This window comes from the organism of the source record quoted next, unplaced genomic scaffold (genome assembly GCF_019419815.1).
Source record: "Pyrus x bretschneideri cultivar Hongxiangsu unplaced genomic scaffold, Pyrus_bretschneideri_v1 Contig66, whole genome shotgun sequence".
In the NCBI taxonomy this organism is placed as follows: domain Eukaryota; kingdom Viridiplantae; phylum Streptophyta; class Magnoliopsida; order Rosales; family Rosaceae; genus Pyrus; species Pyrus x bretschneideri.
This window is the reverse complement of record NW_025999805.1, coordinates 2-144,180: the sequence shown is the minus strand read 5'-3', so window position 1 is coordinate 144,180 and position 144,179 is coordinate 2. Positions and strand designations below refer to the sequence as shown.

General features: G+C 36.3%; 4 protein-coding genes, 2 long non-coding RNA genes and 1 pseudogene across 12 annotated transcripts; 5 read left to right on the top strand and 2 right to left on the bottom strand.

The window, feature by feature from the left end:
- Positions 1-25,612: 25,612 nt before the first annotated feature.
- Positions 25,613-28,635, bottom strand: LOC103965448 (30S ribosomal protein S10, chloroplastic). Of its 2 annotated transcripts, none has more exons than XM_009378515.2 (4): positions 28,315-28,635; positions 28,008-28,067; positions 26,575-26,933; positions 25,613-25,927 (listed from the first exon to the last, which is right to left on the bottom strand). In XM_009378515.2, exons 1-3 carry the CDS (start codon positions 28,540-28,542, stop codon positions 26,622-26,624), a joined length of 600 nt encoding a protein of 199 aa, XP_009376790.2. In that variant the 5' UTR covers positions 28,543-28,635; the 3' UTR covers positions 25,613-25,927; positions 26,575-26,621. The 2 variants fall into 2 exon arrangements, with proteins under 2 accessions (XP_009376790.2, XP_009376791.2); XM_009378516.3 differs by having other exon boundaries at positions 26,601-26,933; positions 28,315-28,634.
- Positions 28,636-57,870: 29,235 nt separating this feature from the next.
- Positions 57,871-71,778, top strand: LOC103965462 (pectinesterase QRT1). The gene is given in 6 exon segments (XM_048573302.1): positions 57,871-58,150; positions 58,153-58,171; positions 58,792-58,987; positions 59,115-59,318; positions 71,304-71,539; positions 71,631-71,778. Coding segments are annotated over 6 exon segments (1,083 nt in total).
- On the top strand, positions 59,696-61,509 carry LOC125472177. Its single transcript, XR_007254105.1, has 3 exons — positions 59,696-59,884; positions 59,970-60,034; positions 61,356-61,509. It is a non-coding gene; the product is annotated as an uncharacterized LOC125472177 (long non-coding RNA).
- Positions 71,779-71,837: 59 nt separating the features above from the next.
- On the top strand, positions 71,838-73,652 carry LOC125472171 (annotated as a pseudogene).
- A 12,087-nt stretch (positions 73,653-85,739) lies between these two features.
- Positions 85,740-91,478, bottom strand: LOC103965447. Of its 4 annotated transcripts, none has more exons than XM_048573298.1 (8): positions 90,878-91,478; positions 90,612-90,735; positions 90,043-90,463; positions 89,670-89,743; positions 89,438-89,560; positions 87,968-88,783; positions 87,053-87,266; positions 85,740-86,923 (listed from the first exon to the last, which is right to left on the bottom strand). In XM_048573298.1, exons 3-8 carry the CDS (start codon positions 90,335-90,337, stop codon positions 86,658-86,660), a joined length of 1,788 nt encoding a protein of 595 aa, XP_048429255.1. In that variant the 5' UTR covers positions 90,338-90,463; positions 90,612-90,735; positions 90,878-91,478; the 3' UTR covers positions 85,740-86,657. The 4 variants fall into 4 exon arrangements, with proteins under 4 accessions (XP_048429255.1, XP_048429256.1, XP_048429254.1 ...); XM_048573299.1 differs by having other exon boundaries at positions 90,646-90,735; XM_048573297.1 differs by having other exon boundaries at positions 90,043-90,735.
- A 599-nt stretch (positions 91,479-92,077) lies between these two features.
- On the top strand, positions 92,078-98,128 carry LOC103965446. 3 transcript variants are annotated; one of them, XR_007254108.1, is made up of 6 exons: positions 92,078-92,467; positions 92,564-92,605; positions 93,286-93,396; positions 93,713-93,796; positions 94,501-94,559; positions 97,434-98,128. It is a non-coding gene; the product is annotated as an uncharacterized LOC103965446 (long non-coding RNA). The 3 variants fall into 3 exon arrangements; XR_670042.3 differs by lacking the exon at positions 97,434-98,128 and adding an exon at positions 96,615-96,871; XR_670040.3 differs by lacking the exon at positions 97,434-98,128 and having other exon boundaries at positions 92,082-92,467; positions 94,501-95,188.
- Positions 98,129-114,783: 16,655 nt separating this feature from the next.
- On the top strand, positions 114,784-116,626 carry LOC103965444 (pentatricopeptide repeat-containing protein At1g08070, chloroplastic-like). The gene has a single exon (XM_018651932.2). It carries the CDS (start codon positions 114,785-114,787, stop codon positions 116,477-116,479), a length of 1,695 nt encoding a protein of 564 aa, XP_018507448.2. The 5' UTR covers position 114,784; the 3' UTR covers positions 116,480-116,626.
- Positions 116,627-144,179: the final 27,553 nt, after the last annotated feature.

Here is a 144,179-nt window from a genome sequence, read left to right as displayed (position 1 = left end):
TCTGGCTGGTTCTCAAACACGAGTTGTACTGAGAAGTATTGATGGTTGTCAACAGGTCTCAACCAAATCAATAATGCATCATGCAAAATAGCATGTACCCATGTAAAACTTGGTAATTTCATTTTCATCAGCAGAACGCGGATAATCAATTTCATCCGCTTAATAAATACTTCTGCTAAACCATTTTTTTTAGTATGGACATAAGGAACTTCTGGTCCTTATTTAATAGTCTGTAGACTGAGACTCTTATGGCTTTTATTGCAATAAGTTGAGGCACTTTGGCGTCTTCAAACTTAAGGTACTCATCAAGGAACTTCATGTCCTAATCTTGAGGATCAAAGGACTTCATGCCCGATCTTTTTGTTTGATGGAACTTCAGGTCCAATCATTTTTATCTGATGAGGATCAAGAAACTGCAGGTTCTGATCTGATCAAGGAACTTTGGGTCTAGTTTGTACTCATCATAACAAAAAGAAGTACAATAAATAAATTAAAGCAATAGGCGGTAATTCCAGCCATAATGAATAAATTCCATTTAAGTAAATAAAGCTTGTGAAAGGGCTTTAATTCAGCACCATTCACATAAATCAAAACTTAAAGCGGTGGGCGGTAAAACCGTCCATGATAAACAAATTGCTTTAAAGTAAATAGAACTCGTGAAAGGGTTTTAAACTAACACCAATTCATATAAATAACAAGAAGTATCATACCTCCTTTTATTTATTATTTTTCTTTCTTTTGTCAGCACTTATTCAAACCTTATTATTGTTACTTTTCTTATTTCTGCAGCATGGTGCCATGCACCAACAGAAACCATTTATATTATATTGACCAAATGGTGTCATGCACCATTCAAATCCTTTTTATATATATTTTTCTTAGGTTGCAGTCAACATCCCTTTTTTTCTTCTGCACATGTGACTTGCCATTCCATCAATCCCCTTTTTTTATTATTTTTCTTCCTTCTCTGTCTCTACCAGTCTCGAAACACAAGGCCAGCTGGGTAGTTATGAAGGCTGCCCAAATTCAATTCAATCCAAAAGGCTACTAGAGACTGGCGTTGTTCTTGCATGACCCAGGGAACATGACATCGTTAAGCAAGAACCTTCCTACAGAGACATAGATGACAGTGGGGTTGACGAAGGCACAAGAGAGGGAGGCATGTGTGGATTCATTCTTGCCATCACCATCTCAAACAACCAAGTATTCATGGGAGTTCTCAAGATCCGTCGAAAACAACGTGATCTGGGTTTCCAAGTCTGATGAAATTCTTCTGGATCTCTGGAAACCAGTTGTTAGGTACGAGTTTTCTCATCTCGTGACGACTTCAGGTCGTAAATTTCAATTCTCACCAGAATTCAGTGGGGCGCTTCTGGCGCAGTGAGAGAGACGAAAAATGGACATACCTTTTATTATGTGAGATTTTAGATGACGGAGGTGAGAGGTGGATATTGCTTCACCGGATTTATGGTGCTGTGCTTTCCACTGACATGAGAGTTTTTCGTGCTGATAACGTGTTGTAAAATCGACGATGTGTGTACAGTGGAATAAATAAAACAAGACACAAAATTTACGAGGTTCCTCTACAGTCAGTGTGACTGGAGTACGTCCTCGGGCAGCAGTAGTGTTTTCATTATAATTTGGAATAATAGGAGTATAAAGATAACTCTATTTATTCCCTCATCTCCTCTTCCTCTCTTTCTTTTCCCTCATCTCTTTCTCTTTGTGCTCTGTATTGAAAGCATACGGAGTGCTCTATTTATAGAGCAACTTCAAGTACACATCTTTGACAATATAATCTTTCTTCATCTCCCAAGTCAAGATTAATTTTATGGGCATTGAAAATCTACCCAATGTCTTCAGTTTCTATGTGGGCATTCATTACCCACTAGACTTTTCAACACATACAAAGTTTTGCAGTGAGATGCTGATTGTGACAGAAGATAAAATGGTGGGTGATGAGAATGTGAATCCCGTATTGAGAAATTAAGAAACTTTACATACTTAATTTTATAGTGAAACTTCTTTCATAGTACTATCAGAGTTACATTCTCCACGTGTAGAGTCTAATGGTGAATGTGCTCATACGCCATCTAAAATATGTTGTCATAGAGAAACTTTGTATGGTAGGGTGCAAAGTTGAACATTTAACATGTTTGTGACTGTAATTCGATCAGGGAAATATTAATTTCTTCACACAGGGTTACAATCACAGGTTTTTTGTGTGCCGACTATGCTATTCGTCTTGGACTATAAATTGATTCACTCATAACGTACGCTGACATGTCGGATTATGCATAGAGTTTGTACCAAATTATTCAAACACAACATTTTTTTAGTACAATGTTATATTTTATACTAAAAGGAGGGAGGAGTTCGACTAAGCCACACAACGAATAACCTAATTTGGTATCGAATTCGCTATCCACGAGATTCGAACGTAAAATTTCTCACTTAAAAGCCTCTCTCAGTTCCATTTCTCTCTCTCTCTCTCTCTCTCTCTCTCTCTCTCTCTCTCTCTAGGGGTGGTTCGGTGTGGGATCGCAAATCCCAAACCGAAATTTCGATATTCCTAATTTTCATGATTCCTAAAATGTTTTCAGTATTTTGATATGGATCGGGGTTGGATTTTGGGTTGAAATTTTAGATTTTTTTTAATGTGGGCTAAAATTTGGGCTTTTGGCCTAAAGTTTTGATCCCTAATTTCATATCAATTGAAATTTAGGTTTTTTTACCCTCATATAAATTTGAAATTTCATACTAATTGAAATACCAATTCATTCATACAAGGTCAAATTGATGTTCCAAAGTTTCAAACTACTTAATTTCATACTTTTATTTTTAATATAGTCTACTATCAAACTATTTAAATTCAACATTCATAATGCATGCAACCAAAATAAATATATATATATATATATATATATATTCTCGATTCAGTACAAGATTCCTGAACAATTAAATATGTAATCTCGATTCCCATACTGAATTGTGATCGAGTTGGTATGGATCCTGAAAATATCAATCTTATCGATTTGAGAATTTTTCGGTATGGTATTGGTATATTTTTTGCTTGGTTTGAGATTTTTAGGAAAAATTTCCAGCCCTACTTCCATCTCTATTTCTTCTCTGGTCGTACCGCACCACACCACACCACACTACACCTCAACACAACATACCTCCATATTCATCTTCTCCAATGACTCAGACTCCCTCTCTTTGTTTCTTCTCGGCTGCGACTCCCTCTCTATGTTTCTTCCCGTCAATTTCCATAATAGCGTGGGAACTTCATGTTCCATTTCGAACTCCCATCGTCGACTTTCACCAAAAGACTTTCGCCGAACAAGCCTAGAAGTACGAAATTTTACCGTAACTCGGATTAATTTCATGTTTTTTTCGGAATGAACCACTTGATGATTTGGAAATCAAATTATGGTTTTTAACTAGAGGATTTTGAAATCGAATTAGGGGTTTTGATTTGGGGTTTCTTAAATCGAATTCGGGTTTACGATTTGGAGATTTTGAAATGGAGGGTTGTCAATCTGGGGATTTTAAAATCAAATTCAGGCTTTTAAATTTCAATTTGGGTTTAATTTGGTTTGTGTTTCTTGTTTGCAGTTTTCGGTAACCAATTTTCAGCTCGATTCCCGAACCAAAGCCAGCCCGAGTTGCATAAGAGATGTAAATGGAGTATTATTAGTTGTGAGTTATAGTTCAAATTAATAAAAATTATTATTAATTGTGAGTTATAATTCAAATTAATAAAAATTATGAAATAAGTTAATAAAATTTCAATTTAAGCAAAGCCGGCATAATCAAGCTAGTGATTTCTCTTATGCATATAACGTCTCTTATCTATATGCTCAACCTAGAAATTTTTTAATATGAATTTTTTTACCACAAACCAAGTTGGTATATATGTAGACAATATCGTCTTTTAGGGCCCTTTAAAATTGGGGGCACCGTGCAAGAGCACGTATTGCACATGTCCAAAACTGCCACTGGTCATAAGGTGCTACTGCAGTGTAGAGTTCAAGTCATTTATCCTTCCAATTTAAAAGTTATCATCTCCTGTTGGAGCGAAATTTTATGTCTCCTCCAGCAATGATATTGTACCCTTGTTGAGAAGCTATAACATCATCTTCAATTGCCATCAATGAGAGAACAAGGAGGGTGTCTAAAAGAAAACACTTTGATGCTTAAGTTAGTGAGTGTTTGATATAATGGCCGGAGAATTTAATATTCATTTCATACGTTATTCCATATCTCTTGTAAGTGAGATAATTGACCTTTTACATAAGCAATGAAGTCTTGTGCACCAAGTCTCACTCTCCTTTAGGCATTAGTGGCTCAATTACATGGGGAGTAATTTTTGGCTCCCGCATCTCCTTAATCTTTTTCACTTTTTCAATTACAAAGTAATATTACTACTCTAAGCTATGCAAATGAATGGAGAGCTTAAACTTAGAATGTAGGGTGTTGAAAGGAAAAACCTATCCATCAAAGCAATCTACTACTTCATATTCTTCTCATTGCTTAATAATGTGAACCTTCTATTTTTATGTCACTTTTAAATTAACTATTATCAAATCGTTCAATCATCTAATTGTTTTTCAATAGATAGACGAACTACATTTTCAGTTAAAACATTAAAATTAAGATAACGTTTATTCCATGGTTGAACGACTTCTTACTGGTTAATGTTTTGAAGAGCTAAGAGAAATTGATACACACTTTTGCCCTCCCAACTTCTTGTTGAAAATTCAAAACAAAATTAGATATATTTCCTTGCTAGGAGATTCAATTAAAAATAAAACAATCCCTTGTTAGTACGAATTAAGAATATAATTACGTATTATTCAAAATTGCACTCAAAAGCAAAAGAAAATGAAATCACAACTTATCATGCGTAATGGATTACGTAACTAATTTTTTTTTCTTTTTGTAAAACTATAAATTTGTTAGATTAGATGTTAAATTAAAGAACTAATATGTTTCGATTTCCCACCATAATGCAAGAGCAACACTCTTTTTCACCACTGTAGTAACCATAACCTGTCAATAAGTATTAAAGTTGAAGGAAGCGTCTGAGTTTGTAAGGGGGACGCCACACCAAATATAAAAAAGGAAAACTAATTAAAATAGCTTTAAAACTTTGAGTTTTAACCAAAAGTCACCTAATAACTTTTATTTAATGATAAGAACAAGAGATAAAAAACAAAAAAACACAAAAACTTATTCAACACAAAGCGCGTGTGCAAGCGAGCAGTGCGAAAGTAAGCATCTATCAAGTCAACAGAAAACCAATAGTGCAAAAGCAGCACCCAAATTACTTTTTAAATATTCCATCCAGAAGGAAAAGGTTCAGAAATAGAGAGAGACTATGAGGGTAGAGAGAAGAGAATGCCAACCAAATCCATTCAAACTGACATCAACAAACCCTAAAATTATTTAGAGAGAGAGAGAGAAATTTGAGATGAAAAAAATATATTGATGACATCTATACATGACTACCACATAGCCCTACACGTGGGGTAGCATCTCATCATCACCCCATGTTCAAATTATGAAATTCTTTATTAATTTTAACCCTAACCAGCTAAAACCTAAAAATACAAAATATTAGACTATGATCCTCTATGAAAGCACATTAGCTTTTCTGATCTCTTAACCATGTAAGAATATAAATATTATTGCCAGTGATTCATATGATAATGAGAAGAGAGCTTCAAATTTTGAACCTTTTAGTGTTCAGTTTATAAAATAGTCAGTGTTTAGTTTAAAAAACAATGATAGTGCTAGTGTTCCATTTTAAGAAATAGTTAGTGTTTAGTTTACGACATGGTGATAATACTAGTTTACAAAATAGTGATACTACTAGTGTTTGGTTTAAGAAATAGTCAGTGCTTAGTTTACGAAATAGTGATAGTACTATTACTTGGTTTAATAAATAGTCTATTTAGTTTACGAAATAGCGATAGTACTAGTGTTAGGTTTAAGAAATAATCAATGTTTAGTTTACAAGGTATTCTATTTAAGAAATAGTCAGTGTTTAGTTTACAAAATAGCAATAGTACTAGCGTTCAGTTTAAGAAATAGTTAGTGTTCAGTTTACAAAATAGTTTGTTCAGTTTAAGTAGTGACAATATTAGTGTTCCGTTTAAGAAATAGTCAATGTTTAGTGTAAGAAATATTGTTCAATTTAAGAAGTAGTCAATGTTCAGTTTAAGAAATAGTGTTCAAATTTAAGAAGTAATCAATGTTCTGTTTAAGAAATAGTGACAATATTAGTATTCATAAAACTGAATAATGAAATTTTTCTTTATTTTTTATCTTGTAATATTATTAGTTAGCTTGTTCTAAAAAAATTGAAAGAATAGTCAAATAAACAAATAATAAAATAAAAATAAAAAATAAATTGTTTGTGGAGTGAGGTGAAATGAGAGAGAAGAGTGGGGAGATGTAAAATCCCACATCGACTAGGGGAGTGATCCTTATATGTTTATTCTCATCCCTACCTAGCACGAGGTCTTTTGGAAGCTCACTGACTTTGGGTTCCGTAGGAACTCCGAAGTTAAGCAAGTAGCGCGCGAGAGCAATCTTATGACGGGTGACCTACTAGGAAGTTCTCATGTAAGTTCCCAGAAACAAAATCGTGAGGGTGTGGTAAGGGCCCAAAGCGGACAATATTATGCTACGGCGGAGGCGGGCCCAGGATGTGCTGGACCCTAGATCGGGATGTGACAATGCAACCGAAATCAGGGTGTGTTGGCCGTCACATGAGGGTGACGTAGCCATGTGCACAGTGCAGAAGAAAAAGATAATAATAAAAGTATGAATAAATAAAAATCAAATTACACACAGACTAGTTAACATAGAGTGCAAGTGTAAGAGTGAAAAACAATATTCAAAGCATAGAAAACCTAATGCAGTCCAGAGGAACAAACACTAACTAAACACACCCAGAAGTGGTCTTACACTGGTGATAATCTGTCAGATATGCCATAGATTCCTCGTAAGCCACCAAAGAGCAACTCAAACTAGAACCCAGAGGGGTGCAAAACAGAAAGTGTGAGTGGGCAAAAACAAAGATTTTCAAAATCATTTCATTAACAAAAGTTCTAACCCTTCGCCGTAAAACCTGTATAGTTTCCCAGAAAATAGAATATACACATATATCGAAAACATGCTCAGAAATATGCCATGTCGAATGCCTCCACATAAAATGTCAGTAAGCCAGGTAATGTCAATCAATGCAAATAAGATATTAGCCGGAGCCACCTAACATGACCTGTACGGCTGAATCTAGAGCTTAAATCCCCAACTCACTAACTATACCTGCACACAAATCGGAACCACCTAAAGTGGTATGTACGACAAGACTGGGTGTAAATAAATACGCTTAAGTGCTATGATCACGTGAAGACTGGGCAAATAATCGCGGGTCACCTACGAGTCGGAACCACCTATAGTGGTCTGTACGACAGGATTGTGCCCTACTCTGGGAGGGAGCACTAACACCGGGGGTGCAGGTTATGAGCTCTCTATGCATCACACACAACTACTAATTACAATCATAAACCATAATTTACCTGGCACTTACCTGTGCGTCCGCAGTACCAAACATACATATATGCAACTACTAATGCATAGATAAATAGGCAAACGTAATGCATGACATTTAAAACATATAAACATTCCATTTCATTTTCTAGGAAAAACCACAAGTATATAGGTATATACAGAAAACCAAAAGCCCACTCACTGGTATGTGGAAGGGTCGTAACCCCCTTGTCTTGAGTGACTGTGCTTGTCCTCGGGATATGTCTCACCTATATGCGAAACAACTATAAAAACGTTAATTTAAAGCACATAACCAAACTACTAGGTAATAACTTTTCATACAATGCTCAAATGAGGTGTGTGAATACACCAACATGATCTACTCAACCTCACGAACATCCCCATATTTTTAAAATAATTTTCTGACGTCACACGCGCCGGCCAAGGCACGGCCAGATGAGCCCTCCACGTGCAGCCATGTGCCAAGCACACTGATGGCGTCAGTTAATGCCATCAGGAATATTCCTTTAAACCCTAATAGATTTCGTTTAAACTGACTAACGGCGTTAGAATATTCTGTCCAAACTGACGGAATATTCCGTCTTCTTCTCCGGCGAAACGCTGGTTGCCAGAAAACTGAGAATTTTTCCAATCTTCGTTTCTCACTCGATTCTTCACCAATTTCTATGAAATTTGCACCAATGGAAAGTTGGAGATGAGTAGAACAACGTTATACTTGTTTGAAACCTCCAAGATCACAGGATCACACCAGAGAAATTTGAGGAAAACCGGCCAACTTTACAACTCACGATCCTAACGTCCAAATCCTTCCAACAAACCACCCCGAGCTTCATAAGGACGTCACTAAGCTTCCTACAAGCTTCAAATTCCCTGACAAACAACATTTCACGTGTGCATGAACAGTGACCAAAATCGTGGTTATCTAGTTCAACGTGAAATTAAAGGATTTCTTACCTGAAATTGGTATGGTTGGACTCGTATGGTCCTCATGAACACAAAGGTATAAATTCCACCTCGATTTGCAACGTTTTCATGGGTTTTGGGTCTTGTTTGTACTAAGAAATAAGAAGAAGAGAGAGAGAGAGCTCGTGGCACAGAGAGAGAGAGACACATGAGAAGATGATGGGGATAAGGTAAATGTGTGGGGCAAAAATGTCATTTCACACCTACGGTACGAATAATTCTGGATGGGTTGTCACAACCTACCCATCTTAATAAAATTTCATCCCAAAATTCAAAACAACTCAACTAGCTACTAGTAACCATAGAACAATCGAGGATACAAATCTCTCATTCGACCTTCCGTCTCCCAAATAGCCTCCTCCGCTGAGTGATTCCTCCACAAAACTTTCACTAAACTCACAGTCTTGTTCCTTTGAACCTTTTCGTTCCAATCCAGAATCATTACTGGTTCTTCATCATACGTCAAATCCGGATTAATTTCCAATGGTTGAGGAGGTATCACATGTGACGGATCCACAATGTAATGATGAAGCATGGACAGATGAAAAACATTATGCACTTTAGCCAGCTCAGAAGGCAACTCAAGCCTGTAAGCAACTTCACCAACTCGCTCGGTCACCCTCATGTGACGGCCAGCACGCCCTGATTTCGGTCGAGATGTGTCAGTTTGGTATCAGAGCCTAACCCTGGCTGTGGTGTGCCGACGAGGATGTCGGACCCCTAAGCGGGGTCCACATCAACCAGGGGAGTGACCCTTATATGTTTATTCTCATCCCTACCTAGCACGAGGCCTTTTGGGAGCTCACTGGTTTCGGGTTCCGCAGGAACTCCAAAGTTAAGCGAGTAGCACGCGAGAGCAATCCCATGATGGGTGACCTACTAGGAAGTTCTCGTGTGAGTTCCCAGAAACAAAACAGTGAGGGTGTGGTAGGGGCCCAAAGCAGACAATATCGTGTTACGGCGGAGGCGGGCTCGGGATGTGGTGGACCCCGGACAATATCGTGTAACGGTTAAATTTTGATCTATGATTTATATGATTATAGTGGCGCATTTCAAAGTTAAGCCCTTTATGAAAGTTGTGAAGTGTGTCATTACGAGCATTTATATATCTTTTCTATATTTTTCATACTTCTACATTAATTACAAATTTATTAAAGACTTTCCTTAAACAATAACCATAGGATAAATGAGAAGAGATTGCTAATGTAGAAAGCCTCACTGAAAATATCATCAATATAACTCTTGAAGACAATATTTCAAGCCAAAGTTCCAATACCATTTCCCATGGTGATTGATGAAAATTGAAGAGTCTGATTGTAAGAAAATGTGCTAGGTTCCAAACCTTGAAATATAACTCCCTTAATTTTGCAAATCTTTTGAACATTTGATATTTTGCAATGTTCTAATGTTTTTTTATTTATTATTATGCTCTTATTTTGGGTATGTAAATATGTAATACTTGAAAGACAAATGCGTTTTTATGTTTTGAATGTGATAATATGGTACGTATATACTTATTTAATATTATGTTTTTCATTTGATTATTTATTGGATAAAAATATATTTCTTAACGGGTAACTGGTCGGGTCATATTACCTGTTAATATTATTAGGTCGAGTCATTTTACCCGTTTATTTTAACAGATGTTACACGACACGACCCATTAAGATATCGGGTATGACACGAACACGAAAAACACGACACGAATGCCAGGTTTAATAATCCCCTTCAATTACTGTTTTTGTCGTTAAAAATTAGGTCACGTATCCTTTTTAGACCAATGATTAGCTTCAAAGAAAATGAGAGCAAAGAATAATCATATTTATGCATTCTAGTGTGAGCTAATATTCAACTATTCTCTTTTTATTAACAATTAATAATTGTTAACTTATTAATGCTTAGCTTTTTGAAAAATATTTTTTGAGTTTCAAAAGAAATTGAAGTTCGAGGCAGGTTCATGAACGGACTAGGATGATTCTAGACCTATCTTAAATTTTTATTTTTACACAGAAAGATTTACATTTTCAAAGCTTTTCCATATGCTCAGGACTGCAATTCGACGTTTTTACTTTATCTTTTTTCATCGGGTTTGATTTGAGATTGGTGGCTTCTATAGAGTTCAGGTAATCTGTTGCTTGGGAGCTTTAAGGAGGACTCTGGTCTTGGATCAGTTGAGGGAGAGAGGAAGAAAGAGAGGCTTGGGGTTTAGGTTTAAGTAGAGGATGATGATGACAACATCATACTAGACTCAAACAATGGGGATTGGTTGCTCACCACACAATAGAATAAATTTGTAAGATCATGATAGCGTTTCAGATTAAGACTTTTGGCTTTTCCTAGGTTAAAATTCTGGCTCCACCACTACTTGAAGTGCTTCATCCAGGAAGCACATAACTTGTTCTTCTTATTGTAGTCATTTCAAGTATTTTTCCTAAATAAATTTACATTTTTACAAAGAATTGGTTATAAAAAAAAAAAAATCTAAATGTGCTTTTAATAATTTAAAAGCACTTCCTAAAAGTTAGCATCACTACTCAAACAATTTTTGTTTATAAAAACAATTGTAGAAATAGCCGATAGAAGCTATTTGTTACTACTTTTCTATTAGCATTATTCTTCTTTGTAAATGACAATTATTAAATTTAAATGTTACTAACAGCGAGGTCAATAACAATTTATTATTGTTGGTCCATTTAGAAGATTAGTCTCAACGAATCGTTTGGAATTACTTTTAAGATAACTGAATGCGATTTTAGAGAAAATATTTTTAAGTTTCAAAAGCATTAAGTGCTTTTTCAGGACTCACTTGCATTTTTACTAAAAATTATAGTTCTAAAAATAATTTTATTAAAAGATTTTTTTTATTAGCACCCTACATAATGTTGAATACACCCCACATTAAAATTCAATATTAAATGACTTATATATCTAATATGCAATGACAATTTTAACCTCATAAAGTTAAATAAAAAATCTAAATACACCCCAAATCACAACTTTAACATGTATATCTTGCAGTTATTTTTCTTCAACTATCAAAACCAATCTCATCCTCTATTGTAGAACAAAACCTAAATCAATGGAACTACAAACACGTTGATCACAACTATAAAGGCTAGAGATATTAATCAATAGCCTCCTGATTTTCATTCACCATACCACTACAGCTTCATCTCCGTATGAAATCAACAAATCTGCCTTGGTTTGACGATTTTCATAAAGAGGACTCAGAACTTGTGGATTCTCATTATGGCGTTTCAAATTACACCCAAACAGGAAGGGAAGGAGAGGAGCGTCCAAGTCAAGCTACTCGCCTCTTTGGCAGCTACTCGCCTCTTTGGTTGTGATACCGAAAGCTCTCGCATATGCACATATGATTGGTTGTTTTGTACATACAATGAAATTCTTCAACCCAATGATTCATGGAGGCGTTCTATCAACCCCACATTCTTCTTCAATCCGGTTTCATTGAGTAAAAAATTTATAAAAGAAAAAACATGAAATATGTATTTGCACTTAAATGTGAACTGGAGTGTAGGTAAAAAAATACGGGATGTATGTTAAGAGTGTGGGGTGTGAGGGTATTAAAGAAAAGAATGTGGGGTGTATTAAGATAACTTTCAATTGAAAAAACAAATGTGGGGTGTATTCAACAATATTTGGGATGCTAATATAATAAGCCTTATTAATAAACACTTTCAACATTTTTAATTACTTCTAAACAAACCCTATAAATATATTCTATTGCATTCAAAATTCAAAACAAACGAAATATGTTAATTTTAGCGCACCCTCTAAATCCTTGTTCTTTATTATTTTGGTCAGGAGCAGATCCTCAATTATTGGAATAGCTCTATTTTTTTTTTTTTTTGGTTACCCTATGATCTTAATGTTTATTAAATTTTTTTGTTAACCGGAATCTTGGCAATATCATATGGAGTGCTTGCAGAATTTGTCACATATTAACAGTTCAAATTTTCATTTTCACTTGTAAGTAAGAGATTATAGGTTCAATTTTCGTTAAAAGTGATTTTGAACCACATTATTGCTAGCTCATTATGAGGCCAAGCTCACCCCCTCCCACTTAGTGTAGATAATATCATTTGTTCAAGCAAGTAGAATGCAAATATGGGTAAAGAATAATCTTTCAAGGTTTACAACACCTACAAGGACTCTGATCACGTATAAATACTCCTCTTCTTGCACATTCAAAAGTGTGTTGCCACTACAACGCTAACTACTTGTTTGAGTCTAATACATTCATCAGGGTGACTGAATTGAGCATCTGATGGTCCAGAGTCAGTGCAACGGTGGTGCCTTTTATCATACTGAGGTCGAGTAGGATTCAAAGAGTAGAACTCTGCGTTTATCAGGATGAGATCGACTTACTCGTATTTAAGTAAAACTTGCCCAATAGGGTAATAAAAGTGGCAAACCCAAAAAAGTAAAATTATATGTGATCAAATGCACACAAACAACTACAAACTCACATCATTAAAAATAGTCTTCCTAGACAAGCTCTCGTGCATGCAAAAGACTTTATTTATTTATTTATTTTTCAATCACGGCACCTTACACGTGACATACATAATCCAATATTAATTTTCACAATTTGTACTTGTCAATGATAACTTTATTACAGAAGCAGATATCTCTTACCATTTTATACATGTGTTCATTGAAAACAATTAATGATTAAGACAATATCCTGAACAATGCTAGGAACATAAATCATGTGATAAATTATCAGCAATGACAAATAAAAAATATCTTATGGTTGAGTGATGTAAGATTTAAATACAATTAAATATGCCACTCATTAGGCGAGAAAGAAGTTGGAACAAAGAAAGATGCCAGTCAAAAGTATAGTTGTTTAAGGTCTTTTTTGTTAAGTTTTGATTTTTTTTTTTTATAGGTATTTTTTGGTCCAATTATTTTTTGTGAAACTTTGAGACACAAAAGTGGGATTCTGGCTTTTTAATATTAGAGATTAAAGATTAAACATGCTCTCCTAACGAAGCCCCCAAAACTTAAATCAAATCAAAGCCTATGGCCTTCCATGGTAGGTTGGAAAAAGTGAGTATGATACTAATATAAGATCATACTCTTATAGTAAGCCGAAAAATTTGAATGCGCTACAAGTAGACCTGGCATTCGTGTCGTGTTGCCCGTGTTCGTGTCGTTTTCGTGTCATACCCGATATCTTAACGGGTCGTGTCGTGTAACACCCGTTAAAATAAACGGGTAAAATGACCCGACCCGAAATCGACCCGATAATATTAACGGGTAATATGACCCGACCCGTTACCTGTTAAGAAAAATATATTTTAAACTAATAAATAATTAAATAAAAAAACATAATACTTTTTTGTGTGAAAAAAAGGTTGCAGTTGCACGCCCAAACTAATAACCCTAAACGGTCGTTGGACCCCATTTCAAAATTGGGCCATATAATTGAACAAAAAAGTACAGTACAGAGCGAGAGAGAGAGAGAGACTAGAGAAAGAAAGGGATTAGATTTATTATTTAGGGCTGCTGGGCATTTGCATTTGGGCAGTGGGCTGGCAGCCTGGGCTCTGGGCTCTCAAAGTCAGTGGGCTGGCTTTGTTAGTGGCTTTTATTTATTTTTATTTTTTTTTGTTTGAAGTCTTTAATAGTTTTTTAATTAATGTAGAAGTATAAAAACTATAGAAAAAATATATAAACGCTCGTAATAACAAGCTTTACAACTTTCGTGAAGAGCTTAACTTTGAAATTCGCCACTATAATCATATAAATCATAGATTAAAATTTAACCGTTGATTGTTGTTTACATTTACGCTTCATTGTTCTCATCAAATTTTGTTTTTTCAGATTTTTTTTTTTTGAAAACATGATCTATTAGAGGATGCCAAAAAATGAACGATTTGGATCGTTGATATTATGTTCAGAGTTTTATGGTTAGTGAAAATATTGCTTGATGTTTATAAAGTTTCTACAAACTATATGACATCGACTCATATTTCAATTAACCGTAAATATCGAAACATGATATTAAAGATCTAAACCGCTCATCTTCTTACATCCACCAGATGATCATGTTTTCAAAAAAGAAAATTAAAAAAATGAAATTCAGTAACAAGAATAAGGCGTAAATGACAATCAACGGTTAAATATAAATTTAAGGTTTATGGATTATAGTGTTGAATTTCGAAGCTGACCTCTTCATGAAAGTTGTAAAGCTTGTCATTATGAGTGATTGTATATTTTTTTTACATTTTTTACACTTCTACAATAATTATTATTAACTTTATTAATTTTTTCCTCAAATAAAAAATATTATTTATGAGGATTTGGGTCACTAGAGAAAGGGATTAGATTTATTATTTAGGGCTGCTGGGCATTTGCATTTGGGCAGTGGGCTGGCAGCCTGGGCCCTGAGCTCTCAAAGTCAGTGGGCTGGCTTTGTCAGTGGCTTTTATTTATTTATTTTGTTTTAAGTTTTTAATAGTTTTTTAATTAATGTAGAAGTATAAAAAATATAGAAAAAATATATAAACGCTCGTAATAACAAGCGTTACAACTTTCGTGAAGAGCTTAACTTTGAAATTCGCCACTATAATCATATAAATCATAGATTAAAATTTAACCGTTGATTGTTGTTTACATTTACGCTTCATTTTTCTCATCAAATTTTGTTTTTTCAGATTTTTTTTTTTTTGAAAACATGATCTATTAGAGGATGCCAAAAGATGAACGGTTTGGATCGTTGATATTATGTTCAGAGTTTTATGGTTAGTGAAAATATTGCTTGATGTTTATAAAGTTTCTACAAACTATATGACATCGACTCATATTTCAATTAACTGTAAATATCGAAACATGATATTAAAGATCTAAACCGCTCATCTTCTTACATCCGCCAGATGATCATGTTTTCAAAAAAGAAAATTAAAAAAATGAAATTCAGTAACAAGAATAAGGCGTAAATGACAATCAACGGTTAAATATAAATTTAAGGTTTATGGATTATAGTGTTGGATTTCGAAGCTGACCCCTTCATGAAAGTTGTAAAGCTTGTCATTATGAGTGATTGTATATTTTTTTTACATTTTTTACACTTCTACAATAATTATTATTAACTTTATTAATTTTTCCCTAAAATAAAAAACATTATTTATGAGGATTTGGGTCACTAGAGAAAGGGATTAGATTTATTATTTAGGGCTGCTGGGCATTTGCATTTGGGCAGTGGGCTGGCAGCCTGGGCCCTGGGCTCTCAAAATCAGTGGGCTGGCTTTGTTAGTGGCTTTTATTTATTTTTATTTTTTTTGTTTGAAGTCATTAATTGTTTTTTAATTAATGTAGAAGTATAAAAAATATAGAAAAAATATATAAACGCTCGTAATAACAAGCTTTACAACTTTCGTGAAGAGCTTAACTTTGAAATTCGCCACTATAATCATATAAATCATAGATTAAAATTTAACCGTTGATTGTTGTTTACATTTACGCTTCATTTTTCTCATCAAATTTTGTTTTTTCAGATTTTTTTTTTTTAAAACATGATCTATTAGAGGATGCCAAAAGATGAACGGTTTGGATCGTTGATATTATGTTCAGAGTTTTATGGTTAGTGAAAATATTGCTTGATGTTTATAAAGTTTTTACAAACTATATGACATCGACTCATATTTCAATTAACCGTAAATATCGAAACATGATATTAAAGATCTAAACCACTCATCTTCTTACATCCGCCAGATGATCATGTTTTCAAAAAAGAAAATTAAAAAAATGAAATTCAGTAACAAGAATAAGGCGTAAATGACAATCAACGGTTAAATATAAATTTAAGGTTTATGGATTATAGTGTTGGATTTCGAAGCTGACCCCTTCATGAAAGTTGTAAAGCTTGTCATTATGAGTGATTGTATATTTTTTTTACATTTTTTACACTTCTACAATAATTATTATGAACTTTATTAATTTTTCCCTCAAATAAAAAACATTATTTATGAGGATTTGGATGATTTTAAAAATCTAAACGATAATGTAAGTGTAACCATTATATACTGGTAGAGGAATAATGATGAATCACAAGTGTTTATATATTCTTTGACATTTTTCATACTTGTATGTATGTCTTCTTAATTTATTTTAATTTTGGACAACAACATATTAAATAAAATTTATTATCCTAAACTTTTCAAGGGTATTGACTATTGAGGTGGGCCTGGCTCACGGACCTTTTGGTAGCATGGTTTAAGGCTTTAAGCCTTTTAGTTTTAGGGAAACATATTTGATTTTATAAGTTGGACTCTCTCTCTCTCTCTCCCTAAAATCAAATGTGCATGGTTTTATAAAATCAAATGAAGCAGCATGACTCCTAAGTCCTAACCCTTTGGCCTTTGCTTGACAACCTATGGGCTATGGGTCAGAATTTCCTCCTTCAAGGAAGGAGAGCTCCCATATGATATCCTAGTATTGATAATAATTAATAAGGAACTCTCATAATAAAAATAAATAATGACAAAATTTTTGTTTTTTTTTAACTTAAATAGAATAATAATACAAAACTATATATTTAATATAGAATATATTGTACATATAATATATTAATAGGGCTATTGTATTTTATAATAAATCTTTTAGTAATTAAACTTTAAAATTATCAAAATCATTTTTTTCTTAACGGGTCGAAACAGGTTACCCACGTGTTACCCGCGTGTATACCCGTTAACAACCCGTTATTAACGGGTTCTTAACGGGTCACCCGATAATGACCCGATAAGTTATCGTGTTGACCCGAAACCCGTTATTTTCGTGTCGTTTTCGTGTCGTGTCATCGTGTCGTGTCAGAAACTGCCGGGTCTAGCTACAAGTATATTAAACTCATGAGTTTAATAACATCAATAACTTAACTTACACTAGTATAGCAATAATATTATAAGTACTAAATTTAAGTTGTCTGATTCTTATATATACAAGTATAAAACCCACTTAAACTAATGTAATATTGTAGTTCGCCATTTTCTTCGGAGTGGCATATTAGACAGATTTGGATTCCATCCAAATAGTACTTGATGAAAACTGACTGCACGATATACGATTAACGATTATGATGTAAAGATTTTTAGATCCTTACCATTTGGATCCAGATGGGATCCTCACGAAGTGGGGCCAAAGAGTACTTGCCTTGTCCTCTCACTCCATAGTCAAACCTCCCATTCTCCGCGTTCCTTCTTATCTTGCCCCCATCTTTAAAGAAAAAAAAAAACGAAAACGAAAACGAAATCAAATATATTTTATTTTTTATTATAAATCACTCTTTTTTAGATAAAAAAATGTTATGATTATAAAGATAAGATCCACATATATTGATGAACCCAAATCTATTAACGAGGTAGTACAAATAATAATATAAATATATGATAAATATAGCATTACTCTTTCACGATTATAACGATTACCAAGTTCTTAAAATGTGGATTCCATTTGCACCTAAAGAGAAAAAGATTTCATCGACTCTCCCCCAATCTCACTCTGACATTCAGTCATTCACTAACAACGGCAACAAAAATATCACGGAGGATATACGAAAGCAGGCCGGAATTGTTCAGTTTAATCGCCAAGGGGATGCGCCCGTGCGCTTTCTGAAAAATCGTGAGCCAAAATTGAAGCAAAATAATAGCTAGACAAGTTCAGTTCTTGATCAAAGACCATGCAAATTTCGGCTCTCATTTTCGGCCATATATAATCTCTCTTCGCATCTCCTTCGTAATGAGTACGAGGAGTCAAATGAGAGCGGAAACCTGCATGGTCAAAAAATTTCAACAGACATCATCTTCATCGTTTGTACCTATATCGTCGAAAATGTTCTCTGTAGAACGGGGTCTGTAAAATTTCAAGTACTTCATAGCAGAATTGTTGAAACAGGATTAAGCTGAGACTGAAATATGGCTTGGACTGGTATATTAACTCCCACTACTATAGAACAAGTAATAGGATTCCAGCGGCATTAACGAAAGTACGACAAGAATTTGGCCCATAAGTTTGGATTCGGATGACCAAACTAGTTCAAAACTGCCAGAATCAGCTGCACAAGCTGTGCTTTCTGGGGGTTTAGATTCTTCACTTCGAAAACGATATTATCCACAAGCCTACACAATTTTTTTCCTTGTCATCTCCAATTGACACATTAACAACAGAATTTCTCAACGGAGCTACCACAAAAGTGAAATGATGCCTAGACATGTAGAATAATCGAAAAGATACACAATGCGGAACTAATATGGTAATGACATTGCATGTTTAGGAAGTTGATACAATTCTAACATGACTACCTCAAAGAGAAAAGTAATATGCAACTACAACGATATAAAATAATGTCAAAAGAGGAACTCTTTATCTCTATTCTTCAACTTGAGATCCAAGGGCAGAAATTGCTTACAATTGCTTACAACATACACAAAAGAAATGAATTTCTGGAAAGGGTCAAAATGCATTCGATAAACGTAATCCTGCAGTCATTCACCCTCTACAAAATGAACGTGAACCTTTGTATTCTCTTTCACATGTTCTTCGAAGAAATTCAACACCTGACGTGGAAAAGTACGTTTAGTACATTTTAAAGGCCAACAAAAAAAGTTCAAACACAGGAAGATAGCAAAATATACAAGAAAGGTACATATTTGACACCCCCCAACATAAACCATGATAAAAACAATAAGTTTGCTTGCAATAAGTTTGCTTGCAATGAAAATTTCATCCCAAAATTCAAAACAACTCAACTAGCTACTAGTAACCATAGAACAACCGAGGATACAAATCTCTCATTCGACCTTCCGTCTCCCAAATAGCCTCCTCCGCTGAGTGATTCCTCCACAAAACTTTCACTAAACTCACAGTCTTGTTCCTCTGAACCTTTTCCTTCCAATCCAGAATCGTTACTGGTTCTTCATCATACGTCAAATCCGAATTAATTTCCAATGGTTGAGGAGGTATCACATGTGACGGATCCACAACGTAATGATAAAGCATGGACACATGAAAAACATTATGCACTTTAGCCAGCTCAGAAGGCAACTCAAGCCTGTAAGCAACTTCACCAACTCGCTCGGTCACCCTCATGTGACGGCCAGCACGCCCTGATTTCGGTCGAGATGTGTCAGTTTGGTATCAGAGCCTAACCCTGGCTGTGGTGTGCTGACAAGGATGTCGGACCCCTAAGCGGGGTCCACATCGACCAGGGGAGTGACCCTTATATGTTTATTCTCATCCCTACCTAGCACGAGGCCTTTTGGGAGCTCACTGGTTTCGGGTTCCGCAGGAACTCCAAAGTTAAGCGAGTAGCACGCGATAGCAATCCCATGACGGGTGACCTACTAGGAAGTTCTCGTGTGAGTTCCTAGAAACAAAACAGTGAGGGTGTGGTAAGGGCCCAAAGCGGACAATATCGTGTAACGGCGGAGGCGGGCTCGGGATGTGGTGGACCCCGGACAATATCGTGTAACGGTTAAATTTTGATCTATGATTTATATGATTATAGTGGCGCATTTCAAAGTTAAGCCCTTTATGAAAGTTGTGAAGTGTGTCATTACGAGCATTTATATATCTTTTCTATATTTTTCATACTTCTACATTAATTACAAATTTATTAAAGACTTTCCTTAAACAATAGCCATAGGATAAATGAGAAGAGATTGCTAATGTAGAAAGCCTCACTGAAAATATCATCAATATAACTCTTGAAGACAATATTTCAAGCCAAAGTTCCAATACCATTTCCCATGGTGATTGATGAAAATTGAAGAGTCTGATTGTAAGAAAATGTGCTAGGTTCCAAACCTTGAAATATAACTCCCTTAATTTTGCAAATCTTTTGAACATTTGATATTTTGCAATGTTCTAATGTTTTTTTATTTATTATTATGCTCTTATTTTGGGTATGTAAATATGTAATACTTGAAAGGCAAATGCGTTTTTATGTTTTGAATGTGATAATATGGTATGTTTTGAATGTGATAATATGGTACGTATATACTTATTTAATATTATGTTTTTCATTTGATTATTTATTGGATAAAAATATATTTCTTAACGGGTAACTGGTCGGGTCATATTACCTGTTAATATTATTAGGTCGAGTCATTTTACCCGTTTATTTTAACAGATGTTACACGACACGACCCATTAAGATATCGGGTATGACACGAACACGAGAAACACGACACGAATGCCAGGTCTAATAATCCCCTTCAATTACTGTTTTTGTCGTTAAAAATTAGGTCACGTATCCTTTTTAGACCAATGATTAGCTTCAAAGAAAATAAGAGCAAAGAATAATCATATTTATGCATTCTAGTGTGAGCTAATATTCAACTATTCTCTTTTTATTAACAATTAATAATTGTTAACTTATTAATGCTTAGCTTTTTGAAAAATATTTTTTGAGTTTCAAAAGAAATTGAAGTTCGAGGCAGGTTCATGAAGGGACTAGGATGATTCTAGACCTATCTTAAATTTTTATTTTTACACAGAAAGATTTACATTTTCAAAGCTTTTCCATATACTCAGGACTGCAATTCGACGTTTTTACTTTATCTCTTTTCATCGGGTTTGATTTGAGATTGGTGGCTTCTATAGAGTTCAGGTAATCTGTTGCTTAGGAGCTTTAAGGAGGACTCTGGTCTTGGATCAGTTGAGGGAGAGAGGAAGAAAGAGAGGCTTGGGGTTTAGGTTTAAGTAGAGGATGATGATGACAACATCATACTAGACTCAAACAATGGGGATTGGTTGCTCACCACACAACAGAATAAATTTGTAAGATCATGATAGCGTTTCAGATTAAGACTTTTGGCTTTTCCTAGGTTAAAATTCTGGCTCCACCACTGCTTGAAGTGCTTCATCCAGGAAGTACATAACTTGTTCTTCTTATTGTAGTCATTTCAAGTACTTTTCCTAAATAAATTTACATTTTTACAAAGAATTGGTTATAAAAAAAAAAATCTAAATGTGCTTTTAATAATTTAAAAGAACTTCCTAAAAGTTAGCATCACTACTCAAACAATTTTTGTTTATAAAAACAATTGTAGAAATAGCCGATAGAAGCTATTTGTAACTACTTTTCTATTAGCATTATTCTTCTTTGTAAATGACAATTATTAAATTTAAATGTTACTAACAGCGAGGTCGATAACAATTTATTATTGTTGGTCCATTTAGAAGATTAGTCTCAACGAATCGTTTGGAATTACTTTTAAGATAACTAAATGCGATTTTAGAGAAAATATTTTTAAGTTTCAAAAGCATTAAGTGCTTTTTCAAGACTCACTTGCATTTTTACTAAAAATTATAGTTCTAAAAATAATTTTATTAAAAGATTTTTTTTATTAGCACCCTACATAATGTTGAATACATCCCACATTAAAATTCAATATTAAATGACTTATATATCTAATATGCAATGACAATTTTAACCTCATAAAGTTAAATAAAAAATCTAAATACACCTCAAATCACAACTTTAACATGTATATCTTGCAGTTATTTTTCTTCAACTATCAAAACCAATCTCATCCTCTATTGTAGAACAAAACCTAAATCAATGGAACTGCAAACACGTTGATCACAACTATAAAGGCTAGAGATATTAATCAATAGCCTCCTGATTTTCATTCACCATACCACTACAGCTTCATCTCCGTATGAAATCAACAAATCTGCCTTGTTTTGACGATTTTCATAGAGAGGACTCAGAACTTGTGGATTCTCGTTATGACGTTTCAAATTACACCCAAACAGGAAGGGAAGGAGAGGAGCGTCCAAGTCAAGCTACTCGCCTCTTTGGCAGCTACTCGCCTCTTTGGTTGTGATATCGAAAGCTCTCGCAGATGCACATATGATTGGTTGTTTTGTACATACAATGAAATTCTTCAACCCAATGATTCATGGAGGCGTTCTATCAACCCCACATTCTTCTTCAATCCGGTTTCATTGAGTAAAAAATTTATAAAAGAAAAAACATGAAATATGTATTTGCACTTAAATGTGAACTGGAGTGTAGGTAAAAAAATACGGGGTGTATGTTGAGAGTGTGGGGTGTGAGGGTATTAAATAAAAGAATGTGGGGTTTATTAAGATAACTTTCAATTGAAAAAACAAATGTGGGGTGTATTCAACAATATTTGGGATGCTAATATAATAAGCCTTATTAATAAACACTTTCAACATTTTTAATTACTTCTAAACAAACCCTATAAATATATTCTATTGCATTCAAAATTCAAAACAAACGAAATATGTTAATTTTAGCGCACCCTCTAAATCCTTGTTCTTTATTATTTTGGTCAGGAGCAGATCCTCAATTATTGGAATAGCTCTATTTTTTTTGTTTTTTTGGTTACCCTATGATCTTAATGTTTATTAAATTTTTTTGTTAACCGGAATCTTGGCAATATCACATGGAGTGCTTGCAGAATTTGTCACATATTAACAGTTCAAATTTTCATTTTCACTTGTAAGTAAGAGGTTATAGGTTCAATTTTCGTCAAAAGTGAATTTGAACCACATTATTGCTAGCTCATTATGAGGCCAAGCTCACCCCCTCCCACTTAGTGTAGATAATATCATTTATTCAAGCAAGTAGAATGCAAATATGGGTAAAGAATAATCTTTCAAGGTTTACAACACCTACAAGGACTCTGATCACGTATAAATACTCCTCTTCTTGCACATTCAAAAGTGCGTTGCCACTACAACGCTAACTACTTGTTTGAGTCTAATACATTCATCAGGGTGACTGAATTGAGCATCTGATGGTCCAGAGTCAGTGCAACGGTGGTGCCTTTTATCATACTGAGGTCGAGTAGGATTCAAAGAGTAGAACTCTGCGTTTATCAGGATGAGATCGACTTACTCGTATTTAAGTAAAACTTGCCCAATAGGGTAATAAAAGTGGCAAACCCAAAAAAGTAAAATTATATGTGATCAAATGCACACAAACAACTACAAACTCACGTCATTAAAAATAGTCTTCCTAGACAAGCTCTCGTGCATGCAAAAGATTTTATTTATTTATTTTTCAATCACGGCACCTTACACGTGACATACATAATCCAATATTAATTTTCACAATTTGTACTTGTCAATGATAACTTTATTACAGAAGCAGATATCTCTTACCATTTTATACATGTGTTCATTGAAAACAATTAATGATTAAGACAATATCCTGAACAATGCTAGGAACATAAATCATGTGATAAATTATCAGTAATGACAAATAAAAAATATCTTATGGTTGAGTGATGTAAGATTTAAATACAATTAAATATGCCACTCATTAGGCGAGAAAGAAGTTGGAACAAAGAAAGATGCCAGTCAAAAGTATAGTTGTTTAAGGTCTTTTTTGGTCCAATAATTTTTTTGTTAAGTTTTGAATTTTTTTTTTATAGGTATTTTTTGGTCCAATTATTTTTTGTGAAACTTTGAGACACAAAAGTGGGATTCTGGCTTTTTAATATTAGAGATCAAAGATTAAACATGCTCTCCTAACGAAGCCCCCAAAACTTAAATCAAATCAAAGCCTATGGCCTTCCATGGTAGGTTGGAAAAAGTGAGTATGATACTAATATAAGATCATACTCTTATAGTAAGCCGAAAAATTTGAATGCGCTACAAGTATATTAAACTCATGAGTTTAATAACATCAATAACTTAACTTACACTAGTATAGCAATAATATTATAAGTACTAAATTTAAGTTGTTTGATTCTTATATATACAAGTATAAAACCCACTTAAACTAATGTAATATTGTAGTTCGCCATTTTCTTCGGAGTAGCATATTAGACGGATTTGGATTTCATCCAAATAGTACTTGATGAAAACTGACTGCACGATATACGATTAACGATTAGGATATAAAGATTTTTAGATCCTTACCATTTGGATCCAGATGGGATCCTCACGAAGTGGGGCCAAAGAGTACTTGCCTTGTCCTCTCACTCCATAGTCAAACCTCCCATTCTCCGCGTTCCTTCTTATCTTGCCCCCATCTTTAAAGAAAAAAAAAAACGAAAACGAAAACGAAATCAAATATATTTTATTTTTTATTATAAATCACTCTTTTTTAGATAAAAAAATGTTATGATTATAAAGATAAGATCCACATATATTGATGAACCCAAATCTATTAGCGAGGTAGTACAAATAATAATATAAATATATGATAAATATAGCATTACTCTTTCACGATTATAACGATTACCAAGTTCTTAAAATGTGGATTCCATTTGCACCTAAAGAGAAAAAGATTTCATCGACTCTCCCCCAATCTCACTCTGACATTCAGTCATTCACTAACAACGGCAACAAAAATATCACGGAGGATATACGAAAGCAGGCCGGAATTGTTCAGTTTAATCGCCAAGGGGATGCGCCCGTGCGCTTTCTGAAAAATCGTGAGCCAAAATTGAAGCAAAATAATAGCTAGACAAGTTCAGTTCTTGATCAAAGACCATGCAAATTTCGGCTCTCATTTTCGGCCATATATAATCTCTCTTCGCATCTCCTTCGTAATGAGTACGAGGAGTCAAATGAGAGCGGAAACCTGCATGGTCAAAAAATTTCAACAGACATCATCTTCATCGTTTGTACCTATATCGTCGAAAATGTTCTCTGTAGAACGGGGTCTGTAAAATTTCAAGTACTTCATAGCAGAATTGTTGAAACAGGATTAAGCTGAGACTGAAATATGGCTTGGACTGGTATATTAACTCCCACTACTATAGAACAAGTAATAGGATTCCAGCGGCATTAACGAAAGTACGACAAGAATTTGGCCCATAAGTTTGGATTCGGATGACCAAACTAGTTCAAAACTGCCAGAATCAGCTGCACAAGCTGTGCTTTCTGGGGGTTTAGATTCTTCACTTCGAAAACGATATTATCCACAAGCCTACACAATTTTTTTCCTTGTCATCTCCAATTGACACATTAACAACAGAATTTCTCAACGGAGCTACCACAAAAGTGAAATGATGCCTAGACATGTAGAATAATCGAAAAGATACACAATGCGGAACTAATATGGTAATGACATTGCATGTTTAGGAAGTTGATACAATTCTAACATGACTACCTCAAAGAGAAAAGTAATATGCAACTACAACGATATAAAATAATGTCAAAAGAGGAACTCTTTATCTCTATTCTTCAACTTGAGATCCAAGGGCAGAAATTGCTTACAATTGCTTACAACATACACAAAAGAAATGAATTTCTGGAAAGGGTCAAAATGCATTCGATAAACGTAATCCTGCAGTCATTCACCCTCTACAAAATGAACGTGAACCTTTGTATTCTCTTTCACATGTTCTTCGAAGAAATTCAACACCTGACGTGGAAAAGTACGTTTAGTACATTTTAAAGGCCAACAAAAAAAGTTCAAACACAGGAAGATAGCAAAATATACAAGAAAGGTACATATTTGACACCCCCCAACATAAACCATGATAAAAACAATAAGTTTGCTTGCAATGAAAACAGCAGGATGACACGCATCAAGGATATGAATCACAACGAATGTGGTAATCGAAAATTGTAAAAGCAAGCATGAAATGAACATAGTCATCAAAAATCAAATTAACGCAGGAAAATATAAATGAAGCAGGAACCGTTAAATTGTAAGCCATACAAGAACACGAACATCTACCTTAACAGAATGAGCAAGTAAAACAGAGCTACAGCACTAAAAATAGTTACATCAGTTTATTACTCCCAAAGCTTGACCAGAAACAGGTCATGTGAAAACTATTAAAACCCTCCACCATAATTGAAAAAAGTGAAAGGAAGTAGATCCATTCCAGTATAGAATTGATAAAGGTGCTAACTTTCTTTGGATGAACATTGGTTAAAAAAAAAACACAAAGAAAAAGATTTTTATCGACTTACATATATGAACCTGCATTCCAACTTTAATCATTTATGTATAATATTTCTATTCAAACGTGAGGGATGATAATGTACTAGAAGGAAGCAAACCTTCAGAAGCTGATAAATAAAAATACCTAAGCTGCTGCCCTGCTTCTTCACAGTTTGACCTCCACATCAACTCCAGCAGGAAGGTCAAGTTGCATTAAGGAATCTATTGTTTGTGCAGTTGGGTATAGAATATCAATGAGGCGTTGGTGGGTACGAATCTCAAAATGGAACCTTGCATCCTTGTGGACATGGGGAGATTTGAGAACACAGTAGATTCGCTTTTTAGTTGGCAAGGGTACAGGACCCATTGTTTTCGCATTCGTGTTCCTAGCAGCATCCATTATCTGCTTGCAGGAATCTTCTATCAATGGCACAAAGTAAGACCTCAGTTTAATCCTGATTTTCTGCTTGGGTGAGGCCTGAAAACAGAAACACCTTTAGATAATCAGAATACATGTGAAGCTGTTAAAACAATTGTGGGAAACAAATTAATAAATTAGACCTTTCTTCTTTAAGTTTGACAATTTAAAGTATGATTTGACAAATCAAGACTAGCACTGACAGCAGTAATCTAGCTGGTCCTCAGCCACTTAGTTACTTTCTGCCATTCCAAATTGTCCCAGATACATGAGTAATAAATCATTTTAGCCAAATAGCCCCAGGCCACGATGAACCCCGTGTTCATCAAATCAATAGGGAATCAAATATGGGGATCCATTTGCCACTAGCCAACGTTCTTACTATGTTGGAGGCTGTTGAAAGGTTACGAATTGGTAAATGTCCCTCCACAATCTTACTGTTTTATACATTAATTAAACAGCAGAATCTGCATACCCTTTTCATAACTAAAAGAGGTTCAATCCCGGGTCAGGATTAAATAAAAATTGTAAGAAATAGGACAAAGCTCTACCATCTGTGATGGCACAGTTAACAGACTTTGGAAAAGATCATTACAAAAATACAGATCTGAAGCATAAAGCACCAAGTACTCAAAAGTTCAATCAGGAACCTAGGTCATACCAGACAACAAGAAAGTCATAGACCACTCAAACAAAAGATCAAGGTAAAATTAAACAATTGGTTGTTTTGCATTTACATTTGACATACCAGCGCCAACGACAAATCTAGTCCGAGGTTTTGCATTTACGCATGGGTAGATACCCCCCAATAACTTAATAAAAAGATTTGACACTAAGCTTCTAAGTGTCTAACTTGACATCAATATACCATATCTTCATTCTGCATCACTTCATCCAATTGGACTAGATTTAATATTACACCAAAACTCCACTAATGGAAGAATATATTCACACCTCAGTGAACTTGCAAACCCTTAATAGATCGAAGTAACGAACTTAAGTTAAATTTCCAAAAATTAATCAAAATAAAAATGTTAAGTCAATCTTCCTCAGTTCAAATTATAAAACTATTAAAATTCCACAATTCAGATTTTCCCCCTTCTATGAAACATTAATACGTCAGTAATAATATACCTTATCTCCATCTCCACCAATACTGAGTGATGAAGTACTCGGGGTCTCAGAACTTCCAACCTTAAACACACGCAGATAACAAACATTTAAGAAATGGGAAAAAAATTGCAGAAATATAACTGCATAAAAATTAAGCAAATTAAAACAAAAACCCACTACTACAATATCAACATTTTAAAACAGAAATAAAAAATTAGGGAAAATTATTCTCCTTTTCCCACATTTTCTCAGCAGTCAAAACACAGCATTGGCAAATTGTAAATTAAAAGAAAAATGAAACAAAAACAAATGGGCAAGAAAAATAAACCTCGAGGGTTTCTGGAGGTGGGATTAGGGTTTCCTGGGACTCCAAGACTTCAGGAGCGGCAAAAACCCTAGTGGATGACTGTGAGGGTCTTGAAGCTCTGAGCTTTAAGGCATTGTTGGCCGAGGGCAAAGCGAAAGAAGAAAGCTTTGGCTTGGAAGTCGGAAATGCAGAAGAATTGGAGAGAGGAAGTGAAGGAATTAGGATTGAAGACATGGAAGAAACTGCCATTGAAATGGAACTCGGTCTCCCTCTCTCTTTTTCCCTCCGTGTAAAGAAGAAGGGCTCTGCTTTGCTCACTCTGCCAGTAGATTGTAGAATTATCCAAAATATTTTTATTTTTTTGTTTTTGTTTTTATCTTGGTTTGTAGTTTGGGCTGTCTAAAAATTGGAAGTCCAAGCCCACTTGTACTGATTGTAGGATTGGGCCGATTACCCATTTATATCATTGGTGTTTTTGTGAAATTGAATACATAAATATAAGGGGTAAATATAGGAATATTATTTTAGATTCGTTTGTAACTGTTTCCTTTCAGTAAAACCGCTTCTATTAGAAGCAAATTGAAATTGTTTAAAATTGCAAAATACTTCCTCAAAAAAAGCACATGGTTTTTTGAAAAAACACTTGAAGTGCTTTGTAAAAAAAGCACACAACTTTTTTCAAGAAGCATTTCAAAGTAATTTTTTCCACCTATAAGCACTTCTACTTTTTTTCTGACAAAACATGGTTAGAAACACTTCAGGTGATTTAAAAGTGCTTGTTTTTTTAAAAGCACTTCCAAACATCCCATTTTACGCACCAACTTTTTTTATTTAAAAGGAAGTTGCTATTAGCAATGATAAAAGGAGATAATTAAGCTATAGAATGGTCCAACATGACATCAATAATATCTTAGTTAACTTCTACATTAAAACATGGGATTTGACTCCGATGCTACATTATACTGAGTGTAATAGATAATAAATGTATTGTAGAAACAATATCTCCACTACGAGAAAGCCACATATGTGTATACCTTTAGATTCTTATACGTTTTTCTTGTAATAATTTTGTATCACATGTTTCACAATTGTCTAAATCAAGATATCAAAACATTTACAATTGTCTCTTGTGTGCTCTCTTTCTGTTACAGACGTGACAAAGTTGCCAATTGAAATCGATTAAAGCAGTAGAGAGATTTTTTGGATCATCAGCCCACGTGCATGCTTGACAAAGTTACGAAATAACTCATCACTTCTAACAAGTAACCACCATCCTACTCCAATTGACTCAAAACTAGCAACACTCGTCAGTCGTCAGTGAGTGAAATTTTTTTTTTTCATTGTACTCGGAACATGGATTGATATACCACGTGTTATGATACAAGTGGAGAGATACTTGAAAAAAAAAAATTGCCATTCACTTGTATTATGACCTGTGGTATACCTACCCATGTTCGAGAAAGACTGAAATCTCTTGAGTGAATGACTGTGTGAATTAGAGGGACAACGACAATTGTAGAAACTCAAGAACATTGAGAGAATTTGTTGTACTGGACACTCCTCTTCATTTCATTACACACTTTAATTACAATGTATCTTTGTGATGTGAGAATTATACGCACACAAATTAAACCCTCTTTTTATCAATTGTAGTGAAGAATGTAAGTAGGGATCGTTCTGGACCGGGGATTAGGAGGGATTGTTAATCACTTGAAAACTGACTCAAATACGTAAAAACAAGTTTAAAACACTATACTAGACTCAAAGAATGCAAAACTAAACTTAAAAACACCAAAACAAACCAAAAGACTCAAAACAGCACCAAAACACTCAAAACTGCCTTAAAAACACAATCTGGGCAGTTTTGAACACTAGACACAACTTTGGACGAAAATTGGTTTTAACTTGACCTAAGACACTTAAAAACACAAACTAAAGTGATTTCTAACTACTATGACTCAACAAAGTAAAGGGGGATTGGTTTTGGACGAATTTAAAAACAAAACAAACTTTTTGAATTAGAACAGATTGTAAAAACGAATTTGATGGAATTGAATGGATGGGAAGCTAGCTAAGGGGTTCATCTCCACACATGTTATACTTGCACACAAAACGATTTCTAATTGCTTTTCAATAAACCATGAATTCTCAACGCCCCAGATTAACCGTGAATTGCACTAATTAACCCTCAGATTTTCCTAACGTTATTGAATTGGATGATTGCATACGACAACCCAAAACATTCCCCACAAGTCCCCTACATGATTGCATAATAGAGATACAAGCAAGAATCATTAAGTTCTATGAAAACCATAAGCATTGACGAAGCACTTGTTACTATGATTGCATGAAACTTATGCCAAGAATTTACTTAACGCGATTGAGATCATCAACCTTTACTACTTGTGAATATAATTCCATAACAATTAGGTGAAATTTCCTTATATCCTAGCATCCAATTTATGCATGATAATTAAGCGTGCACTCTCAACCAACACATACAAATCAATGTAATTCACATAGATAAGTAAATTGAATTCACAACTTATGAAACGCAATTAGAAGTAATCAAATCATATTGCAAGCATAAACATGTGTTTCGAATCCCCCCCCTAGCCAAGGGGGGGGGGTTTAGTTTCTCATACGCACAAAACAAAGAGAATTGAAATTAAACATTGAAATCAAAGGAAAAGAAACACCTAGAAATTCCAGCGACGCGAACTCGAATTGCATGAACTTCTGAGCTTCCTTCTCCTCCTCCTTGGTGCGGCAAAGGTCTAGGGACAGGTTTAGGGCCTTAGGTGTATGGATGCATGGTTATGGAGGGATGTAGTAGTGTTTAGGGGAAGGGGATGGTGCGGCAAGGCTTAAAACTAAGGAGAAAGGTGTTTGGTGGTTGCGGCAAGGGTGTGGAGAGGGTTGGACGAATTTCTGGAATGAATGAATGTGTATGAGAGGTGGTGGTCTGATCTAGGGGTTAATATGAGTATATATAGGCACTTAAAACCCTAGGGTAATCAGATATGGACTTGAATAACCCAAATCCACCAGGAAATAGGCTTAGAAATTAGAAATAAAAAGTGATAATGCTTCCTAGGTGCGGCAGGTAAGGAGATAAGGTGATAAGGCTTCTAGAATGCCTTGCAAGGCAAGGGAAATCAGCTTTCTAGAAGGGATAGGTGCGGCACTAAAGGATAGGGCAGATTAGGGCTTCTAGAAACCCTCTAATGCAAGGAAACTCACTGCAAGGATGGATAAGGTTTCTAGAACAAGGATAAGGTATCCTAAATGGATAAAGTGCCCTAAATGGATAAGGACTCCTCATTGCACTTGGAAACTTTGCCTATTTGGATTAGGAAACCTTGTCTTGGTCATTCCTTCTTCATCTTGGACTCCTTTTCCTTCTTGGACTTGGAAAACTTCTTTGTTGCTTCACTTGAGACCATTTGGATTTTGACTTTCCTTCATCAAGTAGGAAACCTTATTTGAGTAGGAATCTTCATTCTTCTAGGAATCCATCTTCAACTAGGAATCCCTCGTTGATTAGGAATCCTTCTTCAATTAAGAATCCTTTGTGGACTAGGATTTCATCTTTTAATTAGGCGCTTTCCTACTTCGACTAGGAAACCTTGTTCAAGTAGGAAACACCATCTTCAAATCTTCAATTTCGTCCATCCTCTTGGCTCCAAGCATATGATGTCCATTCCAAGCTCTAATTTGCTCCAAAAGGCTCCAAAATGCATCCTTTTGCATACTTTGCCCTTTAAACCTGAAAACACATAGAACTAGCTTAAAAGACTACTTTACTACGGAAAAACACTATAAATGCACAAGAACACGCTAAACTAAGGTGCGTAAATATGCTCCTATCACTTTGGTGCATATAGCTTTGTACCAATCATTACAATTACAAAAATACCCTTAACCGATCCAACTAATTACAAGGTCAATTTAACAAACTAATTTTTACAGTTACACAATGAAAATAACTAATTTTAGTCTCTTTACACCCCTTAAGCTGAACTTGGTAGCATCAAAAGGTCCAAGAGATAGCTTGGATTGTAGATACAAAAACTTGTGTTTAGAGAAGGACTTGGTATGAATGTCAGCTAACTAATCTACACTGTAGACATATTGGACTTTAATGAGATTGGTAAGAACTAATTCTCTGATGTAATGATAATCTATTTCAACATGCTTAGTCTTGCATGGAAAACAGGATTAGAAGCAAGTGATATGGCAGAAATATGGTCACACTAGACTTTTGGAACTGTAGACAGAGAAAGGCCAATATCTTTAAAAACTTTGCATATCCAAGTATGTTCTATGTACAATGTGAGCTAAAGAACGATACTCCGCCTCTGTGGAAGATCTAGCAACAGTTGGTTGCTTCTTAGCACCAACTAATGTGATTAGAACCTAAAAAGTGCAATATCCACTAGTAGATCTTCTGTCAAAAGTACATCCTGCCCAATCTGCATCAGAATATGTAGCGAGATTAATAACACCTTTCTTGAACCTCAAACCATCTGTAATTGACCCTTTAAGAAACCTTAGGATTCTTTTAGCAGCTTGGAGGTGAAGTTCCGTTAGAGCATGCATGAATTGGCAGACTTGATTGACAACAAATGATAAGTCAGGTCTGGTCCAAGTTAGATATTGTAAGGCTCTAACAATTGATATGTAGTCAGTAGCATTAGAAAAGAGTGGACTAGTGTGATCAAGCTTTTGAGTACTCAATGGAGTTGAACATGGTTTTGCACCTTCCATGTTAGTCTTTTTAAGCAAATTAAGAAGATTCTTGCTTTGATGAAGAAAAATACCTTCTGAAGATCTTAGAACCTTAAAACCCAAGAAATATTACAGAAGGCCTAAGTCTTTGACATGGAAGACTTTACTTGATTTTTGAATGAAATGTTGACAGAGAGGAGGATTAGGTCCTGTTACCAATATGTCATCTACATACACCAAAACAATAACTGCAATAGAGGCTTTGAGAACAAATAGTGAGGCATCAGAGGTAGATTGTGGGAATCCAAAAGATTGCAGAGCTTGAAAAAGCTTGCCAAACCAAGCTTTGTGAGCTTGTTTGAACCCATAAGTGACTTTCTGAGCTTGCACACATGATTATGAAGGTTTGAATAACAGAAACCAGGTGGTTAATGCATAAAAACATCCTCTTTGAGATCTCTATGTAGGAAAACATTGCTGATGTCTAACTGGTTAAGAAACCAATTGTATTGGATTGCCAACCAGAGAAGAATTCTGATTGTCATTGGCTTTGCAACTGGACTAAAGGTTTCTTAAAATCCCAGACCTTCTTGTTGATGGAAGCCCTTAGCTACAAGCCTTGCTTTATACTCGTCAAATGAACCATCATGATTTTTCTTGATCTTGAATACCCATTTACATCCAATTATATTTTGAGTATGGCTTCAAGGGACCAGTGTCCAAGTGCATGTAGATTGCAAGGCATTAAACTCAGCTTGCATAACAAATCTCCAATAAGTGCTTTGAAGCTTGAAGATAGGTGTTGGGAACAAAATCCACAAAACATGTAATGGATGTTTGGTAGCTGAGTAAGCTTTGGGCTTATAAATGCCTGGCTTTGACCTTGTAACCATTGGATAAGCATCAGTAGTAGCAGGGAGTAAAGTGGAAGCTTATGTATTGGATTGAAGGTGGAAGCTTCTATATTGGATTGAAGTGGAACCAATGTGGAAGTTGTAATTGTAGGCAATGTACTTGAACTGGATGTAAAAGACAATTGTGATGAGGAATTTAAAACTATGTGGAAAAACAGTAGTTGGAATGGAGAATGCCAAATCAATATTGGGATTCATTGGGGATGTACCATGTTGAGACTTAGCTTCTGGAACAAGAGCTAAAGATAGTATGAAATGGAAATTGATTTTCATAAAAAAAAACCACATGCCTTGATATATAAATCCTTTGTGCAGTAGGATCAAGGCAGTTATAGCCTTTATGGTAAAGGCTATATCCTAGAAAACACAATGTTTTCTTTTACTCTCCAATTTTGATATAGTGTAGGTTTAAGCTAGGTAAAACGACCACAACCAAACACTTTAAGTCTTGAGTAGTCTGGATAGGTATGAAAGAGTAGTTCCAAAGGCGACTTAAGCAATCCTCCAATAGGTAATCTGTTGATCAAATAAATGGTAGTGGAGAAAGCTTCTACCCAATATAGATGTGGTACTTGAGATGCAAGTAAGAGAGTTTGAGATGTCTCAACTAAATGTTTGTGTTTTCTTTGGACGCGGTCATTTTGCTCAAGAGTGTGAGGATAATTAAATTGCTGCATAATGCCATGAGTTTTAAGAAAATACTTCAAAACATTGCTAGTGAATTCACCTCCTGAATTAGATCGTACAACCTTTATTTTATTTCCAAGAGTGTTTTCAACATAATATTTGAACTCCATAAACATTGAATACACTGCAGACTTAGACTATAAAGGAAAAAACCAACTATATTTGTTGTAATCATTAATTATAAGCAAATAACACTTGTAACCACTCACTAAAACAATAGGTGAGGGTCCCAGACACAAAAATGCAACAACTTTAGACATTTGGAAAATGCAGACTTGGTAGGACCAAATGGTATGATTCTTTGCCATAGCACAGACTTAATAGAAGAAGTCTACAATAGTTGTACCCTTAATATAAACTTTATTAGAAGAAAGTACCTTCCGAATGATAGCAGAAGAGGAGAGACCAAGCCTATGATGCCACACCCTTGCAATAGCAGTAACACTTATTAAAGCAGAGTGACAAGATTAACAAGCTTTACATGTTGCAGAAGAACCTTGAAGAGGAAAGAAACCATCTCTAACTTGTCCCGCAAAAGCATATTCCCCGTAGAATGATCCTTGACAGAGGATCCATTAATATTAAGGGTTTATGAACAATCATTATCTTTAATAAATTGAAATGCAGAAAGAAGATTATGTTGCATTTGAGGCATATGAAGTACATTGTGCAAATTAAAAGAATTGGAAGGAGTAGGTAAAAAAAGGAGAAACCAACATGATCTATAGACAGACCTTTACCATCTCCAATATACACTTTTTCTTCACCATGATAAGGAACAAGAGATGAATGTTTGAGATGTCATTGGTAATGTGGGAGGTAGCACCATAATCAATGAGCCAGGACTGAGTAGGCTTAGAGGTGTAGTGAGCATATATAGCTGCAAATTTGGCAAGAGTAATTTTGCCAGAGATCAACCACAAATCTGACATGGAATTTTGTGGCCGGAAGAAGATCAACCACGACAACCTTGATTGTTGCCACGATTAAAACCTGAATTGTAGTTTTGACCACGATAATTGCCACAATTACCTTAATAATTGCCACAATAATGTTTCCTTCCTCGATTGTTCGAATTAAATCGTAAAAAGTTCTTAATGGTTGAGCACCATGATTTTCTTGATTTTAAGTAGCAAATGCGTGTGTTGGTATAGGAAGTAATGGTGGTTGCGATTACACAGAGAATGCATGTAAAGGTTTTGTAGGTTTAGAAGAAGCAACTTTCTTGTGATGAGTAAAGCTCCTTGGTTAGTAATAACCATGTAATTCATCCAAAGAAGTAAAGGAGAGCCAGACCATAATGAAGTCAATGAGTGACTCAAATTCATCAGAGTCCAGCAAGAGTAGCAGCTATAAGATCATGATATGGAATTGTGGCTCCAGCTACAGTGAGAGAGTCAGAAATTTCCTTGGTTTGTTGAAGATAATCAGACATTGACAAAGATCATTTGAATATTCTGAAGACAAAAACGCAATTGATGGATGTGTGCATCAGAAACACCACCAAAACATTGCTCAAGTTAGTCCATAGATCGTGAGATGATGAAACTCCAATGGTGAAAGGAATCACTTCTTCTGAGAGAGTCAAATTGAACCAGATCAAAAGATTATGACATTTTCATACCAGAGCTTAAACGCCGGATTCAAAGAACAATCATGCAAGAATGGCGACAGACATGTCTTAGTGTTGTCAATAAGACCAAGAAGTTTGTAACGCCTGAGAATCGGCGCAAAGATAACATGTTATGGCAAGTAGTTAGAACACTTGAACTTGAATAGACCCATGCTTCCAATGTTCTGAAACGTAATAGATGTGTACGATTGGGATGGATTAGGATTTGAGGAAGAGGAATTAGGGTTTGGAATTGGTACCGACTCAATTGGAGAAGATGAGTTTGAGGGAGAAGCCAATGTAATTCAAGATTATCGAATAGAGAAATCAAGATTAGAGAAGAACAAGAAATCATGTGAAAAATCAAAGATCAGCGAAAGAAAATCTTAGAATCGAAGAAGCCGTATTGGTGATGGATACCATATAGAAACTCAAGAACATTGAGAGAATTTGTTGTACTGAATATTCCTATTCATTTCATTACACTTTAATTACAATATATCTTTGCTATATATAGCTTTGTACCAATCATGACAATTACATAAATACCCTTATCTGATCTAATTAATAAACTCAATGAAACTAACTAACTTTAGTATCTTTAACATTGAAGACTTTCGAGGCCAATTGTCATTTATTTTGCATGCGTACAACTTGAAGGCCTACGGTCACAATGGAACTAAGGCAAGTAAAAGTGATTCGGTATGGGAACAAAGAATTGTTAAAGTACAATAGATTAAGTAGATGAGCACCACTTTCTTGGGAAACTCATTCTAGCACAAATTTTATATCACACCTTAGTGCATATGGTTCAATACTCATGTCTCACACGCCCGAATATAATGTTAACGAGTTACAGTTGTGTCAATGATAAGTGTTGAATCATTCAACAAATATTTTAGTTTTGGTTATTCAGACCAAAAATAAAAAATTAAAAAAAAGATAAATAGAAAAAGATACGGAGGTGTGCAAAATGAACACACTTTTACAAACTGTAGTATGTGCATGACAACTTGAATCAAAATTCCAATAAGAGTCGATCAAGAATCTTTCTAAACCTATTTTAACATCATTTTGTTAGAATTTTGAGCAATATGATATGGCGAAGTTTTCATCTTTCTCAACTTAGATTTGGAAACAATAAAAAAGACACGTATGACTATTACAAGGAAGATAGTAATCATACAAGTAGCCATATACTCGAAAATGATCCCTTAGATGCTATTGAATTGTGACGCACGGAGTTCTACACTTATAAGGGATGAGGCAAAGGTGCTAGTCATTCGTAAGATGAAAAACACATTTTCCTTTAAAACTACTTTAGCAACGTATTTATTGGTGGGTGGTATCAATACAAGAGTTTCTAAATTTGGTATTTATTTGGTACGATAAATGCAACTTACAAGTTCCCATAAATTGTTTAAATATCAACAATCACATAGCTATTTATTATTTCGCACAAATATTACGTATTTGCAAATTAATTGATTGACTAGTTTATTACAATAGAGTTGCGAAAACTGTGAATTGAACTTGCGCGCATGTCATGTTAGTGACTATCATTGCGTGAAAAAGAGATGACAAGCAGGAAAAAGAATGCGACTATCCTTAATTGTTATGCTATAAATAGACAAACATATTTCTCGAGCATTATTATTCCTACTATATCAAAATGAAAATCTGACGTAAGAGATTAAATTTGTCAAGAAGTGAAGAATTGTTGAAGTACAATAGATTAAGCAAATGAGCACCCATTTCTTGGTAAACTCATTTTAGCACAAATATTATATTGCAACCTAGTGCATATGGCACAATACTCATTTCCTATACGCCTGAATATAACGTTAACGATCTGCAGTTGTGTCCATGATAAGTGTTGAATCATTCAAGAAATATTTTAGTTTTGGTTATTCAGACCAAAAAAAAAAAAGGATAAAAAAAATGCGGAGGTGTGCAAAATGAACACACTTTTACAAACTGTAGTATGTGCATAACAACTTGAATCAAAATTCCAATAAGAGTCGATCAAGAGTCTTTCATAAACGTTTCATAATTGTTTTGTAAGAATTTTCAGCAATATGATATGGCGAAGTTTCCATCTTTCTCAACTTAGATCCACAAACAATAAAGAAGGCACGTATGACTGTTACAAGGAAGATCGTGATCCTACTAGTTGCCAAATACTCGACAATGGTTTTGCACGTGCCTAAGTCAAGAAATATAATTATCTAAAAAGATAAGCATGACATAACAATATGTGGTGTAGCTGCAATATCGGAACGTAATGCACATATAAGGGCCAAACAAATATAAAACTGATCTATATTACTTATGATGATTCACGAAGTTTTCTAAATTAGCGTGGTAGTTGTTTTTTTGCTACTGTTCATTCCTTATTGATGAAGAAAATGGTTTACAACACAAAGCAAGAAAGTGAACTTGTAATAAGGCATCAAATCAAATATATCAAAATTTTATTTTATCTCATGAAACATCCCACAAATTCATTAGCCCCAGAGAAGTTCAGTTCTTTGTTTAAGATAAAGAAGATGGAGGTGAGGCAAAATTTACAATTATACAATGATCTCGGTCAACCCTGGCTTGAATGGTCGTTTTGTTCTCGGTGTGTTCATAAGTAAATGTGCTATTCACGAAAACATTATGGCACGGATCCCCAACACCACAAGAGCCTGGCAACTACCGTCACCAATTTTCTTCCCTTTGAAAATATAGTTGTACACGTCGAATGCATACTTTATGTTGAAATGTTTTTTGCACTCAACCACGGCCGGTGAGTCATCCAAATGTGCCAACGTTGGAAGTGCGCAACTCGTCAAAAGCAAAATGGCCAAAATTGGAAACATGTTTAGTCCAGCCATAATGGTGGAAAGAATGCGTAACCTTTGATTATCTCAGAAAAAGATCCCTTAGATGTTGTTGAACTTTGATGCAAGGAGTTGTACACTTATAAGCGTTGAGGGAAAGATGCGAGTCATTTGCAAGATGCAAAATGCATTTTTCTTTAAAACGACTTTAGAAACGTATTTATTTCTCTGACGTATCAAATACGAGAGTTTCTAAATTTGGTATTTATTTGGTATGATAACCATAACATACAAGTTCCCATAAATTGTTTAAATATTAACAATCACATAGCTATTTATTATTTCTCACAAATATTACTTATTTGCAAATTAATTGATTGACTAGTTTATCACAATAGAATTGCGAAAATTGTGAACTGAACTTGTACAATTGTCATGTTAGTGACTATCATTGCCCGAAAAAGGGACGACAAGCAGGAAAAAGAACGTTACTAGCCTTATTTGTTTTGCTGTAAATGGACAAACGCATTTGTCGAGCATTATTATTCCTACTATATCAAAATATAAACGTGACATAAGTGACTAAATTTGTTAAGAAGCGAAGAATCGTTGAAGTACAGTAGATTAAGAAAATGAGCATCCCTTTCTTGGTAAATTGATTTTAGTACAAATACAATATCGCACCCTAGTGCATAAGGCACAATACTCATGTCCCACACGCCTGAATATAATGTTAATGACCTGAAGTCGTGTCTTTGATAAGTGTCAAATCATTCAACAAATATTTTAGTTTTGGTTATTCAGACAAAAATAAAAAAGATAAAAATAAAAGATGCAAATGTGTGCAAAATGAAAATGCTTTTACAAACTGTAGTTTGTGTATAACAACTTGAATCAAAATTCTAATAAGAGTGGATCAAGAGTCTTTCATAATCCTATGTCAACATCATTTTGAAATAATTTTGAGCAATATGATATGGCAATGTTTCCATCTTTTTAAACTTTGATCTGGAAACAATAAAGAAGGCACGTATGATTGTTACAATGAAGATCGCGATCATTCAAGTGGCCATATACTCAACAACAGTTTTGCACATGCCTGAGTTTGGTCGAGTAATATAATTATCTAAAAATATGCGGTGTAGCTGGAATACCGGAAAGTAATGCACATATAGTGGCCGAACAAATATAAAACTGATCTATATTACTTATGATGTTTCACGAAGTTTTCTAAATTAGAGTGGTAGTTATTTTATTGCTATTGTTCATTCCTCATTCATGAAGAAAATGGTTTGCAACTCAAAGCAACAAAGTGAAGTTGTAATAAGGCATCAAATCAAATATATCAAATTGTATTCTAACTCATGAAACGTCCCACAAATTTATTAGCCCTAGAGAAGTTCAATTCTCTGTTGAAGATAGAGAAGGTGGTGGGACGGAATATACAATTATACAATGATTAAATACTCGATCAGCCCTGGCTTGAATGGTAGTTTTGTTCCTGGTGTGTTCATAAGTAAAAGTGTTGTTCACGAAAATATTATGTCATGGTCTACCCAATGCCACAAGAGCCAGGCAACTGCCGTCACCAATTTTCTTCCCTTTGAAAATATAGTTGTACAAGTCGAATGCATACTTTATGCTAAAATATTTTTTGCACTCAACCACGCCCGGCAAGTTATCCAAATGCACCAACGTTGGAAGTGTGCAACTCGCCAAAGCAAAATGACCAAAATTGGAAACATTTTTAGTCCGGCCATAGTGGTGGAAATAATGCGTAACTTTTCATATTCTCAGAAACCGATCCCTTAGATGCTATTGAACTTTGACACAAGGAGTTCTACACTTTTAAGGAATAAGGCAAAGGTGCGAGTCATTCGTAAGATGAAAAACGCATTTTCCTTGAAAACTACTTTAGCAACGTATTTATTGCTGTGAGGTATCAAATACGAGAGTTTCTAAATTTGTTATTTATTTGGTACGAGAAACGTAACTTATAGGTTCCCATAAATTGTTTAAATATCAACAATCACATAGCTATTTATTATTTCTCACAAATATTACTTATTTGCAAATTAATTGATTGACTAGTTTGTTACAAAAGAGTTGCGAAAACCTTTAATTGAACTTTCGCGCTTGTTGTGTTAGTGACTATCATTGTGTGAAAAAGGGATGATAAGCAGGAAAAAGAACGCGACTAGGCTTATTTGTTCTGTTGTAAATGGACTAACTCATTTTCGAGCATTAATATGCCTATTATATCAAAATGAAAATGTGACATAAGAGATTAAATTTGTTAAGAAGCGAAGACTTGTGGAAGTTGAATAGATTAAGAAAATGAGCACCCCTTTCTGGTTAAACTAATTTTGGCACAAATATAATATCGCACCCTCGTGCATATGGCATAATACTCATGTCCCACATGGCTGAATAGAATGTTAACGACATGAAGTTGTGTCCTTGATAAGTGTCGAATCAATCAACAAATATTTTAGTTCTGATTATTCAGACGAAAAAAAAAAAAAAAGATGCGGAGGTGTGCAAAATGAACACACTTTTTCAAACTCTAATATATTCATAACAACTTGAATCAAAATTCTAATGAAAGTGGGTCAAGAGTCTTTCATAAGATGAAAAACGCATTTTCCTTTAAAACTACTTTAGCAACATATTTGTTTTTGCGAGGTATGAAATGCGAGAGTTTCTAAATTTGGTATTTATTTGGTACAATAAACGCAACTTACAAGTTCCCATAAATTGTTTAAATATCAACAATCACATAAATATTTATTATTTCGCACAAATATTACTTATTTGCAACTTAATTGATTGACTAGTTTATCAAAATAGAGTTGCAAAAACTGTGAACTGAACTTGCGCGCTTGTCATGTTAGTGACTTTCATTGCGTGAAAAAGAGAGGACAAGGCGGAAAAAAACACGCCTGGCCTTAATTGTTCAGTCGTAAATACGCAAACGCATATCTCGAGCATTATTTTTCCAACTACATCAAAATGAAAACGTGAAGTAAGAGATTAAATTTGTTAAGAAGCAAAAAATAGTTGAAGTACAATAGAGTAAGAAAATGAGCACCCTTTTCTAGTAAACTGATTTTCGAACAAATATAAGATTGCACACTAGTGCAAATGGCACAATACAGATGTCCCACACGCCTGAATATAATGTTAACGACTTGAAGTCAAGTCCTTGATAGGTGTCGAATCATTCAACAAATATGTCGTGTCCTTGATAGGTGTCGATTCATGCAACAAATGTTTTAGTTTTGATTATTCAGACAAAAAAAAGAAAAATAAATAAAAGATGCGGAGGTGTGCAAAATGAATACACTTTTTCAAACTGTAGTATGTGTATAACAACTTGAATCAAAATTCTAATAAAAGTGGGTCAAGAGTCTTTCATAAACCTATTTCAAGATCGTTTTGTAAAAATTTTGAGCAATACGATATGGCGAAGTTTCCATCTTTCTCAGCGTAGATCCAAGGCACGTATGACTGTTACAAGGAATATCGTGATCCTACGAGTAGCCATATACTCAATAGTTTTGCACATGCCTGAGTTTGGTAGAGCAATATAATTATCCAAAAAAATAAGCATGACATATCAATAAGCGGTGTAGCTGCAATATCGGAATGTAATGCATATATAAGGGCTGAACAATTATAAAACTGATCTATAATACTTATGATGTTTCACGAAGTTTTTTATATTAGCGTGGTAGTTATTTTTTTGCTATTGTTCATTCCTCATTGATGAAGAAAATGGTTTACAACTCAAGGCAACAAAGTGAAGTTGTAATAAGGCATGAAATCAAATATATCAAAAAAAAAAAGACGCAGAGGTGTGCAAAATGAACACACTTTTTCAAACTATAGCATGTACATAAGAACTTGAATCTAAATTCTAATAAAAGTGGAAGAGTCTATCATAAACCTATTTCAACACCGTTTTGTAAAAATTTTGAGCAATAGGATATGGCGAACTTTCCATCTTTTTGAACTTTGATCTAGAAACAATAAAGAAGGCACGTATGACTGTTACAAGGAAGATCATGATCCTACGAGTACCCATATACTCGACAATAGTTTTGCACATGCCTGAGTTTGGTCGAGCAATATAATTATGTAAAATGATAAACATGACATATCAATATGCGGTGCAGCTGCAATATCGGAACATAATGCACATATAAGGCCAAACAAATATAAAACCAATCTATATTACTTACGAAGATTCACGGAGTTTTCTAAATTAGCGTGGTAGTTGTTTTTTTTCTATTCTTCATTCCTTATTGATGGAGAAAATGGTTTACAACACAAAGCAAGAAAGTCAACTTGTAATAAGGTATCAAATCAAATATATCAAAATTTTATTTTATCTCATGAAGCATCCCACAAATTTATTAAATACTCGATTAGGCAGAATTTACAATTATACAATGATTAAATACTCGGTCAGCCCTGGCTTGAATGGCTATTCTATTCCCAGTGTGTTCATAAGTAAATGTGCTATTCACGAAAACATTATGGCACAGTCTCCCCAATGCCACAAGAGCCTGGCAACTACCGTCACCAGTTTTCTTCCCTTTGAAAATATAGTTGTACACGTCGAATGCATACTTTATGTTGAAATGATTTTTGCACTCAACCACGGCCGGCAAGTCATCCAAATGTGCCAATGTTGGAACTGCACAACTCTCCAAAAGCATAATGGCCAAAATTGGAAACATGTTTAGTTCGGCCGTAATGGTGGAAAGAATGCGTAACTTTTGATTATCTCAGAAAACGATCCCTTAGATGTTGTTGAACATTGACGCAAGGAGTTCTACACTTATAAGCGTTAGGGGAAAGGTGCGAGTTATTTGTTAGATGAAAAATGCATTTTCCTTTAAAACTGCTTGAGCAACGTATTTATTTCTGTAAGGAATCAAATACGAGAGTTTCTAAATTTGGTATTTATTTGGTACGATAACCATAACATACAAGTTCCCATAAATTGTTTAAATATCAACAATCACGTAGTTATTTATTATTTCTCACAAATATTACTTATTTGCAAATTAATTGATTGACTAGTTTATCACAATAGAGTTGTAAAAACCGTGAACTGAACTTGTACGCTTGTCGTGTTAGTGACTATCATTGCCCGAAAAAGGGACGATAAGTAGGAAAAAGAACACGACTAGCCTTATTTGTTTTGCCGTAAATGGACAAATGCATTTGTCGAGCATTATTATTCCTACTATATCAAAATATAAACGTGACGTCAGTGATTAAATTTGTTAAGAAGTGAAGAATCGTTGAAGTACAATAGATTAAGAAAATGAGCACCCTTTTCTTGGTAAACTGATTTTAGCACAAATATAATATTGCACCCTAGTGCATAAGGCACAATACTCATGTCCCACACGCCTAAATATAATGTTAACGACCTGAAGTTGTGTCTTTGATAAGTGTCAAATCATTCAACAAATATTTTAGTGTTGGTTATTCAGACAAAAATAGAAAAGATAAGAATAAAAGATGTGGAGGTGTGCAAAATGAAAGCGCTTTTACAAACTGTAGTTTGTGCATAACAACTTGCATCAAAATTCAAATAAGAGTGGATCAAGTGTCTTTCATGTTCCTATTTCAACATGTTTTGTAAGAATTTTGAGCAATACGATACACAAATATTTCCATCTTTTTAAACTTTGATCTGGAAACAATAAAGAAGGCACGTATGACTGTTACAGTGACGATCGCGATCATTCGAGTGGCCATATACTCAACAATTGTTTTGCACATGCTTGAGTTTGGTCGAGCAATATAATTATCTAAAACTATGCGGTGTAGCTGGAATATCGGAAAGTAATGCACATATAGTGGCAGAACAAATATAAAACTGATATGTATTACTTATGATGTTTCATGAAGTTTTCTAAATTAAAGTGGTAGATATTTTATTGCTATTGTTCATTCCTCATTCTTGAAGAAAATGGTTTGCAATTCAAAGCAACAAAGTGAAGTTGTAATAAGGCATCAAATCAAATATATCAAATTATATTCTAACTCATGAAACGTGCCACAAATTTATTAGCCCTAGTGAAGTTCAATTCTCTGCTTAAGATAGAGAAGAAGGAGGTGCGATGGAATATACAATTATACAATGAATAAATACTCGTTCAACCTTGGTTTGAATGGTAGTTTTGTTCCCGGTGTGTTCATAAGTAAAAGTGTTGTTCACGAAAATATTATGGCACGGTCTTCCCAACGCCACAAGAGCTAGGCAACTGCCGTCACCAATTTTCTTCCCTTTGAAAATATAGTTGTGCAAGTCGAATGCATACTTTATGCTAAAATTTTTTTTTGCACTTAACCACGCTTGGCGAGTCGTCCAAATGCGCCAACGTTGGAAGTGCGCAACTCACCAAAGCAAAATGAGCAAAATTGGAAACATGTTTAGTCCGGCCATAATGGTGGAAATAATACGTAACTTTTTATTTTCTCAGAAACCGATCCTTTAGATACTGTTGAACTTTGACGCTAGGAGTTCTACACTTTTAAGGAATGAGGCAAAGGTGCGAGTCATTCGTAAAATGAAAAACACATTTTCCTTTAAAACCACTTTAGCAACGTATTTATTGCCGCGAGGTATCAAATACGAGAGTTTCTAAATTTGGAATTTATTTGCTACCATAAACGTAACTTATAGGTTCCCATAAATTGTTTAAATATCAACAATCACATAGCTGTTTATTATTTCTCACAAATATTACTTATTTGTAAATTAATTGATTGACTAGTTTGTTAGAAAAGAATTGCGAAAACCTTGAAATGAGCTTCCGCGCTTTTCGTGTTAGACCATCTCCAATGGTGACTTATAACCTAAAATTTTCCCTTTTTTCCCCCCAAAATCCACTCCAACCCATGATCCAAAATTAACCTAAAACCTAAAACTCATTTGAGGGTCAAATACCAGCCCAGTTTTAAGCCACAAACCAAAATGGGCCCCACCAACTGAGATTGAAACTGGGGTTGTGAAGCCTAGTTCCCTTTCCCTACTCGCCTACTCGCTGCACGTGCTAGGCACTTTCAGAAAACCAACAGCCCCACGTGGGGGTGTTCCCTTAGCTGTCAGTGCAATAAGCAGCCCAATGGCTACTTTTTATAATCCAACGGTCCAGGTTCAATTTTTTTTTTTTTTTAGTTTTATATTTATGTGTTTATTGAATCCAACGGCTTAGATCGAATATAATTAAATATAATGGTTAAAAAAAAAAGATCTAATGGTCCAAATTTAAATCCAACGGCTAGAATAATTTTAAAAAATTCTTTAACTTAAAATTCAACCAAAAACTCTATAAATACCTATGTATTTGTTCAAACATCCACACAAAACTCACTTTTCTCCTACAATTCTTCCAATTTTTCTTTATACCATTTATTCTCATTTCCAGAATTTTCAAGATGGCAAAAGAGCATGTTAGAGGTCGTAATTGGACCTTTGATGAAGATATTGCTTTATGTTTGGCATGGATTTCGATTAGCGAAGATGGTGCCATCGGCACCAATCAAAATAGAAAGGTTTTATGGGGTAAAATCGTTGATAAGTTCCATGAAAACTCCAACGCCGGTCGAAGGGAAGTTGGTGGTGTTTATGATTGGTGGAAGATTATCAACAAAGCGTGCACTTTGTGGAAAGGAAGCTTGGAGAGAGCCATGGTTGACATGCCTAGTGGAAGGGGGGCCTCAAAAATTGTGAGTTTATTTGTTGATATTTTAGTTGTCATGTACATAATAGTATTTTGCAACTAATTATTTTTATGTATTTGTTGCATAGGGTGAAAGCAATGGCAATTTACAAGACAAGAACTACACCGAAAAATCAAGATTTTAAGTTGCATCATGCTTGGAACATCCTCAAGGATTGTCCGAGGTGGGGAACCGATGCGAACCAACAATGTGGAAGATTATTTCGTAATGAAGCCCCACCCCCAAATGATGTCAATGAAGGTGTGAATTTTGCCGACAATGAAGGTGTCGAACAAATGACCCCAACTTCTTCTTTTGCAAGGCCCCCGGGTAGAGATAAGCAAAAGGAAGCAAAGAGGCACCACTTTCTTGGTAAACTGATTTTAGCACAAATATAATATCGCACCCTAGTGCATAAAGCACAATACTCGTGTCCTGCACGCCTGAATATAATGTTAACGACCTGAAGTTGTGTCTTTGATAAGTGTCGAATCATTCAACAAATATTTTAGTTTTGGTTATTCAGACAAAAATAAAAAAGATGCAGAGGTATGCAAAATGGAAATGCTTTTACAAACTGTAGTTTGTGCATAACAACTGGAATCACAATTTTAATGAGAGTGGGTCAAGAGTCTTTCATAAACCTATTTAACCATCATTTGGTAAGAAACTTTAGCAATACGATATGGCGAAGTTTCCATTTTTATCAACTTAAATCAAGAAATAATAAAGAAGGCACGTATGACTGTTACCCGGAATATCGCGATCATACGAGTAACCATGTCTCGACAATAGTTTCGCACATGTCTGAATTTGGCCGAGCAATATAATTTTCTAAAAAGATAAGCATGACAGATCAATATGCGGTGTAGCTGTAATATCGAAGTTTGACGAACAAATATAAAACCGATCTATATTACTTACGATGTTTGACGAAGTTTTCTAAATTAGCGTGGTAGTTGTTTGATTGCTATTGTTCATTCCTCAATCTTGAAGAAAATGGTTTTTAACTCAAAGCTATTAAGTGAAGTCGTAATAATGCATTAAATCAAATTTATAAAAATTTTATTCTATCTCTTGAAACATGCCACAAATTTATTAGCCCTAGAGAAGTTTAATTCTCTGTTTAAGATAGAGAAGAAGGAGGTGGGACATAATTTACAATTATACAATGATTAAATACTCGGTCAGCCCTGGCTTGAATGGCAGTTTTGTTCCCGGTATGTTCATAAGTAAAAGTATTGTTCAAGAAAACATTATGGCACGGTCTTCCCAACGCCACAAGAGCTCGGCAACTACTGTCAGCAATTTTCTTCCCTTTGAAAATATAGTTGTACACGTCGAACTATTTTTTGCACTCAACCACGACTGGCGAGTCATCCAAATACGCCAACGTTAGAAGTGCGCAACTCGCCAAAAGCAAAATGACCAAAATTGGAAACATGTTTAGTCTGGTCATAATGGTGGAAAGAATGCGTAAGTTTTGATTTTCTCCAAAAGTGATCTCTTAGATGCTGTTGAACTTTGACGCAAGGAGTTTTACACTTATAAGCAATGAGGCAAAAGTGCGAATCATTTGTAAGTTGAAAAAAGCATTTTCCTTTAAAAATACTTTAGCAACGTATTTATTCCTGCGAGGTATCATATACGAGAGTTTCTAAATTTGGTATTTATTTGGTACGATAAACGCAACTTACAAGTTCCCATAAATTGTTTAAATATCAACAATCACATAGATATTTATTATTTCACCCAAATATTACTTATTTGCAAATTAATTTATTGACTAGTTTATAAGAGTAGAGTTGAGAAAACTATGAACTAAACTTGCGCGCTTGTCGTGTTAGTGACTATCATTGCATGAAAAAGAGAGGAAATGTAGGAAAAAATGTGCCTGGCCTTAATTGTTCTGCCGTAAATACGCAAACGCATATCTCGAGCATTTCTTTTCCCACTATATCAAAATGTAAACGTGAGGTCAGAGATTAAATTTGTCATAAAGCACAAAATCTTTGAAGTACAATAGATTAAGAAATTAGCACCCCTTTTTGGTAAACTGATTTTAGAACAAATATAATATCGCACCCCAGTGCATATGGCACAAGACACATGTCCCACACTTCTAAATACAATGTTAACGACCTGAAGTTGTGTCCTTGATAGGTGTCGAATCATTCAACAAATATTTTAGTTTTGATTATTCATACAAAAAAAAAAAAAAAAAAAAAAAGATGCGGAAGTGTGCAAAATGAACACACTTTTCCAAACTGTAGTATCTGCATAACAACTTCAATCCATATTCTAATAAAAGTGAGCCAAAAGTCTTTCATAAACCTATTTCAACATTGTTTTGTAAAAATTTTGAGCAATACGATATGGCGAAGTTTCCATCTTTCTGAACATAGATCCAGAAACAAAAAAGAAGGCACGTATGACTGTTACAAAGAAGATCATGATCCTACGAGTTGCCACATACTCAACAATAGTTTTGCACATGTCTGAGTTTGGTCGAGCAATATAATTATCTAAAAAGATAAAAATGATATATCAATATGTGGTGTAGTTGCGATATAGGAACGTAATGCACATATAAGGGGCGAACAAATATAAAATTGATCTATATTACTTTCGATGTTTCACGAAGTTTTTTAAATGAACCATCCTTTCTTGGTAAACTGGTTTTAGCACAAATATAATATCGCACCCTAGTGCATATGGCACAATACACATGTCCCACACTTCTAAATATAATGTTAACGACCTGAAGTTGTGTCCTTGATAGGTGTGGAATCATTCAACAAATATTTTAGTTTTGATTATTCAAAGTCTGCAAAATGAACACACTTTTTCAAACTGTAGTATGTACATAACAGCTTGAATCAAAATTCTAGTAAAAGTGGGTTAAGAGTCTTTCATAAACTTATTTCAACATCGTTTTGTAAAAATTTTGAGCAACACGATATGGCCAACTTTCCATCTTTCTCAACTTAGATCCAGAAATAATAAAGAAGGCATGTATGACTGTTACAAGGAACATCGTGATCCTACGAGTAGCCACATAATCGACAATAGTTTTGCACGTGCTTGAGTTTGGTCGAGCAATATAATTGTCGAAAATGATAAGCATGACATATCGATGTGCAGCGTAGCTGCAGTATCGAAATGTAAGGCACACATAAGGGCCGAACAAACATAATGATGAACTATATTACTTACAATTTAAGGGAACTATATTACTTACAAGTTCCAATTAATTGTTTAAATATCAACAATCACATAGCTATTTATTATTTCACACAAATATTACTTATTTGCAAATTAATTGATTGACTAGTTTATTGCAACAGAATTGCGAAAACCTTGAACTGAACTTGTGCGCTCGTCGTGCTAGCAACCATCATTGCTTGAAAAAGCGACGACAAGCAGGAAAAAGAACGCAACTAGCCTTATTTGTCCTGCCGTAAATGGACAAACGCATTTGTCGAGCATTATTATTCCTCCTATATCCAAATGTAAACGTGACGAGAGAGATTAAATTTGTTAAGAAGCGAAGAATCGCTGAAGTACAATAGATTATGAAAATGAGCTCCCCTTTCTTGGTAAACTGATTTTAACACAAATATAATATCGCACCCTAGTGCATAAGGCACAATGCTTGAGTCCCACATGCCCGAATATAATGTTAACGACCTAAAGTTGTGTCTTTGATAAGTGTCGAATCATTCAACAAATATTTTAGTTTTGGTTATTCAGACAAAAATAAAAAAGTTGAAAAAAAGAAAGATGCGGAGGTGTGCAAAACGGAAACGCTTTTACAAACAGTAGTTTATGCATAACAACTTGAATCACAATTCTAATAAGAGTGGCTCAATAGTCTTTTAAAAGCCTATTTTAACATTGTTTGGTAAGAATTTTTAGCAATACGATATGGTGAAGTTTCCATTTTTATCAACTTAGATCTGGAAACAATAAAGAAGGCATGTATGACTGTTACAAGGAAGATCATGATCATACGAGTAGCCATGTCTCGACCATTGTTTCGCACATGCCTGAATTTTGCCGAGCAATATAATTTTCAAAAAAGATAAGCATGACATATCAATATGCGGTGTAGCTGCAATATCAGAACGTAATGCACATATCAAGGGCGAAGAAATATAAAACTAATCTATATTACTTACGATGTTTCATGAAGTTTTCTAAATTAGTGTGGTAGTTGGTTGATTGCTATTGTTCATTCCTCAATCTTGAAGAAAATGGTTTACATCTCAAAGCTATTAAGTGAAGTCGTAATAAGGGATCAATAAAAATTTCTGAAAATTTTATTCTATCTCTTGAAACATGCCACAAATTTATAAGCCCTAGAGAACTTTAATTCTCTATTTCTGATAGAGAAGAAGGGGTTGGGACCGAATTTACAATTATACAATGATTAAATACTCGGTCAGCCCTAGCTTGAATGGCAGTTCTGTTCTCGGTATGTTCATAAGTAAAAGTGTTGTTCACGAAAACATTATGGCACGGTCTTCCCAACGCCACAAGAGCCCGGCAACTACCGTCACCAATTTTCTTCTCTTTGATAATATAGTTGTACACGTCGAATGCATACTTTATGCTGAAATGTTTTTTGCACTCAACCACGGCCGGCGAGTCATCCAAATGCGCCAACGTTGGAAGTGCGCAACTCACCAAAAGAAAACTGACCAAAATTGGAAACATGTTTAGTCCGGCCATAATGGTGGAGAGAATGCGTAAGTTTTGATTTTCTCAGAAAATGATCCCTTAGATGCTGTTGAACTTTGATGCAAGGAGTTCTACACTTATAAGAGATGAGGCAAATGTGTGAGTCATTCGTAAGATGAAAAACACAATTTCCTTTAAAACTACTTTAGCAACAAATTTATTGCTGCGAGGTATCAAATACGAGAGTTTCTAAATTTGGTATTTATTTGGTATGATAAACCTAACTTACAAGTTCCCATAAATTGTTGAAATATCAACAATCACATAGCTATTAATTATTTCGCAGAAACATTACTTATTTGCAAATTAATTGATTGACTAGTTTATTGCAATAGAGTTATTAAAACAATGAACTGAACTTGTGCGCTTGTCGTGTTAGCAACCGTCATTTCCTGAAAAAGGGACGACAAGTAGGAAAAAGAACGCGACTAGCCTTATTTGTTCTGCCGTAAATGGACAAGCGCATTTGTCGAGCATTATTATTCCTCCTATATCAAAATGTAAACGTGATGTAAGAGATTAAATTTGTTAAGATGCGAAGAATCGTTGAAGTACAATAGATTACAAAAATGAGCTCCCCTTTCTTGGTAAACTAATTTTTGCACAAATATAATATTGCACCCCAGTGCGTAAGGCACAACACTCGTGTCTCACACGCCTGAATATAATGTTAACGACCTGAAGTTGTGTCTTTGACAAGGGTTGAATCATTCAACAAATATTTTAGTTTTGGTTATTCAGACAAAAATAAAAAAGATGAAAAAAAAGAAAGATGCGGAGGTGTGCAAAATGGAAATGCTTTTACAAACCGTAGTTTGTGCATAACAACTTGAATCACAATTCTATTGAGAGTGGGTCAAGAGTCTTTCATAAGCCTATTTTAACATTGTTCGGCAATAATTTTTAGCAATACGATATGGCGAAGTTTCCATTTTTATCAACTTAGATCTGGAAACAATAAAGAAGGCACGTATAACTGTTACAAGAAAGATCATAATCATACAAGTATCCATGTCTCGACCATTGTCTCGCACAAGCCTGAATTTGGCCGAGCAATATAATTTTCGAAAAAGATAAGCATGACATATAAATATGCGGTGTAGCTGCAATATTGGAACGTAATGCACATATCAAGGGCGAACAAATATAAAATTGATCTATATTACTTACGATGTTTCACAAAGTTTTCTAAATTAGCATGGTAGTTGTTCGATTGCTATTTTTCATTCCTCAATCTTGACGAAAATGGTTTACAATTCAAAGTTATTAAGTGTAGTCATAATAAGGTATCAAATCAAATTTATCAAAATTTTACTCTATCTCTTGAAACATGCCACAAATTCATTATCCCTCGAGAAGTTTAATTCTCTGTTTAAGATAGAGAAGAAGGTGGTGGGACAGAATTTACAATTAAACAATGATTAAATACTCGGTCAGCCCTGGCTTGAATGGCAGTTCTGTTCCCGGTATGTTCATAAGTAAAAGTGCTGTTCACGAAAACATTATGGCACGGTATTCCCAACGCCACAAGAGCCCGGCAACTACCATCACCAATTTTCTTCCCTTTGAAAATATAGTTGTACCCGTCGAATGCATACTTTATGCTGAAATGTTTTTTGCACTCAACCACGGCTGGCGAGTCATCCAAATGCGCCAACGTTGGAAGTGCGCAACTCGCCACAAGCAAAATGACCAAAATTTGAAACATGTTTGGTCCGCCCATAATGGTCAAAAGATTGCGTAAGTTTTGATTTTCTCAGAAAATGATCCCTTAGATGCTGTTGAACTTTGACACAAGGAGTTCTACTCTTATAAGCGATGAGGCAAATGTTCGAGTCATTCGTATGATGAAAAACGCAATTTCCTTTAAAACTACTTTACCAACATATTTATTACTGCGAGGTATCAAATACAAGAGTTTCTAAATTTGGTATTTCTTTGGTACGATAAACGTAACTTACAAGTTCCCATAAATTGTTTAAATATCAACAATCACATACTTATTAATTCTTTCGCACAAATATTACTTATTTGCAAATTAAGTGATTGACTAGTTTATTGCAATTGAGTTGCGAAAACCATGAACTGAACTTGTGCGCTTGTCGTGTTAGCAACCATCATTGCCTTAACAAGGGACGATAAGCAAGAAAAAGAACACAACGAGCCTTATTTGTTCCATCGTAAATAGGCAAACGTAAATCTCCAGCATTGTTTTTCCTACTACATCAAAATGAAAATGTGACGTAAGAGATTAAATTTGTTACGAAACGAAGAATTGTTGAATTACAATAGATTACGAAAATGAGCTCCCCTTTCTTGGTAAGCTGATTTTAGCACAGTTATAATATCGCACCCTGGTGCATAAGGCACAATACTCTTGTCCCACACACCCGAATTTAAGCAGGAAAAAGCGCCGATAAGCAGGAAAAAGAACGCGACTAGCCTTATCTGTTCTGCCGTAAATGGACAAATGCATTTGTCGAGCATTATTATTCCTCCTATATCAAAATGTAAACGTGACGTAAGAGATTAAATTTGTTAAGATGCGAAGAATCGTTGAAGTACAATAGATTACAAAAATGAGCTCCCCTTTCTTGGTAAGCTAATTTTAGCACAAATATAATATTGCACCCTAGTGCATAAGGCACAATACTCGTGTCCCACACGCCTGAATATAATGTTAACGACCTGAAGTTGTGTCTTTGATAAGTGTTGAATCATTCAACAAATATTTTAGTTTTGGTTATTCAGACAAAAATAAAAAAGCTGAAAAAAAGAAAGATGCGGAGGTGTGCTAAATAGAAATGCTTTTACAAACTGTAGTTTGTGCATAACAACTTGAATCACAATTCTATTGAGAGTGGGTTAAGAGTCTTTAAGAAGCCTATTTTAACATCATTTGGTAAGAATTTTTAGCAATACGATATGGCGAAGTTTCCATTTTTATCAACTTAGATTTGGAAACAATAAAGAAGGCACGTATGACTATTACAAGGAAGATCATGATCATACAAGTAGCCATGTCTCGACCATTGTTTCGCACATGCCTGAATTTTGCCGAGCAATATAATTTTCGAAAAAGATAAGCATGACATATCAATATGCGGTGTAGCGGCAATATCGGAATGTAATGCACATATCAAGGGCGAACAAATATAAAACTGATCTATATTACTTACAATGTTTCACGAAGTTTTTTCTAAATTAGCGTGGTAGTTGTTTGATTGCTATTGTTCATTCCTCAATCTTGAAGAAAATGGTGTACAAGTCAAAGCTATTAAGTGAAGTCGTAATAAGGCATCAAATCAAATTTATTAAAATTTTATTCTATCTCTTGAAACATGCCACTAATTTATTAGCGCTAGAGAAGTTAAATTCTCTATTTAAGATAGAGAAGAAGGAGGTGGGACAGAATTTACAATTATACAATGATTAAATACTTGGTCAGCCCTAGCTTGAATGGCAGTTCTGTTCCCGGTATGTTCATAAGTAAAAGTGCTATTCTCGAAAACATTATGGCACGGTCTTCCCAACCACAAGAGTCTGGCAACTACCGTACTATATTTTTTTCTCTTTGAAAATATAGTTGTACATGTCAAATGCATACTTTATACTGAAATATTTTTTGCACTCAACCACAGCTGTCGAGTCATCCAAATGTGCCAACATTGGAAGTACACAACCTGCCAAAAGCGAAATGACCACAATTTGAAAACATGTTTAGTCCGGCCATGATGGTGGAAAGAATGCTTAAGTTTTGATTTTCTCCGAAAATGATGCCTTAGATGGTTTTGAAATTTTGACACAAGGGGTTCTACACTTATATGGGATGAGGCAAAGGTGCGAATCATTCGTAAGATGAAAAACGCATTTTCCATTAAAACTACTTTAGCAGCGTATTTGCTGATGTGAGGTATCATATACTAGTGTTTCTAAAATTTTTATTTATTTGGTACGATAAATGCGATTTACAAGTTCCCATAAATTGTTTAAATCTCAACAATCACATAGCTATTTATTCTTTCGCACAAATATTACTTATTTGCAAATTATTTTATTGACTAGTTTATTACAAAAGAGTTGCGACATTCGTGAATTGATCTTGCTTGCCGTGTTAGAGACTATCATTGCGTGAAAAAGAGATGACAAGTAGAAAAAATACGCGACTTGCCTTAATTGTTCTTTAGTAAATTGACAAACGTATTTCTTGTGCATTATTATTCCTACTATATCAAAATAAAAATGTGATGTAAGAGATTAAATTTGTTAAAAAGCAAAGAATTTTTGTCATTTATTTTGTATGCCTACCACTTGGAAGCCTATAGTCACAATGGAACTAATTAAGGCAAGTAAAAGTTATTCAGTATGGGAACAAAATATGGAACATGCATATGCATTTCTGTCATGCTAGGATAAGTACTTCTCAGAATATCCATAAATTGTGCAAGTAAACTTATTTATCAATTATCGCACTTCCCTATTCAATAGTACAAGAGTTTTCAAGTTCGTTATTTTTTATTGACTTAAGTTTAATGAAAGTAAAATAAGTCACCAAATTATGTGACTGTTGCTATGTAATCAATTTATGTATCTATAGTGCATTAAATTCAATTTTAAATAATCAACTGATATGATACATAATATTCTCGGTAGTAATAAGTTTAGCATAAACCCACATGCACATATAGTCATATAGGCAAATGAAGTTGGTGCATCTCGCATCTCGTGATTATTTTTACTCCGGTGTCTAGCTCAATTACTAATTTACTACTTGAAGCCAAAAGAAAACTAGCTCTAAAAAGGCTCAAATTTTACAAAGATTGAGTTAAGAACATTCACCCTTATGCCCAAGGTATCGAGTTTGAATTCTCCTCCCTTGGTATCACTTGTGCAGTTGTACTTGTTAAAAAATGATTGTAACTCCTTCCTAATAAAGACCTATCATTTGTTAGCTTGAGAATTCAAGTAGTCAATTATCTAAACTCCTTATTAATAAAACATTCTTTGTCAATTAAAAGAGGGTAAAAACAATTTAATCTTCTATCACAAAAAAAATAAAATAATGAGCAGTAATGTAATTTCGCATAAACTATTTTTTTTTCTATTTTTTTTTCAAACCTCATCCACGTGTTATGATAGCATTTCTACTGTAAAATAAAAATAAAAAAAACTCACATTATCTCTCTCTCACACACATTTCCCTCCAACTTTTCTCTTTTCCATATATTTTTTTAGTTTTTATATTTACAGACAACAGTGTGTGATGAGTTTCCCTAATCTCTACTAATTAATAAAACACTCATTTTCAACCAAAATTCTATAAAATTACTAGTTTAACCTTCTAATTAAAACAGAACATGAATAAGAAATATGGGGTAGAAATGTAATTTCACACAACCAAATTTTGCTGTTTTTATTTTAAAGTCTCACCTACATGTTATCCTAACATATCTCTAATTAAAATATATATATATATCACACACTGTGTGTGTGCCCATATGCTAGTTTTACTTATGATTACATGAAAAATGATATTAAAAATTAATTAAATGCAGCAGTTTTGGGAAAAAGAAAATTGGGAGTCTATAATTTGACGTGGGTCTATAACGTGCGTGAACTGCTCTGTGCGTGTGACCAATTTCTGAATCCTCAGCCATTTTACTCAAATCCTCATGCAAGGAGACTACAGCTATATATACACACCTATATATATAATCAAATCCCATTCAAAATATCATTTGGCATTTTTACCTTTTCATTTTTCTTCAGTTTCGAAATCATCACCTAAGAAAGCATAACCGCTCTTTGGCTTCTTCAGTTAAAGATCGTTTTATCTTCTAAGCAAATTATAACTCACCTGATTAGAAGCTCAATCAAAATATTAACTCCCCATTTAAGCATTTTAATTATGTTTTTGTTTTGCTTTTAGCACAAATTTGATGACTGACGCAAGTCTCTTTAAATTCCGCCAACCTTAAATTCTCCACAGATATGTGGGATGTGTTGTATGTGTGTGTGTTTGTGTGATCTTTAAATTCCATAAATAAATCTTGTTTTTTAAGTTTTAATTTTTTATTAATGGTTCTTGTTCTTATGCTGCTCTCTATATTTGACAAGGAACATAAGAAGCAACACCCCACGCTCCCTCATTTATTATCTTCACCTCTTTCCCTTCTTCCCAACTCCAAAAAACCCGAACGAATCTTCGAAACTTGGGCTAACAACACACATCCTGCTGCTGGGGTTTTCTTGCATTTCTAAGTTTTGTTTCACAGATTGTCGAAACAGTTTGAGTCAGAGAATCTTTGAGGGTGTCATGGGATTCAGTGTCTTGGGTGTTTGTGTTGGTGGTTTTGTGTTGTTTTTCTTGGGTGGCATTAAGGTCGGGTTCTCGCAAAGCGAATCATTTGCAAGGAATTATATCAGCTGGGATGATTTGAAGGTGGATGACCGTAAGTTGGGGTTGAACACGAAAGAAGAACGCGTTAATGGAAGCCGGATCATTGTGGTTGACAAGAATGGAGGAGGAGATTCTCTTACAGTTCAAGGAGCAGTTGATATGGTTCCGGAACAAAATACAGAAAGAGTCAAAATTTACATCTTCCTGGAATTTACAGGTCTGTCTGAGCAACATTTCACTCATGGCATGCAAAAAACATTTCACTGATCTCTCGAGGATCCTCGTTGTAATTTCTTTGTACCGTTAACAAAAACATTTCAATTCATCAAAACCCCAAAGAATTTTCAGATCTTACATTTTTTTTTTATATAAGTTTTTAGCGTTTTCGAGGGGTCAGTTTAAACCCAGTTGAGCTACGTGGGTAAGCTACATTTGCTTTTAGTGGGTGTCTTTTCCTAAAAACTGTTTACTAAAAAAAATTAGAGAAAAATTTACTCATATCTAAACTACTTATTAATATAAATTTCTGTTAACCAAAACTCTAGAAAAATATCATTCTATCCCTCTCACTAAAATTGAAAAAAAAATAAATCATGGTCAACTTAGTAATTACATGCATTATAATTTTGTTGTTTTTTGGCGCACCCTCAAAGTCATGAGTCATGCAAACTTAACAGGTCTTATCTCAAAATTAAAAATTAAATAAATTAAATAAAATTATTTTAGCCTCTCTCAAGCACACTTGTAGGTGTTGGTACAGTTTGCTAGTATCGCCATAATTCGCTTCTCAAAATTTAATTTTTACATTATTTTTTGTTCATTTGTAAATTGATGCAGAGAGAAGGTACTTGTACCGATTTCGAAGCCATACATATCATTTATTGGGAACCAGAAAAAAACTTCTGAAACTGTTATTACTTGGAACAACAAGGCATCTGATAAGGATGGCACCGGTTGCGAACTTGGAACATATAGAACTGCTTCTGTAGCCATAGAGGCTGATTACTTTTGCGCAACTGGGATCACCTTCGAGGTAATAACTAATAACGAACGCGGGTTTTTACTTTTACAAGATGATGCGATGCGTATGTTAAAATTGAATGGAGGAAGTTTAAGCATTCAGAAAGTAATTGGTCTGCAATTTTAAGTGGTGATTGCAGAACACAGTGGTTCCTGTACCTGGAGGATATGGAATGCAAGCAGTGGCGCTTAGAGTTGCGGGTGACAAAGCCATGTTCTACAGAGTTCAGGTTTTGGGGACGCAGGATACGCTCTTGGACGAGACCGGATCTCACTACTTCTACCACTGTCACATTAAAGGAAATGTGGACTTCATTTTCGGCAGATCAAGAACATTATACCAGGTACCACTACTACAAAAGGACCTAATAGTGTCACTTCTTGCGTCGCTTTAATATTATATAGTGGCGAAAAAGAGATTTGCGACACTCAGTGAAGATGACGTCGTATTTAGTGTCGCTTATAAGCGTCATAAAATTTCTATGTTGCTTTTAAACCGACGTAAAAATTTAGTGTCGCTTATAACCGACATATATTTTAATATTTTTAAGCAATGGCGTCGCTTTAAATAAAATAGTGTCGCTTTTAAGTGACATAAACTATTAGTGTCGCTTCTAGGCGACACTAATTCTTGTTTTTAATATTTTAAATCCTACGTCGGTTTTGAGCGACATATATTTTGAAAACCAGTGTCGGTTGTAAGCAACACATTGTTGCTCTTTATACCCTCTCCCCCGTGTTTTCTTTTTCTTCTCTTGCACTTTTCTTATTCGTTCTTCCAATTTTTACAAAGTCTCCCGTGTTCCTCTTTCAGCTTTCTCCTTTGGTTTGCAAACTTCATTTGTTCCTCTGTTCTCTCTTTCAGCTTTCTCCTTTGGTTTTCAAAATTCATTTGTTCCTCTTCACAACAGTAAGTTTTTCTTGCTTATAATATTTTTATTTTCACAACAGTAAGTTTTTCTTGTTTAATTTTTAGTTACAATTTATTTTTGTAGGAAAGTTATTGGAGTTGGTTGAGTACATAAAGAATTGTTGACGTCGAAATTCTTCAACAAATCAGGTTTGTATCCCTAACTTCTTTAATTTTTAAATTGTATAATACACAAGTTTATTTATTTAAAAATTATAATTTAAGCACTTAGATAAAATTCTACTATTTTTGTTAAATTAATAAAAATTTAGTCGAATTAATTAATTTTGTCACTCTAATTGTTATTTTAATTTGTTGTTATTTTGATAATTTTTTGTTGTTATTTACTAGAATGAATTAGATGAACATAATTTGAATTGTTATGAGAAAATGGAATGAATAATATTTATAAGCATTTATGTTAAATTAACAATATTAAATATAACATAAACTTATAATATTGAGTAATATAAGAATATATTATGTTAATTTTTTTTTTTGCACTCTAAGTGTTATTTTAATTTGTTGTTATTTTGATAATATTTTGTTGTTATTTACTAGAATGGATTAGATGAACATAATTTGAATTGTTATGAGAAAATGGAATGAATAATATTTATAAGCATTTATGTTAAATTAACAATATTAAATATAACATAAACTTATAATATTGAGTAATATAAGAATACAATATGTTAATTTTTTTTTTTTTTGCACTCTAATTGTTATTTTAATTTGTTGTTATTTTGATAATTTTTTGTTGTTATTTACTAGAATGGATTAGATGAACATAATTTGAATTGTTATGAGAAAATGGAATGAATAATATTTATAAGCATTTATGTTAAATTAACAATATTAAATATAACATAAACTTATAATATTGAGTAATATAAGAATACAATATGTTAATTTTTTTTTTTTTTTTTGCACTCTAATTGTTATTTTAATTTGTTGTTATTTTGATAATTTTTTGTTGTTATTTACTAGAATGGATTAGATGAACATAATTTGAATTGTTATGAGAAGATGGAATGAATAATATTTATAAGCATTTATGTTAAATTAACAATATTAAATATAACATAAACTTATAATATTGAGTAATATAAGAATATATTATGTTAATTTTTTTTTTTTTTTTTGCACTCTAATAAGAATATAAGCTAAACTTATAATATTTAGGAATATAAGAATATAATCTTTCATAAGAATATAACCTAAACTTATAATATAAGAATATCCTTTCATATAAGAATATAACCTTTCATATAAGAATATAACCTAAACTTATAATATTTAGGAATATAAGAATATATTAATTAATTTTTTTTGCACTCTAATTGTTATTTGAATTTGTTGTTATTTTGATAAGTTTGATAACTTTTGGTTGTTATTTATTAGAATGGATTAGATGAGCATAATTTTGACAACTTTTTGTTGTTATTTTAATTTGTTTTTACTATAATAGGTGTTGAAAATTAAAAGATTGCAATCGTGATAGAGTTCGAGGGGTGAAAGATAGAAATTGAAAATTTTGATAGTTATGCCTACATGATAGGGATTGAAAGATTGTAGGCATCTTAGTGTCAACGTAATATTTTACCTTCGTAAAGTGGTAAAATATGGACAAGTGTTGGTTGACAATACCCCGAAATTTTGAAGCGTATACAACTGGAATTAATTTGTTTTTGGATCAAGCAGTTGCAAATGGTGTTGGTCCTGATAAGTTTAGATGTCCTTGCAAAAGATGTTGTAATCGATATTCTTTTGTTAGGAACACCATTGTTGAACATCTCATATTGTATGATATGGATAAAGATTATAAAAACGCTTGTTGGCGACATCATGGCGAGCAAAACATTGGAGAGCAAAATGTGGGAATTGGAGAAGAAGAAACAGGAGATGAGGTGATTGGCATGCATGATTTTCTTAATGATGTATTTGTCCAACCATTAACAGAAGAAGGTGTTGGGCCATCTACTGAACCCCCTATTGGGGAAGGGCGTCCAGAAGAGGTGCAGACTTTTTTTAAGTTGCTTGAAGAGGCAGATCAAGATTTGTGGCCAGGTTGTAAGGAGTTTAAGAAATTGGAAGCAGTTGTAAGATTGTATCAGATCAAGTGTTTAGCGGGAATGCCTGACGAGATCTTCACCACTTTACTGGAGTTAATTAAAAGAATGTTGCCTGAAGGGGATTGTTTGCCTGAATCCTGTTATAAGGCAAAAAAACTTATAAATGACTTGGGGCTGTCGTATGTGAAAATTGATGCATGTCCCAATGATTGCATGATCTATTGGAAAGATACTTCAGATTTGACCGTGTGCTCAGTTTGTGGTAAATCAAGATATAAAATTACCAATGCAGAGGATAGCTCGAGGAAAAAGGTCGCAGCTAAGGTTATGTGGTATTTTCCTTTAAAACCACGATTGCAACGATTTTTTATGTCGAAGCATATGGCTGAACATATGAGATGGCATGCAACTGAATGTCCTAAGGATGAGTTTATGAGACATCCTTCAGATTCTCCCGCATGGAAGCATTTGGATAATTTATATCCGGATTTTGCGTCAGAAATTCGAAATGTCCGATTAGGGTTAGCCAGTGATGGATTTAATCCTTTTGGGAAAATGAGGAATGATCATAGCACATGGCCTGTGGTGCTTTCTGTTTATAATTTGCCACCTTGGATGTGCATGAAGCAACCAAATTTGTTATTGTCTTTGTTAATACCAGGACCGCGCAGTCCTGGTAAAGAAATTGATGTATACATGCGTCCATTGATTGACGAGCTGAATGAGTTGTGGGAGGTGGGCATTCCCACTTATGATGCGTTTTCCAACCAAAGTTTTACGATGAAGGCTGCCGTGTTATGGACCATAAGTGATTTTCCGGCTTATGGAATGTTGTCAGGATGGAGTACACATGGTTATAAAGCTTGTCCACATTGCATGCATGATAAAGAATCTATTTACTTGCCAGCGAGTCGCAAGATTTGTTATATGGGGCATCGACGATTTCTTGAAGATAATCATAGGTTTCGAAGGCAAACCATCACTTTTAATGGTTGTCGAGAGCATCGTACTGCACCAAGGCAGTGGACTGGTTTACAATGCCTCGAAGAACTTTCTACATTGAGATTTACTTTTGGAAAACCAAACAAGGATGCTTCAATTGGGCAACGCAGAAGAAAAGCTTCGAGCAGTACAAGTAGTAACAGTCAGTGGAAGAAGAAATCGATTTTTAATGAACTACCTTATTGGAGGCATCTCTTGATTAGACACAATCTTGATGTTATGCATATCGAGAAGAATATATGTGACAGTGTGGTGGGAACATTGCTAGATATAGAAAAGTCTAAAGATGGATTGGCGGCACGTGCAGATCTTGAATTCTTGAACATAAGACATAGTCAACACCCACGTAGAGAAGGAATAGAACATTTCGACCTCCAGCATTGTTCACATTGAAAAGAGAAGAAAAAACTGCGTTTTGTAAAGTATTGTCTACTATTCGGGTCCCAGATGGATATTCATCAAATCTGTCACGATGTGTGCACGTGAATGAACGAAAAATACATGGGTTGAAAAGTCATGATTGCCATGTTTTAATGCAGCAGTTACTCCCGCTTGCAATACGCCCGGTTTTGCCTAAAGCTGTTACTATGGTTTTATTAGAGTTGAGTGCAATTTTCAGACAGTTATGTAGTAAGAAGGAGTCTGAGGAAGGATTTAAGCAACTGAATTCAAGAATTGCCTTGACATTATGTCAACTTGAGAAAATATTCCCTCCTGCATTTTTTGATATAATGGTGCACCTCCTAGTTCACTTGGCAGATGAAGCAGCACTTGCAGGGCCTGTTCAATATAGATGGATGTATCCAATTGAACGGTAATGAATAAATTTTTATAATTTTTTTACAATTGTAGTCATAACTTTAATTAATAATTATAATAATTTGTATTTCGTTTTATAATTGTAGGTATTTGCAAACACTGAAGCGCTATGTTCGTAATAAGGGTCGTCCTGAAGGTTCTATTGCTGAAGCATATTTGGTGGATGAGTGCTTGTCATTTTGTTCCATGTATCTTAGAGACGTTGAGTCTCGTCGTACCCGTAGAGGCCGAAATGAAGATGGGATTGGACGTGGAGTATCTGGTGGGTTATCAATTTTTGACTCGAAAGGATGTTATATGGGTTCAGGAGAAAATGTGGAGCTCAATCTAAATGTTCTTGATCAGTGCCATAGATACATTCTAAATAATTGTGATGAAGTTAGCCCATTTAGAAGGTAAGAATGTTTAATCATACGTCTTAATGTTTTATTGGTTTTCTTAACTTTGAAAAAATAATTATCTAAATTGGACATAATTGTGTAGGCAACATGAAGAATTCTTGAAAACTAAATATCGTCGAGAAAGGTTAACTATGCGACAAATTAAAGAGCTAAGCAAGAAAGAATTTCCAGAATGGTTCAAGCAACATGTGAGTTGATATAATAATCATATTATTTATTTATTGTTTTGCATTTTAATTATAACATGTTTATAGTTATTCTGTCAATATTTATCTTCATACTTATTACAGATGAATTCAAGATATGATGCTAATGACACATTGATATCTCAAGACTTGCATTGGCTAGCTAATTATCCTAGTAGGGTTGTGAGCAGATACAAAAGTCACATTGTTCATGGATTTAGATTTCGTATAAAATCTGTGGATGATAAGCATAAGAATCAAAACTGTGGTGTCTTTGTACCTGCAAATGTTCCTGGAGCAATTGGGCAAGTAAATTGTTATGGCAGAGTTGTAGATATGTTCGAGGTCAAATATTGTGGTCCTACTGAAGCAGGAGATAGGGGTCGAGCTGTGATGTTATTTAAGTGCGAATGGGTTAATAGTGAAAGTCCACGAGGAATGAAGACTGATCAATATGGATTTACTATGGTGAATTTCAATCAATTGGGATTTAAAGAGGATCCTTTCATACTAGCATCACAAGCATTACATGCATTTTACGTGGAGGACACGATTGAAAAAGATTGGCACGTAGTTGTTCGAACTCAGCCAAGAGATTTATTTGACGTATTAGAGGATAGTGATGCTATTGATGATTATGACACGCCGAACTTGGATGATCGAATTCTTGATAATGAAAATTTTCATACAAGGGTTGGCGTGGAAGAGACTCCCTTTCTTGAATCATTAGCGTTGCCTACCGGGTTCGTTAATCATGCCAATACCGACGAAGAGCTAACAGATGATGACAGGGAATAAATATATTAATTATTTTTTGTTAATTATTTTTTGTATTAATTAGACTTTGTTTTATTTTGTATGCTATGATATCGTATCATAAAATTATATTTCTGTTTTTTTTTTTTTTCCTTGTTTTCTGTCGCTTTTAACCGACGGCATTTTTCAGGTATGTCAGAATTCGCGTCGGTTTTAACCGACGCAACCCCTGCCTATTTCGACGCAATGTTAACCTTAGGACTTGTGTGTCAGACTTGGCGTCGGTTTTAACCGACGCAACCCTAGCCTATTTCGACGCAATGTTAACCTTAGGACTTGTGTGTCAGACTTGGCGTCGGTTTTAACCGACGCAACCCTAGCCTATTTCGACGCAATATGAGACTATTTCGACGCAAGATACTTGTTGTCAATCATATGCATTACCCCAAATAATAATAATTATATATAATTATTTTTATTATTTGCAGTTTTATAGCCTAAATATTAATAATTATATATTAATTTAATTGTTTTACACCCCTAAAAACAATAATAATTATATATTAATTTAACTGTTTTACACCCCTAAAAACAATAATAATTATATATTAATTTAACTGTTTTACACCCCTATACGAATGCAATGAATGCTTTACACCCTAATAATAATAATTATATATAATTATTTTTTATTATTTGTAGTTTTATACCCCTAATAATAATAATTATATATTAATTTAACTGTTTTACACCCCTAAAAACTAAAATAATTATATATTAATTTAACTGTTTTACACCCCTATACGAATGCAATGAATGTTTTACACCCTAATAACAAGTGGATACCACAAAATCTTATGTTATACTTAATGAAAGTATAAATAATCTCTAAGTGTTAGTCAATCTATCGTTTTACGAATTCTCCAAAACTAATTTCAACGATCCAAACCGTCAAAATTGTTTGTATATGCTTGGAGATCACATCAGCAAAAAATCACAAAAAAAAACATTCAGAGATCAAGTAACGGGACAAAGCTTTTCGACGGTTATAAACGAAAAATCACGATTTAACGGTTATTTTAACTCCGATTTAGATGATTTTTTATAACTACACTCCTTGACCCTATATGAATACAATGAATGAATTCGATCTTCAATTTAAAATATTTACACAAGTGGATACCACAAAATCTTATGTTATACTTAATGAAAGTATAAATAAACTCTAAGTGTTAGTCAATCTATCGTTTTACGAATTCTCCAAAACTAATTTCAATGATCCAAACCGTCAAAATTGTTTGTATATGCTTGGAGATCACATCAGCAAAAAATCACAAAAAAAAAACATTCAGAGATCAAGTAACGGGACAAAGCTTTTCGACGGTTATAAACGAAAAATCACGATTTAACGGTTATTTTAACTCCGATTTAGATGATTTTTTATAACTTCACTCCTTGACCCTATATGAATACAATGAATGAATTCGATCTTCAATTTAAAATATTTACACAAGTGGATACCACAAAATCTTATGTTATACTTAATGAAAGTATAAATAAACTCTAAGTGTTAGTCAATCTATCGTTTTACGAATTCTCCAAAACTAATTTCAACGATCCAAACCGTCAAAATTGTTTGTATATGCTTGGAGATCACATCAGCAAAAAATCACAAAAAAAAAACATTCAGAGATCAAGTAACGGGACAAAGCTTTTCGACGGTTATAAACGAAAAATCACGATTTAACGGTTATTTAAACTCCGATTTAGATGATTTTTTATAACTACACTCCTTGACCCTATATGAATACAATGAATGAATTCGATCTTCAATTTAAAATATTTACACAAGTGGATACCACAAAATCTTATGTTATACTTAATGAAAGTATAAATAAACTCTAAGTGTTAGTCAATCTATCGTTTTACGAATTCTCCAAAACTAATTTCAACGATCCAAACCATCAAAATTGTTTGTATATGCTTGGAGATCACATCAGCAAAAAATCACAAAAAAAAAACATTCAGAGATCAAGTAACGGGACAAAGCTTTTCGACGGTTATAAACGAAAAATCACGATTTAACGGTTATTTTAACTCCGATTTAGATGATTTTTTATAACTACACTCCTTGACCCTATATGAATACAATGAATGAATTCGATCTTCAATTTAAAATACAAAGAGTGACTCAACTCTTCTAAGCTTTCTAGGGTAATTAACTTTCCGATGTGGAGCAACTCTACATATCACCACACTTCCAACTTTGATTTGGGTTCAATGGTGTTTAATCCATTCTAGTAAATAACAACCAAATGTTATCAAATGTATCAAAATAACAACAAATTAAAATAACAATTAGAGTGCAAAAAAAATTAATTTAACATAATATATTCTTATATTCCTAAATATTATAAGTTTAGGTTATATTTAATATTGTTAATTTAACATAAATGCTTATAAATATTATTCATTCCATTTTCTCATAACAACTCAAATTATGTTCATCTAATCCATTCTAGTAAATAACAACAAAAAATTATCAAAATAACAACAAATTAAAATAACAATTACAGTGCAAAAAAAATTGATTCAACTTAATAAATTTATTTATTAAAATATTATATGACATAACATAACTAATTATTTTTAAATTTTGGGTAAAACTTTTTTATGTTTTTTTGTTTTTGTTTTTGTTCCTTTTTTTTGGGAAGTAAAAATTTTATTTTTATGTTGGGCGGGAGGTTTCCCGGTATTTTTTGCAGGGAATGGGTTGAAAGATTATAATATTGATTGGCATGTCAACGGACTGGTTTTAATCGAGGCCAAATTATACATTTTCGAGACTAATTGAATGTCAGACGATTCTTATTTCGAAGCAAATGTTTTCATATTTCGACACAAACTTGCTCTTATTAAAAACCTGTCAGGCTAACGTCGGTTAAAACCGACGCAATGTGACCTTATTTCGACGCAAAGGCATTTATGACTGAAACATGTCAGACTTTCAGTCAAAACTATGTCAGGCTATAATATAGGTCGAATCAGATATAGTGGCGGTTTTAAGCGACACAAACCTGTGCTTATTTCGACGCTATGCAAGCTAACGTCAGTTTTAAACGACGCACTAGGCCCTTATTTCGACGTTATGCAAGATAACGTCGGTTTAAAGCGACGCAATAGGCTTGCACTGACAACTATAGCAGTCTTTATGTCAGGTTACGTGTGGGGAGGTTTAGTCAGTGATTGTGTCGGTTTTAAGCGACGTAATGTATTCATATTTCGACGCTAAGTTGTTATCCATATTTAATTTCTTTGTCTCCCTTCACTTCCGTGTTCCACTTCTGTCTCTCGTCTCTATCACCCATTTCTGGCTTCCTCTTTCCCCCATTTCTGGCTTCCTCTTTCCCCCACTTCCTTCTCCTTCCATTAAGTTTTGCAATGGATAATTCCCGTGAAGATCAACGTTCTGAGGAACTTCATTTGGAAGAGGACGAGGGTGATGCTGGTTCTTTTTTGAATTGTTATGAGTGTCAGTTTTTTTTTTTTTTTTGTGTGTTTGAACGATTATTATTGCTAATCTGAAAATATACATTTGTTTCCTAGTTTTTAATTGTGTGTTTGTATTAACAAGGTACATCTCAACGGAGGCGTGGACCCTCAATTCCTAAATGGACGAAACAGCTTTGTTCGTTTGATTCGTCCGGAAAATGCATTAGTGATAACGCTAGTGCTTTTTCAAAACATGTAGCAGCGGAGGTTAGGGACTATAGAAATCTTCCGTTGGAGAAAGATTGGTGTAAGGTTACGGAAGAAGATAAGGAAGCTTTCTGGAATAGAATAAAGGTATATATAGATGTTTTTATTTTTAGTTGAAAATAGAAGAATAGGTCAATGATTGTAATAATATTTGACTAGCGTGATTTTTTTTGTTTTTTGTTTTTATGTATGTAGGGAAGTATCTTTTTTGAAGATGCAGATATAGTAAAAATGCCTTTGATCCGTCATATGACGCTTAAGATTGCGGAGCATGCGCACAAAGAGTTTAGAAATAAGTTAAAAAAAAAGTATTATACTAAAAGAGCAGAACAGGTGCGCAACGAGCCTCCTCCTGATGTGATTCCTACCCAGTGGAATGATTTGTTGGCATATTGGAATAGAGACAAAACAAAGGTAAACCTTACACGATTTATTTCGTTATAACTTTAAAGCTGCCTAATATAATCTTTTCTTTTTTCGTTCGTTTTTTTTCAGGAGGTTGCTGAAAAAAATAAGATTAATCAGGGATTGAAATCAATGAACCATACTACTGGTACAAAATCCTTTGCAAGAGTGCGGGAAGAATATGTATGGATTGTACATTTTCAAGAGATGATTAATTTTAAATAATTATATTTATTTTTAGTATGAGGTTTGCTTAATTTGTTTGTATGAAATTTTATTTTTGATAAAGCGGAAGAAGCATGGGAAAGAAGCAGATCCTGTAACCTTTTTTCGTGAATGTCATACACGAAAAGATAAAACATGGATTGATGAAACATCGGAGCGTACAGTGGTAATTGATTTTTTCGTGTTAGTATTTGATTTTATTAGTATTTATTATCTATAGCTTATTTTTCTGTTTTACGATTGAATTTTTGTTTTTAAAAATTGTAATGCAAGTCAACAATGAAGAGCAACCTGCAAACATTGATTGAGTCGGGCCAAGACGATAATGAAGATCTTAGGACCCAAGTTTATGTTGATACTATGGGTCCTGAGAGGTATAATAGAGTCAGAGGATACGGTCATGGTGTGACTCCTAATATGGTGTCTTATGCATCTTCTTCATCTTCTACATCAATTTCCTCTAGGAGATCATCTAAGAGTTCAATGGCGTTGCTAATGACTCAAAATAATGAGTTGAAAATGAGAGACGAAAATAATAATAAACGGATTTCGGACCTAGAGAACAAGCAAAATCAGTTGTTTGCATGGTTTTTTCAAAGATTTCAGCCACAACCACCATATAGCCCGGGAACCCAACAATCAGGCCACAGTCAACCTCCTCAACAGTCGGGCCAAAGTCAGCCTTCCCCTGCATATCCGTATGCTGGCCATAATCAGCAACCTCTATATCCTGTGTATCCGATGCCTGCGCAGCCCATGCCATACATGCAGCAGCCACCTTATCAAGTGCCAGTATATCGACCTGAGATCAGTGCTCCTAGTGGATCTTTTCCTGAAGTTCCAGTTGGGGGGTTTTCTGGAATGCTTGCAGGTGTTGGATTTGATGTGGACTTGTCGAGGATTTTTGGATCAGAAGGAGGATCTCAAGAAGGAGGATCTCAAGGAGGAGGATCTCAAGGAGAAGATTCTCAAGCAGAAGGATCTGGACGACGTTCAGGCGCAGATTCGGTTGGGTAGTTTAATTGGTTCTTTTTTTTGTCGGTTAAATACGACAGTATAATTGGTCTATCTTTTTGTTTTTTTATGTTATGTTTGTAATGTCGGATTTAATGTTTGTTACGACGGACGACTTTTTGGATTTTATGTGAAATGTTAGATGTACAGTTTGGCACTATTGTTTTTGTTATTTATTTTCATTAATGTTTATTTTGATCTTAAAATTTATAATTTTGATTATATAATTTATTTTGGTTGGAATTAATTGAAATTGCATGCTGTCCATCTACTTTTATTATTATTAACAAATATAGTGTCGGTTAAGACCGTTACTAGTTTTTATATTTTATTTATTTAATTGTTATCTAACGTCGGTTTAAGGAATATTTTATTTATTTCATTTTAATATAATGTCGCTTTAAAGCGACAGTATACTGCATACTTTATTATTAAATAGCTGATGCACGTGTAAGTATGCGTCGCTTTAAACCGACGTTAAGGTTAGTGTCGCTTTAAAGCGACACTGTGTAGTGGCGGATTAAGCTCAAAAAGCGACGCTGAAGCCCTTTTGCGACCCTAGCAATAGTGTCGCTATTGAAAAGCGACATTACATTATGTAATGTCGGATTTGTGCCAAATTTTCGACAGAAAGTTGATTTCTCGTCGGTTTGTCCTCCGCCGGTGATAGCATATATTGTAGTAGTGTACGACAAATTTCCAAACGTCTAGCATTTCTGTAACTTGGTCCCCAAGTTTCTTCATGATACTAATTCTTGAATCTGGCCCTTGCTATCAGGAGTGTGTTATTCAATCAACGGCTGAGAACTCGGGAGCAATAGCGGCTCATCACAGGGACTCACCGTATGAAGACACGGGATTCTCTTTTGTAAACTGCAAAATCATCGGAACCGGCTACATCTACTTGGGAAGAGCTTGGGGAAATTATTCAAGAGCGGTGTATTCCTACTGTCATTTCGATGATATAATAACTCCCCCAGGGTGGAGCGACTGGAACTACCCATCCAGGCAGAAGTAAATATAACCTCTTTGTTCACTCGAACAATATTTTCATCTTATTAGATTATCTCTATTGTTTCTTAAACTGAAAGTTTCGATGACTCAGGACAGTGGATTTCGGAGAATATGAATGCAGGGGCAGAGGAGCAGAAAGAAGCGGGAGGGTGCCATGGTTGAAGTCTTTCAGCTTGGAGGAGATAAGGCCTTTTCTGGATACAAAATTTATATCTGGAGAGCAATGGCTTAGATTATAACCAGTGAGAGTCTCCGTGCGATGCTACGGGCCTAATACCTTACAAAATATGTGGAAAGTTCTAAACATATAAATGATACTTAATACTATTTACAAGCAAAAATCTATTTACAACCCTATTTACAATAAGGAACAAAAATCAATAACTTCACAGAAAAATTCAACTACAAATGAAAATGATAATCACATTCAAAACAAAAAGGGTAAATTACACAAAACAACTTCAACTATTGGTCTCACGACACTATCACACCTCATCTTTTAAAATTGACAATGTCATATCTCATCTTTAGAATTTGGTCCAATGTTATACCTTTTGTTAGCTTGGTCGTGAATTTCTCAGTTAAATGTTGACGCGACTTGATTTGGAATCGACTTTCTATTAAAAAATTATTAAAATATTAAAAAATAATAATATTTTACCCTTAAAAAAAAAAAAAAAAAAAAAAAAAAAAACACTAACCCAAGCACCCATCTTCCCAACCCCTTCCCCGCAACCCCTGACCCCTTCCCCCATTTCTCTCACTAAAATCAAGCTCACTCCTTTTTTCTATCACTTGGAATCTGACTTCTTCTTCCTCCTCCTTAACCCACCCCCAACCCTTCTCTCCCTTTCTTCCCCACCACCACCGGTGCCATCGCAACTACCCCCACCACCACCGAAAACCCACCAAAAAAATGGGCAAGGGTGGTTCCCTGAGCAAGAGCATGATAAAAAAGATCATCCTCTCCTACAACTATGTCGTCATCTAGATCTTCCTTTCCTTTAGCGTCATCGTCTACAACAAATGCATCCTTGACAAGAAGATGTACAACTGGCCCTTCCCCATTTCCCTCACCATGATCCACATGTCCTTCTACACCTCCCTCGCCTTCCTCCTCGTCCGCGTCTTCCGCCTCGTCGAGCCCGTCGCCATGTCCCGCGACCTCTACCTCTCCTCCATCATCCCCATCAGCGCCCTCTACTCCTTTTCACTTTGGCTCTCCAACTCCACCTTCCAGATGCTCAAGGCCCTCATGCCCGTCACTGTCTACTCCATTGGTGTCTCCTTTGAAAAAGAGTCTTTCAAGATCGACACCATGGTCAACATGAACTCCATCTCCATCGGTGTCGCCGTCGCCGCCTACGACAACGCCCGATTCAACACTTGGGGCACCATCCTCCAGCTCGGCGCCGTCGCATTTGAGGCCACCCGCCTTGTCTTAATCCAGATCCTCCTCACATCCAAAGGCATTACCCTTACCCCCATCATATCTCTCTCCTATGTCGCACCTTGCTATTTGGCTTTCCTCTTCGTCCCCTGGATCTTTGTCAAGTACTCGGTTCTGCGCGATTCATCAAGCTTCCATTTAAATTTCTTGATTTTTGGGACCAATTCTATCTGCGCATTTGCTTTAAATCTCACCGTGTTCTTGCTTGTCGGAAAGACCTCAGCATGGGTGGGGAAGGGGTTAGGGGTTGCATGGAAGAGGAAGGGATCTGGGTTTTGGATTTGGGTTGCAGGGAAGGGGAAGAGGTCAGGGAAGATAGGAGTTTGGGTTTTTTATTATTTTTAAGGATAAATTATTATTTTTTAATTTTTTTAATAGAAAGTGGGCACTGAATCAAGCCGCATTAGCATTTAACTGAGAGATTCACCGCCAAGCTAACGGAAGGTATAACATTAGACCAAATTCTAAAGATGAGGTATGACATTGTCAATTTTTAAATATGAGGCATGATAGTGTCGTGAGACCAATAATTGAGGTAGTTTTGTGTAGTTTACCCAAACAAAAAAATATGGCAGTTACAATGAAGGTATCATTAAATGAGGCAAAAATATGAGCAACATCAAAACATGTTCTCCGTCACATAGTACAGGCCTAAGAGTTACATTGTTCCTCCTTGGGCTCCCTAGTCTCTTTCTCAACTATAAACTAATCGAAAAATACAAATAAAACCAATACCAAATAAAATAAAAAGATTATTACAGTACTTAAATACTTGCAATAAACATATAAACCTAAACAATGCTAATCTGCTCCAAATGAATACATAATTCGTAATGTGTTTGGTTGGCAAGAAAACAACATCAGATAAAGTAAAAGGCCTAAGCACAGTGAGAGCTACAACCCAAGATACAACGGGAGGCCTTCACAAACTTAGGCATGTAGGCTGTGATAACAAACAACAACAAAAAACCTTAGTCTCAAGTAGCATAAACCAGACCCCCATCGTTGCCACTTCTTCAGAGGAAGCCAAACTCCAAACTGAGAGAATAGACACTAGATCCAAGTCCTCTTCACAAACTCGTGCAAATATATACAAACAAAGTATCATATGGATAGAGAGTGAGGCTAAGGGGTATGTAAAATACCCAACAATTGGCCTCGACGGGAATCTGGCATGTTGGTTAGGGAAGGGAAAGTGAAGCAGGGTAGTGGATCTAGAATCCAATTTCTGGTTGGTGCCTACCGATCCGAGTACATGGTGGGATGGGGATGGAGATCACTGAGGAGGGAGGAAAGAAAATTAAAAGACAGATAGCAGTAAAAGTAGGCAAAAAATGCTGGATAAGGGGCACGAAACCCAAATCTAAGACAAGCACAGGGGATAGCAATGGAAACTGAGATAAACTTAGAGGAATACTGGGAATAAAAATGAAATAAGGAGATTGGAAAGTGGATAGGAAGAAGAGGTGGATACAGGGAGGGAGATGAGGCATAGGAGATGAGAGATGAGGAAAAAGATGGAAAAGGCAAAGGAAAGAGGAGGGAAAGAAGTGTTGGATTTGGCATTAAATCAACATGCCTAAACTAAAAAGGATTAGGATATCTTAGATGCAGGATATTTGGATTTGTGTTTCCTAGTTGGTTTGGGATTTGGTTTTAGTATAGGATTTGGTTTCCTATATTCTAGGGACTTTATGTAAACCTAGGACATCTATTAGTATAAATAGATGGATGTGGGATAGAGTTTTGTGTGTGAGAGTTTCTTGGAGGCATAAGTTTGTATACTTAAGAATTCTTTGTGTTTGTGAGTTCTCTTGTATTTGTTGGTAATCAATAAAGCTTCTGTTGTTAGAGGAGTCTCAAAGAATAGGAAGTTCTTGGACAAAGATGAGTGTGCTTTTTGTCATGAAAAAGGACACTGGAAGAAGGACTGCCCTAAAATTAAAGAAAAGACTAGAAAAAAGAAGGATGACTCAGAAGCAAATATGATTGAAGTCGAGGATGAGGAATTTGTCTATGCCCTAACTGCATCAAGCACTGTGGATTATATGAAAGAGTGGGTGCTCGACACAAGTTGTACCCATCACATGACTTCTCAAAGGCATTGATTTTCAAGCTTCAAAGTTATGAATGGAACTGTGTATATGGAAGATGATAACCCATGTACAACTCAAGGAATTGGAAGCATCAAGATCAAGCATCATGATGGTGTGATTTGAGAATTGCATGGTGTAAGGTACATCCTAAATCTAAAGAAAAAATTGATCTCACTAGGCACTCTCGAGTCACAAGGCTACAAGTTTTACTCCAATAACAACGTGCTCAAAGTTGCTAAAGGAGCACTTGTCATAATGAAAGGGCCTCGGAATGGCTTACTTTATATGCTACAAGTAAAGATTTTGAAAAGTGGAGTGGCTATGGTAGCTGATGAAGTGCAAAGTGATAAAAGTGACTTGTCTGCATTATGGCACATGAGGTTAGGACATGCAAAAGAAAAAGCATTGCAAGGATTGATCAAGCAAGGGTGTTTAAAAGGAGCAAAAATTGGAAAGATGGAGTTTTATGAGCACTACATTCTTGGCAAACAAACAAAGGTGAAATTTGGCTCAACTGTTAATCAAATGAAAGGGATTTTGGACTACGTTCACTCTAATGTTTGGGGGCCTACAAAGAATGCTTCTTTAGGTGGAAAAAGATGGTTTTGTATCTTTTATTGATGACTATTCTCGCAGATCATGGATATATATATATATATATGATGAAACGAAAGAACGAGGTTCTTGACATCTTCTTGGAATGGAAGAACATGGTGGAGAACAAGATTGGAAAGAAGATTAAGATACTGAGAAGTGACAATGGATGGGAATATACCTCAGATGCTTTCTTCAAAGTGTGTAAAAATGAAAGGATTACTCAACATTTTCGCGTTAGACATACTCCACAGCATAATGGGATTGCAGAGAGACTAAATAAGACCTTGCTCGAGAAAGTTCATTGCATGCTATCTTAAGCTATGCTACCAAAGAGATTTTGGGTAGAAGCTTTGAGCTATGCATGTCATATGCTTAATGGACTACCATCAACCGCTTTGAAGGGTAGAACACCCATTAAAGTGTGGTCTGGAGAACCAGCTCAGGACTATGATAAGTTACGAATGTTTGGATGCAATGCCTACTTTCATGTGAACAAAAACAAACTAGATCCACGAGCCAAGAAACCTGTCTTTATAGGATTCAATAGTGGTGTGAAAGGCTTCAGACTTTGGTGTCCCAAGTTGAACAAGATTATAGTAAGTAGAGATGTGACATTTGATTAAAGTCACATGAAATTGAAGGAAGATGTTCAGATGGTAGAGCTTAGGGAACAAGTAATTGTGAATTCACAGCCAAGTAAGGAAGTTGTGGGAGAAGAAAAACAAGGTGATCAACTTAAACATAAAGAGAGTGATCACAAAGAAGAAACACCATCAGAAGAACTAAAGATACAAGATGATTGCATAGCCAAAAGGAAGGGAAAAAGAGACATATCACTACCTACGAGATATAAAGATTGCATGGCCTGCATGGTATATGCATTACTAATAATTGAGGCTAAAATTCCCACTAACTTTGAAGAAGTTGTAAATAGTGAAGACAAGAGTAAATGGCATGATGCAATGGAAGATGAAATGCTCTCATTTCATAAGAATAAGACTTGGGAATTGGTGGAGCTGCCTAGAGGAAGGAAAGTAATTGGTTGCAAATGGGTATATGCAAAGAAGGATAGAGGGGATGACAATAGCTTGGTAAGATTTAAAGCTAGGCTAGTGGCTAAAGAATATGCTCAGAATGAGGGAATAGATTACAAAGAGATTTTTTCTCTTGTGGTTAAGCACTCCTCCATTCGAATATTGCTTGCCCTAGTTGCACAATTCAACCTTGAATTGGTACAACTAGATGTGAAGACTGCATTCCTTCATGGTAATTTGGATGAAGAGATTTATATGAGACAACCCGAGGGGTATCAAGTGAAGGGCAAAGAAAGATTGGTTTGTAAGCTTAGAAAATATCTTTATGGTTTGAAGCAGTCGCCCGGGCAGTGGTTTTTAAGATTTGACAAGTTTATAAAGGGTCAAGACTATACAGGAAGTCACTATGATCACTATGTTTATCATAAGAAGTTGAAAGATGGTTCGTTCGTGTACTTGTTAATATATGTGGATGACATGCTCATAGCCTCAAGCAATATTTCAGAGATAGAAAAGTTGAAGGAGCAAATGAGAAGGGAGTTCGAAATGAAGGATCTCGTTGAAGCCAAGAAAATATTCGAAATGGAGATCACAAGGGATAGACAAAGGTTTGGTGTGTTTGTCTCAGAAGCAATATCTTGAAAAGTTGTTACAAAAGTTTAGAGTAACAAAAGACACTAAGCCTGTAGGAACTCCATTAGGTGCTCACTTCAAGTTGAGCAGTCAACAAAGTCCTAAAGCTGATGAAGAAAAGATGAAGATGGATGGTATTCCATATGCTAATTTGGTTGGAGGAATGTATGCTATGGTATGTACTTGTCCTGCTATAGCACATGCAATTGAAATTGTTAGTAGATTCATGCATAATCCTGGAAGGGAGCATTGGAATGCTGCTAAGTGGATACTAAGGTATTTACATGGAATGAAGGATAAAGGTACTTGTTTTGAAAGATGTGATGAAGGAATTGATAAGTTCTTAGTTGGATATGTGGACTTAGACCTTGCTGAAGACTTAGACAAGAGAAGATCGACATTTACTATGGCAAAGGGTCCTATATGCTGGAGATCAATATTACAACCAATGACGACATTATCAACCACAAAAGTAGAATACATGGCAATTGCTGAAGCTATCAAAGTAGCAATGTGGACTCTAGGGTTGTTAGGAGATTTGGGTGTAGAACAACACAAGTTGGATGAATATTTTGATAGCCAAAGTGCCATTTATTTGGCCAAATATCAGGTACATCATGCTAGGACTAAGCACATTGATGTATGATAAAAAGGGTTGCTAGATCATGCTAGGACTAAGCACATTGTGAAAGAAGTGGTAGCCAAAGGTGAGATTCATCTAAAAAGGGTTGCTACAGAAGATAATCCAGCTGACATGTTGACAAAGGTGGTTAATGTAGCTAAGTTTGAGCACTGCTTGGATTTGGTGCAGTTGGAGCAAGTTTGACCTTGTGTTATGGTGAAGCAATGAAAGTTGTTGGATGCCTCGTTATGGATTTCATGCCAAGGTGGAGATTGTTGGATTTGGCATTAAACCAACATGCCTAAACTAAAAAGGATTAGGATATCTTGGATGCAAGATATTTAGATTTGTGTTTCCTAGTTGGTTTGGGATTTGGTTTTAGTATAGGATTTGGTTTCCTATATTCTAGGGACTTTGTGTAAACCTAGGACATCTATTAGTATAAATAGATGGATGTAGGAAAGAGTTTTGTGTGTGCGAGTTTTTGAGAGGCATAAGTTTGTATACTTGAGAATACTTTTGTGTTTGTGAGTTCTCTTGTATTTGTTGGTAATCAATAAAGCTTCCGTTGTTAAAGAGGTACTCCTATATTGGAGGAACTTTGAAATCGTTGTATTTTGTTTATTGCTTGATTGATTTTTGGTTTAGATTACCACAAGAGGACGGAAGAAAGAGTAATGGGCTACCGCCTATCCAGAGCAAGAGCAAAGGGCGACGGCTGAGCTTGAAGCTAGGGATGGAGCTTGTGGATCTAGATTTCTAGAGAGAGAAATAAAAAAAGGCTTTAAATTCCTAAAATTATAGAAGAGAGAGGGGGGGTGAGAGAGTATAGTAAATTCTAAATTGTAATAGTATTCATAGTTTACATGTTACAAAATTAACTTACAAAAAAAATGCATCTCATGTCTTCCACTTGTGTTAAATTTTAAGCACTAAAAGTAAAACCAGCCACTAATGCAAATAAATCGGGTCAGCCAGATGCAGATAAAGCAAACAACATAATCCAAAATTACCAACTCTGTGAGGAGAAATCTCCAAATTCACCTTCTGATTTCTGTGTGAGGAGTTAAATTACTACCAAAATCACACTTTTAGGGACAGTAATAAAAAAAAATCACTCTAACATCAATCTGAAATCAAATTCACATTCCTATAATAATTACACTCCTACAAATTGATTTCACTATTTACCTATAAAAATTACTAACTTTTTTAGTGACAGTAATAAGAAACTCACTCTATCATCATCAATTCGGAAGAAAATTCACATTCAATTTACCAATAAAGATTGCAACTTTTTTGAAAGAATGTTTGAGTTGTTCACAATTTGCACATAATTAAGCAAAGTTGCACATAATTAAGCGAAGTAATTGCGTGGTACTTGATAATGACATAGGAAGTTGGTATGTAGTCATTCTTTTGTACCGTATGAACTAATGAGAAAGTAGATCCTCTTCAGCAAGGTATTTGATTTCCAACACGTCGTGTATATTCCTTCTTGAGCCGAGGCAGGTAGCAACCCAAAAACAATTGGGTGCGCACTGATTAATCCAAGCATGAGCTGGGGTGGGCTGAGAAGGAAAAAAGGCCCAAAAAAAGGTTTGGGTGAGTCGAAACAGAAGCCCAAAGTTTGGGCTTGGACTAGCAGCAGCAGCAGACCCAAATTGGGCTACTGACCTCGACGCCGAATGGCGTTGTTTTGAGCATGCGCTACAGGCACGGCTTGGCGCAGTAGGCACTGCGAGGCTTGCGATTTAGGGTTTCAAAAAAAAAAAAAAAAACCTAGCTTTTTCTTCTATTTTCTTATTTATCTTTGTACTTGCACAATTCATCATAGCAATATAAACATGGGGTGCATATGAATGCTTTCATACTATCATGGCTTATAAAATATTGATTATATGTTTTAGAATAGCATATAGATTGGATGGAATGACGAAAGCCTTCGCATATTTGTTGCAAAAGAGCCTCCTTCAAGAATCTTAAGCTCCTTAGCATAGCAGCAGGAGCGTGCTGATAATGTGTTGTATGCCTTTTTTTATTGAGGAGAAAAGAGGAGACTGGCATCAAGGAGAGAGTGATAATTTGATGATTATGTAATGTGATTTCTCACCCTATTATGTGCTTGTATTTATAAGGGAGAGAAAATCTTACTAACCAAATAATACAATTACAATCTAAAAAGGAAAAGAAAAAATTGTCTAAAAGATATTCTAAAATCCTATACATAATCTCTACTAAGATTTACACAATCACATTGCTAATAAATTTAGGACTGCAACAAGATTGAATTAATTTATTATTTTAGTTGATGCACACAATCAGTAAGACTTTGGAATAATGTAGAGTGTCAAGTTTGTAACCTTCGCTCAGTTGCTCCAGTCACGTAGTGAGGATAATATGTAAAGAGATAAGGATAGGGAAGCAAACACAAGATGTACGTGTAACGCTAAGTTTGGCTACTTCCACATAGTAGAGGAGTTCTCATTAATAGTGAAGGGTTTACACAAATACATAGGTTGATGCATAATCGTCATTAGTGAGTTCTAATGACTAGTTTAAGTACAATAATGACATTAAGGATTAATTGTAGGAGAATGATTTTCTTTTATAGTTGAGGAGAGTCTCCGACTTTCGTCCACGGTCGATGTGGGACTCCTAGGAGCTTTATTCTAACGTTGACACGTATCGTTCTGCGATTGACCTCCTGGTTGGAGGAAAACACTTCTGCTTCAGCAAGGGTGCCTCATCATGAAACCCTAAGTGGGTCCTTGAAGGAATGAAGTTGACCAGTGCCACCCCCCCCCCCCAAAAAAAAATCCCGAGTGAGGAAAGTTTCTCGGTGGGGGACTTGTAAAAATCCAAGCCGCTAAGTAATCACGAAACTTCTAAGTACTGAAGTGTAGTTGCACATAGTAGGAGTTTCCCAAATCTTCGGCTGGGGAGGACTGCTGGAGGAGGTGCCTAGATTTTTTTAGTCATCGATGGAACAAAGACTCTAAATATTGTCTTCCCCTTCTCTTGCACATACTTTAACCCAAATATACATATATTTTTATCGGGCCAATTCCTTCTTGTTGTTATGGTTTAAAAGGTGAAGGTTTTTGGTTGTGGATTCTTTAGTTGTAGGTTCTTGGTTGTAAGTTCTTTGTTTGTAGATTTTTTAGTTGTAGGTTCTTTGTCTTATGTGTATATAGCTTGAGTGATCCAATGTGGGAAAAATCATATAAATAGGTTTTACTTCCACACCCTTGAGCAAGAGTGTGGAAGGCTGTGTTTAGTTTGGTAGTCACAGAGGTGTGACGCTTTTGAATTCAATTGGGGGAAGGACTATGAGTGAAGGTTTTTCGTAATTGAAGCTTTTTTAAAACCACATAAATAGATTTTGCTTCCACACTCTTAAGCAAGACTGTGGAAGGCTTTTTGAGTTTTTGGTTGTTAGGCAAAGTGTGAAACTTCCTCCTTTCAAGGGTGTGAAAAGCTCTACCCTTCAAAGTGTGGGAAGCTTCCTCTCTTCAAGATGTGGAAAGCTCCCTCCCCTCAAGGGTGTAGGAAGCTCTACCCTTCATAGTGTGGGAAGTTTCCTCCCTTCAAGGGTGTGGGCAGCTCCCTCCCCTCAAGGGTGTGGGAAGTTTCCTCCCTTAAAAGGTGTGGGAAGCTCTACGCTTCAAAGGTGTGGGAAGCTTCCTTCCTTCAAAGTGTGGGAAGCTCCCTCCCCTCAAGGGTGTGGGAAGCTCTACCCTTCAAAGTGTGGGCAGCCTTTTTTGTAGAACCCCATAAATTGATTTTGCTTCCACACTCTTGAGCAAGAGTGTGGAAGTGTAATTTTATCTCACGTATTTAAGCTTTTGTTGGCTTCCTCCACATGTCAAATTTAATTAATAGCTAATTAATTGATTAATTAATAATTAATACAATTAAATATATGATTAATTAATTTTTTGAGTAATTAATAATTAGTTAGTTAATTAATTATTAATTAATTTTGGTTTTTATTTAACTAGTAAAAAAATGTGGAAGAAACCACATAAATAGATTTTGCTTCCACACTCTTGAGTAAGAGTGTGGAAGGCAATCTACTTGTTGTAGAAGTTAAAAGTTCGGAGGAACCATATAAATAGATTTTGTTTTCACACTCTTGAGCAAAAGTGTGGAAGGCAATCTACATGTTGTAGTTGTTGAAAGTTTGTTAGACCATATAATACGATTTTGCTTCCACACTCTTGAGTAAGAGTGTAGCAGACAATCTACGTGTTGTAGTTGTTGAAGGTTTGTTGAACCATATAATATGATTTTGCCTCCACATTCTTGAGCAAAAGTGTGGAAGGATTTGTTGAGTTTGTCTATGCCTTTTCCGAGTTGTAAGGCTTGAAAATTTTCGACTGCTTATGAATGCTAAGAATCCACAGGTGCTAGTTGTACTATTCTTCCTTAGTTGGTGAAAAGAAGGTAAGTTCTTTCATCACCCAGTTGGTGAGAAAAGTGGGGAGTTGCCGAGACAAAAATGTTTATTAAAGTACTAGTTGTATCCTCCACCACCTGGTTGGTGATACGAAGGTAAGTTCTTTAATCACCTGGTTGGTAAGAAGAGTGGCAAGTTGCCTAATCTCAACATTGTTTACTAGAGTACTAGTTGTTCTCTTCATCACCTGGTTGGTGATATGAAGGTGAGTTCCTTCATAACCTGATTGATAAGAAGAGTGGCAAATTGTTGAAACTCAAAATTGTTTATTAGAGTACTAGTTGTGCTCTTCATCACTTGGTTGGTGATATGAAGCTGAGTTCCCTCATCACCTGGTTGGTAAGAAGAGTGGCAAGTTGCCTGAAACTCAAAATTATTTCTTAAAGAACTGGTTGTACTCTTCAACACCTAGTTGGTGATACAAAGACGAGTGTCTTCATCACCTGATTGGTGGAAAGAACGGCAAGTTGCCTGAGGCACATTGTACCACGTGCCGAAAAGAAAAAATGTATGTTCACACCCTTTTGTAGCTCAGTTTTTATGTACAAATGTTTTGAATGGTATGAAGTTTATGTTGATTGACATGAGTGGTGTCCATAAGATGCATGTTGTTTATGAATGTTTTGCTATGCATGAAGGAATCCATTGTTTGGATATGTGAACCGTGTTGGTTATACCACTTAGTTTCACTTACTTGCCTTGGTGTTAAAGTATGTATGCTGAAGCTCGAAGTTAGAGTTAGACCAAGTGTTCTAGTGTTAGGAATGCAAAAGACTTAGACAAAGTTGTCTAAATTGCCTCTTCATTAAATATTTGTCAAATGACTTATGTTACAAAAGATGCCAAACGGTTGAAGGTTGAAACATTTGTAATATGTATACCTTTCTATAATAGCCTTTTCTTCAGTTCCTAGTCCTCCACTTTGAAATACCGATGCATAACCCCATGGTCATAACAGTTGAAGGTACGTTCACCCTTGAATGTCTTGATACGAACCTTTATTCCTCTTGTTGTACTACGCTTGCTAAGAGTAAAAATCCTTCATCTTGCCAAGAGACGAATAAGTTTGGTGACCTGGCAGGTTGCTAAGTAGGGTAGTATGAGATGCAGTGAGTGTCTAAATGGGCAAAACCTTCTCACTTGGTACAACTTGACATTCGCTCCCCACTTGTTGATAGGGGTTCACCATAAGAGGTTCCCTTGGTATGTCCTTGCCTCCCCAAATGCATGATTGTAAGCTTGTGTCATCACCTCAGAATAAGTCTTCTAAGTGTTAGCATTCATCATGTACTTGAAGAGGCATTCACTGTATGCCTACCGTGAAGGCCCTGAGTGTTGTTTTGTCATCTGTCCCAACACAACGAGAGTACTTGTGGTTGAAGCGACTGACATATTCATGCAATGACTCGTTTTATTTCTAACGAATGATGTATAACTCATCAGCGGAGTGCAAGCGATCAACTTGGAAGATGTGTTGAGCCACAAAGAGTCACTTTAGCTCAACCAAAGAATCTACCGTATCAAGTTAAAGACGACAATACCAATTAAGAGCTTTACTAGAGATAATAGGGGGAAAAATTAGACATCGTTCTTCATCACTGTGTCTTCGGTATGTCATGGTGGATTCAAAGACGTGAATATGTTCAATTAGATCTCCCCTCTCAGTATACGATTACAAAACAAGCTTCTTTTTCGTTCCTCCTTATAGAGGGGTGCAAATGATCATCCTTGTCAAAAGGTTTGGCCTTGGCTGATTCCAGTCAAGTATCCTGGCCTGACGCTCAGCCTTCACCTTATTCACTTCCTCAATGAGCTGCAGGATAAGGGGGTCCTGAGTGGAGTTAAACACCATTGAAGCTTTCTTTTGTAAGTTTCCATCATTTCTTGAAAGTAAGGAAAATCGGTCAAGGACATGTGGCCTTTCTTTGGACTCAACATACTGGTTGTCAAAATGTGCATGTAGAAAGTCCCCCGAGTCTTTTACGTCTTTTTGTTGCCCCAAGGCTTGTCGTTCATTTCCTGGATTGAGGGCTGGCCTTGATTGTGATAACCAAGCCCTTTGATGATCCTTGGGCCTATGTGGATAGGTTTTTCTCTACACTACCTTAAGAAGTCTCGACAATCATAGTAAACAGCTTTTGACCCTTCTATTCCTTCTATAAAGAGATGTCTTCATCCGTTTCTCTTGCTTTGATATATCAATATCTTGGTGAGAAAGTTGTTCCTCATTAAGAGCTTCCATGTTGAAGACATGTGAACCTTCGCGTCGGAGGGTAGCCATGTGGTGATCTATAGTCACAGGGTGAAGAGTTCATGAGACTGAACTTGTCTAGCCTCATGAAGCATCTCAAAGAGCTTCTCATATTGTTCTTGGGGGATGTTGTTCTTGATCGTTATTTTGTGGTTTTGAGCTTCAAGCTCTTCGGCCTTAGCTTCAAGAGCAAACTTCTTTCTTTCCTTCTTTCACTGCCTCACACTAGACACGAGAAGAGTGTCATTGTACATCATGTGGCTTCCTTCGCTCCCCATGTTGGAGAGGGATGTCTAATCAAAAGAGAGTATACGAACAATGGAAACCAACTTGACGAGGCTGGTGAAAGTAGGAATACGTGTCGTTTCGACAAAATCAATGAGACTTTGGAACAACATAAAGTGTCAAGTTTGTGACTTTTGCTCGATTGTTTCGGTCACCTAGTGAGGATAATATGTAAAGAGATAGAGATAGGGAAGCAAACACAAGATGTGCATGGTTCACGCTAAGTTTGGCTACGTCCATGGAGTAGAGAAATTCTCATTAAAAGTGAAGGGTTTACACAAATACATAGGTTCAAGCATATCATTAATGGGTTCTAATGACTAGTTTAAGTACAATATTGACATTAGGGATTAATTGTAGGAGAATGATCTTCTTTTATAGTTAAGGAGAGTCTCCAACTTTCATCTGCAGTCGATGTGGGACTCTATGAGGGAAACACTTGTGCTTCGACATGGGTGCCTGAGCAAGAACCCCTCAGTGGGTCCTTAATGGTATGAAGTTGACTAGTTCTTAATAGTTTCTAGATTGGTCAAGTATGGTAGAAACAAACACTAATTTTTTATATCCTCATTTTTTTTTCTTCCCTCTACTATTCAAATGCAAATAGGCAAATCTTTATAGTCTGTGTGTATAAGTCGAGCAAATTCGACGGTGTATTACTTCAGTTTCCAGTCTTTACAAATTTTTAAATTTCGCAGTTTGATGATTCTTCGAAACGCATAATTATTTGAATACATTTTCAAGGTTTTCATTAACAAGTTCTAACAACGGAGCCAAGAAATAGTACTTAAAATTACAGGACAAATCGGAATCTTTGATACAAAGTTACAAGCAGAAGTACATGAATGTGATCACTAACGTAGAACTGACCCGTAGAGAAGCGCTTCTAATCGTAGGTGAGAATCGCTTCTAATCGTAGGAATCTGAATTCTAATACAACCGTGGAAAACCAGAAAAAGCGAAATATCATAGAACTCTTATCTCATACTATACAGCCAGGAAGGCCACCAACTCCAAACAATGCAGTGAGCTTCTCTCCAACACATCTGTGTAACTATTTACAGACATCCTAACTGACACTTTCAACATTAGCCGACAACATTAACATCATTAACTGACACAATTTACGGTTATCCAACTCAAGTTAGACATCTTATGAAATCACTTCCATGATTTCTACTGCTTTCGGTCTCCCCTCCCCGGCAGTTTCAAACACCTCCATGCCTTCTTGGCCCTCATCATGACCACTGTTTTTGCCCTCATCATTGTCATTGTCATGTTTGTCAGCCTCGCCATTGTTGTCATCTTTGTCGTCATCAACTTCATTAACTTGGACATCATGTACATCACAACTGTCGCTCCCATCAACACATTCAATACAGGCAGTTTCAAACACTTCCATGCCTTCTTGGCCCTCATCATGACCATTGTTTTTGCCATCGCCACCGCCGTTGTCACCTTTGTCATCCTTGGCAATTTTGTCACCCTCGTTGTCATCAACATCATTACCCTGGACATGCTGTACATCACCGTAACTGTCGTTGACATCAACACCTTCAGTACCAATGTCATTTAGTGATGGTGACTTCCTATCACTGTCCAAGTCCATATTTTCAGGAGCTTCAAAACTGGCAGATATGGCTAAGTTCTGTTCTTCTTCTTCCACGTGTTTAGTACTAGAAGGAACTTCAATATATGACGTGGCCAAGTTCAGTTTTTACCTCTTCCACATGTTTAGTACTAGAAGGAACTTCAACATACGACAAAGCAAACCCATCAGAGTCAACATCTTTCACAACCACGGGCAACATAAAGGGACGAGTGCGTGAGCTAATTGTTGAAGATATGGCTGATAGTACATCAGGCTTTGCCTCAACATCAACCCACTCGTCCCCAAACCAATCTCTGGATATTCTTAGATCATTTTTGTGCATGTTCAAGAGTAAGCTTTCACCTGATACAGCCCAAGCAATTGCATTACAGCCAAAGCAATTACATCCAAACAAATGAACGGAGAAAATATGGAAAATATGTAATAGGAACATGCAGGGAAAAAACTAGATCCAGTTTCTACTAAGCATACCAGGAATGAAAACTTGAAAGGTGTCACCACAGCTGCCAACTTGAGCTATAATCCCTTCCCACCAGCCATCGCTCCACCATGCATCAACTGCAACCCCAACCTCAAGGGCAAGGTCCATTTGTTCCTTAGGAGGGGCTGGCCGGACCATTGGGCGGCCTAGACGCCTTATGCCAAGTTTATCAGGCAGAGCCAATCTAAAAGCTGGGATCCATTCCTACAAGTTGGGAGAGTGAGGGTCATGCCTTCGGATTACAGTTCAGAACCCAAAAGAAATCAAGAAAACACAGAATAATCACTCAAGAGAGCACAGGAGCTCATGTGCCAATCTAGTCAATGCATACAGGAAATGAAGAAGAAAATCTTCCTGCATCTCTTTCATTGAAAAGCCTGCAACACCCAAAAATAGGACCATATTTCTAAACTATATTTACAAACTGAGAACACCGAGCTTACATGAAAACTGACCAGATCAAAAAGGTTCAAATCACATAGAACTGAATGGTGTCAACAGCTAGCAAGGGGTAATCTGAGGGCCAGTGAAACCGGTAGTGTCCAGGACACACCATCATAAAATAGTGAAGGTTAACTTGCATTTCAGGGTAAGAGTTCAGAGTTCAAATAAGGAGATGCTCAAGAGTTGACAATGTAGAAAGAGAGATACACGCAACCTTAAAATCTAAACATGCTAGACTGCATCTCAGAATGCAGGAAAGCACCAAATAAAGAAGAGGGAACATGTATTTTGAATTGGAATCACAATGAATAGTTGATTAAAACAGAATGTTGGATGGAAATCTTGTGTACCTAACTCAAGTAAATAAATCAGACATGATGTCACCGTGTTTTGCACAACTTAGAGTTCAACCCAGTTACCCAAACAATAAACAAAGAAAGTGTAGTAGTGGCTAAAGATACCTCAAGATTGCCACTTCCTTCCTCGTCTTGCAAATCATCGTATTGAACTTTCATCTGTTTTCGTGTTATCTGCAAGACTGTACACCTAAACCAGCAGCCTCGAATGCCACTATCTTGGCAAAGCAATTCTATCTTTTCGTCAACCTTAAATAGTGGAGTATACCAAGGCTGACAATCAACAAGTTTCATGGATAACAACCGCTTGTCTAGTAAACCATAGTTTGGGTTCTGAGGTCTATATGTCATCATCTGGTTATCTCTTGTAGAACTTCTTGCTCTTGAACGACCAGTTGAAAACCTCTGACATGGCCTTCCACTTCTAGTCCTCTTAGATCCTTGCTTTACATAGTCACTTGGACCCAATTCATCTTCTTCCCCAATCAACCTATCACTTGTAAACTCGGATTTTTCGGAAACTTCGAGACCCAAACAAGAGAGAATTGGCTGATCAAAATAGCCATGCATTTTACTCAAATCAAATGGCTTCACCTTGTTACTTCTAAACTGCCTATAGCATAGATGTACTTTGGCCAATAAAGCCTGAGGAAACACAGCTACACATTTTTCATAATGTTCACAAGTTAAGACTGTTGCAGGACCATCAACACATTCTGCACTAATGACCTGCACATATGGTGTGATGAAAACTTCCTTTGGGTGAGGATTTCTTACAGGAGTTAACCCCTTGACTTCCTGATTACGGTGAAACCACCTCACTTTGACCTTTTTCTGACCCCTCTTGTCTTCGTACATATCCTCCATATAAGCAACATAGTGATTTTCTCCCTTTGCCATGACAAAGACAAAGGACTTAATCTGGATGCAAAGGGAAAAGCAAAACAATCAGAGAAAAAGTATTGCAGCTGACAGCAAAAATCAGACTAGCATGTCAATTCCATCGTCGACAGAATGTAAGTCGTTATTAGTGATTTGACCTGACCAAGATGTACACATCAAGGCAATGTTCAACAAAATACCTTGGCGACTAGTCTTTCAACTAAATCTCCCGAAGTTCATGCAATAATATATCGTACTTGAATGAAGTGTAAATTTCCCAGGCCATGAAGCATATGAGACATGTAACATCATGAGGATACTAGTGTCACTATCACATAATTGTGACATATTCTCAAGCGTTATTAATGAAAGCAACCATAGTTCAATGTAACAAATAAAGACAAATATTTTCTTTATCTTCTATATAAGCTTTGAAACTTGAAACAAATGATTCATTACTTCTCAAGTACCCATGTAGGGATGTATTTATCTTAGTTCATATTAATGGCAACATTAATCATCTGTCGATACATAAGGTCAGAGAAATTATTCCCGGAGTAGTTAGTTTTCACTACAGCATTTCTTGCATAATATTGCTCTGCAAATTAAATGTGACTTCTATGTAAGTTTGAGAGTTCAAGCATGGATAGCTATGCCTTGTACAGTTGCACACTTTGACGGTTAAATCCTTACCGCTATTGTAGTTCCGTCCCTACAGAATGCAGGGAAATGCTTGAGCTGTTTACCACATGTCCATGCAACACCTGACCAGACAATGGCCGGATTGCGTCCCTTCAAGGTCATTGAAAGACGGCCCTGATAAACAGGTTATGGAGTCAGTATTGTACGCAAAACTTGAAAGCATCACAAGGACAAATCAATACTCATAAGGAACACAACAAAAAGATACCGAGTTATTGGGTACCTGGTGACCACTAACTCCTTTCATTGGAAGTTCCGGACTCCACAAAGTTTGTGACGAATCATGTTGGGGTGATTCTATCATAAAAATGTGTGTTAAAATCATAATATTCCAGTTATACAAATCCCTCATTTCTTGCGAATACAGGTAAAGAGAATAAGCTATTAGGGGATTTCTTATTAACCAACTTCATGCAGATATTCATACGTGGTAAAATTTATTTAATATTCTTTTACCAGTCACTTAAACTAGAAACTGCTGCTGAGGCGTAGGGGAAGTTAAAATCCTTGCCTTACAAAAGTTTTTAATGGCATACATAAGCGCACAGTTTATAGACTATATAAGGAACTAGAAATTACAAAGTAGCAACACATACCGGACAGATCTCCACGTACATGCTGCTTTGACAGCATAGATGTAAGCCAATCCACAACTTCCCTTCTTGACCTCCATTTATAGTTAGCACTATTAGAGCTCTCGTTTCCGTGCGCTTGCAAAAACTCCTCAGAAACAACATAGAACATGTGCCTAACACTCCTCTCAGTACCCACAACTGCAAGAATGGATTCTCCGGAAGAATCCTTTAAGAAATAGTGAACCACACGGTTGCCCCTCTCCTGCGAAACAAAGTGCTCTTTCCACTCCACGAAAAAGTGACCATCTCCAGGCATTTTGATAGACGCACAAAGAGGGGTTAACGAAACACCAGAAACCTACTTCAAGGTCTAATTACGTAGCAGATGATGCCCCAAAATGTAAGATGGCAAAAGGGGTCAAACCCTTAACCACTAAACTGCCTAAAAAGTAACAATGGAGTAATTTTCAGGCCAAAAGCTACAATCTTGAAATTATTTATTACCTTAATCCTAAGAATAAACAAAATATATCTTGCCCAAGTTGGAACCACTCTACAAAAAAGAAAAACTGGTATATCACAAAACTGACCAGAATAAGAAATCTTAGGGTTTGTCAACCTAACCAGATCAAAAGCCCTGACTTTGCAGCTGAAAACTCCCCCAAATAAGTAGCAAAAGGTTCAAACAGCAAACCCAATTTGTTCAAGAATTTTCTGAAACGGAAACCCAGCAGAATCAGGAGGGTATATTCTATTCAAACAAGGCAGAATTTGATCACTAAGTAACTCTACCATGAAATTTTCAGTTCAGACTTTGAAGAACACCAACAAAAAAAGAACTGGTATATGAAAAAACCTGTGTTTTTGAACCTCCAAGGGCAGATCAGAACACCCAATACTCAATACAACTAGGTATCAGCTTGGAAGCCCAAGGGGGCACAAAGACATTGCCTTGACTGCTTTTTCCAAGAGAGTTGGAGCAAATTTGAAATGGGCATCTGTAATTTGGACCAAAACAGAAACTTCAGCTGAGAAAAAGGGATTTGATTGAACAAAAAGTAGTAGAAGTTGCTGGGGAAGGAGAGTTTTAGGGGAAGGTTGAGGAGAGAGAACTCTGCGATTGCCTTGGTGGGTACAAGGGAGAGTAGAGAAAGTGAGGGAGGAGAGGAGGAGCAGATGAAGGGAGAAAGGGAGAGAGGAGAAGGATCGTGGAAGAGGCCATGGACATGGAAAGTGGGGGAGTTGCAGAGCTTTGGAAATGTATGTCTCCAGCAGCTATGGAAGGGGAACTTGGTTGAACAAGAAACAAAGGCAGACTATTTTGTTAAATTAATGGGAATAAGAAATAAAATAACAATTTAGTTATTTGTTTATCTTGTTTGGGGAAGTGGTGGAAGGTAGGAGGAGGAGGAAGCTGGCTGGGTGGATTATTTACTACGACAAAACTTTTGCGTTGCAACTTAAAACATCATTGGGGCCGAGTTCTTCAATTTTATTTTATTTTATTTCCAAAATGAGGAAGATTGGTGGCAAGTCACGATTATCTATCTATTTCAGGTTCGAAAAGATTATAAAAATTTTTATCCTGCTGTGGCCACAATTAAGCAAACTCAACAACCGAGGCAAGTTATTCATCGGGTAGGCCTACTTTGGATCTTCTTTCTCGCCCAGCACCCCCACCAACCTTTCCCTTCCCTGTTTTTGGTCTCCACCCCTCTCTCTGACTCCATTCTTAGACCTGATATTCGTGTCATGTTTTCTGTGCTCGTGTCGTTTTCATGACATATCTAATATCTTAATGGGTCATATCGTTTAACACCTGTTAAAGTAAACGGGTAATATGACCCGACTCGAAATTGACCCTTTAATATTATTAGGTAATATAACCGACCGGTTATCTGTTAAAGAAAATATATTTTAAGTCAACAAATAATGAAAATGAAAAACATAATTTGACAAAAACATGGAAATTATATATAGTGTGTGGACAAATTTGCCCTTAGTTTCTCTTTGCTTGCCATTCTGTTTCCTCTTTTTCTGCAGTGGAAAGTTGTTTTTGCCCCTATTGGCTATGCGTCTATCATCACTGCCTTCACTTCTTCTCCACATTTTCTTCCGTGTTTCTTTCTCTCACACAACATTTTGCTCCGTTTCGAACTTGGGTTTCTTCTTGTCTCTGTCAATTGGTCCTTTACTTTGATTGCACACTACATCAAGTTAAAGCTCCCACCAACTGGAGAAAGATACCATGCTACATCTTATTTGTGTGCCAGTTGTGGTGCTCTCTTGGGGTTTCTGTACGCGCTGGTCATCTGGAAGGGAAAGAAAAATCTGGGCAACTGGGGTTTCTCCCTCTCATTCCACTATGTCTAATTCCACTTTCTCTAAAAAAAAAAAAAAAAAAATCCCAAAATTGGCTCTTCAGGACTGGAACTGGAAGTATAAGGTACCCTTTTCGTTTTTTGGTATTTTTTTATTTAATTTTTTCATTTCATGCATGGTGGATTTCTCTTTGGTGATTATTGAATTGCTTGGTATTTAGGGTGATCTAATTTTTCTGGCTTGTCAAGAGCAGCAGCATGAGGTACACCTTTCCCTCTTTTTTTTTTTTTTTTTTTTTTTTTTTTTGAATTTTTGAATTTTTATGTAATGGATGGAGGTGGATTCTTTGAGTATACCTGGGATGGTGAGAAATTGGAGCTTATCTGGGGCCAGATTTATTTGGATTTTGGTGTCTGATTGGAGGAAAAGAAAATAAAATAAATTTGAGGTTTGTATTGATTTGGTGTTTGGTTTTATTTAATTTTTATTCTTGCATGTTTGCTTTTTCTGAATTTTCACTGTTTGTTATGTTAGTTGAAGATTACGGTGTTCGATTGATTTCAATGGGATGAGTTGTTAATTTGTCCTTTATTTATTCATGTTATTTTATGAATGCTTGCATAATTCGATTGATTTCAATGGGGGTGAGTTGCTAATTTGTCCTCTATTTATTCATGTTATTTTAGCATAATTTGTATCTCATTTCACTACCCTTTGGGTGTATTTTTGATAAATTGTCACTATTTTTTTCTGTTAATTTTTAAGTCTCTGTGTGTGTTGTTTACCCTAGACTTTGGACATCAATTTGTTCTGTTTTCTTGGTGGTTTGATGTGTTTTGTGTTGTGTTTTTCGGTCAATTGACTCGGTTCATATGACTAATTCCCATGGTTTCCATGCCATATTGGTTGAATTTATTTTAACTATATATTTTTTTGTTGCAGCCATATCTCATATAAACAACAAGTGGAAGGTTTACAAGACGTTAACCAATTAGTTGGGCTATTAGTTCCTTTACTTTGTGATGTCCCTGGTGTGAGTAAAAAAATGCTCAGGTACTTTATAGTTAGGAAAATGTAACGATGCCTTTTCTATGTGCTTTACTTTATTATGTTTTGATAAACTGAGGTTCAGCAACAAGTTACTGAAATTATCATTTATATATATAGCCTCCACCACAAAGTAATTTCCTAAGAAATGTGTAGTACTTTGTCTTTTGGGTTAGTGTTCTCTAATTTAGATTAGGACTTTGAGCTTGGTAAGGTTTCTTTTCTTGATGTACCTCATTTTTTTTATTCATTGTTTTTCTTTTTGGAGTTTTTTATTTACAGATAAATTCTACATTTAAATTCTCTTTTTGTGATCCTGCAGATTTTGTCTTTGTAATCAGATGGTTGATATTGCTGACTGATTTCATTCTTCTTCACTTTCAAGAAGCACCGGTGTTTATTGAAGGTATATAATCCGTTTAGACATATAGTTTTCAATGTATCAAGTATTTTGCGTTGTTGGTTTTCTGTTACTTTTGTTGCTGCCTGCCTTTTGTTTTTTTTTTTTTTTTCTATTTTTTTCGTTTTTATCCACTTCTCTTTCACTTTTGTGCAACCCATTGTCCTCAATTTATAATCTTTCGTTGGATAATCTGATAGCCCAATCTATTCTCAAGTGATATCTTTGGTTTTAAACTGTTGTAGCTAGTTTAATCTTTAAATTGATCAATGTTAACCCCAACATTTTATTTTCGTTCTATACGCATTGGAACCAAACTTAATTGGCGCTAGAAACGTATAAAGCCTTCAACTATACCATGAATGCAATGTTAGCCAGTAAATAATTATAAAAGTAACTTCATCATGGGCTACAATCATATCTAGAATAGTTCCATGATTGTTACCAACCTTTAAAATCAAATTTAGCATCGGTATGTTTTACCTCTGTTTCAATCTTAACCACTAGCATCTGCAATGTTGTATTAATCACCGTTATCGATTGTTCTTAACATATGATCATCAAATCCCAATATGTTGACCGTCGTTTTCCCTGCCTTATCGTATGTGAAACGATTATATTTGCACTCACTTTTATTCATTGGAAACAGTATTTATGTCTCTCCATATCCAATCCTTGGTGCAAAATGTTTACAATTTGATCTGTTTCAGTTTCGTACAGCCAAATTGGAATCAATCTGAAAGAACTGTGTCTATTTGCTGTCTTCAAGGTATAACATTGATCACTCTCAACTTTTAATTTCGTTTTCAACATTTTTTTCCTTTTGCATTTCTAAAAAAAACCTTTATTCAATAGATAATAATACGGTCACTTACAGCATAAAAAAATCTTCATTTTTTTTTGTCAATATTTAAGTTTTTCTTATTTTCTTCATAAACGAGATCAGCCCATAACTCTGTAACCATCCATGTATATAACTTATCCATTTTTATCATTGTGGCATCAATACAAATTTACTCTTATTTTTTGAGGTGGGATTGGTCTTAAAACACGAGAACCAAAATTTAATTGATCCCATTGTTCAGTACACAAAAATTCCATCGACCCATAAACCTCACATGGAACACAAACTATTCACCTCTTTTTTTTCTGCTTCTCCTTAGTTTTTACCTATTTTTTTCACAGCATCTTTTCCTTCATGATTAGGTTTAGCACAGAGTTTTTAAACCTGTTAAACCATATTCGTTTTAAGTGTTTTGCTTCATTATTTAACATTCATTTGGATTTGTGATTGATATCAACTTGGTCAGGTTTTCATTACTTGCAAAGCATGTGTAGAGTAATGCCTTTAAACTGTGTCAATTTTTCAATGAAAAATCTTGAATACCTTGACATTTATCCAATGGATAAATTCATTACATTCTTTTCGGTGAAACACTAAAGGTTTACAATTTCTTTCCTGTTGCATTTTAATAGAAATGTGAAGAATAAATTCAATTTAAAAACCTAACATCTATCTATGTTCTTTGTTGTCCCACAAGAAAGAAAATAGATAGATGCTCCACCCACTATGCAGAATAAAGGTATAAAACAGTACAACACCGCAGCAACGCAGTGGTAGCCTAGCTAGTCATAATACTAAATTAGTATATTTACCTCAAAATATAAAAATAAATAAAAACATTTGTCTCTCATGTATTACATACCCCAAAACAAAAACATAATGAAAAAACATTAGTATATTACTACAAAATATCAAATGTCCAAGGATAAGCAAAATGAAGGGAGTTGCGTTTCAAGGTGGAGTATGCAATCACGAGTATTTATATATGCTTTCACATTTTCTAGACTTGTACATTAATGATTATGAATTTTATTTATTTTAAACTCCCTTTAAAAATACTATTCATGAGAGTTTGTATGGTTCTAAAAATTCAAAAGGCGATGTACCCATCCTCAAAGCGTAGAGGATGCAATCACGAGCGTTTTCCAATTTTTTTACATTTTTCACACTTGTAAATTAATTATTATAATTTTTTAATGTGTTTGTATTTTTAAATTACTTGATATTTTTATTTTTTTAATGTGTTTATAATTTTTTAGTGTCACTCTTTGCCTGCAATATACTATAAAAATAAGTAAATGAATGAAACTTAATTTTTTTTAAATTTATGTAGAATAATAATACAAACTTACATATTTAATATGCAATATATACATATACACTAAGGCTATGGTATTTTATAGTAAGTTTTTTTAGTTGTTTAAAAAATTAAAATCATCAAAATAACATTTTTCTTAACGTGTTAAAGCGGGTTACTCGTGTGTCACTCTCGTGTGAACCTATTAAGGACTTGTTATTAACGGATTCTTATCATGTCGACCTGAAACCTGTTATTTTTGTGTCGTTTACGTATCATGTTAACAGGTCGCTTAAAAAATTACCAGGTCTACCCATCCCCTCTGTTTTTTTTCTTCCTTCCCCATCTTTCCTGGGATTTGCTTCTCAACTCTATCCTTCTCTCCTTGGCCAAGGTCCTCCTCTTCTTCCCTTGTTTTCTTTTCCTTTTCATTTCTACTTACCCTTTATTTCCCTGCATTTCTTTCCTTGCATTCTTTCCTTTATTTTCTAACTTCCTTGAGCCTTGTCTCAACTTCCCTATCACGTGTCTCCCTTCGGTAGCACACCTTGGTGTTGGGTGGTTGCTAACGTGTGTTTAGCACTAGGATTATGGTAGTGCTTTTTGCGTGGGTGGCTTGTTCAACCCCATTTTCCATTCATCCAGTTTGTTCTTGGGTTTTTTTCTCTTGGTGGTGGTGACAGATTGGCCATGGCGGCGCAGCTAGCGTGGTGGAGTTTGCACTCTTCGAGATCTAGGATTTTTGTTGTTGTAGGCTTGCTCTTTATAGGCTTTTCAGTTGTACTTACTTTTGGCTTGTGCTTGTATTTGGATTGTTCTTTGGGCCTTCCATTTCTTGTATTAGTTTTTATTAATGAAAGTTATCTATTTGACCAAAAACAAAATAAAAAGATACTTAAATATATTTTAATGATTTTGGATTATGATTTTTATATAATCATAGATGGTTCTTTATTATTAGAATTTGTAGTTTTGGGAGCAAGTTTATCTCTCCTTATTGTTTACTATAAGTAAAGGTACTGGCACAAGAAAAACACACTACAATTTTCTTAAGCCTGTTTCTCCACTATTGTCATTGCATCCTCCGTCTTCCCTTAAGTGAAATAGGCCACAACATGTTAATAGTACGCTCCTAATATTGTTACATAATATAAAGGTTATTTTTTGCTACAAATTAGTTCAAAATCCTCAGAACGCAATCCAAGTAACATTTTAACACGGTTTCCATTTCATATTTTTTTCAGCCTTGATTTCATGAAATCATGATGATGATGTATGAACTCAATTTTATGCTTTACGAATTATAAGATTCTGCCTAAGTTATCTTCGCGTACATTGTTGTGGTTGTTAATGCTCAAAACTGGGAGGTCAACAAAGATTAGTACAGTCAACCTTTGATGGGATTAGGGTAAAAATTTTAAGTCATTGACAACCAAATTTAAGTGGTTCACCCTTAAAATTATGTTACGTCCGCTATAGTACCCTGTATATATTTGATATAGGTTACAAGAACGAAGCACACCAGCTGTCGCCCACCAACAACGCTTGTCATCACACCATACAAATTCCAAAATTGAGGAAGACATGGGCCGCACCGTACTCTACAGACCACCAAAACGAACGCCACTATGAAACAAAGGAAGTAGGCGAGAAAAAAGTTCCCACAAGTGAAATGACCAACGAACGCAAACACCAGGGAGAACCAATAAGGGTCAACAAAAGTGGTGGTGCGAACATTCAAGCCAAAGCTCTATGCACCCTCTCATATAAATGCGAAAAATCACAGAATAACCAAATCGAATTGAGGATTAGTGGAATTATAATGGAGCCAATTGATGGAGATGGTAGAGGAAACAGGTGACCAGGATCTAGGACTCAAGTAGTTGGAATCAGAGGCAAGAAAAGTAGAAAGACGATGAGATGTGAAGATAAGGTCGACATGGAACCGGGACTAGGATTATTGCAGAAAATAGAACGGGAAAGAAACAGAAGACAAGGAGAAAGCAAGGTACTGGCACCAACCTTGCCCACATATAGGGCCGACGGCTACGCTGAAAAACGGAATCTAAATTCACTCACACAACGGTGATAAAATAACAACTTTCACGTGTGCATGTTTGGATACAGGGATTTTGGTAACTGAAACGCTCGACTTCAAAATTAAAATTGACTTGAATAAAATACAAATAATTGGTTCGGTTCGGGTCAGTATGATCAGTTCTATTAAGTTTGGATTTGAACTTTCACGTGTGCTTGTTTGGATACAGGGATTTTGGTAACTGAAACGCTCGACTCCAAAACTAAAATTGACTTGAATAAAATACAAATAATTGGTTCGGTTCGGGTCAGTATGATCAGTTCTATTAAGTTTGGATTTGAACTAAACTTGATTTTTCTTTTGTTGGACTTTTACCCTCGTCACTTCAAGCTTGAGTCTTAAACTCAACTCATCTGCACAAATCTATCAACGATTCAAAAGAGCAAAACCAAACAAATTAAAAGAGTAATGCGGAGCTTAAAATAATCTCAAAAATTCTAGAGGCGACATGTAGACTTTAACTTAAGAAAAATAAGATTGACCTCATTAAATGGGTAGGCTCCTTAGATAATCCCATGCACAGCTCGGACCCCTGAAGGTCCCTGCAGCTGAATACGCCCACAATTGAATACGACTACTCATAGCTCTCATGCCCTTGACAAGGAAAAGTCAAAGCATTAAAGATAAAGATTAATTACCCAAATCCTATCTTTAATACATTCCCAATTGAAGATTGACTCCATTCAAGTAAGTAATCCATATTTTAAGTCAATTAGGGATATTTACTCCATTATCTCAAGATATTATCTCCTATTTAATATCTTGAGAATATTTCTCCATAAAACCTTGGCCAATAGGATGCCACCATGTGTAGGGTAAAACCCCATATATACTCCCAATTCTACCAAATTTTGGTAAGCTTTTGCTATCCCTAAAAGCCCTAAACACTTACTCTTTTTTAGAGAAACTAACTTAGGCATCGGAGGTCTGTTGACCTAGCCCACCCCCCCCCCCCCAACCTCGTGGGCGTGTGAGGCTTAGGTCCCTAATCAAAGGTGTTGATTGTTTTGTAGGTGCATTTTCATCAAAGGTAGAGACGGCGGAAATTTGCATTGACAAATTGGTGCTTTCATTGAGAGCTGATTCAAATACTCGAAGAAACCTTTTGCACTTGGTTTTTTGAATTTTCTGATACGTTGAATTTCTCACACGTCATATCAATTAATTTTTCCTAGAAAAATTTCTTGATCAATCCTTGGAGAAAGGATACAATGGTAGGAAATTTGGAAACCACGGCGAACAAAACCCCATACGTACAAGGATTTGGACTAGAGATCCTAGATGAGGATGTAGCCCCACGACGGCGATCCCCAAGATTCAACACGACGACGTGAGGAGCCACACCACAGTCATGGCCACCATTTTGCAGGCTACAACAAAGACCACCGCAATAGCAGAGGCCCAAATCGAGGCCCAGGAGGGCGCTGCAGCAGCCCATTGCAATGCTAGGGCACCGATAGGCTATTACCAGAAGGCCCAGCCTACTACAGCTACCACAGCTGGCCTAGGGCCGAGAACTGAGCCGAGCCCAAGCCGCAGCAGCTGCTGCTAGCTAGGCCCAAGCTCGCAAGAAGCAAGCACCGGCCCAGCCCATAATACAGGCGCAAGGCTAGTTGCCATACACACAAGCCCAGTGCGCCCCTGCATGTGCTATGTCTACCCAACCGAGTTGGCTCACCTCGCGACTCGCTTCGACGACCCAGCCCGCGGCCCAATCCAATCCAAGCCCACTTCAGGCAATTCCAATTTTGGCCACCGGTTCTACGATCGACCCAGAGTTATTTTCACCCCATTTTTCTGCATGAATGCCCACTTTGGGCTTAAGCTTTGTACATGCATTCCACTACACTTCCACTACACATGGAGATGCCCACCATGCAGACTCTTCCAACCCAAATGGCGAGCATAACTTGCCTCAGCATGTCACCAATTTGACTAGTGCCCACGCGTAGCAAACCACTCTGGTGTACCAGCTCCTTACAAGCATTGAGGCACAGTGTGCCCCAGAAGAAGTCCCAAAGCAAGACAAGGGCAGATGATCGTGACTTATTCCAGCGATGTATAGGCAAATAGCCGCTCAGCCCACCATGAGCTGTGCGTTCGGGTAGTGTGCACTCTCCTTTGGGCCCTTGGAAAAATGTCTTCTCCCATTTTACTGCTTAGAGAATTGTTCATTCCCAACTTAGCTAACAAGTCAATATGCATTCAAGGTTAGGTCCACACTCTTAAAAGCACTCCAGACATTCCAGGTAAAGCATTCGCACAGGGCTAGGCCGACAAGGAGATCCTCTTATGAGGCACTGGAGTAGGCAGCCATATGACGAACTAGGTAGAGCACAAAATTAGTCTAGCTCGAGTTCCATTGACAGACCCTGCCAAGAACTATGACGAGCAACATAGAATGAACTACGTGCACCATGACCTTAGTACGGACGAGAAGGACATGCAGAAGAGCAATATAGACCAACATGTCAACAATAGGGATAGCCAAAGAAAGTACAAAAGCTCGTAGCAGAGCATCTACGCAAATTCCAGATCATTAAGATTACCGATGATGCCCTTCATAGAAACATGGCCAACATAAGTAGGTCACTGTTTTGCAAACGAGATTGAGCAGATGAAGCCACCACGAAAGTTTAGCCTACCATATTTCACCTTATTCAAAGGAGATGAAGATTTGGACAAGCATCTGATGCACTACTGAAGTGTTATGACCTTCTACAGCAACAATGACACTCTTATGTGCAAAATCTTTGCCACGACGCTCCAAGGCGAGGCGCAAGACTGGTTCCACACCTTACCAAAACGCTTAATCCGAAACTTTAAAGAACTTTCCTTGATTTTCACTAAGGAATATTCGTCATACCGCTCAAAAAAGAAAAAGTTTAATCACCTCTTCAACATAAAAAGGACCTGAAGGAGTTACTTCGCACGTACGTCAAGAGATTTAAGACAGAGAAAGCAAAGATCATCAGCTGCGACGATAGCATTGCAAGCTCAGCCTTACATAAAAGGCTCCCAATAGATCACCCACTTTCCGGAGAACTAATCATGGGCGAGAACTTGACCTTGGCAGATTCTTATGCTTTGGTAGAAAAACACTCCCTCTGGGATAAAGCTAAGCCCTCCCAGAAGTAGCTCGAGTTGCCGTGCAAAGACACGGAGCCAGCTCAGAAGAAAGCGGACAATAAACCGCTCAATGACAAAAACAAGCTAGGAAGCAGACTTAAGGACTAATCCCCGACAAAAGGAGGCTCGACGTCCAAGGTGTACACCAAGTTCTTAGTCTCTATTAACTAGATCATTCGCTACCTTAAAGACAAGTCGTGGTTCAAAATGCTGCAGCCCATGAAAAGAAATACTTCCAAGATGGACCAGACGAAATACTGTGCATTCCACAGAGGTTCGAGGCACGCAACCAATGACTCCATCATATGGATGAAGTACCTTGAGAGGCACTTGAAAGACTGCATCACATAGGCCAGTCGATAGGCTAGCTGCCTGGCCAAGGCGAGAAGCATACGTCGATGCCTAACCCCCAACGAAGACAATCCGAATCAATGGCATCTTTGCTAAATTCGAGCATATGGGGCCCACTAACATTTCTAAGAAGAGGAAGATCCAGCAGACGAGATCAGTCTTTCAAGTTTAAGCCATAGATGTTGTACCTGGACCGATCATTGGCTTCATTGAGCAAAATGTTGAGGGAGTAGACTTTCCTCACGATGACACCTTAGTGATTTCTGTTCAACAGGCCCATTTCATTGTTGATAGAATTATGGTGGACAATGACAGCTCAGTCAATATTCTACAATTGTCAGTCATCTAGAAGATGGGCCTGGAAAGCACAATTAAACACAAAGCGAAGATCTTGACTAGATTTAATTGACTTACCTCAACTGCCATTGGCACAATAACGCTCGACGTAACTAGCCCTCCAACTGTCTCATCGCAGACCTTCATGATTGTCAGCGACCTATCCCCTATAACAAGATTCTGGGCCGACCTTGGCTATTGAAGTTGTAACCTCGATCGAGTATCAGAAAATCTGATTTCACATCCCGGAATGAGCAGTCAGAGAGATCAAAAGTGACCAGGCTATGTCTAGGTGATGCACTGTACAAGTTCTCAAGGATTCGAAGAAGAAGTCTTTCACCCCAGTAATAGCAGTTGAAGTACAGAAAAACAATTCTACCTCTACCAAATAACAATCACAGCAGACGGGTCAAGAAGATAGCGTTAAGGTCGACAATGCCCTGGCAAATGAATGAGGATGAAAACCCGAAGAGGACACAATACATCATTCTTGACCCCCACTAGCCTGAAAAGACGGTAAGGATTGGCTCACGTCTAAGCCCGATGGAGAAGAAGGAACTCATAGTTTTCCTTAAGGAAAATCGTGATGTTTTCGCATAGTCACCCTCTGACATACCCGACATTGATCCAGCGATAGCTTGCCACAAGCTACACGTCGACCCTATTGCCAAACCCGTGATCCAGAAAATGTGACATTGCACCCGAAAGAGTAGCGATTATTGAAACGGAGATTGACAAACTACTGGAGGTCGGATTCATTGAGGAAGTGGCACACTCAGCATGGTTGGCCAACGTCATACTGGTGATGAAAAAAAAAAGAAAGGCAAATAAAGAGACACTTACCTCAACAAAGCATGCCCTAAAGAAAACTATTTGATTCCCTGAATTGACCTGTTCATTGACTAAACATCCAAGAACTAGCTGCTCAGCTTCTTGGATGCATACTCAGGCTACAATTAGATTGTCATGCATAAGCCTGACAAGGAGAAAGCCACATTCGTGATCAAGCAAGGCACATACTGCTACAAGGTCATGCCCTTTGGCCTCAAGAACGCGGGAGTTACTTACTAACGACTCGTTAACACGATGTTCAAAAAGCAGATCAAAGTAACCATAGAGGTTTACGTTGACGATATCATGGTGAATGGCAAGTAGCGGTCAAACCACATTAGCAACTTGGCGGAGACTTTTGACATCCTTTAAAAGTACAAAATGAAGCTCAACCCAGCCAAGTGCACATTCAGAGTCTCCTCAAGCTAATTCCTAGGGTACCTTATAACTCAGCAAGGAATCGAAGCTCATCCAAGGAAAATCAGAGTAATCATGGACATGAAGTTTCCCACGACTCTGAAAGAAATCCAAAGTCTGACTGGACGAGCAGTTGCACTAAATCGTTTCCTTTCACAATCCATCGACTGATGTAAGCCTTTCTTTAAGGCAATCAAGAAGGCGCAGAGAGACAAATGGGACGACAAGTGCAAAAAAACATTTCAAGGCCTGAAACAATACCTGATGTCACCTCTACTACTATCTAAGCCAAAAGTAAAAGAGAATCTATACATCTATCTAGCGGTATCAGAGGTAACAGTGAACTCTGCCCTTATATGAAAAGAGTTGGGGGCCCAAGTGTTTGTATTCTACACATCCAAAGCTCTCCTTGATGAGGAAACTAGATACCCGAAGATTGAAAAACTAATTTTGCGGCTAGTTGTTGCAACTCAGAAGCTCAGACCCTACTTTCAGGGATATCTGGTCATCGTCATGACCTAGTACCCACTGTGATCAGTTTTGCATACCACGTTGACAGATCATCCAACTACTAGGGATCAAGAGCAGGCTTAGTTCTCACTACCCCCAAACAGTTTGATGCTTAAGCAGGCAATCACTCTAAGCTTCAAAGTGTCAAACAACGAAGCAGAGTATGAAGCTTTATTAGCAGGTCTTTGATTAGCGAAATACCTAATGGTGAAGAAGCTCGTGATCTATTCTGATTTCCAGCTGATCACTAACCAAACCTCAGGAGAGTACGTAGCAAAACATCCAAGGATGGCCCGATACCTCAAAAATGTACGATAGCAGCTAGTGACATTTCAGGCATACACACTCACTTAGGTTCCACGAGCAGAAAATGCCCACATAAACGCATTAGCAAGCCTAGGCTCTACCTTAGACCATCAGCTTAAATGCTTAATCCAGTTGAGTACTTGGAGAAGTCGAGCATAGATGCAGAACCAGCAATCGAGGTAGTGCAAATCAACATAACTTCGAGTTGGCAAGGTCCTATCATTTACTATATAGTCAATGGAACGTTCCTCACAGACAGACTAGAAAGCTCCAAACGATGGCAGCGCACTACTACATGTGGAACGACATGCTCGTTCGCAAATCCTTCTCAGAACCACATCTTTGCTGCCTATCATCTCTTGACAACTTGAATGTTCTTACCTCAATCCATGATGGCATATGTGGAAAGCACTCTAGAGGTCATTCCCTGGCATAAAAAGCTCTTAACGCAAGTTACTACTAGCCAACCATGCATTAAGATGCCAAGAAGTATGTACAAAGATGCAACAGCTGCCAGCACTTCAAGCCTGTACCCATATTACCTGCCAGCAAACTCCACCCGCAGATGAGCCCTTGGCCATTCATGCAATGGGTGATTGACTTGGTGGGACCAATGTTACCTACCACTAAGGGCAGAGGCATGATGATCATAGCAACCAACTACTTCATGAAATGGGTCAAAGCCGAACCCATGACTACAACTATCATGATGGACATAAAACGTTTCATATAGAAGAACATCCGCTTTAACATCCCTAACTCCATCGTCATAGACAATGGTTAGCAGTTCGTGGGTAAAAACTTGGCGAAGTTCTTCGAAAAATATGGTATCAAGCTGCACATGTCCACGCCCCAATATCCAAAGGGCAATGGGCAGGCCGAGGCGTCCAATAAGACCATTCTCGGCTACCTCAAGAAGTCCTTCTCAGACAAGAAAGACAAGTGGCTAGACGAGCTGCCCGGTGTTCTATAGGTGTATTTCACCACCAAGAGACGAACAATCGATGAAACTCCGTTCTCCCTGGTATTTGGCTTTGAGGCAATCATTCCTCCCAATGTCGTGGTGCCCAACATTAGCACTGTATTATCGAATTCTAAGTAGAATGAGAATAAGATGGCCACAAACTTAGACTTAGTAGAGGAAGAGCGTAAAAAGGTTATCATCCGCATTGAAGCCTATTAGCAGCAGCTCATCTCCAACTACAACAAGAGTGCGAAGATCCGGCAATTCTAGCAAGGAGACTCAGTCCTAAAAAAAGCCTTCATAACCGCTCACTGGAAGGCTCCAAAAAAATGGCTTTCATCTAGGAAGGTCCTCACAAAATCAGCTGAGTAGGAGGGAAGGGCAGTTACACCCTTAATACTATAAACGATAAAGAGATCGAAATGAAGTGGAATGCCTATAACCTGAGAAAGTACTACGTGTGACCACCCAGCATTCCTTGTACCTTGTTCAAGACAAATAAAGTTCGAAGACTCAAGCAGCTAGACGAACAAGACCTGGTATGTCGAGGATTATTAATTGTTATGTTATTTCTGCCTACAAGCAAAGCTAATACATTTCTCTATTTTCAATGAAGATTAAAGGAATTATTCACAAGCCTAGGACAATTGCAGAAACATCCCAATTGACCACCCCTGCCAAAGCAGAAGACACCCCTACTCTTGTAGACATAGTGTGTGCTCTCCTATTAGGAGAAGGTAAACTGATCCGAGATATCCAGATATGGATAGGTTGTTTGACTGCTCAGTCTCTATGAATTCATCAACTACCTACGCCGGACAGCTCCCAGAATTTGCCATAATAGACTTTTTCTTAAAAAGACTTAGCCAACTAAAGGATTCAATTTTGCAGGAGCTCAGGTTTTTAACCAAAAAAGACGGTAAGTGCTAGATTTCCCTGCCCATGAAAGAATTTGCATGACTAAATGGTCCGTCTCCGACGTGCAATCTTCATGAACGTAACTAGGCTCTAAAGTTATAATACTAATTAAGAAACTTGCGGAATCAGTTACAATTGAGGCCCAAGAGATCTGTACCGAGCTTTGTGTAATTTAGAAGATCAAAGGACTAGTAGCTGAAAGTATATGGCCACTGAGTCACGATTTAGCATACAGCTTAAGCCTAAAACGCCTCCGAGAGCCAGGCCAACACCTAAAGTGGTCACGGGGGACGTCTACTTCTGTAAGTAAGATGCTTGGCCAACGACTCAATGGTTGACAGCCCTAGGCAATCTATAAGCCAAGACTTACACCTACTATGTCTATGTGGACCCGTCTACTTATTCAAAAGTAACACTTTCAGTCAACGGTCTATAGTTTAAGTTTTGCAAGAGTTAAAGCTGAAATGTACAACTATAGTAGCTACGAAAACTCCTCTACTTTGTACGAGAAGCACGTGTGCGGCCGTTGGCTCTGTTAGTTAGAAATTTCGCAACATGCCCCAGGAGGGCCAAGGCTCGTGAAGCTGCTAAAGTCGAGAAACACGACTATGAGTTCGGCTGCTGGCTCTATAAATTAGAATTTTGCATTTTTTTTTCCTCGTGCAGGTAAAGCTCCTTGAGCATCAAAGCCAAGACTAAAGCCTAAAGTGACAATGTGGGATCGACAGCTTCATCAAAGTAGTCAACTTAGTCACTCATCCTACTGCAAAGTTTTGCAAGTTGCCTCAAGCAGGCAAAGCTCCCGAAGCCCCAAAGCCGGAACTAAAACCTAAGTGACACCATGGGATCAACTGCTTCCTCGAAGCAGCTCGCCCAGCCGCCCGTCTAACAGTAAAGTTTTGCAAAAAAATGACGAAATAGCAAGGATGAAGCAAAGCAAGTAAAGCTATTTATTAAATTTCTAGAAAATTGATAAACCGACTCGAAGGCCAACAAAGTGCAAATAAGGTAAAACGAAAAGGAAAAAAAGAAAATTCCTAAGTCTAAGCAAAAAGACTACTCATCAATAGCCTGCATAGCTACTGGTTCCTTGACTACCACACCTTTAGCAACTACACTGTTCTCAGCAGCCAATTCTTCCATTAGTTCATCCTTAGTCACCCTTGCCTGAACTACCTAATCCTCAGCTGCTCTACCAAAGGCAGCTTCAAATAAGAAGTTAAGCAGATCAACTGGTGAAATGAAGAAAGTCTCAAAGTCCTTCTAGAAAAACTCATAATCCGAGGCCTACCCGGGAGATGGCCTATATAGCCTAGCTTGTAGAAATCGGCCTGACAAGAAGCAAGCACCACTTCGTGACCAACTTTCTCATTCTTTCGCTGCATATTCTCCTTAACAAGCCCAGTGTGAGTATTCTGCAGCTTATCCAGTTCTTTCTTCAAATTTTTACGAGTAGACAGCGTACCTTGCAGATCCACTTCCTTAGACTTAAGCTTACTGGAAACATCCTTAAGATAAAACACTTTAGCATGCATGAAGAAAAGCTCCTCATCCTTGGCAAAACAAACAGATCGTAGCTCTGAATTGACATGCTCATGGTCCTTGACCACTGGTGTAACACTACTGACTTTTTTTTTCTGCAGCTTTCAACATCACCTAAGTTGCAGTAAGCTTAGACTTTAAATCAACGACCTCTTAATGAACGATCTCTAGTTGCACAGAAGCGGGGGCATATACATCAAACCCTTTCAAAATGGTGATTTCAGATTTAAGCTTCTAGATCCTTTCAGCAGTTGAGCGAAACTAAGCCATTAACACCACTTTAGCCTTCTTAGCATCCTCGACAACATCTTGATCAACGTGCATAGACTCAACTACGTGAATAAGTCTTATGCATTGTAGCAAGCAAGGAAAATCCCTCTAATAGGTAGCAAGCTTCGCAAAAGTGTTTTAATGGACAACAACTTTCCCAGCACTATCAACTAACTTGGTGCCTCCGTTGACGTCCTCGAGCAGGTCAGCCTTCAACAGCGTACAACCCTCGGGAAACTCCCCAGCTCCAGACTTGGTAAATCTTTCACTACCGCTTGTATGAGCAGACTTCCATTTCTCAGCAGATGAATCAGTTGCAGCTGAATGAGGAATAGGCCCAGGTGTCACCTTAGCAACAAAATCCACCTTCCCACTCTTCATAATGGTGAGCCTCTTAGAAGCTCAACCAGACTTAGCTCCCAATGTGTGTTCGACACAAACCCAGACACCCGGGGCACCACCGAACCTTTCCGTTGGGTAATCCTCTCAACAATGGTTGTGGCCACCTTTGGAACAATAGGTTTCATAGGCTTAGACTTAATAGTATTTTTTTTCCCTTGGAGGAAGTCAGATCAATGATAATCTTCTCAGCAGCAGATGAGCCCCTACGAGCAGTAGAGGAAGTCATTGGCTTTTTCTCAGTTGAAGGCTCACTAGCAAGTGAGGAAGATTTCTTATTTCCACCTTCATTTGTAGCAGGTTCTACAATAGCGATTAAACAAGAAAACGCCTTCTCTTTGATCCATTTTATCTCTTCATTCGGAGGCAGCTTGCCTCTCTCCCGATGAAGAAGACTGAGCAGCCAGCGCCATTCATGGTACCTAACTGGAATGCCCAAGGCGATGTGCACTTTCTTCATATCTACCGGAATTCTTGGAGTTGAGCCAAATTTCGAATCTACACAAAGTAAAAAAGACAATTAATAAATTGAAGTCATGGAGCAGCTCAACAAAAATTCAAATAGGCCAGGAATGAAGCAGTTTGTTTACCACTGATAAAGATAGTCAGAACACGCCCAGATAAGAAGAGGAGTCAGACTCACACTCTCCACTTACCTCCAAGGTATCTCTCACCCACTCGTGATCAACTTTTCAGGAAGCATCAAGAAACCTATAGCGAGACCTCAGCTACCCCATGTTTTCCATGCGGCCAATTTCGAATAAGTACCATAACTTATTTATGGTCAAGCCAAGATCAAAGAACCCACTCAAGTTCGAAAATCCCACCATCAAATGAATTGCATTCAGAGAGCTCTGAGCATGCGTGCATTTCATGATGTAGATCACCTCTTGGAAAAGACGCAGCATGGGAAAAGTAAATCCCAACCCAAAGTAATACGGATGGAATTTGATAGCCCTTTTCTTAGCCGTGGTGCCTTTGCACGGTTCATGCTCGCTATCATCATTCACCTGCTTGACGCGAACCCCTAACAGAATCGCATGCTTGTGCGTGTCGAGAAAATCCCGAAACAATTCATTAGAATTGATCTTGACATGTGCAGCCTTGAAGTAGCCTACTTTGTCGGAAGAACCATATTAACAGTACAAAGGTAGAGGATATTTGTCATTTTTATGTTCGGAGGAAGACATCTCAAAATTTCTGAAGGAAAGTATGAAGAAAAATATTTAAAAGGTAGCTCGCGAAAAGAAAAATAAAAAATAAAACAATAAAGCAGGACCGCAGAGCCCAGAGCCAGGCCCCACTGCCCAGCTCATCAGCATGTGACAATAAGCCTAAGGGCCCTTTCCACAGCAATGAAGGGCGAGCACCCCGTGCCTCTCTTATTCTTCTTTAGTCCAATGGGCCCAAGCCCGACTACATGCCATTCCAGCCTAACAGGCCTCGAGGCCCATTACCGAATGAGGCCCACACCTTACTCCTCCATTTTCTCTCACACGTGCGTCTCAAGCGGGCCTTAGGTCTCTCAGCCTAGGTTGCAGATACCATAGAGCCAACCCACATCGGTCTCTCTCTTTCTCCCTTCTCGCCTAAACAGGCCCGTGGCCAGCAGCCATGGAGGCCCTCCAGCCCGAGCTGGCCTCTCCGCGCCCTAACGCGCCAATCACCTCGGCCCAACCGAGCTGAGCACCTGGCCCACATCAATTGAGATCTGCTGACGTACCACCAGCAACCCATGTTACGCATCACTGCAAAACAGTATCATGGCACTTTTGACATAATTTTCACGCCTCTTCAGCTCTCTTCGAGCCAATTTTTTAAGCCCTAAGGCTCCCAAAAATTAAGAAGAAGAAAATTAAAAAATTTCTTACCTTGGTGCAGCATGGAGAAGAAGAACAACAACGAGAGACAACTATTTGCAAAGGCAAAAGAAGAAGAAAACTAGGGGAAAGGGAACAAATTTCCATTGGCTTCTATCTTCCTTGTTAGAATGATGATTGTTCTCCAAATTTATTTCATCCCCTGCTAAAGGCAGAATTAAATAGGTATTGGGGGCAATTGGTTGCCTTTTCCTAAAAGAAGTCTATCTCTAGATCAAGGAAGGAGATCTAGTTCAAATTCGGAAATAACTCCACAAATCCATGCAGCTTGGGATTTCTACACCTACTGTTATTTTCCTACATGCAACCCAGTAGGTGTAAGGGAATTTGTGGAGCCTAATATAATCCCAAAAATTCTAGAGGTGACACATGAATTTTTGCTCAAGAAAGACAAAATTGCCCTCATTAAATGGGCAGGTTGCTCAGATACTCCCACGCGTAGCTTACACCCCTAAATGTATCTGTACCTAAATAGGACTGCCCATAGCTCACTTGCCCTTGGCAAGGAAAAGTCAAAGCATTAAAAATAAGGATTAATTACCCAAATCCTATCTTTAATACATTTCCAATTGAAGATTGACTCCATTCAAGTAAGTAATTCCTATTTAAGTCAATTAGGGTTATTTACTCCATTAGCTCAAGATATTATCTCCTATTTAATATGTTGAGAATAGTTCTCCATAAAACCTTGGCCAATAGGATGCCACCATGTGTAGGGTAAAACCTTAAAACCATGGCTGGCCATTAATTACCCTAATAAATGGGTTTGAACTTTGCAGATCGCTATCTGCTATCAAACTCAAGTACAACTCTTGCACGTTAAAACCTAGATCGCAGATTGAAAGGGGGTTAGGGTTAGGGTTAGTAATTTATGAAGAAATTGAATGCGGGTTAGGAAGAAGAAGAGAGTGTGTAGATGTCGTAAAGAGAGAGGAAAGAATAGAGAAATCAAAAAATGGGAATAATTAACTCATTTATGTACAAGGGCAATCTGGTCATTTCAAGGTGTAGAAAATTTCCTATTTATGTCCGATTATTGTGCATGGCGTGTGACAGGCCTAATAATTTTTTACATGACCTGTTAACCCGACAGACACTACACGAAATCAACAAGTTATCGAGTTGACACGATAATGAATCTGGTCATTATCGGGTAAGATAACGGGTTGTTACAGGTATACATATGGGTAACCTAATACACGATAAGTAAAATATTAATTTAATAATTTTATACCCCTAAAAATACTATAATAATTATATATATATATATATGATAAATAATATTATATACTATTATAATTATATATATATAATTAAATTTTAGCAAAATTTTGAAAAAAATGAGGTAATATATTTTTATATGGTATAGTATTATTGTTTTATTTCTTTTCATAATTATTTTGGTAAAATTTTCATAATTTAAATGGTTTATAATGTTTGGTTTTTCTATATTTCATTTATGCAGAAAAGAGTTTTGATATGGAAAACCTTACTGAAAACATCATCAACATAACTCTTGAAGGCAATAGATCAAGCCAAAGTTCCAATACAATTTCCCCATGGTGATCAATAAAATTGAAGGATTTTGTAAAAGGAATAACATGCAAGCTTTGAGTTTCATTGACAAGGTTTTAACTTTTGAGTAAGGCTTCACAACTTTGAAAAGAAAAACTCATTCATTTTGCATATCCTTGCACATTTGATATTTTGTAGTAGACTAGTAGTGTATTGGTGCTTTTTTATTAAGCTCTTATTTTGGAGTGTAGATGTAGTACTTAACGACAAATGTGTTTTTATGCTTTGATGTAATATTTATGTGGGAATGTGATATGTGCAAATTTAAGAAAAAAAAATATTTTTCTTAACGGGTCATAATGGATCGGGTCATTTTACTGGTTGGGTAAACTGACCCGACCTGTTAATGACCCGTTAAGATAAAGGGTGTGACATAACACAATCCATTGCGATAACAAGTTTTACACGAACACAACAAACCCGACTTGTTTGCCAGGCCTAGCGTGTGCATGTTGTATGCATATTCAAAAAAACATATTTCTGTCCCAAGATTAAGAAATTGTCCCATTTTGAGGTATTTCTCTTCTTTTTATGTCAAGTATAGGGTAGTTAGGTTATTGATCAGTAAAACACCAAGGACTATGAGCTTTATATATAGAGACAAAAAATTTCACTATATTTTAAGGAACATCACTAGTTTTTAAACATGTCAATGAGAGACAAAAACATAAAAACAACTAAAGTTCAGCCTAAAAACATGGAAACAATGTTTTAAAATACCAGCCATACCCTAAGACTTTAGGGCTGTTATAGAACCCAACCTTCACAACTCCAACAAAATTAATATATACCATAAGCTCAACTCATCCTCTACTATTTATGTAGAATCAATTCAATCAGTCCTCGACCATTTTCACAAAATCAATTCAACCCGTCTTTGACCATTTTTGTAGAATCAGTTCAACTCGTCTTAGACCTTTTTTGCATAATCAGTTCAATCAGTCATCGATCATTATTGCATGATCAATTCAACCCACCTTTTTTGCATAATCAATTCAACCCATCCACCACTATTTTTGCAAAATCAGTTCAACTTGTTTTCAACCATTTTTGCATAATCAGTTCAACCCGTTCTCGATATTTTTTGCAGAATTAGTTTAATCACTCATTGAACATTTTTGTAGAATCAGTTCAATCAGTCATCAACCATTTTTGCAGAATCAATTAAACCCACCATTTTGCAGAATCAGTTCAACTCATCATCGACCATTTTTACAAAATCAGTTCAACTCATCTTCGACAATTATTGCAGAATTAGTTTAATCTGTCCTTGAACATTTTTGCAGAATCAGTTCAATAAGTCTCAACCATTTTTGTAGAATCAGTTCAACCCATCCTCGACCATTTTTGCAGAATTATTTCAACTCGTCTTTAACCATTTTTCCAGAACCAGTTCAACCAAAGTTTCTTTAAAATTGTGACTATAAACCCACACCATTTATTGGATCTCTTAGCAATGCTTATTGCCTAAATAGTACCCCTAACCAAAACCATTTGTTGATAATATCAATATCGATTCATCCAAAGACAGAAACGCGAGCTCACTGTGGAGAAATTTTTTGGGGTTCCTGGCACAAAAGCTAGGTGGTGTTCCCACCAATTGAAATTTGACATCTAAATATTATTTTATATCTTTAATTCTTAAAAATTGAGATGCTGAATCGTCGACAGAAAACAAATTAATTTAACGGAGTTGTACTTCCACCGTCAACTCTTACTGCCATTACCAATTACTCATTCTGTAAATCTTTTCACTAATTCAGAAATCATCACAAAATTTACCAGCACTCAGAAAATGAAAACGTGAGAAAGAAAGATATAATCGGGTTTAGGCATGGCATGCTTTGGCATCTAGAAGTTGACTTCCGTTATTTTTTTCCTCTTTTTTTAGACTATGGTTTTCGATTCAAAAGTGGAGGGTGAGTGCTGGGCAAAAAAGATTGAATTTAAAGTTGAACAGGAAATATGATGGAATTTGAAAGCAAGTTGCAGAAGTGCTAGATGGGGAAGTTCACATCCTTTAGTTTTTGTTTGACTATTGGACTTCCAGCTTTTAAGAATTTATTTGATTAAAAAGGGATAAAAGAAGATTTAGATGTCAAATTTCTATTGGTAGGGAACACCACCACCTGGCACATAGCAATAGATGAAGAGATCAAAGTGTGAAAAAACTTTTATACTATAAAGGGTAATTTTGTAACTTACACTCTAGAGGAAAAAAGAAGAAGGTAATGATGTCATATTTCACATGTATTAACTTTTGTCTATCCTTTTAATATTTAAAAAGTGTTGACTTAATATACAATTAAGTATTAAAGGTATACTATATGTATAATTTTTCCTTATTTTTACTTTGCACTCATTCCTTGCTAATTTACAACTTTTGATATATTTTAATTTATTCGATCCGACAGCAGTACATGGATAGCATCACCCGTTTAGAAATACAGCAAGGCGGGGTGTGGCGGGGCATTACAAAATTGAAATAGGAACCGAACCTAATCCGTCCCATTTGAAACAGGCCGGTTCCTACGGACCCCCGTTCCTTTGCTGATGCAAATTGCACCTGAAAAACCTGAAGGCTGATCTGAAGGCAACGTGAGCAATGCTTCTATTGCGTAGCGTGAGAACATGCACATCACCTAACCAACCTGGAAGAGTTTGAAATTCAGTCAGACACAAAACTAAAGGGTGAAAGCAGAAAAGAAATAGTCTAATCCAATTGAGAAATTTGATCAAAATCCATGTTTGGCGCAGAGGGTTGAGATTAAAGACTCCCAATCCTAATCAAAGTCAGTAAATTTAAATGGAATTTGAAAAACCACATAACAAGGACAAAACTAACAAATACCCATATTGTTCGAACGAAAGGACGGAGTTCGATGATTGATTGACCACGAACGGACCGACGACGAACATAACAAAGCTCAGCTGCGCTGTGAATGTGTCTGAGTGAGAGACCGAGAGTCGAAGTCGGTTGAAGCTTCGAGTTCGAGAGACTGAATGAAGGAGAAACAGACAAAGAGTCAAGAGTGTTTGCCCTTTAGATTAGAACAAGGGTGGAGATTTAATCTCATATATTAGACTGGTGGAAAAGGTCTGGGTCGGGCACCCTTTTTCTCATATATTTGAACCTACCCTGCCCCGCTAAAAACATTGACCCGCCCCGTCCCACCCTGTTCAGTTTTAAAAATATTTGGAACCGTTCCGTACCCGTCCCAAACCTCTTGTACCAGCCCTGACCCACGGATTCAGGACCTGTTTGCTCGCCCGTACACCCTGGTATGGAGGACGTAGTGACTAGTGAGCTTTTCTCTCTCAAAATACATGTTATCCGGCCCTCCTGATCCCTTTCCTTCCTCCGCCTCCCTTCCTCTGCGCAACCCAAATTCCCACCCTACCGCTGCCCACAATTGTTTCAGATGTCGGATTTCTCCTCAAGAAAAAGATGAATGCCCAGCAATTCCGACACCTACTGTGCATACATTTTCGTCAAAAAGTACAATGAAACGACAATTAAAGCAAATCATCCTTGCCCAAATCATCAAAAACCCTAAACCCCAACTGTTAAACCCTCTACTGGGACATCTCACAAACTCCCCCGCCCCGCAAACTGCCCTTTTCCTCTACAACCAAATGCTCCACTACCCAACCTCCCACAACCACTACACCTTCACTTACGCTCTCAAGGCATGTTGCTTCCTCCATGATGACAACAAGGGCCGGGAAGTCCACGCCCGCGTCATAAAAACCGGGCACTTTTCTGATACCTTCATCCAAAACTCGTTGCTTCACTTCTACGTAACCCAAGCTGACATTGCATCCGCTACCCGGGTTTTCAATTCCATACCAAAACCTGATGTTGTTTCGTGGACTTCGATGATTTCGGGTCTTAACAAGTGTGGATTTGCGGAGGAAGCAATTGTTAAGTTTATGTCCATGGATGTGCCGCCTAATTCTACTACTCTTGTCATTGTTATGTCCGCTTGTTCGAGTTTAGAAGCTTTAAAGTTTGGTAAATCTGTTCATGGATATTGTATGAGGAAGTTATCTGAAAGGAATGTTATTTTGGAGAATGCAGTGTTGGATTTTTACATGAGATGCGGGTCTTTGGTGAGTGCACGGTACCTGTTTGTAAATATGCCCAAGAGAGATGTGTATTCTTGGACTAGCATGGTGGGTGGTTATGCACAAAGAGGATTTTGTGATGAGGCAGTGAGGCTTTTTCAGGAGATGGTTCAGGGAGACGAAGTTGAGCCTAATGAGGCTACCATTGTAAATGTATTGTCAGCGTGTTCTTCGATTGGGGCATTGAGTTTAGGCCAGTGGGTGAATTCGTATATAAGTGCACGGCCAGATCTCGTGTTGAATGGCATTGTGGGAAATGCATTAATAAACATGTATGTAAAGTGTGGTGAAGTAGGTATGGCAGTTTCGGTTTTTAAAACCCTGGTTTGCAAGGATAACATTTCGTGGAGTACTATCATAAGCGGCATGGCCATGAATGGTTATGGTATACACGCGTTGCAGCTCTTTTCGCTCACACTAGTCCATGGGATTCCTCCTGATGATGTAACCTTCCTTGGCTTGTTATCAGCATGCAGTCACGCAGGTCTAGTTGATCAAGGGTTGATGATTTTCAATGCTATGAAAAATGTTTATCGGATTGCCCCTCAAACACAGCATTACGCCTGCCTAGTTGATATGTATGGTCGAGCGGGGTTCTTGGAGGAAGCAGAGAGTTTCATGAAGGACATGCCAACAGAAGCAGACGGCGCTGTTTGGGGAGCGTTGCTTAATGCTTGCAAAATTCATGGGAATGAGAAGATGTTTAAGAGGATCAGAAATGGTCTCCTCAAGAGTACAGGAGTAAGCATTGGAACTTATGCTCTTGTATCGAATACATACACCACTCACGAACGGTGGGATGAGGCTGATAAGGTTCGTGATGAAATGAGACAGATGGGGTTGAAGAAATTAGCAGCATATAGTCAGATAGATGTCGATCCAAATATCTTATAATCTCAGTACATGGTTGATGTACCTTGTACAGTAGAAATTATTCAAACACATTGACGTTCTTTTAGATTGAGCAACAAATCTACTCTCTCTCAAACACTTCAAAACTTTACACTCCGATTATTAGACAATACCATATTTTCATCTTCATTTTGTTATAATAGGAATAATAATGCTCGATAAATACATTTGTCCAATTACTGCAGAATGATTAAGGCTAGTCATGATTTTTTTTCCGATTGTCAGTCTCTTTTTCACGCAATGATATTTGGACATCTCTGATAGTCGAGAACACGAGATACAAGTTCAGTTCACGGTTTTTGCAGCTCTATTGTAATAAACTAGTCAATCAATTAATTTGCAAAGAAGTAATAATTGTGCGAAATAATAAAAAGTTAGGTGATTGTTGGGGTTTAAACAATTTATGGCAACTTGTAAGTTGCTTTTATCATACCCAATATATACCAAATTTAGAAACTCTCGTATCTCAAAACTTCGCCATTAACGTATTTAATAAAATGAGTTTACCAAGAAAGGGATGATCATCTACTTAATCTATTGTACTTCAACAATTCTTCGCTTAACAAATTTAATCTCTTACGTCACATTTTCATTTTGATATAGTAGGAATAATAATGCCGAGAAATACGTTTGTCCATTTACTGCAGAACAATTAAAGCTAGTCGCGTTCTTTCACCTGCTTGTCATCTCTTTTACACGCAACGATAGTCACTAACACGACATGCAAGTTCAGTTCATGGTTTTGGCAACTCTATTGTAACAAACTAGTCAGTGTATTAATTTGAAACATGTAAATTTTGTGTGAACTAATAAATAGCTATGTTATTGCTAAGATTAATTAAACAATTTATGGGAACTTGTAAGTTGCGTTTATGGTACCAAAATAAATACCAAATTAGAAACTCTCGTATTTGATACCTCACATTAGTAAGTACGTTGCTAAAGTAGTTTTTAAAGGAAAATACGTTTTTCATTTTACCAATGACTCGCACCTTTTGCCTCATCCCTTATAAGTTTAGAACTCCTTGCGTCAAAGTTCAACTGCATCTAAGGCATCATTTTCTAAGAAAATCAAAAGTTACTCATTCTTTCCACCATTATGGCCGGACTAAACATGTTTCCAATTATGGTCATTTTGCTTTTGGCGAATTGTGCACTTCCAACGTCTGGGCATTTGGATGACTCGTCGGCCGTGGTTGAGTGCAAAAAACATTTCAGCATAAAGTATGCATTCGACGTGTACAACTATATTTTCAAAGGGAAGAAAATTGGTGACTTTAGTTGCCGGGCCCTTGTGGCATTGGGAAGACCGTGCCATAATGTTTTCGTGAACAACACCTTTACTTATGAACACAATGGGAACAGAACTACCATTCAAGCCAGAGCTGATCGAGTATTTAATCATTGTATAATTGCAACTTCCGTCCAACCTCCTTCTTCGCTATCTTAAATTGAGAATTGAACTTCTCTAGGGCTAACAAATTTGTGGGATGTTTCATGAGTCAGAATAAAATTTCGATGTATTTGCTTTGATGACTTGTTACGACTTCACTTTGTTGCTTTGAGTTGTAAAGCATTATCTAAATGATTGAGGAATGAACAACAGTAATAAAACAACTACCACACCAATTTCAAAAACTTTGTGAAACATCGTGAGTAATACAGATCAGTTTTACATTTGTTCAGCCTTTACCCGTGCATTATGTTCGGTTATTGTAGCTACACTTCATATTGATGTGTAATGCTTATTTTTCTAGAAACCTATGTTGCTCGTCCCATTTCAAGCATGTACGGAACTATTGTCCGCTATATGGCTGCTCGTATGATCGCGATATTCTTGGTAATAGTCATACGTGTCTTCTTCATTGTTTTCGGGTCCAAGTTGAGAAAGATGAAAACTTCGCCATGGCGTATTGCCCAAAATTCTTGCAAAACGACGTTGGAATAAGCTTATGAAAGACTCTTGATCGACTCTTATTAGCCTTTTGGTTCCAGTTGTTATGAACATGCTACACTTTGTAAAAAGTGTGTCCATTCGGCACACCTCTGTATCTTTCTTTTTTTTTTTTCGTCTTTTTTTCTTTGGTCTGAATAACCGAGACTAGAATATTTGTTGACTGATTTGAAACTTATCATTGACACAACTGTAGCTCGTTAACGTTATATTCCGGCGTGTGGGGCATGACTATTGTGCCATACGCAGTAGGGTGTGAAATAATATTTGTGCTAAAATGAGTTTACCAAGAAAGGGGTGCTCATCTATTTAATCTATTGTACTTCAATAATTCTTCGCTTCTAAACAAATTTAATCTCTTATGTCAAATTTTCATTTTGATATAGTACGAATAATAATGTCGAGAAATACGTTTGTCCATTTACTGAAGAACAATTAAGGCTAGTCGCGTTCTTTTACCTACTTGTCATCACTTTTTTCACGCAACGATAATCACTAACACGACATGCAAGTTCAGTTCACGGTTTGGACAACTCTATTGTAACAAACTAGTCAGTGTATTAATTTGAAACAAGTAATTTTTGTGTTAATAAATAGCTATGTTATTGTAGAGATTAATTAAACAATTTATGGGAACTTGTAAGTTGCGTTTATGGTACCAAAATAAATACCAAATTAGAAACCCTCATAGTCGGTACCTCACATCAGTAAGTACATTGCTAAAGTAGTTTTAAAGGAAAATGCGTTTTTCATTTTACAATTGACTTGCACCTTTGCCTCATCCCTTATAAGTTTAGAACTCCTTGCGTCAAAGTTCAACTGCATCTAAGGCATCATTTTCTAAGAAAATCAAAAGTTACTCATTCTTTCCACCATTATGGTTGGACTAAACATGTTTCCAATTATGGTCATTTTGCTTTTGGCAAATTGTGCACTTCCAACATAAATTGTGCACTTGTCGGCCATGGTTGAGTGCAAAAAATATTTCAGCATAAAGTATGCATTCGACATGTACAACTACATTTTCAAAGGGAAGAAAATTGGTGACTTTAGTTGCCGGGACCTAGTGGCGTTGGGAAGACCATGCCAGAATGTTTTCGTGAACAGCACCTTTACTTATGAACACACTGGGAATAGAACTGCCATTCAAGCAAGAGCTGATCGAGTATTTAATCATTGTATAATTGCAACTTCCGTCACACCTCCTTCTTCGCTATCTTAAATTGAGAAATGAACTTCTCTAGGGCTAACAAATTTGTGGGAAGTTTCATGAGTCAGAATTAAATTTTGATGTATTTGCTTTGATGCCTTGTTATGACTTCACGTTGTTGCTTTGAGTTGTAAAGCATTATCTAAATGATTGAGGAATGAACAATAGTAATAAAACAACTACCACACCAATTTCAAAAACTTCGTGAAACATCATAAGTAATACAGATCAGGTTTACATTTATTCGGCCTTTACCTGTGCATTACGTTCGGTTATTGCAGCTACACTGCATATTGATGTGTAATGCTTATTTTTCAAGAAACTTATGTTGCTCATCCCATTTCAAGCTTGTACAGAACTAATGTCTGCTATATGGCTAGTCGTATGATCGCGATATTCTTGGTAAAGGTCATACGTGTCTTCTTCATTGTTTCCAGGTCCAAGTTGAGAAAGATGAAAACTTCACCATGGCGCATTGCCCAAAATTTTTGCAAAACGACGTTGGAATAAGCTTATGAAAGAATCTTGATCGACTCTTATTGGCATTTTTGGTCCCAGTTGTTAGGGACATGCTACACTTTGTAAAAAGTGTGTTCATTCGACACACCTCTGTATCTTTTTTTTTTTCGTCTTTTTTTCTTTGGTCTGAATAACCGGAACTAGAATATTTGTTGACAGATTTGAAACTTATCATTGACTCAACTGTAGCTCGTTAACGTTATATTTGGGCGTGTAGGGCACGACTATTGTACCATGCACAGTAGGGTATGAAATAATATTTGTGCTAAAATGAGTTTTACAAGAAACGGGTGCTCATCTACTTAATCTATTCTACTTCAACAATTCTTCGCTTCTAAACAAATTTAATCTCTTACGTCATATTTTCATTTTGATATAGTAGGAATAATAATGCCGAGAAATATGTTTGTCCTTTTGCTGCAGAACAATTAAGGTTAGTCACGTTCTTTTTCCTGCTTGTCATCTCTTTTTCACGCAATGATAGTCACTAACAGGACATGCCAGTTCAATTCACGGTTTTGGCAACTCTATTGTAACAAACTAGTCAGTGTATTAATTTGTAACAAGTAATTTTTGTGCGAACAAATAAATAGCTATGTTATTGTTGAGATTAATTAAACAATTTATGGGAACTTGTAAGTTGCGTTTATGGTACAAAAATAAATACCAAATTAGAAACTCTCATATTTGATACCTTACATCAGTAAGTACGTTGCTAAAGTAGTTTTAAAGGAAAATACGTTTTTCATTTTACCAATGTCTCGCACCTTTGCCTCATCCTTTATAAGTGTAGAACTCCTTGTGTCAAAGTTCAATTGCATCTAAAGCATGATTTTCTAAGAAAATCAAAAGTTACTCATTCCTTCCACCATTATGGCAGGATTAAACATGTTTCCAATTATGGTTTTTTTGCTTTTGGCGACTTGTGGACTTCCAACTTTAGCGCATTTGGATGACTCATCAGCCGTGGTTGAATGCAAAAAACATTTCAGCATAAAGTATGCATTCGACGTGTACAACTACATTTTCAAAGGGAAGAAAATTGGTGACTATAGTTGCCGGCCCCTGGTGGCGTTGGGAAGACCATGCCACAATGTTTTCGTGAACAACACCTTTACATATGAACACATTGGGAACAGAACTACCATTCAAGTCAGAGCTGATCAAGTATTTAATCATTGTATAATTGCAACTTCCATCCCACCTCCTTCATCGCTAACTTCAATTGAGAATTAAACATCTCTAGGGCTAACAAATTTGTGGGATGTTTCATGAGTCAGAATAAAATTTCGATGTATTTGCTTTGATGCCTTGTTATGACTTCACTTTGTTGCTTTGAGTTGTAAATCATTATCTAAATGATTGAGGAATGAACAAGAGTAATAAAACAACTACCACACCAACTTCAAAAACTTCGTGAAACATCGTAAGTAATACAGATTAGTTTTACATTTGTTCGGCCATTACCCGTGCATTACGTTCGGTTATTGCAGCTACACTGCATATTGATGTGTAATGCTTATTTTTCTAGAAACTTATGTTGATCGTCCCATTTCAAGCATGTATGGAACTATTGTCCGCTATATGGCTACTCGTCTGATCGCGTTATTCTTGGTAACAGTCATACGTGTTTTCTTTATTGTTTTCAGGTCCAAGTTGAGAAAGATGAAAACTTCGCCACGGCGTATTGCCCAAAATTCTTTCAAAACGACGTTGGAATATGCTTATGAAAGACTCTTGATCGACTCTTATTGGCCTTGTGGTCCCAGTTGTTATGGACATCCTACACTTTGTAAAAAGTGTGTTCATTCGGCACACCTCTGTAATTTTTTTTTTCCGTCTTTTTTTCTTTGGTCTGAATAACTGAAACTAGAATATTTGTTGACTGATTTGAAACTTATTATTGACGCAACTATAGCTCGTTAATGTTATATTCGGGCGTGTGGGGCTTGACTATTGTACCATATGCAGTAAGGTGTGAAATAATATTTGTGCTAAAATGAGTTTACCAAGAAAGGGGTGTTTATCTACTTAATCTATTATGCTTCAATAATTCTTCGCTTCTAAACAAATTTAATCTCTTAGGTCACATTTTCATTTTGATATAGTAGGAATAATAATGCCGAGAAATACGTTTGTCCATTTACTGAAGAACAATTAAGCTTAACCGCGTTCTTTTACCTGCTTGCCCTCACTTTTTCCCGCAACGACACTCACTAACATGACATGCAAGTTCAGTTCACGGTTTTGGCAACTCTATTGCAACAAACTAGTCAGTGTATTAATTTGAAACAAGTAATTATTGTGTGAGCTCATAAATAGCTATATTATTATTGAGATTAATTAAACAATTTATGGGAACTTGTAAGTTGCGTTTATGGTACCAAAATAAATACCAAATTAGAAACTGTTGTAGTTGATAACTCACATCAGTAAGTACGTTGCTAAAATAGTTTTAAAGGAAAGTGCGTTTTTCATTTTACAATTGACTCGCACCTTTGCCTCATCCTTTATAAGTTTAGAACTCCTTGCGTCAAAGTTCAACTGCTTGTAAGGCATCATTTTTTAAGAAAATTAAGAGTTACTCATTCTTTCCACCATTATGGCCGGATTAAACATGTTTCCAATTATGGTCATTTTGCTTTTGGCGAATTGCGCACTTCCAACATTGGCGCATTTGGATGACTCACCAGCCATGGTTGAGTGCAAAAAACATTTTATCATAAAGTATGCATTCGACGTGTACAACTATATTTTCAAAGGGAAGAAAATTGGTGACTTTAGTTGCCGGGCCCTTGTGGCGTTGGGAAGACCGTGCCATAATGTTTTCGTGAACAGCACCTTCACTTATGAACACACTGGGAACAGAACTGCCATTCAAGCCAGAGCTGACCGTGTATTTAATCATTGTATAATTGCAACTTCTGTCCCACCTCCTTCTTCGCTATCTTAAATTCAGAATTGAACTTCTCTAGGGCTAACAAATTTGTGGGAAGTTTCATGAGTCAGAATAAAATTTCGTTGTATATGCTTTGATGCCTTGTTATGAATTCACTCTGTTGCTTTGAGTTGTAAAGTATTATCTAAATGATTAAGGAATGAACAACAGTAATAAAACAACTACCGCACCAATTTCAAAAACTTCATGAAACATCATATGTAATACAGGTCAGTTTTACATTTGTTCGGCCTTCACCCGTGCATTACGTTCGGTTATTTCAGCTACACTGCATATTAGTGTGTAACGCTTATTTTTCAAGAAACTTATGTTGCTCGTCCCATTTCAAGCATGTGCGAAACTATTGTCCGCTATATGGCTACTCGTCTGATCGCGTTATTCTTGGTAACAGTCATACGTGTTTTCTTTATTGTTTTCGGGTTGAAGTTGAGAAAGATGAAAACTTCGCCATGGCGTACTGCCCAAAATTCTTTCAAAACGACGTGGGAATATGCTTATGAAAGACTCTTGATCGACTCTTACTGGCCTTGTGGTCCCAGTTGTTATGGACATCCTACATTTTGAAAAAAATGTGTTCATTTCGGCACACCTCTACATCTTTTTTTGTTTTTTTTTTGTCTTTTTTTCTTTTAGTCTGAATAACCGAAACTAGAATATTTGTTGACTGATTTGAAACTTATCATTGACGCAACTGTAGCTCGTTAACGCTATATTCAGGCGTGTGGGGCTTGACTATTGTTCCATATGCAGTAAGGTGTGAAATAATATTTGTGCTAAAATGAGTTTACCAAGAAAGGGGTGTTTATCTACTTAATCTATTGTGCTTCAATAATTCTTCTCTTCTAAACAAATTTAATCTCTTACGTCACATTTTCGTTTTGATATAGTAGGACTAATAATGCCGAGAAATACGTTTGTCCATTTACTGAAGAACAAATAAGGTTAGTCGCGTTCTTTAACCTGCTTGTCACTACTTTTTCCCGCAACGACAGTCACTAACATGACATGCAAGTTCAGTTCACGGTTTTGGCAACTCTATTGTAACAAACTAGTCAGTGTATTAATTTGAAACAAGTAATTTTTGTGTGAGCTAACAAAATAGCTATATTATTATTGAGATTAATTAAACAATTTACGAGAACTTGTAAGTTGCGTTTATGGTACCAAAATAAATACCAAATTAGACACTGTTGTAGTTGATGCCTCACATCAGTAAGTCCATTGCTAAAATAGTTTTAAAGGAAAATGCGTTTTTCATTTTAAAATTGACTCGCACCTTTGCCTCATCCCTTATAAGTTTAGAACTCCTTGCGTCAAAGTTCAACTGCTTCTAAGGCATCATTTTCTAAGAAAATGAAAAGTTACTCATTCTTTCCACAATTATGGCCAGACTAAACATGTTTCCAATTATGGTCATTTTGCTTTTGGCGAATTGCGCACTTCCAACATTAGCGCATTTGGATGACACGCCGGCCGTGGTTGAGTGCAAAAAACATTTCAGCATAAAGTATGCATTCGACGTGTACAACTATATTTTCAAAGGGAAGAAAGTTGGTGACTTTAGTTGCCGGGCCCTTGTGGCGTTGGGAAGACAGTGCCATAATGTTTTCGTGAACATCACCTTCACTTATGAACACACTGGGAACAGAAATGCCATTCAAGCCAGTGCTGACCGAGTATTTAATCATTGTATAATTGCAACTTCTGTCCCACCTCCTTCTTCGCTATCTTAAATTCAGAATTGAACTTCTCTAGGGCTAACAAATTTGTTGGAAATGTCAAGGGTCAGAATCAAAGTTCGATGTATTTGCTTTGATGCCTTGTTATGAATTCACTTTGTTGCTTTGAGTCGTAAAGTATTATCTAAATGATTAAGGAATGAACAATAGTAATAAAACAACTACCACACCAATTTCAAAAACTTCATGAAACATCATATGTAATAGAGATCAGTTTTACATTTGTTTGTCCTTCACCCGTGCATTACGTTCGGTTATTGCAGCTACACTGCATATTGATGTGTAATGCTTATTTTTCAAGAAACTTATGTTGGTCGTCCCATTTCAAGCATGTACGAAACTATTGTCCGCTATATGGCTACTCGTCTGATCGCGTTATTCTTGGTAATAGTCATACTTGTTTTCTTTATTGTTTTCGGGTCGAAGTTGAGAAAGATGAAAACTTCGCCACGGCGTACTGCCCAAAATTCTTTCAAAATGACGTTGGAATATGCTTATGAAAGACTCTTGATCGACTCTTATTGGCCTTGTGGTCCCTGTTGTTATGGACATCTTACATTTTGTAAAAAGTTTGTTCATTCGGCACACCTCTGTATCTTTTTTTTTTTTTCGTCTTTTTTTCTTTGGTCTGAATAACCGACCCTAGAATATTTGTTGACTGATTTGAAGCTTATCATTGACGCAACTGTAGCTCGTTAACGTTATATTCGGGCGTGAGGGGTTTGACTATTGTACCATATGCAGTAAGGTGTGAAATAATATTTGTGCTAAAATGAGTTTACCAAGAAAGGGGTGCTCATCTACTTAATCTATTGTGCATCAATAATTCTTCGCTTCTAAACAAATTTAATCTCCTATGTCACATTTTCATTTTGATATAGTAGGAATAATAATGCCGAGAAATACGTTTGTCCATTTACTGAAGAACAAATAAGGTTAGTCGCGTTCTTTTACCTGCTTGTCATCACTTTTTTCCCGGAACGACAGTCACTAACATGACATGCAAGTTCAGTTCACGGTTTTGGCAACTCTATTGTAACAAACTAGTCAATGTATTAATTTGAAACAAGTAATTTTTGTGTGAGCTAATAAATAGCTATATTATTATTGAGATTAATTAAACAATTTATGGGAACTTGTAAGTTGCGTTTATGGTACCAAAATAAATACCAAATTAGAAACTGTTGTAGTTGATGCCTCACATCAGTAAGTCCGTTGCTAAAATAGTTTTAAAGGAAAATGCGTTTTTCATTTTAAAATTGACTCGCACCTTTGCCTCATCCCTTATAAGTTTAGAACTCCTTGCGTCAAAGTTACACTGCATGTAAGGCATCATTTTCTAAGAAAATCAAAAGTTACTCATTCTTTCCACCATTATGGCACTATTAAACATGTTTCCAATTATGGTCAGTTTGCTTTTGGCGAATTGTGCACTTCCAACATTGGCGCATTTGGATGACTCGCCGGCCGTGGTTGAGTGCAAAAAATATTTCAGCATAAAGTATGCATTCGACGTGTACAACTATATTTTCAAAGGGAAGAAAATTGGTGACTTTAGTTGCCGGGCCCTTGTGGCGTTGGGAAGACCGTGCCATAATATTTCGTGAACAGTACCTTCACTTATGAACACACTGGGAACAGAACTGCCATTCAAGCCAGAGCTGACCGAGTATTTAATCATTGTATAATTGCAACTTTTGTCCCACCTCCTTCTTCCCTATCTTAAATTCAGAATTGAACTTCTCTAGGGCTAACAAATTTGTGGGAACTTTCATGGGTCAGAATAAAATTTCGATGTATTTGCTTTGATGCCTTGTTATGAATTCACTTTGTTGCTTTGAGTTGTAAAGTATTATCTAAATGATTAAGGAATGAACAAGAGTAATAAAACAACTACCACACCAATTTCAAAAACTTCGTGAAACATCCTATGTAATACAGATCAGTTTTACATTTGTTCGTCCTTCACCCGTGCATTACGTTCGGTTAATGCAGCTACACTGCATATTGATATGTAATGCTTATTTTTCAAGAAACTTATGTTGCTCGTCCCATTTCAAGCATGTACGAAACTATTGTCCGCTATATGGCTACTCGTCTGATCGCGTTATTCTTGGTAACAGTCATACGTGTTTTCTTTATTGTTTTCAGGTCCAAGTTGAGAAAGATGAAAAATTCGCCACGGCGTATTGCCCAAAATTCTTTCAAAACGACGTTCGAATATGCTTATGAACCGCTCTTGATCGACTCTTATTGGCCTTGTGGTCCCGATTGTTATGGACATCCTACATTTTGTAAAAAGTGTGTTCATTCGGCACACCTCTGTATCTTTTTTTTTTTCGTCTTTTTTTCTTTGTTCTGAATAACCGAAACTAGAATATTTGTTGACTGATTTGAAGCTTATCAATTATGCAACTGTAGCTCGTTAATGTTATATTCGGGCGTGTGTGGTTTGACTATTGTACCACATGCAGTAAGGTGTGAAATAATATTTGTGCTAAAATGAGTTTACCAAGAAAAGGGTGCTGATCTACTTAATCTATTGTGCATCAATAATTCTTCGCTTCTAAACAAATTTAATCTCCTACGTCACATTTTCATTTTGATATAGTAGGAATAATAATGCCGAGAAATACGTTTGTCCATTTACTGAAGAACAAATAAGGTTAGTCGCGTTCTTTTACTTGCTTGTCATCACTTTTTTCCCGCAACGACAGTCACTAACGTGACATGCAAGTTCAGTTCACGGTTTTGGCCACTCTATTGTAACAAACTAGTCAGTTTATTAGTTTGAAACAAGTAATTTTTGTGTGAGCTAATAAATAGCTATATTATTTTTGAGATTAATTAAACAATTTATCGGAACTTGTAAGTTGCGTTTATGGTATTAAAATAAATACCAAATTAGAAACTATTGTAGTTGATCCCTCACATTAGTAAGTACGTTGCTAAAATAGTTTTAAAGGAAAATGCGTTTTTCATTTTACAATCGACTTGCACCTTTGCCTCATCCCTTATAAGTTTAGAACTCTTTGCGTCAAAGTTCAACTGCATCTAAGGCATCATTTTCTAAGAAAATCCAAAGTTACTCATTCTTTCCACCATTATGGCCAGATTAAACATGTTTCCAATTATGGTCATTTTGCTTTTGGCGAATTGCGCACTTCCAACATTGGCGCATTTGGATGACTCGCCGGCCGTGGTTGAGTGCAAAAAACATTTCAGCATAAAGTATGCATTCGACGTGTACAACTATATTTTCAAAGGGAAGAAAATTGGTGACTTTAGTTGCCGGGCCCTTGTGGCGTTGGGAAGACCGTGCCATAATGTTTTCGTCAACAGCACCTTCACTTATGAACATACTGGGAACAGAACTGCCATTCAAGCCAGAGCTGACCGAGTATTTAATCATTGTATAATTGCAACTTCTGTCCCACCTCCTTCTTCCCTTTCTTAAATTCAGAATTGAACTTCTCTAGGGCTAACAAATTTGTGGGAAGTTTCATGGGTCAGAATAAAAGTTCGATGTACTTGCTTTGATGCCTTGTTATGAATTCACTTTGTAGCTTTGAGTCGTAAAGTATTATCTAAATGATTAAGGAATGAACAATAGTAATAAAACAACTACCATACCAATTTCAAAAACTTCGGGAAACATCATATGTAATACAGATCAGTTTTACATTTGTTCGTCCTTCACCCGTGGATTACGTTCGGTTATTGCAGCTACACCGCATATTGATGTGTAATGCTTATTTTTCAAGAAACTTTGGTTGGTCGTCCCATTTCAAGCATGTACGAAACTATTGTCCGCTATATGGCTACTCGTCTGATCGCGTTATTCTTCGTAACAGTCCTACTTGTTTTCTTTATTGATTTCGGGTCGAAGTTGAGAAAGATGTAAACTTCGCCACAGCGTACTGCCCAAAATTCTTTCAAAATGACGTTGGAATATGCTTATGAAAGACTCTTGATCGACTCTTATTGGCCTTGTGGTCCTGGTTATTATGGACATCTTACATTCTGTAAAAAGTGTGTTCATTCGGCACACCTCTGTACCTTTTTTGTTTTTCATCTTTTTTTCTTTGGTCTGAATAACCGACACTAGAATATTTGTTGACTGATTTGAAGCTTATCATTGACGCAACTGTAGCTCGTTAACGTTATATTCGGGCGTGAGGGGTTTGATTATTGTACCATATGCAGTAAGGTGTGAAATAATATTTGTGCTAAAATGAGTTTACCAAGAAAGGGGTGCTCATCTACTTAATATATTGTGCATCAATAATTCTTCGCTTCTAAACAAATTTAATCTCCTACGTCACATTTTCATTTTGATATAGTAAGAATATTAATGCTGAGAAATACGTTTGTCCATTTACTGAAGAACAAATAAGGTTAGTCGCGTTCTTTTACCTGCTTGTCATCACTTTTTTCCCGCAACGACAGTCACTAACATGACATGCAAGTTCAGTTCACGGTTTTGGCAACTCTATTGTAACAAACTAGTCAATGTATTAATTTGAAACAAGTAATTTTTGTGTGAGCTAATAAATAGCTATATTATTATTGAGATTAATTAAACAATTTATGGGAACTTGTAAGTTGCGTTTATGGTACCAAAATAAATACCAAATTAGAAACTGTTGTAGTTGATGCCTCACATCAGTAAGTCCGTTGCTAAAATAGTTTTAAAGGAAAATGCGTTTTTCATTTTACAATTGACTCGCACCTTTGCCTCATCCCTTATAAGTTTAGAACTCCTTGCGTCAAAGTTCAACTGCATCTAAGGCATCATTTTCTAAGAAAATCAAAAGTTACTCATTCTTTCCACCATTATGGCCAGATTAAACATGTTTTCAATTATGGTCATTTTGCTTTTGGCGAATTGCGCACTTCCAACATTGGCGCATTTGGATGACTCGCCGGCCGTGGTTGAGTGCAAAAAACATTTCAGCATAAAGTATGCATTCGACGTGTACAACTATATTTTCAAAGGGAAGAAAATTGGTGACTTTAGTTGCCGGGCCCTTGTGGCGTTGGGAAGACCGTGCCATAATGTTTTCGTCAACAGCACCTTCACTTTTGAACACACTGGGAACAGAACTGCCATTCAAGCCAGAGCTGACCGAGTATTTAATCACTGTATAATTGCAACTTCTGTCCCACCTCCTTCTTCCCTATCTTAAATTCAGAATTGAACTTCTCTAGGGCTAACAAATTTGTGGGAAGTTTCATGGGTCAGAATAAAAGTTCGATGTACTTGCTTTGATGCCTTGTTATGAATTCACTTTGTTGCTTTGAGTCGTAAAGTATTATCTAAATGATTAAGGAATGAACAACAGTAATAAAACAACTACCACACCAATTTCATAAACTTCGGGAAACATCATATGTAATACAGATCAGTTTTACATTTGTTCGTCCTTCACCCGTGCATTACGTTCGGTTATTGCAGCTACACTGCATATTGATGTGTAATGCTTATTTTTCAAGAAACTTACATTGCTCGTCCCATTTCAAGCACGTGCGAAACTATTTTCTGTTATATGGCTACTCGGCTGATCGCGTTATTCTTCGTAACAGTCGTACTTGTTTTCTTTATTGTTTTCGAGACGAAGTTGAGAAAGATGAAAACTTCGCCACAGCGTACTGCCTAAAATTCTTTCAAAATGACGTTGGAATATGCTTATGAAAGACTCTTGATCGACTCTTATTGGTGTTGTGGTCCCGGTTGTTATGGACATCTTACATTTTGTAAAAAGTGTGTTCATTCGGCACACCTCTGTATCTTTTTTTCTTTGGTCTGAATAATCGACACTAGAATATTTGTTGACTGATTTGAAGATTATCATTGACGCAACTGTAGCTCGTTAACGTTATATTCGGGTGTGAGGGGTTTGACTATTGTACCATATGCAGTGAGGTGTGAAATAATATTTGTGCTAAAATGAGTTTACCAAGAAAGGGGTGCTCATCTACTTTACCAAGAAGACTGTGCCATAATGTTTTCGTGAACAGCACCTTCATTTATGAACACACTGGGAACAGAACTGCCATTCAAGCCAGAGCTGACCGAGTATTTAATCATTGTATAATTGCAACTTCTGTCCCACCTCCTTCTTCCCTATCTTAAATTCAGAATTGAACTTCTCTAGGGCTAACAAATTTGTGGGAACTTTCATGGGTCCGAATAGAATTTCGATGTATTTGCTTTGATGCCTTGTTATGAATTCACTTTGTTGCATTGAGTTGTAAAGTATTATCTAAATGATTAAGGAATGAACAATAGTAATAAAACAACTACCACACCAATTTCAAAAACTTCGTTAAACATCCTATGTAATACAGATCAGTTTTACATTTGTTCGTCCTTCACCCGTGCATTACGTTCGGTTATTGCAGCTACACTGCATATTGATGTGTAATGCTTATTTTTCAAGAAACTTACATTGCTCGTCCCATTTCAAGCACGTGCGAAACTATTTTCTGTTCTATGGCTACTCGGCTGATCGCGTTATTCTTCGTAACAGTCGTACTTGTTTTCTTTATTGTTATCTGGTCGAAGTTGAGAAAGATGAAAAATTCACCACGGCGTACTGCCCAAAATTCTTTCAAAACGACGTTGGAATATGCTTATGAAAGGCTCTAGATCGACACTTATTTGCCTTGTGGTCCTGGTTGTTATGGACATCCTACATTTTGTAAAAAGTGTGTTCATTCGACACACCTCTGTATCTTTTTTTTTTTTCGTCTTTTTTTCTTTGATTTGAATAAGCGAAACTAGAATATTTGTTGACTGATTTGAAGCTTATCAATTATGCAACTGTAGCTCGTTAACGTTATATTCGGGCGTGTGTGGTTTGATGCCTTGTGTGAGCTAATAAATAGCTATATTATTATTGAGATTAATTAAACAATTTATGGGAACTTGTAAGTTGCGTTTATGGTACCAAAATAAATGCCAAATTGGAAACTCTTGTAGTTGATACCTCACATCAGTAAGTACGTTGCTAAAATAGTTTTAAAGGAAAATACGTTTTCCAATTTACAATTGACTCACACCTTTGCCTCATTCCTTATAAGTTTGGAACTCCTTGCATCAAAGTTCAACTGCATCTAAGGCATCATTTTCTAAGAAAATCAAAAGTTCCTTATCCTTTCCACCATTATGGCCAGATTAAACATGTTTCCAATTATGGTCATTTTGCTTTTGGCGAATTGCGCACTTCCAACATTGGCGCATTTGGATGACTCGTCGGCCGTGGTTTAGTGCAAAAAACATTTCAACATAAAGTATGCATTCGACGTGTACAACTATATTTTCAAAGGGAAGAAAATTGGTGACTTTAGTTGCCGGGCTCTTGTGGCGTTGGGAATACCGTGCCATAATGTTTTCGTGAACAACACCTTCACTTTTGAACACACGGGGAACAGAACTGCCATTCAAGCCAGAGCTGACCGAGTATTTAATCATTGTATAATTGCAACTTCTGTCCCACCTCCTTCTTCCCAATCTTAAATTCAGAATTGAACTTCTTTAGGGCTAACAAATTTGTGGGAAGTTTGATGGGTCAGAATAAAATTTCGATATATTTGCTTTGATGCCATGTTATGAATTCACTTTGTTGCTTTGAGTTGTAAAGTATTATCTAAATGATTAAGGAATGAACAATAGTAATAAAACGACTACCACACCAATTTCAAAAACGTCGTGAAACATCATATGTAATACAGATCAGTTTTACATTTGTTTGGCCTTCACCCGTGCTTTACGTTCGGTTATTGCAGCTACATTGCATATTGATGTGTAATGCTTATTTTTCAAGAAACTTACATTGCTCGTCCCATTTCAAGCATGTACGAAACTATTGTCCGTTATATGGCTACTCGTCTGATCGCGTTATTCTTGGTAACAGTCATACGTGTTTTCTTTATTGTTTTCGGGTCGAAGTTGAGAAAGATGAAAACTTCGCCACGGCGTACTGCCCAAAATTCTTTCAAAACGAAGTTGGAATATGCTTATGAAAGACTCTTGACGGACTCTTATTGGCCTTGTGGTCCCAGTTGTTATGGACATCCTACATTTTGTAAAAAGTGTGTTCATTCGGCACACCTCTGTATCTTTTTTTGTTTTTTTTCGTCTTTTTTTCTTTGGTCTGAATTACCGAAACTAGAATATTTGTTGACTGATTTGAAACTTATCATTGGCGCAACTGTAGCTCGTTAACGTTATATTCGGGCGTGTGGGGCTTGACTATTGTACCATATGCAGTAAGGTGTGAAATAGTATTTGTGCTAAAATGAGTTTACCAAGAAAGGGGTGCTCATCTACTCAATCTATTGTGCTTCAATAAATCTTCGCTTCAAAACAAATTTAATCTGTTACGTCACATTTTCATTTTGATATGGTAGGAATAATAATGTCGAGAAATACGTTTGTCCATTTACTGAAGAACAATTAAGGTTAGTCGCATTATTTTGCCTGCTCGTCTTCACTTTTTCCCGCAACGACAGTCATTAACATGACATGCAAGTTCAGTTCACGGTTTTGGCAACTCTATTGTAACAAACTAGTCAGTGTATTAATTTGAAACAAGTAATTGTTGTGTTGGCTAATAAATAGCTATATTATTATTGAGATTAATTAAACAATTTAGGGGAACTTGTAAGTTGCGTTTATGGTACCAAAATAAATGCCAAATTAGAAACTCTTGTAGTTGATACCTCACATCAGTAAGTACGTTGCTAAAATAGTTTTAAAGCAAAATGCGTTTACCATTTTGCAATTGACTCGCACCTTTGCCTCGTCCCGTATAAGTTTAGAACTCCTTGCGTAAAAGTTCAATTGCTTCTAACGCATCATTTTGTAAGAAAATCAAAAGTTACTCATTCTTTCCCCCATGATGGCCAGATTAAACATGTTTCCAATTATGGTCATTTTGCTTTTGGCGAATTGCGCACTTCCAACATTGGCGCATTTGGATGACTCGCCGGCCGGTGGTTGAGTGCAAAAAACATTTCAGCATAAAGTATGCATTCGACGTGAACAGCTATATTTTCAAAGGAAAGACAATTGGTGACTTTAGTTGCCGGGCCCTTGTGGCGTTGGGAAGACCGTGCCATAATGTTTTCGTCAACAGCACCTTCACTTATGAACACACTGGGAACAGAACTGCCATTCAAGCCAGAGCTGACCGAGTATTTAATCATTGTATAATTGCAACTTCTGTCCGACCCCCTTCTTCGCTATCTTAAATTCAGAATTGAACTTCTCTTGGGCTAACAAATTTGTGTGAAGTTTCATGGGTCAGAATAAAATTTCGATGTATTTGCTTTGATGCCTTGTTATGAATTCACTTTGTTGCTTTGAGTTGTAAAGTATTATCTAAATGATGAAGGCATGAACAATAGTAATAAAACAACTACCACACCAATTTCAAAAACTTCGTGAAACATCATATGTAATACAGATCAGTTTTACATTTGTTCGGCCTTCACCCGTGTATTACGTTGGGTTATAGCAGCTACACTGCATATTGATGTGTAATGCTTATTTTGCAAGAAACTTAAGTTGCTCGAACCATTTCAAGCATGTACGAAACTATTTTCCGTTATATGGCTACTTGTAGGATCGCGTTATTCTTGGTAACAGTCATACGTGTTTTCTTTATTGTTTTCGGGTCCAAGTTGAGAAAGAGGAAAACTTCGCCACGGCGTACTGCCCAAAATTCTTTCAAAACGACATTGGAATATGCTTATGAAACACTCTTGATCGACTCTTATTGGCCTTGTGGTCCCAGTTGTTATGGACATCCTACATTTTGTAAAAAGTGTGTTCATTCGGCACACCTCTGTATCTTTTTTTTTTTTTTTCGTCTTTTTTTCTCTGGTCTGAATAACCGAACCTAGAATATTTGTTGACTGATTTGAAACTTATCATTGGCGAAACTGTAGCTCGTTAACGTTATATTCGGGCGTGTGAGGCTTGACTATTGTACCATATGCAGTAAGGTGTGAAATAGTATTTGTGCTAAAATGAGTTTACGAAGAAAGCGGTGCTCATCTACTCAATCTATTGTGCTTCAATAAATCTTCGCATCTAAACAAATTTAATCTCTTACGTCACCTTTTCATTTTGATATGGTAGGAATAATAATGCCGAGAAATACGTTTGTCCATTTACTGAAGAACAATTAAGGTTAGTCGCGTTCTGTTGCCTGCTTGTCATCACTTTTTCCCGCAACGACAGTCTCTATCATGACATGCAAGTTCAGTTCACGGTTTTTGCAACTCTATTGTAACAAACTAGTCAGTGTATTAATTTGAAACAAGTAATTGTTGTGTGAGCTAATAAATAGCTATATTATTATTGAGATTAATTAAACAATTTGTGGGAACTTGTAAGTTGCGTTTATGGTACCAAAATAAATGCCAAATTAGAAACTCTTGTAGTTGATACCTCATATCAGTAAGTACGTTGCTAAAATAGTTTTAAAGGAAAATGCGTTTTCCATTTTGCAGTTGACTCGCACCTTTGCCATATCAATTATAAGTTTAGTACTCCTTGCGTAAAAGTTCAATTGCATCTAAGGCATCATTTTGTAAGAAAATCAAAAGTTACTCATTCTTTCCCCCATTATGGCCAGATTAAACATGTTTCCAATTATGGTCATTTTGCTTTTGGCGAATTGCGCACTTCCAACATTGGCGCATTTGGATGACTCGCCGGCGGTGGTTGAGTGCAAAAAACATTTCAGCATAAAGTATGCATTCGACGTGTACAACTATATTTTCAAAGGGAAGACAATTGGTGACTTTAGTTGCCGGGCCCTTGTGGCGTTGGGAAGACCGTGCCATAATGTTTTCGTCAACAGCACCTTCACTTACGAACACACTGGGAGCAGAACTGCCATTCAAGCCAGAGCTGACCGAGTATTTAATCATTGTATAATTGCAACTTCTGTCCCACCCCCTTCTTCGCTATCTTAAATTCAAAATTGAACTTCTCTAGGGCTAACAAATTTGTGTGAAGTTTCATGGGTCAGAATAAAATTTCGTTGTATTTGCTTTGATGCCTTGTGATGAATTCACTTTGTTGCTTTGAGTTGTAAAGTATTATCTAAATGATTAAGGAATGAACAATAGTAATAAAACAACTACCACACCAATTTCAAAAACTTCGTGAAACATCATATGTAATACAGATCAGTTTTACATTTGTTCGGCCTTCACCCGTGCATTACGTTCGGTTATTGCAACTACACTGCATATTGATGTGTAATGCTTATTTTTCAACAAACTTACGTTGCTCGTCCCATTTCAAGCACGTACGAAACTATTTTCCGTTATATGGTTACTCGTCTGATCGCATTATTCTTGGTGACAGTCATACGTGTTTTCTTTATTGTTATCGGGTCGAAGTTGAGAAAGATGAAAACTTCGCCACGGCGTACTGCCCAAAATTCTTTCAAAACGAAGTTGGAATATGCTTATGAAACACTCTTGATCGACTCTTATTGGCCTTGTGGTCCCAGTTGTTATGGACATCCTACATTTTGTAAAAACGTTGTTCATTCGCCACCCCTCTGTATCTTTTTTGTTTTTTTTTCGTCTTTTTTCTTTGGTCTGAATAACCGAAACTAGAATATTTGTTGATTGATTTGAAACTTATCATTGGCGGAACTGTAGCTCGTTAACGTTATATTCGGGCGTGTGGGGCTTGACTATTGTACCATATGCAGTAAGGTGTGAATTAGTATTTGTGCTAAAATGAGTTTACCAAGAAAGGGGTGCCCATCTACTCAATCTATTGTGCTTCAATAAATCTTTGCTTCTAAACAAATTTAATCTCTTACGTCACATTTTCATTTTGATACAGTAGGAATAATAATGCCGAGAAATACGTTTGTCCATTTACTGAAGAACAATTAAGGTTAGTCGCGTTCTTTTGCCTGCTTGTCATCACTTTTTCCCGCAACGACAGTCACTAACATGACATGCATGTTCAGTTCACGGTTTCGGCAACTCTATTGTAATAAACTAGTCAGTGTATTAATTTGAAACAAGTAATTGTTGTGTGAGCTAATAAATAGCTATATTATTATTGAGATTAATTAAACAATTTATGGGAACTTGTAAGTTGCGTTTATGGTACCAAAATAAATGCCAAATTAGAAACTCTTGTAGTTGATACCTCATATCAGTAAGTACGTTGCTAAAATAGTTTTAAAGGAAAATACGTTTTCCATTTTACAATTGACTCGCACCTTTGCCTCATCCCTTATAAGTTTAGAACTCCTTGCGTAAAAGTTCAACTGCATCTAAGGCATCATTTGTAAGAAAATCAAAAGTTACTCATTCTTTCCCCCATTATGGCCAGATTAAACATGTTTCCAATTATGGTCATTTTGCTTTTGGCGAATTGCGCACTTCCAACATTGGCGCATTTGGATGACTCACCGGCGGTGGTTGAGTGCAAAAAACATTTCAGCATAAAGTATGCATTCGACGTGTACAACTATATTTTCAAAGGGAAGACAATTGGTGACTTTAGTTGCCGGGCCCTTGTGGCGTTGGGAAGATCGTGCCATAATGTTTTCGTCAACAGCACCTTCACTTATGAACACACTGGGAACAGAACTGCCATTCAAGCCAGAGCTGACCGAGTATTTAATCATTGTATAATTGCAACTTCTGTCCCACCCCCTTCTTCGCTATCTTAAATTCAGAATTGAACTTCTCTAGGGCTAACAAATTTGTGTGAAGTTTCATGGGTCAGAATAAAATTTCGTTGTATTTGCTTTGATGCCTTGTGATGAATTCACTTTGTTGCTTTGAGTTGTAAAGTATTATCTAAATGATTAAGGAATGAACAATAGTAATAAAACAACTACCACACCAATTTCAAAAACTTCGTGAAACATCATATGTAATACAGATCAGTTTTACATTTGTTCGGCCTTCACCCGTGCATTACGTTCGGTTATTGCAGCTACACTGCATATTGATGTGTAGTGCTTATTTTTCAACAAACTTACGTTGCTCGTCCCATTTCAAGCATGTACGAAACTATTTTCCGTTATATGGCTACTCTTCTGATCGCATTATTCTTGGTAACAGTCATACGTGTTTTCTTTATTGTTATCGGGTCGAAGTTGAGAAACATGAAAACTTCGCCACGGCGTACTGCCCAAAATTTTTTCAAAACGAAGTTGGAATATGCTTATGAAACACTCTTGATCGACTCTTATTGGCCTTGTGGTCCCAGTTGTTATGGACATCCTACATTTTGTAAAAAGGGTGTTCATTCGGCACACCTCTGTATCTTTTTTTGTTTTTTTTTCGTCTTTTTTTCTTTGGTCTGAATAACCGAAACTAGAATATTTGTTGACTGATTTGAAACTTATCATTGGCGGAACTGTAGCTCGTTAACGTTATATTCGGGCGTGTGGGGCTTGACTATTGTACCATATGCAGTAAGGTGTGAAATAGTATTTGTGCTAAAATGAGTTTACCAAGAAAGGGGTGCTCATCTACTCAATCTATTGTGCTTCAATAAATCTTTGCTTCTAAACAAATTTAATCTCTTACGTCACATTTTCATTTTGATACAGTAGGAATAATAATGCCGAGAAATACGTTTGTCCATTTACTGAAGAACAATTAAGGTTAGTCGCGTTCTTTTGCCTGCTTGTCATCACTTTTTCCCGCAACGACAGTCACTAACATGACATGCAAGTTCAGTTCACGGTTTTGGCAACTCTATTGTAACAAACTAGTCAGTGTATTAATTTGAAACAAGTAATTGTTGTGTGAGCTAATAAATAGCTATATTATTATTGAGATTAATTAAACAATTTATGGGAACTTGTAAGTTGCGTTTATGGTACCAAAATAAATGCCAAATTAGAAACTCTTGTAGTTGATACCTCATATCAGTAAGTACGTTGCTAAAATAGTTTTAAAGGAAAATGCGTTTTCCATTTTGCAATTGACTCGCACCTTTGCCTCATCCCTTATAAGTTTAGAACTCCTTGCGTAAAAGTTCAACTGCATCTAAGGCATCATTTGTAAGAAAATCAAAAGTTACTCATTCTTTCCCCCATTATGGCCAGATTAAACATGTTTCCAATTATGGTCATTTTGCTTTTGGCGAATTGCGCACTTCCAACATTGGCGCATTTGGATGACTCGCCGGCGGTGGTTGAGTGCAAAAAACATTTCAGCATAAAGTATGCATTCGACGTGTACAACTATATTTTCAAAGGGAAGACAATTGGTGACTTTAGTTGCCGGGCCCTTGTGGCGTTGGGAAGACCGTGCCATAATGTTTTCGTCAACAGCACCTTCACTTATGAACACACTGGGAACAGAACTGCCATTCAAGCCAGAGCTGACCGAGTATTTAATCATTGTATAATTGCAACTTCTGTCCCACCCCCTTCTTCGCTATCTTAAATTCAGAATTGAACTTCTCTAGGGCTAACAAATTTGTGTGAAGTTTCATGGGTCAGAATAAAATTTCGTTGTATTTGCTTTGATGCCTTGTGATGAATTCACTTTGTTGCTTTGAGTTGTAAAGTATTATCTAAATGATTAAGGAATGAACAATAGTAATAAAACAACTACCACACCAATTTCAAAAACTTCGTGAAACATCATATGTAATACAGATCAGTTTTACATTTGTTCGGCCTTCACCCGTGCATTACGTTCGGTTATTGCAACTACACTGCATATTGATGTGTAATGCTTATTTTTCAACAAACTTACGTTGCTCGTCCCATTTCAAGCACGTACGAAACTATTTTCCGTTATATGGTTACTCGTCTGATCGCATTATTCTTGGTGACAATCATACGTATTTTCTTTATTGTTATCGGGTCGAAGTTGAGAAAGATGAAAACTTCGCCACGGCGTACTGCCCAAAATTCTTTCAAAACGAAGTTGGAATATGCTTATGAAACACTCTTGATCGACTCTTATTGGCCTTGTGGTCCCAGTTGTTATGGACATCCTACATTTTGTAAAAAGGGTGTTCATTCGGCACACCTCTGTATCTTTTTTTGTTTTTTTTTTCGTCTTTTTTTCTTTGGTCTGAATAACCGAAACTAGAATATTTGTTGATTGATTTGAAACTTATCATTGGCGGAACTGTAGCTCGTTAACGTTATATTCGGGCGTGTGGGGCTTGACTATTGTACCATATGCAGTAAGGTGTGAATTAGTATTTGTGCTAAAATGAGTTTACCAAGAAAGGGGTGCCCATCTACTCAATCTATTGTGCTTCAATAAATCTTTGCTTCTAAACAAATTTAATCTCTTACGTCACATTTTCATTTTGATACAGTAGGAATAATAATGCCGAGAAATACGTTTGTCCATTTACTGAAGAACAATTAAGGTTAGTCGCGTTCTTTTGCCTGCTTGTCATCACTTTTTCCCGCAACGACAGTCACTAACATGACATGCAAGTTCAGTTCACGGTTTCGGCAACTCTATTGTAACAAACTAGTCAGTGTATTAATTTGAAACAAGTAATTGTTGTGTGAGCTAATAAATAGCTATATTATTATTGAGATTAATTAAACAATTTATGGGAACTTGTAAGTTGCGTTTATGGTACCAAAATAAATGCCAAATTAGAAACTCTTGTAGTTGATACCTCATATCAGTAAGTACGTTGCTAAAATAGTTTTAAAGGAAAATAGCGTTTTCCATTTTACAATTGACTCGCACCTTTGCCTCATCCCTTATAAGTTTAGAACTCCTTGCGTAAAAGTTCAACTGCATCTAAGGCATCATTTGTAAGAAAATCAAAAGTTACTCATTCTTTCCCCCATTATGGCCAGATTAAACATGTTTCCAATTATGGTCATTTTGCTTTTGGCGAATTGCGCACTTCCAACATTGGCGCATTTGGATGACTCGCCGGCGGTGGTTGAGTGCAAAAAACATTTCAGCATAAAGTATGCATTCGACGTGTACAACTATATTTTCAAAGGGAAGACAATTGGTGACTTTAGTTGCCGGGCCCTTGTGGCGTTGGGAAGACCGTGCCATAATGTTTTCGTCAACAGCACCTTCACTTATGAACACACTGGGAACAGAACTGCCATTCAAGCCAGAGCTGACCGAGTATTTAATCATTGTATAATTGCAACTTCTGTCCCACCCCCTTCTTCGCTATCTTAAATTCAGAATTGAACTTCTCTAGGGCTAACAAATTTGTGTGAAGTTTCATGGGTCAGAATAAAATTTCGTTGTATTTGCTTTGATGCCTTGTGATGAATTCACTTTGTTGCTTTGAGTTGTAAAGTATTATCTAAATGATTAAGGAATGAACAATAGTAATAAAACAACTACCACACCAATTTCAAAAACTTCGTGAAACATCATATGTAATACAGATCAGTTTTACATTTGTTCGGCCTTCACCCGTGCATTACGTTCGGTTATTGCAACTACACTGCATATTGATGTGTAATGCTTATTTTTCAACAAACTTACGTTGCTCGTCCCATTTCAAGCACGTACGAAACTATTTTCCGTTATATGGTACTCGTCTGATCGCATTATTCTTGGTGACAGTCATACGTAGTTTTCTTTATTGTTATCGGGTCGAAGTTGAGAAAGATGAAAACTTCGCCACGGCGTACTGCCCAAAATTCTTTCAAAACGAAGTTGGAATATGCTTATGAAACACTCTTGATCGACTCTTATTGGCCTTGTGGTCCCAGTTGTTATGGACATCCTACATTTTGTAAAAAGGGTGTTCATTCGGCACACCTCTGTATCTTTTTTTGTTTTTTTTTCGTCTTTTTTTCTTTGGTCTGAATAACCGAAACTAGAATATTTGTTGATTGATTTGAAACTTATCATTGGCGGAACTGTAGCTCGTTAACGTTATATTCGGGCGTGTGGGGCTTGACTATTGTACCATATGCAGTAAGGTGTGAATTAGTATTTGTGCTAAAATGAGTTTACCAAGAAAGGGGTGCCCATCTACTCAATCTATTGTGCTTCAATAAATCTTTGCTTCTAAACAAATTAATCTCTTACGTCACATTTTCATTTTGATACAGTAGGAATAATAATGCCGAGAAATACGTTTGTCCATTTACTGAAGAACAATTAAGGTTAGTCGCGTTCTTTTGCCTGCTTGTCATCACTTTTTCCCGCAACGACAGTCACTAACATGACATGCATGTTCAGTTCACGGTTTCGGCAACTCTATTGTAATAAACTAGTCAGTGTATTAATTTGAAACAAGTAATTGTTGTGTGAGCTAATAAATAGCTATATTATTATTGAGATTAATTAAACAATTTATGGGAACTTGTAAGTTGCGTTTATGGTACCAAAATAAATGCCAAATTAGAAACTCTTGTAGTTGATACCTCATATCAGTAAGTACGTTGCTAAAATAGTTTTAAAGGAAAATACGTTTTCCATTTTACAATTGACTCGCACCTTTGCCTCATCCCTTATAAGTTTAGAACTCCTTGCGTAAAAGTTCAACTGCATCTAAGGCATCATTTGTAAGAAAATCAAAAGTTACTCATTCTTTCCCCCATTATGGCCAGATTAAACATGTTTCCAATTATGGTCATTTTGCTTTTGGCGAATTGCGCACTTCCAACATTGGCGCATTTGGATGACTCGCCGGCGGTGGTTGAGTGCAAAAAACATTTCAGCATAAAGTATGCATTCGACGTGTACAACTATATTTTCAAAGGGAAGACAATTGGTGACTTTAGTTGCCGGGCCCTTGTGGCGTTGGGAAGACCGTGCCATAATGTTTTCGTCAACAGCACCTTCACTTATGAACACACTGGGAACAGAACTGCCATTCAAGCCAGAGCTGACCGAGTATTTAATCATTGTATAATTGCAACTTCTGTCCCACCCCTTCTTCGCTATCTTAAATTCAGAATTGAACTTCTCTAGGGCTAACAAATTTGTGTGAAGTTTCATGGGTCAGAATAAAATTTCGTTGTATTTGCTTTGATGCCTTGTGATGAATTCACTTGTTGCTTTGAGTTGTAAAGTATTATCTAAATGATTAAGGATATGAACAATAGTAATAAACAACTACCACACCAATTTCAAAAACTTCGTGAAAAATCATATGTAATACAGATCAGTTTTTACATTTGTTCGGCCTTCACCCGTGCATTACGTTCGGTTATTGCAAGCTACACTGCATATTGATGTGTAGTGCTTATTTTTCAACAAACTTACGTTGCTCGTCCCATTTCAAGCGAGTACGAAACTATTTTCCGTTATATGGCTACTCGTCTGATCGCATTATTCTTGGTAACAGTCATACGTGTTTTCTTTATTGTTATCGGTAGAAGTTGAGAAAAATGAAAACTTCGCCACGGCGTACTGCCCAAAATTTTTCAAAACGAAGTTGGGAATATGCTTATGAACACTCTTGATCGACTCTTATGGCCTTGCTGGTCCCAGTTGTTATGGACATCCTACATTTTGTAAAAAGGGTGTTCATTCGCAACACCTCTGTATCTTTTTTTGTTTTTTTTCGTCTTTTTTTCTTTGGTCTGAATAACGAAACTAGAATATTTGTTGATGATTTGAACATTATCATTGGCGGAACTGTAGCTGTTAACGTTATATTCGGGCGTTGTGGGGCTTGAGTATTGTACCATATGCAGTAAGGTGTTGAAATAAGTATTGTGCTAAAATGAGTTTACCAAGAAAGGGGTGCTCATCTACTCAATCTATTGTGCTTCATAATCTTTGCTTCTAAACAAATTTAATCTCTTACGTCACACTTTTCATTTTGATATGTAGGATAATAATGCCGAGAAATACGTTTGTCCATTTACTGAAGAACAATTAAGGTTAGTCGCGTTCTTTTGCCTGCTTGTCATCACTTTTTCCCGCAACGACAGTCACTAACATGACATGCAAGTTCAGTTCACGGTTTTGCAACTCTATTGTAACAAACTAGTCAGTGTATTAATTTGAAACAAGTAATTGTTGTGTGAGCTAATAAATAGCTATATTATTATTGAGATTAATTAAACAATTTATGGGAACTTGTAAGTTGCGTTTATGGTACCAAAATAAATGCCAAATTAGAAACTCTTGTAGTTGATACCTCATCAGTATGTTGGTTGCTAAAATAGTTTTAAAGGAAAATGCGTTTTCCATTTTGCAATTGACTCGCACCTTTGCCTCATCCCCTATAAGTTTAGAACTCCTTGCGTAAAAGTTCAACAGCATCTAAGGCATCATTTTGTAAGAAAATCAAAAGTTACTCATTCTTTCCC

Bases quoted from the DNA above. Each gene is read 5' to 3' on its own strand.
- LOC103965448 (XM_009378515.2), bottom strand. From the start codon at position 28,542: ATGGCAGTTTCTTCCATGTCTTCAATCCTAATTCCTTCACTTCCTCTC. The intron at 28,068-28,314 runs GTTTATTTTTCT...CGTGTGTTTAAG, and splicing joins CACCTCCAGAAACCCTCGAG to GTTGGAAGTTCTGAGACCCC. The intron at 26,934-28,007 runs GTATATTATTAC...TTCTGTTTTCAG, and splicing joins TTGGTGGAGATGGAGATAAG to GCCTCACCCAAGCAGAAAAT.
- LOC103965447 (XM_048573297.1), bottom strand. From the start codon at position 90,337: ATGCCTGGAGATGGTCACTTTTTCGTGGAGTGGAAAGAGCACTTTGTT. The intron at 89,744-90,042 runs GTATGTGTTGCT...TTTTTATGATAG, and splicing joins TGTACGTGGAGATCTGTCCG to AATCACCCCAACATGATTCG. The intron at 86,924-87,052 runs GTATGCTTAGTA...GGGCTGTATCAG, and splicing joins CTTTCAAGTTTTCATTCCTG to GTGAAAGCTTACTCTTGAAC.
- LOC103965444 (XM_018651932.2), top strand. From the start codon at position 114,785: ATGTTATCCGGCCCTCCTGATCCCTTTCCTTCCTCCGCCTCCCTTCCT.